This window comes from Cupressus sempervirens, chromosome 5 (assembly GCF_028749045.1).
Source record: "Cupressus sempervirens isolate cs-2001-9-10 chromosome 5, ASM2874904v1, whole genome shotgun sequence".
NCBI lineage: Eukaryota > Viridiplantae > Streptophyta > Pinopsida > Cupressales > Cupressaceae > Cupressus > Cupressus sempervirens.
Genome location: NC_143122.1, coordinates 433,080,233 through 433,224,411, shown reverse-complemented (window position 1 = coordinate 433,224,411; position 144,179 = coordinate 433,080,233). Strand labels below are relative to the sequence as shown.

At 35.1% G+C, this 144,179-nt stretch overlaps 1 protein-coding gene and 1 non-coding gene across 2 annotated transcripts; both read right to left on the bottom strand.

The window, feature by feature from the left end:
* Positions 1 to 29,592: 29,592 nt before the first annotated feature.
* On the bottom strand, positions 29,593 to 85,152 carry LOC149556643 (3-dehydroquinate synthase). The gene is made up of 8 exons (XM_089831060.1): positions 84,736 to 85,152; positions 55,139 to 55,286; positions 54,585 to 54,752; positions 54,265 to 54,491; positions 54,055 to 54,178; positions 30,510 to 30,572; positions 30,277 to 30,420; positions 29,593 to 30,184 (listed from the first exon to the last, which is right to left on the bottom strand). Exons 1-8 carry the CDS (start codon positions 85,062 to 85,064, stop codon positions 30,047 to 30,049), a joined length of 1,341 nt encoding a protein of 446 aa, XP_089687186.1. The 5' UTR covers positions 85,065 to 85,152; the 3' UTR covers positions 29,593 to 30,046.
* Positions 85,153 to 95,655: 10,503 nt separating this feature from the next.
* Positions 95,656 to 95,736, bottom strand: LOC149556642 (small nucleolar RNA SNORD24). Its single transcript, XR_016352504.1, has one exon. It is a non-coding gene; the product is annotated as a small nucleolar RNA SNORD24 (small nucleolar RNA).
* Between the last annotated feature and the right edge of the window lie 48,443 nt (positions 95,737 to 144,179).

The following is a 144,179-nucleotide window of genomic DNA, read 5'->3' as shown; positions in this document are numbered from 1 at the left end:
CAACTGCCAAAAAAGCTTTTTCCATAGGAGTATAGTTGAGTTCATAACCAACTAGGGTTCTACTAATGTAGTAGATGGCTCTTTCTCTGTCGTAGTCATCGAGTTGTGCTAGAAGTGCCCCTAGAGCATTAGGTGTTGCTGATATGTACAAGATCAAGGGATGGCCAGGAACTGGTGGAACCAAGATAGGGGGATTGATGAGATACTACTTGAGATGATCGAAGCTACGTTGACATAAAGGATCCCACTTGAATTTTTCATCCTTCTTCATTAAGTGTGCAAATGGCGTACACTTATCTGCAAGCTGGAAGATGAAGCACCGAATGGATTGAAGCTTTCCTTGAAGAGTGTGAAGTTGTCGCAGTGTCTGGGGAGGAGGCATGTCTAAGATAGATTTGACCTTCTTGGGGTCAATCTCTATACCTTGTTTAGAAACTATAAAGCCTAGAAGCTTGCCAGATGTGACCCCAAAGACACATTTCTTGGGATTTAGCATGAGATGATATTTGGCTAACCTATCAAAGACTTTCTCTAGGTCAGCAAGAGATCCATGAAGGTATGATATTTAACCAAGATATCATCCACATAATCCTCCAAATTGCTATGGATAAGATCATGGAAAATGGCTATCATAGCTCTTTGATAGGTAGCCCCAGCATTCTTTAGGCCAAAAGGCATCTTGTTGTAGCAAAAGGTTCCCCAAGGGGTAGTGAATGTTGTCTTATGTTGATCCTCTTCTGCAATCTTGATTTGATTATACCCAAAAAATCCATCCATGAGGGACAAAATTTCATGTCCTGTTGTAAGATCTACAATCATATCTATGTTGGGCAAGGGAAAATCATCTTTTGGACAAGCTTTGTTAAGATCTCTGAAATCAGTGCAGATTCTAATGTCACCGGAAGGCTTAGTGACAGGGACCATGTTGGAGATCCACTCTGAGTAGTCAATAGGTTAGATAATCTTAGCAGCTAACATTCTTTCTAATTTAGCTTTGACCAGTAATGCCACCTTGGGGTGCATTTTTCTAAGCATTTGTCTGACGGGCTTGATCTTTGGATTGACTGTAAGATGATGAACTACAAGCTTTGGATCCAATCTTGGCATGTCCTAATATGACCATGCAAATTGGCCAATGTTCTCTCTTAAGACCTCAAAGAGGAGGTTAGCTTGCTCTTGTGATAGGGATGTAGCAATGTGAACAAGTCTGGGGATCTCTGAAGAACCGATGTTGACTTCTCTAGTATCCTCAATTAGAATAGAAGACACCTCTGGTCGATTATCTTGAGGAGGCAATGCTAAATCCTCATGTTCTGCTTGTGGCTCTAGATTTTCTTGCTGAGGGGTTCTCTTCGCTACCTTAGCTAGTCTTGAATTCACCTTAGTTCCAGTTTTGGGTGTATCGGAACTAGGTTGGGGATTTTCTCCAAAATACCCCTTGGGATCTAGCTTATAGACATAGGAAGAATCTGGCTTTGTTTTCTTGTGAGGAGTTTTGGCTCCCATGAATCTCAAAAGTGCTTCCTCTGATGTGAACTCATCAATTTGTATGACGCTTGGTTGGTCCCAATCTATGAGTTGTGGATGGGTGAGTGGTAGGTCAATGAAATGGATGGATAGTTCTTGGAGAATAGAGTCTATGAGGAAGATTTGGTTTGGGATATCATCGTAGGCTCTCTTTTTAACTTCCTCAGGAATGTCTTTGATTTCGACAAGGTCACGGTGAATGTTTGAAAAAGCATGATCGTTCTCATTGGTGCCCCCAGTTGTGGGTATGCCAAAGCCAAGACCTAACTTTGATTCCCACTTGTGTGCATCAATGGGGCACTGCATGCCTCTTTCTTCTGGTCCTAGACCACCACCTTGATAGTTCCATTTGTCAGTGATGAGCTTATGTTCTTCGAGATACTTTTGGCTGAAGTGATAAAGGTGTGCTTGATTTCTTGGAGGTGCATCCTTATGTAACCAATTGTTGATATCTGGAGTGAGCTCCTCATGAAGAGGGATTTTCGAGGATACAAAGGTTGTTGGGCCAAACTATTTGTATCGATGAGGTGGAATCTCCTTAGCTTTGTGATATGTCAGTCGTCCATGGGCGTGTGGATCAAGTGGGAGTGCCTCGACAGCAAATGCATCTGACAGACTATACTCTCCATAGCCTTTGTTATTGATCTTCATGGTAGATAGGGTGAAGGCGAGGATGGTTTCTGGGTCATTACAAGTGTGGGATGAGATGGCGATGGCTGTGCCAATCTAATTCTAGGGAAATGGTTTACATATGAAGCTTCAATCGTATTGCAGTAAGCAAAGGGTTTTGGATCGACATGGATGGTTACCTATGTGCCCTGATGCGGAAATTTGATGCACTAATGGTAAGTGGATCGAACGGCTTTCATGGCATGAATCCATGGGCGACCGAGGAGGATGTTAAATAGTAGATTTAGATCAATAACATGGCAGAGTGTTTCTTGGATGACTGGCCCAACCTTGATTGGCAACAAAATAGTTCCTTCTGTGGTTCTTTCCAAGTTGTCATAACCTTTGATGGTGATAACCTCACTGATGATAGCTGCCTCAGTATACCCAACTTGTTTTATGAATTTTAGGGTGCAAATATTCAAGGTTGATCCATTATCTATCATTACTCTTTTTATGGAAAAATTGGATACCATAATGGCTATGCAGAGCAGAAGGGTGTGATCTAGCTCGACCACGGGTATGTCGGTGGGTTTGAATGATAGGGCACATGAGGAGGATAGATGTCCAACGAGATTACAAAAATTAGTAGCGTTGATATCTGAAGGGACACGAGATTCTATGAGAGCACTGTTAAGGATTTTTTGTACATAGGACTAGTGTGGAGAAGGTCTAAAATGGAGATTTGGGCTAGCATGTTCCCAAGGTGTTCCAAGATATTGTACTGGCTTTTTGATGGAGCTGATGGTGTTGGTGAAACTGGTGGGCCTACGATGTTAAATTGCGCTCTTCGAGTGGTGACTGCACACTCATTGTTTGGTCCTTGGATATTGATAACATTGACAGAAGGCTCTTTCTCGAATATACAACCTATGAGGCTACCATAATCTATATAGGATGAAGTGTGGTCATTGTTCTTCCCATGTTGTTGGTTTGGCTGGCAGTTGTTGGTGTTGTTGTTGTTGGTTTGGATAGGTGCTTTTCCAAGATTTTGGTTGTTGTGAGGGGGAAAAGCATTTTGATAGATCTGTAAGCCTACATTAGGAGAGGTTTGGGCACCAACGGTGATTTCTTTCCAATCAATGAGGTCCTGCACATAATCTTTCAGTTTCATGCATCTGAGGGTGGTGTGACCTTTTACCCTATGAAATTTGCAGTACTCATTATATTTGTACCATGCAGCTTTGGATTGGCCTAGGTCAATTTGTTGGGTAGGAGGAAATTTGATGAGGTTTTCCTTAGTCAATTTCTCAAAAATGACATCCAATGGCCACCAAGGGGTGTATAATTTCTAGGTGCAAGTTGGAACTTGGGCTTTGGTCCTGTAGCTACATTGATGGCATTAGCTTGATTGCTAGACCTTGAAAGTTGGGTCTTGGATTGTGGCCTTGATAGCTTTGGTGATTTTGGTGTTGGTAGTTGATAGTTTGTTGATTGTTTGGTTGATAAGGTGGGTTGGACTAATTTTGGGAAGGACCAACAATATTCAAATGTCTAGTGTCAGTGACGCCATCTGTTGCAACGTGCTTGTTTTTGTTCCAATACCTAGACTTGTCATTGGAATGTGATTGATTTTGGTTGGCTTCCTTGTAAATCTTGACCACACCATCTTTAATGAGTCCTTGCTCAAGGATCATTCCTTTTTCTTTAATATCTTTTTAGGTCTGCAAACAGTTCATGGTCATGTGGTGAGCAAAGCTAGGATGAGCATTATCAATAAACATTTTCACCAAATGGCATTCTGGCAAGGTGCAAGATATGCGGGTGGTAAGGGTTTACCATCTTTGCAGATATTTGAGAAGGCTTTCTCCACCTTTTTGCTTAGTGTGGACAAGATCAACTACTAAGAGCTCTGTTTCAACAAGATGGGCATATTGGGCTACAAATGCCTCAGACAATTCAGCAAAGTTTTTAATTGTGCCATATGGGATTCTATAAAACCATTCAAGAGCTGGTCTGGCCAAGCTTTTGGGAAAGAGACGCAAGAGGAAGACATCACCGTATGCCACTTCTTGGTAGTGCATGTAAAATTCTTTGATATGTGTGATAGGGTCTCCTTTTCCTCTGAATTTGTCAAACTTGGGTATCTCAAAGTGTTTGGGAAATGGTGTCATGGTAATGGCTCTGTCAAATGGGTAAGGACACACATTCTCAAACTTGAAGGTTTTTGGATCATTTCCCTCCTGGATGTTCTTCAAAGTTGTCTTCATGGCTTCCCATTCTGAATTAGTGGGTGATGGTTGGGGTGCCCCCAATGTAGGAGTGCCCTAAGGTAGGTATGTGCTAGATGGGGCAACGGAATATGGATGGCTTTGAGGTATGGGCTAGTAGGGATTGTACATGGCTTGGGAAACTGAATGGTGGATGATGGGTTGCTGAGGTGGAGGTGGCACATATTGTTGCATGTGTTGTGAGGCTTGCTATTCATATTGGATTTGAGGTTGGGATTGAGGAACATAAGTTGGCTATGGGATAAATGGAGTGATTTGTGGAGGTAAGGTATAAGATGGTTGTGAAGCTTGGGGAAAGGATTGGGGAGCTTGTGGAACTTGACTTTGGATTTGAGGAGTTTGACCAATATATGTGTGTTGTGCCCCCATTTGGGAAGGTATTTGCATGGTAAAAGAGACCAAGTAATTGGTGGTTGGTGGTGGTGGATTTCCTCCTAGAAGTGGCATAGAAAAATAGTTAGTCATAGGAGGTAATGGATTAGTTGGTGGTGGAGGTGGTGGGAATTGAAAGCTTGGAAATGGAACTGATGGGGTTTGATAGCTTGGTGGCTAGATTTGAAAGCTTGGTAGAGTGGTGGTAGGAGCTTGGGTCACTTGAGAGCTTGGCAGAACATTGGTAGTAGCTTGTGGGGTCTGATAGCTTTGTGAAGTGAGGGCAGTAGCTTGTGGATTTGTGGCTGATGGCACTGAGCTCCAAGGACCTAGTGGAAATGATGGAATTGTGCTCTGAGCTGAGGTAAACAAGTTGGGGGTGATGAAAGGTTGATTTCTTGGCCCCGTGGGTGGCATTCTGGTTGTATATTGCTAAGGTTGGCCAAAGATGCTAGCACTGATTTGGGAGATGGGTGGATTTGGAGGGCTGGGTTGGAGAGCAGCAGCAGCAATAGTGAAGGGAGTGAATGATGAGGTGTTTTGGGTGAAGGGGGTTTGGGATGGAGTGGTATGGACCAATGGTGGAGTGGTGGTGGTTGGATTGGCTTGCAGAAGGGAGATTTCAACTTGAGTGGAGGCTGGTATGTTTGGGTCTGTTGGATCATAAGGATTGGCTTGAGGCTCTTCTTTTGGAACATATTGAGGATAATCTGAATCATAAGAGCCTATTGGGAGTGGTAGTTGTCCAAACAATGGGTTATATGGATCTGATAAGGGAGGAGGTCTTCCAAAGTTGAAGGCTCCTATATTGTCCCTTCGAAAGTTAGCCATGATTGTTTCTTTGTTCTTGTCTATAATGGCGTTCACCAATACTGCATTTTTTGGTTGGTTCATGAAAGCTTCAATGTCAGTAGGTGATGGTATAGTGTTCTCTGGGCTGAAGGATGGTTGAGTGCTCAAGGGGAGCGATGCTATTTGATCCAAATTATAAGGTTCCATTGTTTCTTTCTTCTTCTTGGCTAAGCGAGTGACGAGTGGCATGAAAATGTTCCTAGGGATAAGATGCAACAATTTTGATGCATGCAAAGGGGGAAGGCTTTTCTATGCAAATGATTTCATAGGCTGAGGAAAAGCTATATGACAAACCTAAGGAGGATTGGGTTGGGGATTCTAACTTCAAAGATATGTTGCCAAAGCATGAAAGGTCTGCTTTCCTATGTGCAAGCTTGGTGGTGATTGTGTCAACTTTAAGGATAGACTAATGATCCTTTAGGAAAAACACGAGATTGACCACTTGTGGATCCCAACCTTTGGCTCAAGGTGATGAGGGATAACAAGTGACAAAGCTAGATTATCCTAGACAAAGCTCTGTCAGAGGGATAACCTTGGTGAGGCTGGTGGATTTGCAAGATGGTAGGAATGGAAAACCTTTGGCAAGGTGACAACAATTTTGAAGGCTTGGATGTGAAAATTAGGCTTTTTGGGATGCTAGCTAGGTTTGAGGGGATTGGTTTGATTCTAAGGCAAAGACCTAGATGAGATGGATGAGCTAAAATGATTTAAAGGGATAACCTAGAATGGCTAGCTTTCCTACAAATATGACTCTAAAGTGGAGCTTATGCAAGAAGATGTGGAGGAACAAGGGGGCCTAATCATAGAAATTATGCCTAGTTGGTAAGGCATAAATAGGGTTAACTCTTGGATGCTTGCTAAATTTGATAGTGTGATCTAACCAGGCATCTTGAAGGGCTTCGTCGGCAGCTTTGTCTTCTGCTTTGTGGAGTTTGGCAATTCGAGGGCTTGGTGTTACTTCCTTTTTCTTAGCTGCAATTTCTTGGTATGCCTGAGATGGATTGAGTTTTTCTTTGTGAAACTTCTATTTGGGTTTGGGTTGTTCTGACATAAATTCCTGAATCTACTTGTCTTAGAGAGATTTTGGTTGTTTTGCTTCAACTCGTTCAACTTTTGGAACAGGCAGTGACTACGCTAAGTATGCCCTAAGCTAGGATTGACCAAGTTTGAAAAACATTCATTCAACAAGTAAAAAATCAAGCAATCAATAGGAACAACCAGATAGAATTTTTTGATTCTCAGAATGTGATACTTGCGCCAAGGAGTGTGTATGTTTTACAAATGTTTCGATCAATCACTTCAAACACATTAACACCCTAGATGGTTGTCTACAAGGATGACAGTTGGTTTAGCTAGGGAGTCCTCGATATACCCAAGGTACATGAGGCCCAAATTCGTAGATGAAAATAAAAAGATGTCACACAACCAAGAGGAGCGGTAACCGTCTTCTCCTCTTTCACTTCTCAAAGGTATAAAGTTCCTTGAGGCTTAGCCCGAGTGACAAAATCTTGATCCCAAGAGAGGTGTCTTTGGATTCACCTCCCGATCTTTATACTCCGTCGGAACGCTGGAGTTGAGGTCATCCCAAGGGGTGATGAAATCTCCAAGCAGGCCTCCTAAAATTTAAAGAAGATTTTGGATCCTAATCTTATGCACCCAAGATGGCCTCGAAAGACAACAAGGGGAGAGAAGACTTGGATGATCTTGGGCTAAAAGACAGAATTCTTTTCCAACTGATGCTTAAGTTTTTCGGATCTAGACCTTGAGAACACACATGATTAGGATGAAAATGTTCAATTCAACTTGAAGCGTTAACAAAAGTAAAATCGATCAAAGAATGAATACACCAAGAAGATTTAGGGTCAACAAAAGTAAACTCGAGTGCCCGGAGGTCCTCCACGTCAAGTATCGATTGATTTTTCTTTAAGGCATTCAAGATTGAGTGTGAGTTTTCTTTAAGCCCAAAATAAAGATGTGTAAAACTCGGTTTCAAGTGCGCGCCCGGAGGCCCTCCACATCAAGATTTGTTCAATTTTTATGCCCAAATGAAATGTTAGCGAGACTAATGTGCATTCAAGAAATTTTCTATGTTAGAAAAACCAATAAAAACTCAAGCGAGTGGAATTTGATTTTTTTGGAGCACTTAACACCTTCTTAGGTAGACTCATCCCTATATATGGCACTGATATTGCAACCAATGGTTAGAATGATGGGTGATTAAAGAGGGTGAGTCCAACAATAAATTCACTCAAAGTGTCTTTATTTGTTTTGATAACTTAGAAAGTTTCTAAAATGTAGATTCTTTTTATGCCCCAAAAGCTGAAGTGTGAGATATTGTAATGATTAATTGACCTTTTGCATTCAATATTGGATTTTTTGTTTTAATCATGCATTCATAAAAAAAAAAACTTGATTTTAATCCATGGCACTCAAGAGTGATTTTAGCAACATGCATTCAAAGACAAGTGATTAAACATTCAAGTTTTTTCCTTTGAGCATTCAAGATTGAGATTTTGTGTGTTGTTTTAAGAACTTTTAAGTGCTTTGTTTTAATCTTAGATCATTCAAGATTGTTTTGGACTCAAAAGTGAAAATGACTCTTTAGACTTTAGTTTTCATTCAAGATTTTGTGTTCTAGTTTGCATGTTTTAAGCCCAAAAATGATATTCCTAGATTGTTTTGATGCATGAAAAACCTAAGAAACATTCAAGATTTTGCAACAAGACATTTGTTTGGAACAAATAATAAAGCTTTTTAGAACAATTTTGGCAACCATTTAGGACTCTTAGTTTTCATGAGATTTTTAAAAGAACTTTAAAATATTTGCAAATGAGGTTCATTTCTTGATTGATGCTTTGAGTTTGATTTAGATTTTAGTGTGCACTTAGTGTTGATTTTGAACCTTTTGAAATGGAAACTTGAAGTTCTTTTTAAATTCCCAAAAATGAAGTGCTCCTAATTTTGCATGAATGCATCTAAAACCTTGATGTTGCAAGGATGCAAATGATTGGATTGGTTTAGTTTCACTTGTTAAAAGATTTTTTTTTTTGCAAATTTTTAGTTTTTAATGGATTTAAGTATGATTTGGGGGTTTATTTTAAGCACTTAAAAAAAAGTGTGTATGATTTTGCTTCCTTAAAAAAAAAAAATGGCCAAGATCTCCCACAAGAAGAAGAAGAAGAAGTAGATGGAATAAGAAGAATATAGACAAGAAGAGGAAGAAGAATTCAAAGTGCTTTGTCCACCTATAAGCTTGAAAAATCTGCAAACACTATGAGATAGACCATGAGTTCCTTTGTCTTCTTCATGCTCATGTGGACCTACAAAACCAATTTATACAATCCTACCAATCACAAAAACAAGCAAAATTAGCCAAAATTAGCAAATGACATACAAAACTTGACTAAAAAGGCTAATGAAGATGACCCATGCGGGGTCCCACCGGGCATGCCAAAATGTATATGAGCAATGTTCGTATGCTAATAGAAACCAAATTTAAATAAAGCTTCTACAAACTAAAAAAAATTCATAAACTTCAAGATAGACTAAGATGAGCTCTCAATTGATAATATGAGCCATTAATGGGCTCTCTCAATGAGAAGCTCTCTTGTTGAGTGGCTTTGTCTAAATAGATAGAATGTATGTTCAAGCTTATGCTTCAAAAAGGGCTTCAAATGGAGTTGGAATTTGGGTGTGAGTGTATGGTTTTGATGTAAAATTGCTTCTTAAAATGGCATTATGACTTTACTTCATGGATTGTGTTGTTTTTCCAAGGGGAAGGATCCAATTTATAGGCAAGAGGCTTGAGGGATTGAGGGCTAAGATGCAAGGATGGGGAAAAGCTCATGGAGGGCTCAGATTGCATGAGAGGAGAGCACATGGATTGTGCTTCATTACAACCAATCAGGGAGTGACACATGTCACAGGGTGAGAGGATGGAGGAAAGGGGAAGGATGAGTCAACAAATGAGGCTCAAGGGATAAAATCTTCATAAAGACCCTCATAATGGCTTGTAAGAGCAATGAAAGGGCTTGGAAGAGTCATTTATGGCCTAGTGGGCTTCATAAAGTTTTATGGTTGGGATATTTTGAGGGAGATGAGAGGAATTTTGACTTGGGCTTGATTAGGAAGGTTTTAAGCTTGCTTAGGATTGTGCAAATGATTAGAGGATAGATTAGGATGGTTTAGGATTAGCTTAGGGATAGGCAAGTGGATGGCATTTAATGAGGGTGGGTGAAGGAGGAGATATTTGTTAACTTTGGCTTGGGTTAGTAAGTCTTAACCCATGTTTAGGGAATGTGACAAGGTTAGGAGGGGATTAGGATTAGGTTTAAAGACATCTTCTAGAAGAGTCTAGACTTTGGATGAGGATAAAGACTTTCTAGAATAGTCTAGAACTTCCTAAGATGAGGATGAAGACTTTCTAGAAGAGTCTAGAACTTCTTAGGATGAGGATAAATTAGATTTTTAGAAAATAAATAAATTTTTATTTATTTCAAGGGTTTGGGTTGAGGAGATATTTATTAAAACTTTTTTAATAAACATGAGGATTAATATTTAATCTTAATTAAATATTTTGAGTTGGGATTAGGGGTAGGAAATGATGGGATTAGCCTTTAATCAAAATTAAAGAAGGATTGGAAGATTTTGGAAGAGGTTAGTGGTCTTAAGGAAATTGGCCAAGTTTTGGGGAAAAAATAAATTTTTTATTTATTTTGGGTTTTTTGGTCAATTTATTAATTAAATAATTAATAAATAAGAAAATGATGTTTAAATAAGATTTAAATATTTTTGGGAGGGATTCCTTAATTAAATATTTTTAATTAAGATAAAGGGATTTAATGGCATAAAAATAAATTAATTAATTAGATAAATAATTAATAAATAAATGATGATGTCATCAGGAATTTTTTCAAAAAATAAAAATACTTTATTTTCTAAAAGATTTTTAGGTGTCTACACATACTTGGACTCGCATAAGTGACCATCTATCAAGTTTGCAAGCCTCATCTAGGCATGTTTAGGACTTCAACAGTGAGCCTGAAGTTTATATACCAAAATTACAAACCAAAAATATGCAATAAATCCATGATTACGCATGATATGGCATTGAGCCTCAACTAGTAGACTCTAAATCCAAGATGATCCACCTCTAAAATTAGGACATTCTGAGCTCGTATGACTAACTTTCTAAGTAGCAAGCTTCCATAGACTATAACTCTGCATTAAGACAACTCTTATTCAAACAACTGAAATGAAATATTTTTTATTGATGCAAGATTTTTATTACACCCAAGATGCTCCTGCATTAGTAAGACAAATTATGGTTTTGTACATGGTTTCAATTATGGAGATATTCTCAAACTTGTTGTAAGACACGATGGTTTAACTATGTACATATGTCGTTGTCATAGAGGACTATAAAGTCAAAACCCTTTGAAAGAAAAGTTTAATCTCATAAGCATCTCCTTTGTTGTAAAATTGGTCATAATACAGCCCTTGCAAAAGGGTGCAAAGTGCTTCAATTTTTTTGCAAACATCATGAAATTTTCACACACATTTTCAATGGTTACAATTTAGATATGTTGCACATTATTTGTAGCAAGACTAGTCTTTAGTACATAATCATTAATTTCTTCACAACTGTTGTGAACCATATTTGTGAGTACCATAATATTACTTATGGGTATGCCTGTGGAATTTTCCAACATAAACATTAAAACTGATAGTGGATCCATTTTCTCAAGGTCATCTATTGAAATCTCTATAATACTTGGTGACTAGGTGTTCATTGGTTCATTTCCAGTCATTTTATGAATAGAAATACATGCAATATTTTCTCTTGGTAAATTTAATATAATTAAGCCTTTTAACTTACAATGATATAAAGTTAATCCCTCTAACTTTCCAATCTCTAAATTGTATTTCCAACTATATTTAATTATTAGATTCTTACTTATTAAGTAAATATAAAATTATTTATTCGTGCACTAAAATCTAAGGATATTAAAAATGTATATACAATAGAGGTATTTATAAAATCCATTTGATTCAGTTGACATATGTAAACATTGATACAATAGATAGAGATGTTTACAAAACCTATAGATTATAATAAGTTACTCTTTTTGGGAATATTTATTAAATTTCATATTCTTGTTCACACAAGTTTCAATTGTTGAGATATTCTCAAACTTATTGTAAGAGAGGATGTTGAAATCTAAGACAACTTATTGTAAGATAGATTATGGTTTCAGTCGTTGATATATTCTTGAACTTATTGTAAAACACAATGGTTTCACTATGCTCAAACTACGTAGATATGTTGTTCTCATAGAGAACTATATAAATTGGGAAAAACCTTTCGAAGGCAAGTTGAATCTCTAAAGCATTTCCTTCATTGTAAAATCAGTCGTAGTATAGCTCTTGCACAAGCATGAAAAGTGCTTCAAGTTTTTTGTAAACATCTTGAAATATTTTGCACACATTTTCAATGGTTGCAATTTGGATATGTTGCACATTGTTTGTAGCAAGATCAGTCTCTAGCATGTAGTCATTGATTTCTTCACAACTGCTTCGAACCATATTTGCAAGTTTCATAATATTACTTATGGCTAGGCCTCTAGAATTTGCTAACATAGAGGCTACAACTGATGGTGGAGTGGTTTTCTCAGAGTCATCTGCTGAAATTTCTATAATAGTTGGCAAAGAGGGGTTCATTGGTTGATTTCTTGTCGTTCTATGAATAGAAGTACACGCAATATTTTATCTTATCTACAATATTTTAAAAAAAAATTAAAGAGATTTATATATATCTATATATATATTAATCTTTAGTCAATAGACATATATACCATATGTAATATATTGTAGATTTGAATAATTTGAATAATATATATTGTTTGGATTTTTTAATTTATATTTTAGTGTAAATCATATATGATTAAGAAGGTCATATTTTGTGTATATGATAGTTCAATATATATGTAATATTTAAATATGATGATTAAAGAAATTAGATCTTATGTTCTTTAGATGACTTAACAAATGTAAAAATATATCATTTATAATATATTTTGTATAGTTTTTTCTACTCTTTTTCTAATATTTATTCTTAAAATGATGGGAAATTATAGTGCTATTAGTATTAACTTGATATTTAGACTCTTTTTCAATAATCTAAGTGTTTCACAATAACTTGAATATAAATTCTATCAAAAATAGTATGAACATGATATGTAAATATATAATTAATTACTCATACAAAAACATATATATATATATATATATATATATATATATATATAAAGAGTTTAAACATATTTTTTTCCTTTTTCATAATATTGAACATTAATCTATTTATTTTTAACCAAACCTTCTTTCATAATACTTTACAATAATTTGGATATTTCTAACTAGAAATTCTTACTAAAAGGAAAGTAACAATAAAATATTAGATGATAAGTAGGTGATATTATTTAAGAAACCCTAACTTACAACTCTATTATACTAATAGTAATCAAATTAACATATAGATATTGTTTGATTTCACTCTTATTTTACTTGTCATAGGCAATGTACTGTTGCATTCACTTCAACCGATAACTCAATTAACTCAATGAATATGCACCAACCACAACTAATTATTTTAAGGTAATTTACATATTTCTTAAGTTCTATAATTTATTTATGATTTTTTATATTATAAAAAATAAATATCTTAAATTTAATTAGTTCAATTCATTTTTGTGTTATAGGAGCCTTTTATTTGGAAGGTTCTCCATATTTCATATTTTTCGACTAAAATTTCAATACATAATTTGTGAATTGTAATGTTAAGAGTTAAATAATATATTATAGTTTTTGATTAAGGAAAATAGGTTTTGAAGAGTGCCTAAAACTGTTTACACAATAAAAAAATACTCAATGGAGCCTAAACAAAAGATACAATAGACCAAAGGTGAAATAGGTCACCAACCAAAAAAAGGTGACTAGGGTGGTTTCACAAATAACATAGTACACTTCTACCACTAAATAAAACTCAAAAAACCAATTAAGACCCCCTACTCCCAAAAGAGGGAGATCTAAGAAGACGATCAAAGGACTATTGGGAATGTTTGTATTTTTTACCTTTAACCTTTGTCCAACATTCCTCCACCTGAGAAACCTCCTTCCAAACCAAAGCTTCACCAGCTGACCCAACCGGATAACCAAACAAGATCACACCCAAAAAAAATTCCACAAGAACCCAACCCATAAAGGGAGGGGCAACTATAGCAGCCATATCCAACAGCGGATCAAAATCTGGTTCAGGTGGTGCAGAGCTACTAGCACCATTAGCAACCACAGATGGGGCAAAATCCTTAAGAGCAACATCTTTAAGGATAGAGTAATGTTGAACCAAAGCCCTAGACCACTACGAAGGTTTTTTCTTTGATTTTCATACTTCTATAGGACAGCGCGCAGCAATATGTCCAATCCCAGAGGAAACCCTACAATGGAAAGGAATTCCTTCATAGTCTAGAGTCTAAATCCAGGAACCATTAGGGACCTCAAGTTTGATCTTCTCAGGTAGGTTCTTCAATGCAACAACCACCACTGGGATGCGAGCATAAGTAGTATGCAAGATATCAGATGATTTAGAATCCACCATTTGAAAGTCACCAATAGCATTTACCACAACTTCAAGGACTAAGTCCTGCCATAGGTGAAGGGGAAGATTTGGGAGCCTAACCCAAAGAGGCATATGACGAAAAAAATTCGATGTAGGATTGAAACCTTCATGTCAGGGTTTGGCCAATAATGTATTATAGTTATATTTGAATAATAATATATAATCAAAATTTTGGTACACAATTTATAAATGATAATTTTTTATTAAAATATATAACTATATTTCTTAAAACTATATAATTATATATATCTCTATTAAAAAATTTCATATAATAATTAATTCTTTAAATTTATAATATATGATGATAATTAAATAATATATTAATATAATATTTGAACAATATTATAATATACGACTATTATACATTCAAAATTATTTCTTATACTAAACTTATAATATACAAAATAGTAAAATATGACAATTTAAAATACTTAAAAATATAAATATATAATATATATCTAGTACTATATTAACTCTTTCTATATATAAAATAATAAACTGTCACAATTTAAAATACTTTTAAAATATTATTATATACTATATATCTAATACTATAATAATCACAACTATATATTTCTAAAATAAAATTATTATCATTATACGTGACAAAATTCAATATTAAACTAAAATTTCTAATTATTATAAAAACTATTACAAGTGTGTACCACTATATGATACTAGTTTAATCCCAAACTAAATCATATTTCTCCTAGTTATTACTTGCTCTTATTACCATGAATTCTAATGTATTTAGACTGTACCCTAAATGATAAACTCTCATATGTGTTTATAATCATTATAAGTAGCTATTCCTTTCTAACAGTGGGTTTATCTTTAAAAAATATGTTTCCAATACCATTTACTTTTAATGTGTGTGAAAGACAAAAAAAAGCCCAAGATTGAGTATTGTGTTGGTTATGCTGATGATGTTGAGGACTATCCTTGAACCACAAACTAGACATGCAAATCTTTCCTTTTGTTTGAGAACCTAAATATGTTACACACACACACACCCACACACACACACACACATGATGAGTTTCTCATGGTTGTTTCTTTTAATCAATAGGAATAGATCACAATGCACTTCTATTATTAAGAATCATTAATTATTTTATTAAGAACCAAGGTAAGAGCAACAACCCACCCAACATGACCAAGCCAACAACCTAACCCATGACATGATGACAAGAAACTCAGTTACAAATTTATGCTTGCATGGCATTTCTAAGCTTCACCTCTCACTCGCACCTTTCTCTAATGATACTATTCCATTATTTGCAAGATTGATCTAGCCCTAAATTTACTAGCAAACGCTCTTTGTGTGCTAGAGTCCTTGCCTTGCCTTTTGGCTAGAAAATTTTTGTGTTTCTTATTTTTAGGTGAAAGACAAGTCTAACTTTAGACTAGTTTGCTAGATTTGTTTATCATTGTAAGCCAGAATACAAGAAGCATATATAATGTATTGTACAACCCATTAAAGTAGATGTTGAAAGTGACATCAATCTAATATATTTCCAATTTTTAGGACAGACATCACTAGAAAGAAGTAAATAGTTGAATGCAATGTGCATCAAACATTTTGAGCACACAAAATTTCCTCATACTAAGTCATCAACACAACCATTTTGATAAGTTTATGAGATAGTGTAAGGAAGTCATATTTCTATTATATTATGTCGTAATAAAAAAAAGAATTTACAAAGCTTCTATACTTCAAAATCTAGTTATTGGTATTGATGTGTTTAATCACAATGGGCAGGTTCCTTTGTCACAAGCAAAATCCATATACAAGGCAATTTAAATTTGAAGCAAAATTTTCCTTCATGAGGTCAATGTTCTCTAAGTATTATGTTCTCAATTTTTATGCAAGTGAGTCCAATTTAAAATATTTTCAATGTTATAAAGTAATGATTTTTAGTCAGGATGGAAAAACTAGTGCAAATTTGAAAAATAAAATGAGAATGTCATTCCTATATTTATATATTAAGATTCTTAAATATTTATTTAATTGTTAAATGGTTAAATTGTAAATTCTTTTTAATAATTTATGTCTAAATAATTTTACAATTTGTATTAATCAATTTTGATAAATATTTCAAAAATTATTTTAAAATTTTCACCAATATTGTTAAATATTAATATTTTTTAATAAGTTTATTTATATGAATATTAACTAAAGTATGTATGAAATATTCAAAGATTTGTTTTAAATATATTATATAAGATATATTATAGAATCTAAATTAATAAAACTAATACTTAATATAAAATAAGTTGATATTTTACATTTGACTTTTTTTTAAATAAATAAATTTTTTTTATTTTTTTAAATTATTAAATGAAAATCGAGTGTTTTTATGGTAGACCCTTCTTCATAAGCTTCCTCTCTCCTAGCATGATGGAACACCTTATACTTGCTATGTCTGCTCTCAACCAGAAGACATTTCCCATCTATTTATTGACAGCCTTTTTGCCAAGAAAGTTTGGGCCTGGTTAGAAATTCCTATGGGTACTCATATTCAGATCCTTCATGCTCTAACTAGACATATCCCTGGAATGCCTAAAAGATTGAACTTCTTCTGGGCCATCCTCTCTGCTTATGTGCTTTGGTTTATTTGGATAAGCAGGAATGATGACATATTTAAAGGTAGGCACTGAATTCTTACTGAGGCTCACCTCAACTACAAGGTAAACATGAAGAAGATATCAAATGTCACCAATGCATGTACAAGGATCCCGCTAGAGGAAGGTGTCAAGGTACGAGGTGCAAGCAAAAGACTATGAATCCTTCAATATTGATGCAACATTGAAAGAATTGATTGAACGGATCAGGATCAGGAAAGAAATGTTAGGAACGAATGAGTTGGTTACTAATAATGCACTCATTCCTACAACAAGGCCAAGACAATCCAATTCAAGGATCAATCATGTAGTTAATGGAATAGCTGACAACATCAACATCCCCAATATAACAATGGTTACTAAGAATGTGGAGGATGTCAATGCTAGCAGACCTATCTGCCTCATGGTAAGTGCTATTTTGAGTGCTCCTCGGTTGCCCTGGAAGTAAATTATGAACTCGCTTACCCTTTGTTGGTGTAAATAAGTATTTACTTATTACACTTACATAAGTTTACTTAGGTGAATGCATTATTTAATTATTTTGCATTATTTTATTATTATTTTAGGTGAGACACTTAGGAGTTTGTGTACTCTCATTGAGTTATGCAACTCTAATTATGCACATGGTGTCTACAACACGGGAGTATGCATCATTCATTGAGTTGTCATGTTGACAACATAGTTAACCGCACTCCTCATTTAGCACATATTGTCTACACCATTGATTTGCGTGCTACACCATTGTAGGCTTATCCTCACATCATCGCACTTAATCTTGTGCTCAATGGAGGATAACTCATATCTAATGGACATGTGCCTAGTTGTATGACTTATCATGATGCTGACTTCTATGCAATCTAGAAGCTCTCCTGAGGCCTTTATACACAGGCACTCCTAGTGTACTCTAAAGCAGTTATTGAATAAATATCGTCATTTTGATCATACTCTGTCTATTTTGGTCTACTGTGTGCTTGTGATGCAGGGAGCATTTTGCATGGGAAAATTATTTATTTTTAAAATTTAAAAAAAAAAAGAAAAAAAGTGGAGGAGAGAGAAAGTGACAAAATTAGAGGAGAAATAATTTTAAAAATAGAAAATAGAAAAAAAAAAAAAAAAAGAGAAAAGAGGAATTTCTATTTTCAAGGTGCATAGGTGGCATAAATAGAAAAATAAGAAAAATAGTTGTCATTACATTAATCGAGGTGTGTAGGTGGCATCTTAGAAGCTTGTGGAAAGTTTCTTAAATCTTGCATTTAATATTTGTTGTGATCCATAAAGGAAATGTAATTTTCTAATTGGGCCACATGGTGGTGCTTAGTTGTAATTGTAGAAGGTTGTGGATATTGTGTAGGTGGAATTCTAGAAGGTTGTGGATAAGTTATGTAAGTGCCTATTTAAGCAAGGCATATAAGCATTTTCAAATCAAGCTTGGGAAGGTGAAAGCTTCAAGGAGTGAAAGTTGTGGAAGGTGAAGCTTGGGAAGGTGAAGCTCGAGAAGTAGAAGCTAGAAGGCGTGAAGCTCTTGGTGTGAAGACTCTTATTTGGGATTTCTCTTATGTTGAAGAATTTGTAAACTTCTTTTTGAAGAAGTCATATCTATGATATCATCTTGTGGGTGTTTTAAGGATTTTCAAGTATAATAAAATTGTTTATGAAGCATTTTTTTTTCTCTTGGTCTCTATATTGTTGCATTCTTGGTTGTGAGTTGGTAGGGTGGTGTGGCCCTTCATCAAGTGGTATCAGAGCGTACCTTCATCAGCTTGTGTTGAGTTATTTAGTTCTTAGGTGAATTCTGGCCTAAGCAAAATTCTTACATGGTATCAGAGCTGAGGGAGATTCTCATCACGTAGCCGTTCGAGATCGTTCATGCTCCAACACCTTGACACGAATCCAGAGGATCCGCAAAAATTAGGAGCATATAGAGCCAAATCTGACCTCACTGTTGCATTTGGAGCATCGATTCGGTGAAGATCGACTATAAATTTTCCTATATTTGGTGAAAGTTGATCGTGAGGCCAAAAAAAATTGCGAATTGGAACCTGGAGGCCCCAATTTGCAGTTCGGATATGGTCATTAATTGATCTAACTAATTCTTTTTCAAATCTGCATTAATTTGTTCTCTACAATTTTTGAAATTATTTTTTTAATTTATTCCCAGGCAGAGAAAATTATTTTGCCGAACCGGGCAGTGACACCCTGGCTTAGCTCTCTGTATTTGGTGAATTTTTTTTTATTATCGCAGGGAATATTTTATTTAATTGAGAAGGTCGTATTGTATCCGTACACCTGTAAATTTTGCAAAGACCTCTACTTAAATTACCAGCTAGCGGCCCTCTCAAAAACCTGACAGTTATCTCCTGGGCCGAGCCTTTCCTTCACGGCCAACCAACACCGAAATCCGACGGAAGCCACTTAACGAAAGCTTGTGGTAGCTTTCGTTATTGTAGTTTGTGCGCTAAGTCTTTTATAGACTAGGAAAATCACATTTCCCACGCATGTGGGACAAACCTTTATAATTCTGGTGACTGCAAAAACATTTTTCAGCATGAGAACCTGCAAATCTGGTAACCTCGTAGACAAAGAACAGTGGACATGTGTCTCTCCTACATTACCCTGGATAGTACCTGCCAGGCGAACCCGCATCCACTGAGCAGTAGCCCGGTCAATGAACAGTACTTGCCACACAAATAGACGACACAAAACAGAGCCACGTCCTCAGCTGAGTCACTGAAACAATCAGCAGCCACGTCATCATCTGCAAAACCAATCACTGCACGCCATGTGGTGCATCTTAAGCATGCCCTCTGTATACACAGTCAGAAACATGCAAGCTACCTCGTATTTATTTTTCGTACAATCCCATATGGTATGGTACTGCCATGCCATTCGATGATGTCATCACAGGAGTAGATTCTGCTCACGTCATCAATCTGCATCATTAAATTTGATGCCCATCTAGACGTCAAAATAGGCCAAATGATAACTGTTGTGACGTCCATATGACTGTTAAATTTAACCCCTTCATTCGCTGATGCAACCCATCTCCAAATTCATTTTGGTTTTTGTAGTTCGACTTTGAGAGGCCATAACTCGCACATCCGGACTCCAAATCAGGTGCAATTTTTTTTGAAATTGGGTATAAAATGTTGATTTTTTCAGTGGTGTAGCTATTTTCTGGTTTTGGTGCACGGCTTGTTCAAAAATTGCATTTTTTGGCGACTGAACCTGCATAATCCTACATTTTACAACTTCAAACGCTCCGTACGGGCACATCTAGAGTCAAAAACAAGTTTCATTTTTTTTGAAAGTGCGTATTTTTTCATCTACTTTCCAAATCTGATATTAGATTGTAGGGTTTTGTGAACAAAATTGTCACTTTCAGTAATAGGGCCTTTCTTTGCTTTGTAATGCTTCAGAATTGTCGCACATTGTAAAGTTTCAGTTTTGTACTCCATTAGGAGGTTGTAAAAAGAAAAATTAGAAGTCCACAAAGGCCAAAATTGGCAAGTGGCCTATTGTAATCGCACTACTAATAAAGTGCCCAAAGCATCTATTTTGGGGGGGTTTCATGATTTAGTGAAAAGGTGGGGTGGGGTGGTGTTCTTGGTGTTGTGTTCTCTCTTTTCTGCACTTTTCTTTCATTTTTTGCATTATGGGCAACTTTAAGTTTCCTAAATTAACTCCTCATAACTATGCTTCATGGTCAATCAAAATATGGTATCACTTAATGCATAATGGAGTTTCACAATATGTAGATGGTACTCTTTCTAAACCAGCAGGTGATAAAGTTTCAGATAGTGATATTTCAGCTTGGGTAGTAATGGATAGGAAAGCTCTAGGTGATATATGTTTAGGGGTAGATGATAAGATCATGTATCAAATCAAGAAATGTACTACATCCAAGGAAGCTTGGGATACCCTCGAAAGTCTATATGGTAAAGTATCTGAAGAGGATGTGTTCAAGATTGAAGATCAACTTGTATCCTTAGATCCTTTAAGTCATATGACTCAATACAAGATTTCATCATCAAGGTGAATGAATTAAGGACGAAGCTTATTGATTGTGGGAGTTCAATCAAAGATGATAGACTGATCTATCTCATACATAACAAGCTACCATCGGAGTATTCCACATTTGTATCTTCTTTTAACACCTCAAAGATTGCCTTAGGGTCTGCCTACAAGAAAGTCACTTTTGACGAATATGCTAAACTGTTGGATGATGAAGAAAAGAAGTTGAAATCAATGGAGATTCTCAAATCACCTCAGTCCAAAGCATTGGTGGCCAACAATGAGGGTTCTCAAAATTCAGTTGGACAATCTTCAAACAAAGGAAAGGGTAAGAAGAAGTGGAAGAAAGTCAAATCTGAGGATGCAGACAAGACAACACCACAATCCAATCAACAAGGCAAGTCCTTGAATTCCAACAAGAAGGGGGACAACAATAAGGAGAATAAGAAGTGTGCTTATTGCAAGAATTCAGGTCATGAAGAGCATGAGTGTTATCTCAAAAAGATTGATGAATTAACCAACATCATGAAGAAACATAATGTTCCATTGCCTAATGCTTATAAGGATAAAGGGTCGTCTTCAGATTCTAAGGGCAAAGGGCAAGCACTCATGGCTAATTCAAACTCTTCAAAGGAATGGATATTTGACTCAGGTGCCTCATATCATATGGGTTCTTCAAAGGAGTATTTTTCTTCATTCAATCACTCAAGGTACCACACATCTTCATGGGTAATGATAGTAAAATGGAAGTTGAAGGAAAAGGAAACGTGGAAATGGAAGATGGAGAGTTTCAAGAGGTTCTCTATGTTCCAAACCTAAGCTCGAATCTCTTATCAATCTACCAAATCACTCACCTCGAAGATGGACATAGAGTTGAGTTCCTTCCAGACTCAGTTCAAGTGCATAGTCTTAAAGATGATTCCTTGGTTGCAGTAGGGAAAGTGAATCATAACAAGAGGTTGAACTCTTTCTCTCATTTTGTACCCAAGTCTTCTTCAAAGGCCTTCTTAACTCAATCCAATTCGAACATGCAATTATGGCATGAGCGATATGGTCATCTTGACTACCGCTATCTTCAGCAACTTTGCACATACAAAATGGTCAAAGGTCTCCCTCAAATCAACTTTTCTAAGCGTGAATGTTCAACAGATTCAGTGGATATGCATCCAGAGGGGAAGATACAGAGAGGGAAGTCTTCAAGAGGAACAGGTATTCTCCAAATGGTTCACATGGTATTAGTAGGTCCTTTTGCATTCATCCAGGGTCGCTACATACTTACCTTAGTTGATGACTTTTCAAGGTTCACTTGGGTCTACTTTCTGCATAGTAAGAATGAAGTGTTGGACACATTTCTAGCCTTCAAGGTGAACGGAAATCCAGGAAAACCATCAAAGTACTCCGAATGGATAATGGAAACATGGATGTGAACAGAAGACTTATGGACTTTTGTAAACATGAGGGCATTGATCTTCAGACTCCACTAGCATTCAGTCCGCATAAGACAAATATTGCAGCTTTGAGGATCAGAACTCTCAAATCTATGGCAAGTTGCATGATTCATGCCAAGTCTCTAGATCCATCATTAGAAGTCGAAGCAATCTCAAGTGCCACTCACATTCTTAATCGTTCTCCTCATCCAGCCTTAGATGGAAAAACTCCTTTTGAGGCATGGTGCAGCAGAAAACCTATTGTGACACACTTCAGAGTCTTCGGTTGTCCTGCATGGGCAAAGAGATCTTCCAAGGGATGCAAGGCACAGTCACCTTGGCCTTGTACTTTCATTGGTTATGAAGATGATGTGAAGGCATACAGACTTCTAGATCCTAAGACACATCAGATATTTGTGGAGAAGGATGTACATTTTGAGGAAAGTTCACCCAACTTTTCCTCTACTCCTCTTTGCACATCATACAGTAGTGATTTCAGTGATAGTGCTTCAACAGATTCAGACATGTGGGGTTCTATCGACAGTTTCAGTGAGAGGTCACTTCATCAGTTCAATCCACATGCATACATCACCACAGTGATAGGTCCAAAACAACAGGGTACATCTAGTCTTCCAAATATGAGTTCAGTGACAAATTTGGGGGACAGTATTCATGATCTGCCTCTTCTTCTTGATGCAGAATTACCTTCTTCAGTTGTCACGAAGGCTCCATCCGACTCTCTTGTTCATTCTCTACATGATCGATCCTTACAGGTTGAAGTGATTGTGGATGCTTATGATCCGCAGTTGCAACAGGGTTCTTCATCAGTTGCAGAGACAGACAATTCTTTGGGACAGGTTCTTCAGCCAGTTGAGTAGGTTTTAGAGACATCACTTATCCATGGGATTCTTTCCATGCACAGTGGAAGCATCTCATTTGTACCCTTAGCATTGTTTCTTCCTAAGGGGAGGAACACCATTCTACAGTCTTGGATCAGCTTCTTCATCGGAGCAGTCACTGTTCGACATTCTTCTTTGGGGGGGGAGCCCATCCTATCTCTCTTCCTCTTCTCATCATTCTCTTATGTATATACTGGATGTATGTCGTAATGGGGGGGTCTTGATTACTTCATCCATCCATGCATCCCTATTTATCTCTCTTTTTGGGGGAGGGTTTTTCCCATGAGGTTTTCCCTCTTTCCCCGCTTTATGGGAGATTGCATTTTCATTATGTACATGGGTACCTAACATGGCCTAGTAGCCGGGACCCATTCTACATTGCATCCTAGATTTCGTAAGCTTAAGGGCATTCCCCTAAGTTGCACTTAAGGGGGGGTGTTGGTGTAAATAAGTATTTACTTATTACACTTACTTAAGTTTACTTAGGTTAATGCATTATTTTATTATTATTTTAGGTGAGACACTTAGGAGTTTGTGTACTCTCATTGAGTTACGCAACTCTAATTATGCACATGGTGTCTACAACACAGGAGTATGCATCATTCATTGAGTTGTCATGTTGACAACATAGTTATCCGCACTACTCATTTAGCACATATTGTCTACACCACTGATTTGCGTGCTACACCATTGTAGGCTTATCCTCACATCATCGCACTTAATCCCGTGCTCAATGGAGGATAACCCATATTTGGTGGACATGTGCCTAGTTGTATGACTTATCATGATGCTGAGTTCTATGCATTCTAGAAGCTCTCCTGAGGCCTTTATATACAAGCACTCTTAGTGTTCTCTAAAGCAGTTATTGAATGAATATCGTCATTCTGATCATACTCTGTCTATTTTGGTCTACTATGTGCTTGTGTCGAGTTCTTTAGTTCTTGGGTCAATTCTGGCCTAAGCCAAATTCTTACACCCTTGTTATCAAAGATGGCAGTCTCAAACTTGTTTGGTCGAAGGACCCACTTGCTTAGGCAGCATGGATCCAAGAGTAACATGGATGGTTATTACGTTTATATTTTGATATATATACTCTTTTGATGGTCTAATGTCTTAATTACTGATCTGAATGGACCCAAATGGACGTACTTATTTTTGTTTTGTTATTTTGAACTATTCGTAAACTATATGTTACAAACTGGTATGATGTACTTGGTTGGTGCCTTATCTTAAATATTTTTTAAAAATTATTTCTTAAGAAATTTATAAACATATAATGCTATTTTCTTATTTTATTAGTCCTTGTCGTTAAGGCAAGAGACTAAAGTTTTCGATAGCATTTTTCACATTAGTTGGTTCCTTGGACAATGTTCATTCTTCCTTTAACCTCTGTTCTTTAGAAAATTTCCAATTTCCTATTAAAATGATTTTTTTATTTACACTTTCTTTTTTGCCATTGGTCATGGGCTTTATTCCCGGTAATCTTTTTAATTTCTCTACTAAAAAATTAGGAAAAAATTTGGAAGGTGCTGGAAACATGTGATGTTGCATGAAGGTTGCATGAAGTTTGACAATTGCAATTGCCTTTTCTTAAGTTAATCTTTTATTCTCTCATCTTGGTAAGTCTTCAGAAAATAAGTTTGCACAGAAAGACACGTGACAGGAGCAAAAGACATGTCACTCACAGGAGGCTTCCTGTGGCTATTTGCATGTATGCTTGGTTTCACCCTATTATTCTATTGTAATATGCCCTTCATTCCATTTGCCTGATCATTCTAGTTTTTCTCTAGTGAGAGAGAGGTATGTTGGATTTGTCCATTTCAAGTTTTTTTTGTTAGTTTTTTCTCTTCGTTCTGAATCTTTTCTTGAAATTAAGATAGTTATATCTATTAACAATTATGAGAATGTAGCTTTGTGTTCTTTAAGATTGAATTTGCTACTTGATTAAAATTTGCTATTGCGTATCACTCAACCATGTTTTAGAGATTTAATCTTCTATTGAGTGCATTTTGTTCTTAGATTAAAAGTAGTGAGCATATCATTTTGTCCTATTCTCAAATACATCACAAGTTGTGATTTTAATAGTTTAGATTAACAATTTAGCAAAAAGTTCTCACAAAAAAATCTTTGGGTATCAACGTTAGATTCTTTGATATTAAACTTGTGGTGAATTATCATTCAAACATGTTTGTTTCAAATATTTTAGGTTAAAATAGAGGAACATGAAGGGAAACAATGGGTTTTTATTTTTTTGCAAAGTAGTGTCCTCCATGGAAGGGATTTAGTAGAGAATTGAAATCTTGAGATCATTTTTATCTCTGAAGATAAAGATGAGAAATCATTTGAAGAGTATTTGAAGACCATGCCATGAATAACATAATAATATTATGGGTCCAACCACTAAAAGACACCAAATCTATTATTTTAGCAATAACTACTATGTTTCTAAAATATCTCTCGAATGTGAAATGTAGACTCTGGATACAACCGTCTTTAAATATTTACATTCCAATATTTTCACTTTCCTTCATTGTTTCAAGTCTCCTTCCAGACTCCATTTTTCCCTTCCAACGCTTTGAGTTTGCTTCAATATTCCACTTTTCTTCTCCAAAATATTTTAGCCTATTGGTAGGATCTGCTTCTTTCTTTTAAAATTTCCATATATGTGATCAACTACCTTCACATCCATCAACAGTAGATTGGCAAAACAACCAATATATATTTGTTGGAATTAGGTTATTGCAATGCCCATTTGGAGCAATAGCTTATAACAAACCCTTTTACTTCAGAAAAACCATAAGATGACTATCTTGAACATGATTCTTCTGCAGGTACCCACTTTTGAGCTCATAGGCAAGACTGTTAATTTATATTTTTCTGCTCATTGGTGCCCGCCGTGCCGAGCATTCACACCAAGCTCGACAAAAATGGACAAGCCTTTTAGAGTTTTTTCCTCTCTAGTGAGAGAGACCAAGAAGCCTTTGAAGAGTCCCACGCAAGCATGCCATGGCTAGATCCTCCATTTGGAGACAGAGTGAAGAAGTATCTAAGTCGTTACTTCTGAATTCAAGGAATTTCATCTTTGGTCATAACTGGCCCCGATGGAAAAACTATGACAAAAGATACCAGAAACATTGTTTCTCTTCATGGAACGAAAGCTTAACCCTTTACCGGTGAACTGCAGAAAGAAGTCAAAGAAGCAGCAGAGAAATATCCAAAGGAAATCGACCATGAGCTACATGAACATTCTCTGAATTTGATTTTGAGGATGTCTAATATCTGTGATGGGTGCAAGGAAGGAGGGAATGCTTGGTCTTTCTATTGCAAAAAAACGCGATTTTGATCTTCATCTAGATTGTGCTTTGAAGCATAAGGCTTCTGATGAGAATGAGAAATTGGAGACACGGGAAAGGGTATTGAAAATAGGGAGGGGCACAATGGTATGACGGTAACACTTAAAAAGTGGTGGCACTTTAATACATCCACCTTTAATCTGTTGATCATAGGGGGGTAATTACTCTATAGGACATGTGGCAGATCAGCCACTTTTCGATTGGAGAAGTTATCCTAGGGTAGACACTAGAGGATACCAATTACTACATGGAATAGCCTTTGTGTCCAAAATAGAGGATTCCTACAGACCATACACAGATGCCCTAGAGAGAGATAGACCATTAGATACTATTGTTTTTGTTTTATATTGGGGTTCAAATCCAATGTCATATGCACTACCATTAATGCATGGTTATAAATACTGTCAGCAGAGGAATTCTCACAGCCACAAGAAGTTATTATGCAACCACTCTTCTTACCCCACTATATGCAGGGACTCAAGCTGGTCACAGCCCTTGTTACTTTAACAGAAAACGCAGTACCTCATGGCCTTAAAAAGATCAAATATAAATAGTTTATCCTACTCTATAGTTTCTTTGAATTTTTATTTGTTAAATTTTTCTATTCAATTAAAATTTTGATTTTTTAAATCTTATTTTCTTGATTGCCTCTTGATTTTTCTGGGCAGTGACAATAAGACGTCTGGAATATGATGCATGCATTGTACAGATGGCCAACCTATTTTAAACTTTTTCTCTGCGGTTTGAACTTTTTGGATAAATAATTTCTGAGAAATGTGTCATTCTATGTAGAGTACAATTGCAGGATGTTTTGCATGAAACTTCAACTGCCTCAATAAATTTCAATTTCTTCCTAGTATCGACCAGTCTCTAACAACAAGCAGCCGGAATAGGCAAAGCTATTATAGAGGAAAATAATCTCAAAAGTAGTTTCTCCAATGGTAAACTTTAAACATTATTTTTTGCTCTGAATTTGCAGATTGTAAACCATAATGTCCACCAGTATCAGCACAGATGTAAAGAATTCATAATGCAAGTGTTGTTACTTTTTTATAATTAATATAAAAAGCTAAGAATTTTTAACTATTACAGGAAGTGGAGCTGAGACTTTTTTTTTTTTGTTTGGGTTTCAGGCTTTCTTGACTTGTATACTTATCAAGCTGTGTTATTTTTCACTTATTTAAGATGATTAAGGGCAAGTATTCTATTATCATGGTAGGGTAATATTGATAGAACATTCTAGCAATGCTTCTCAAGGTATTACAAATTAACTTGGCACATACATTTAGACTCGCACTCATGTAGATCATTTCTACACTTGTAGGTGAATTTGACAGAAATAACCGATTTATCATATTTGAGATCTCGATCTGCATAAATAATAAATTTATAACAGCATAGTAATTATTTTCACCTGCCACAGTACAACAGTATTGTCAAAGAGAATGCAAAGATCAGTTTTGCAACATATTCAAAATTTCATAAATGGTCTTTTGAAAGGGTTTTTGTGTGGGTAGGGTCCCTTTTTCAATTTAACTTACTTGGAGCACTTTGCCTTCCTCGGTCCTTTTGTGGCCATGGAAGTTGCAGTTTGTAGAGAGTTTAAGCAAAAGCAGAACCAGCTAGCCCTATAATGAATATTACACCATGCCTCAGAAGCAACTGATGAATTCTGCTCCCAGACTGTGCCCAATTTCCAAGCAGCATCAGCAACCACCATTGGCATTCATCCGCTCTAGGGCATGGGACATTGAGCTCTCACAGAGCCTTCTGTATCGATAGATGGGTTTGATATGCTTGGTTGTCTTCTATTTATCATCTGTGTCAACTTTATTTATTCCATTGTGTGTATGCACAAACCCCATGAGTTTCACTTCGAGTTTGGGTGGTTTATCTGTTTGCTAAGCTTTTCCTTCTTCTGATTCAAGGTTTTCCATGGATGCCAGGCTCCTATTGTAATTGCAGGGGAGACACTAGTTAGGCAATAACTAGTCTTGCCTTAGGTCGGTGGCAGAGAAAGGCATTGAAGAAAAGATGTCTCTGGAAACTCCGCCTTCTTTTAATTTTCAGATTTTCTACTTACAAAAATCAGAATTAACCCGAGGCAAATGCAAAAGGACCAATCAGAAAATTATAATTAGTATATGATAATTGATTCTTTAAATCAAACCTTATGAACTAATTATAATTAGTATATGATAATTGATTTTTTAATCAAACCTTATGAACTTTGCACTTTGGCATTGGTTTGTTTGGCATAAATTAATTCCAATCAAACCGGGTGGAACATTAGTGTAAGGCAGGGACTAACAAGAAAGGATTTGTCATCGTTGTCTTCATAATTTTGAAAACAATAAAACATTATAGCATCATAAAACATAATCCATTCATTAATAAAATCTGATGTAAATATTATTGACTATTCCACATAAATGAAAAGATGATATTAATCACAATTTCTTAATTAATATACAAAGTCTATTTAACTAATTAATTTCATATTTCACATGAAACACTTATTACAGTTACTAACAGAACCCAACGGATGTAACAGAGGAATGAGGTTAAATGCAATCTAGAGTCTGGAGAAGAATCTTACAAGAGTAATTTTTTCTTTACAAATTTCATATTAAAATGTGCTGGTAGACATTACATGTAGTGATTTCTTAATTTTGACAATTACGTTAAGATCAAGTTAAACTACATGATAAGAGGGCCAGATTCTTGCTAGAAATGATCTGACATGTTTGAGAGAAAAGAGATGCTTAAATCTTCCCCCCACAAATATTTTGGTAGGATCTGCTTTGTCCTGCACCTGCAGTCTCAGTACTCAGGATTTAAAAGGTACTCCAGCATATTGGAAAGAAATATGACAGTCAATCTTTTTCCAAAGGCACAAAATTTTATAAAATGGGGCACTTCCTAGTAGTTCTGGGAAGAAGGATATGTAGATTTAAGAAAGAATAAACTCCCAGATCAATTTTCAATTTTGTCAAAAGTCACAACCGTTACAATTCAATAAGCCCCTTTTACAAGAATTTCAAACATTCAAAATGACCTTATAAAGCGATGTATATTATTGGTATGACCGGATGCATTTGCTAAACCATCTTCGAGGAAAAGCGATCCTATTATGCTCACTCTAAAAAGATTGAATTGCAGAAAATACACAGCTGAAATGAATGAGTTGACCTCAGCTAATTAACATTCAATAATACTCTTCCTGCAACTCTTTTGATTTATATAAATTTGTGTACAAGGTTGATACTCTGATTAGCAGAAAAGTGGACCTATATTGGGTAGTGCCAAATGCCTAAATTGGTGAATAAATATGGGAAACCCACTGCTTAGCACATCAACTTTGTTGAAATGGAAACTTGCCCAGATGTTATATGACTATCATAATCTAATGCCGAGATAGGCAGAAAGCATTAAGGGTGTCATCAACGGCCTTCTGATCATAATCTCCAGTAAAGACACAGTTACCAAGGGGTCCCTTGAGGAGAATGAGTCGTAGTAGTCCATCCGCCACCTTTTTATCCACCTACAACCAAATAACAAGGCATACAAAATTTGTTTAATAGATTTCAATTGCCTAACAAACAAAAAGCACTATTCCTCTCGAAAAGAACTTACCGCCATTATGTTTTTGAATTTGTCCACTGTCATTTCCTCAGGGGGAGTGGTAGGAAGGTTAGCTTGCTTAAGTAACTTAAGTATTCGTTTTGGTAACATGTCATCAATCCACCCTAGGCGATATGATGCGTCTGCTGCCATTACCTAAGGGAGAATTGCATCATTATTAATTATTTGGAGATAAACCTTTGAGAATGCAATCTAATGAAACTAGACATATATCTTAGCTTTACCATTCCTGCAGCAACCGCCTCTCCATGTAGCCATCTTCCATAGCCAATACCATTTTCTATGGCCTGCAAAAAGTAGGGAAATGAACATTAAAAACTAACTTCTACTCCAACTGAACAATGGATACAACTAGTCATTTGTAAGGTTCTTCCAGACGAGACCTTAATAGGAAATATACATGCTCAGACAAAGTCTGGTTTTTAAAGCTAAACATTAGAATAATTTATGCTACCCCAAGTTTCCAGGACAGGGCTAAAGTTGGAATTTTAAAATATAAGAAATCTCAAATATTCATATGCATTCATCATAGACATTATAGAACCTTTGTGAACATTCGTAATTGAATATGATCTTTGTGTGTGTAAGCATGTGTTACTAAAAACATGCCTAATTGATGGATATAGGCAAGGGATGTAATATTGAAGTTTACCCAAAGTCTTCAAGACTGCAACTTCTTCTGTCGAACTCATTAACAAAGAGAAATGGTTAAGTGAAAAGATAACCCGTTATGTTGCAGTTTGACCCAGCTGGTATTCTAATTTCTAATAGATGGGACTGCTCTCCGAGTACTTCTGCATGTCATTATTGATATTTTTTTGCATAATGAAAGTGTTCATTTCCTGCAGTATAACAGCTATCACCCACCAATTTTGTCTGAGGCAATCCTTGTATACCCGACAATCGTATTTAGCAGGGGACACAAACCCAGGGAATGTAGAAAATAGTTGAATTGACTGGATACTAATACAAAAGATTCTCTTGCACTCGCTGACAAAACCTTGCTGTAAATATCATACTGTTATTCAACAATACTTAGGCACCCAATTGTCATAGACGAATACACAGTGTACATATACCTCCACAGTTGTGGGGTATAGAAAAACTCAAAGAAAATTAGAATTGACTCGGGTCATAAGATAACCTATATTTTCTGTTAAAAAAATTCAAAGAAAATCATAATTATGTATTTCCAAAATCCTTAAGGCACAAAATCATGCTAAATTACACAATTAGCAGCAAGCATTTAAAAGTAACCATCAATCAAAATCAGAAACTTAAAAGCAATCAAAAATAAAAACCAATTGATATAATGTGATTAAGAAAAAGAAATTCTAACAAAATCAATAAAATAGTTGTTTAAACAATATATCTTGTTTGTGTGACCAAAATCTGTACCAAGGAAATAAAGAAAATCAGCAAAGAAAATGCATCTGGAAAAGGCCAGTTTTATGGTGAAGTCTGACAAGGTTACGGACTCAGACAAATGATATGATCCATGGAACATAAATTCATCCCATACAAGCAGGGAACATCGGTTCTGCAAGTGTGTAAGTCTTGAGGATCATCACCCTTACCTTCCTCTCCACCATCCGTGTTTTGAACCAATCCTCTAAGGAAATGGTAAACATATCAATTTAACCTAGAATTGCATAGTGACAATAAAATAGGCTCGCGGGCAAAGGGTGCAATCAAATTCCAGGCCTACATCTATGAAATGGATATTTTCTGCCGACAATTCTGGGTGGCTAAAAGTGCCATCAAGCATTTAAATAAAAGTATATCTGAAGACCGTGTTTCTTGTTAAGAGTAAAATAGAAGGTCTTCGCAGTATAAAGAATTTAAAGGTCAACTTGTCAGCAATCAAAACTTGTTTGTACAAATGTCTTTAACATAAATATCATCAATAAAAAATATGTTTAAAGAAATATAGGTTTATAGTTAAAAGTATGACTTATGGAGCATCCTTGATTGTATGTACTGTTAGAAATTCAATTTTTATACAGCACTACTACTTCTACGCTCTAGTTGAAAACTATGGATTTAAGGCCTCTCTTCTTTGATTCTTATGGTTCATAAAATAATTTTACTGCATCTACCAATTTAGTTGCATTTTCTTCTACTCTTTTTTAAGTCGATAGTTGACTGATTATAGGTTTTGCGGTTATCAGGTGGTGCAATTTCTCTATTGCAGAATCATGCAACCAAAGTTTGTGTGTACAAATATCTTTAACATCTATATCATTATTGAAAAAATGCTTGACAAATCTGCTAACAAGCTAAATCATATATTATATATGCATCTTTGAATGACGAACATTGTGCTAATAGTAATACAGTAGGCCATTACTGCTCAGTGTCTACTATTAACAGAACTGATTGGTGAGGCTGTGGATAATATACATACAGTCAAGTACAAGGAAGTGCATAATGCAGCTGCAATATGAGAAAAATAATGAAGATATTATATTATTCTTAATATAATGAAGATATGAAATAGATGAATAGTTGAATATATAAAAGCAAACAACTCAGCAACAAAAGGATAAAGATTTTTCATTTTATTGGGGATTGAATCGGGAATAATTTCAAATTTTTGGGTATATGGGCTACAGTTACAGTATGGTTAGGGAAAAGTAAAACTGAAAAAATGCCACAGAAATTGGAAAAGTCCAGAAATCCTAGCCATAAAGTCACAGATGGGGTTTTCAAGCAGAAAAAGTCCTGATATATTCACAGTTAATTTGTAAAAAAACAGCAGAAATGGATTGACCCGATAAATTCAAAAAGTGAGGAGTTTTTTTTGACACAAAGCAGCAGAGGCAGTGATAAACAATACATCATGAGAAAACACATTTTTAAAGTATATGCTTCTATGACTTTAATGTGCAACTCAATCAGCCTTACCATCATGGCCAAGACAAAATGGGGATCAAGGAAGTCACACAAACCACCTAATCACAAAGATTATGAACTCTAAAATCATTTAAGCGCAAGTTGATGAGTCTGATGTCCGATCATATATGTCAGATTTTATATACAATCCCACACTCTAATAAACCATCTCACAAATGAAAAGGACTATACAATGCACATCTCTCATCTTTGTCATATAACTCATAAATTAATATGTTAGAATATTTATTTAAGTCTGTGTTTGTGTTTGGGAAGGAGGGAGGGGGATTGTTTTGGGATAGTTAAAATACTTTGTTTCATAAAGCTTGATAAATGCATAGTTAAAAGTTAAAACAATCCGTAGAGAGAGAGAGAGAGAGAGATTATGTTTTCTATGCATAGGTAAAAACAATCCGTAGAGAGAGAGAGAGATTATGTTTTTTTTATTAATGGTAAAGGGGGCAGGTTGGGAGGAGATGGCCCTTGACATCGTGCTAACATCATGAAGGAACATTCTCAGAGCCACCAGAATATACCAAAATATCTTGTCAAGATTGCTTGCAACAGTTAGCATGGCTAGCATGCATGATAGCATGACTAGCATGCATGACTAGCATCCAGTATATTGATAAGTAGGAGATATTTTATACTGCAAGTCAAACTGTGATATTGCTATCAGCATTTAACTGCGTAGTTTTTTAAGTCAAAAACTTCATTGACCCATGTTTCATGAGTACAGTACCCATCTCTCATGAGAATAAATGGAACACTTAGCACTCATTGCATTTAGGTGATGCTCCAAGAGGTGCAAAGTGTTCCATTCATTCTTGTGAAAGATGGGTTTGTGTGAACCACTATTCATAAAACATGGGTCAATGAGTTTGACTATAACAGCTACATAGTTAAATCCTGCTAGCAATATCATAACCAGCATATTGTTAATGGGTTCCAGCCTTGCCACTAGCTAGAGTTAACTACTAAATATCCTATTGCACGTATGAAAGGTAAAGGTACACAAAGAATATATTTTTTTTAAAAACTGGAAAAAAATAGTAAAAACACAATCAAATTTATTTATTTATTTAAAAATAAACATCAACAGTATCGATTTGACATGGAGTGCCTATGACTACAATAATGAAACCAAGTGTACAAATGAAGGGGTCCAAAACATTTTTGAGGGCTTGGGAAAAATGCTCCAAATTTTACAATTTTAAAATCGATATTAGGGTTCTTGGGCCATTGGACATGCTATCAAGATTAGATTTGACCCAAAATGCTTCAAAATTGCAACTACCTTATGAATCAGGCATCCACCTCCCAACTTCAAACCTTATAGATTTGGCTCATGAACTCAAATTAGACAAAACAAAAAACAAAACTTACTTTCTTGAACACCTTGGACTCAATGGTGAGTTCGAATTTGCACCAACAAGCTCATAAATCAATTTGCAATACAAAGCCGCCAAGAGGAATCCCCACAAAAATTTGGTATTTCTATCAAACTTTTTTTATTCTCCATGTTATTATATGATGAAATAAAAAACATACTCGGCTTTACAAGATCCATTAAGATTTACAACCTGTATCGTCTTAAATTGGAAGCACTTCAATTTAATGACGGTTTAGCACCAATTTAGTGAGATTTAATGCTGGGCTTGCATTTAATTTGTATTCTCCCATTTCTTCTCATCTCTTTTATTCCTCCTAGACAAAATTAAGGTAGGACATAATAGATTCTCCTTGGTATTCCTATTTCATGGCCCAAAGCTTGAGGTAGGACCTATCCACTTGGGTCCTCCCTTGACATCTTCCAATCACTCAAAATCTCTTTTCCATGCCAAAATAGGGTTTTCTCGAGATCTGCACCTGATTTCTCAAAACTAGGACCTATTCTAGGACCCTGAGGGAATCCTAGGGTTTCTATACTTGGGAGTCCATGACCTAGTGTGTCATTGTTGATCAAATGTGTCCTTGACTAGGACCCATTTTTGGGTCCCCTTCTGTCAAGATTGCTCTGGAACATTAATATCTTGTGCAATTCGCCAACGGGAGAAAGTTTATTCTGAATTTGTTATAAGCACATCCATTTGCTTCATTTTGATATTCACAATCCATACACGCATTCATCATTCACATGCACAAGCACTCAAGCATTCAAGCATTCAAGCCATTTTCAAGTACATTCAAGGAGATCCTTTTGCAAGCCATTGGAGAGGAGATCTCTTGCATTCAAGGCGCTTTCAAGGAGATTCAAGGAGTTCATTTGGAGGCTTCGTCATCTCTTCCATATTTATGCCACAACCTTTCAAGATCTAGCTTCCTTCATTGGTGATAGTGGAGCTTGTCATCAAGGAAGAGCTTCTACATTCATCCTTCTTCGCATCCTCTTTATCCACTCAATTGGTAAAGTGATCTCATTACATTTGATTTGAGATATCCTACTATTGTAAGGTGAGTCCATGCATTTACTTTACATTTCCAGTATTTCAATTTCAAGGTTAATTCTTAAACTGGAATTTGACCAAGGCAAACCCCCCATCAAAAAAACAAAAGCATTTTTCTTGCAGATTGCAGATCTCAGGAGGAAAAATAGAGCGCAAATTCAAATACCCTTTTTGTAGAACTTTAGAGATTCAAAAACTGTTCCACAATCGGACCCTGGCCCCCTCTAAATCAACCCTGACCTTCCAAATCAACCCTAATTGGGAGCGGAAAGATTTCTAGGTTTTGGAGACCTCACTATTTCACACTATTTAATGTTCGAATAGCACAAAAGAAAAACAGATCCAATATTCTACCTCACTTTTCAAGGTAAGTCATTTTATTGTTTTCTTCATTTCAGCACATCTACTTTCTATAACTATAATCTTAATTGTAATTCATAGCTCTTGCCACATTAGGGTATTAAGTCTTGCATTCTTTCTCTAATTCTATAATCATTAGATCTTTGATTGCATTAGAGCTCTTTTATCATTTGGATAGCGCTAATCTTCTTAGATCTAATTACCTTAGAAATGGGATTGAAAGCATCAATCTCCTTAACTTCCCTTTGAGGTATAAGGTTAACTCCCAAACCTAGAAATGTGAAGTAATTGATCCCTTTTCTGATTGCTTCACAGTTCACCTTATACATTTTGGTGAACCTGACTATCGACATTTCCTCCTGTGATTTTGGGGTTAGAGTGTGCTATCTTGTTAAATACATCTCTTGTTCTTTCTCTTTGCATGTTGTATACAACTTCATTGTGTGTCTTTCAAGAATTAGTCCATCCCTTAAAGTTAGATTACCTTTCGTGTGATCTTCCTCTTGCCTTGCTCTATGTATGAACTTCATTACCTTAACTCCTACCTATAGCATTTGCATTAGGCGAAGTCGTAGGCTCATGGCTTCCTTTGATCTAGAATCTTCTTCTCCTCTCTTAAGAAACCTAAGTGACACTTTGGTTTCCCATGATCCTAATCCTTCCATGGAGAATGACTCTTCTCATTCATATTATGATGACCATGGAGCTTTGATGCAAGAGCATCTTGGATGTAAGAGCAATCTTGCATCACCCAAAAATATTTTCTTCTTGTTTCTTGAATATGGGTTGTCTCAGTGCAGAGTTTTTGTTTCTAGAGGCTTTCTACTTAGTAAATTAGACATACGAGCTTGGAATGTCCTAATTTCAAAGGTAGATATTCATCTTGGATATATAAGCCTACAAGTTGAGGCTCAATGTTATATCATGTGTATTCATGGATTTATTGCAGATTTTTGGTTTGCAATTTTGGTATATAAACTTCAGGTTCACCGTTGAAGGCCTAAATGTGCCCGAATAAGGCCCTAAAACTCGATAGATGGGTGCTTTGGCAGATCTAAGGCCTATAGATCAGAAGCTGAGGTTTTCGAAAAGTGGTTATAATAGCCAATCGGAGCAACGATTCGAGAGTTATGGCCTTTTGAAATTGGACAAACCAAAACGTCCAACATAAATGTCAAAGGTGTATTTGGCCAACTGTATTTGCATTATTAGGGTCTATCGGCCCTAGGTATCAAGTTTGAGTGTCTAGAATGTTCCTGGGCGGCATAAAATTGCCTATTTAAGAAATGCCCGATCATTGTCTAGGACAACTCTAGATGATAGTTCACAACTTTGTCTTGCAGATTACAGTAATGAAGGCACCCATGTGGATTAGCATATTGTAATCCTGAATTCTGTAATTTCGTATTTGCGGCGATAATAAGAAGTCCATATTTTATTCTCGCAAATTGTTGTTATTTCTTTGTTTATGTTATGTGCTTATGATATTAAGGGGACCACCCTTCATCAAGCTTTAAGAGTTCCTCTCGAACAAGCTCATAAGCTTGCTACTGAGATTGACAAGATGCACGATTGGCTTATTCAAGAGAATCATAATGCAGATACTATTGCTGCTTTTGATGCTCTTAAGAAAGTAATACATAATAATGAGCATGGTGTTAATCTTTTGTGTGGTCTTACTCACCTTGTTCATTCACATGTTAAGCATTTGGCTCAAGCCACATTTAAAATAGGAAGGGTTCCACTTACCACTAGTGTTGAGCCCTCGCCTATTTTCACTCCTATATCCAACATTCCTACTTATATTCCACCTATTGTAGCTACCTTTATTCAATCATCCAATCGTCCTATTATGAGTCTTCCTATTCCTTCTCTTCTTGTGAGTGTTCCACCTACTTCATTGCCTACTTCACAACCTTCCCACTATAGTGTTCCTTACACTTATCCTAATCCTCCTACTACCGTGGTTCCTAGTGTTCCACTTCTAGCACTTTCTATTCCAACTAATTCATATACTCTTCCCAATGTGTTGAGTGTGTCATTGCCAACCATTTCCTCTAATGATTCCACCATCCTTAGCCAAACTCAAAACTTTTCTTCCTTGCAACAACAACTTGCTTCCTTAACTCAATCTAAGTTCAATGTTCCTACATGTGACATGGGTAGTCCTTTGTCTTTAGACATTCTCCATGTCATTGCCCGTCAACAAGTTGATATGCCTCGCCTTGATATTTATATTGGTAAGGGTGATCCCATAACTCATCTTAAAACTTTTTAAGTACAATGTAGTAACTATGCCCATGACCATAGGATTTTAGCCAAGTTGTTTGCCTACACCTTTCATAACAAGGCCTTGCAATGGTATTGTTCCTTGCCACCTTATTCTATTGATTCCCTTCACAAACTTGCAAATGTTTTATTCAACAATTTTATAACATAGGTCCTCAAGTGTCCTTGACTAATTTGATGCATTGTAAACAAGGTCCTAAGGAGAAAGTGATTGATTTTATTAGTAGATAAAAGCATTTGCATGCTCAGATTTCTTATCCTATGCTTGATATTGATATTCAAAATATGTTTATTGCTAATTTACAAAAAGCCAATAGAGATAAGATTTTGCCTATTGAATTTACCTCACTTTCACAACTTTGTGCAACGCTTCATCATTATCAATTACAAGTGAGTCAGTTTGAGAGACCACTCCAATGGCTCTTGTACCCATTAATAAGAGTGAAGCCGCACCTAGAATCAACAAGTTTAGGAAACCTAACAACTATGTCAAGATAAACAAAGCCACGAATATAATAGCTGCAACATCCAAAAGTATCGCTACTTCTTCCTTTGTTTTTGGATGAACCGTAAGTTTACTCCTCTTTCTGAGTCTTTGCATTCAATTATGGTATGATTAGTATGTGCTAATATTATTACACTTCGTCATGTTAGACCGCTTTTTCCCTCCATGACCATCAGTCTACACTTTGATTCCAAATCCTTTTTCAAATATCATAGTTGGACTAGAAGTCAAATACTTGGCAAATTTCAACTACTCACCAAGTTTTTTTGGTTGGCGAGCGACTCGGCAAACTTACAACTTGCTGAGTTTTTTCAAAAAACAACGTTCTCGGCGAGTTTATAGAAACGATTTGCCTGTGCTTTCATGTCAGTGTCAAAAGGCAAAAACAATTTTTTTTCTTTACCAACTTGTTTTGTTGTGTTTGGAGGCTTGAGTAGTGGAAAGAAAAAGGTTTGAAGTCCTTGTTAGGTACTTGCAAGCTATTGAAGGCGGATTCAAGTGGATTTCAAGAGAATTTCAATTAGTTTTGGAAGAAAAATATCTTTTCCAAGTAAGCATGCTGAGTTTATTTTTATACTCTTAAAAAATGTTCTATTGTTTTTTTGTTGCATATAAATGAATTAACTAGTTAGAAATGATTTTGAATCATTGAAAGCTTTTCAACACTATGTTTGACAAAAAAATTGATTCTATTGTTGTTTTTTTAAGAATACGTAGTTTTTCTAAAAATAAACCCTAGCAGTTTGTGTAGTTAATGTTTAACTTTGAATGATGTCTATAAATAATCAAACTTATTTACCTTGTTTCTATTTCTAAGTTCTAACTTTGTTCAATTATTTTTCTATAAATTTTAATTTCAGTTTTAAATTTCTGTGTAGAGCAGCGGTTAAGCATTAAATAAGCATGGCAAGTTCAAAGGAAGTGTGGCCACAAAAACCATGCCCGTCTAGATATATAGGCACTCGGCCAAGAAATGCAAATGATAAGGCATGGAGGTATGCTATAAAGCTCCAAATGAGGTTGGGATGGAGGTATGCCTATGAAGCTCCAAATGAGGTTGGGAAGGTAATATGCATTCAATGTGAAAAAGTAATTTCTAGAGGCATAAACTGCCTCTAATACCACCTTGTAGGCATAAGGAAACATGATTCAACTCCTTGTGACAATGCAAGTGAAGAAATAATAATGCTCTACTTGCAACTAGTGAAGAGGAAAAATTCAATAGGGAGAGGGGAAGATTAGCTATGAAGGCAGCCACAGCTGAATCTCAAGGTGTTGCTATCGACGTTGAAGAAGAAGCAGCACTTGAGAACATAGTGGGATCTTTTTGTGCCTTGTAGATCCACAAACAAAGTGCCTCTTTTACCGCTTCCAACCCCTCTTCTAGAGCACCTAGTTCATCACCATCAGCATCAGGAATAGGGAGCTATTTTGTGCCCAGGAACACACTTGAAGCACAACCATCATTAGAGGGCACTGGATGGAACAAGGAGGTGCATGAGCAAACTGATATTGCATGTGCTGATTTTTGATATTTCAACAATATCTCAATGAATGTAGCTGAAAGTCCCTGTTGACTGAATTTGGTGACCGCATTGACAGTATCGGGTAAAGGGTACAAGGGCCCTTCTCACAAGAATTTGAGTGGAAGTTTAGTAACTGTAAATAATTGAAATCCACTTGAGTTCATTTTAATATTTTATTTTATTTTTTTGTTATTTCTTATTTATTACTAACACTTGATTTCACTTTAATTTTGTAGGTTGCATGAGAATATGGTAGATAGGGCAAGAGCAATGGTGAAAGAGCCAAAAAAAGAGTGGAACAAATATGGCTGCACCACTTTATCTAATGGGTGGACAAATGGAAGAAATAGAACCATTATTAATTTTTTGGTTGCTTGCAGATGATGTGGTGTTTTCGAATTTTTTTTATGCCTCCAATAAAGTGAAAAATGCACACACATTGGCCTTGATGTTGGAGAATGTTGTCATGGAGGTGGGCATACAGAATGTGGTGCAAATCATCACAGATAATGCGGCAACAAGTAATTCTAATTTTTTATGTTGCTTATGAAAAAATGAATCTAATTCTATGGTTAGCTTTGATGTAAAATATGGAAAGTTTGCAACTAATTATTGATTTTTACTCATATGTTAGGTAGAATCCTCAAAGAAAGGCACCCCACACATTTTTGGTCACCTTGTGCAGCACATGTCCCTGACCTTCTTTTGGAGGGCACAGAAAAACTTGATTGGGTGAGTCCAGTTGTGGAAGATGCAAGATAGTCACCAAGTTTATCTATAATCACCCATGGGTTGTAAGTTTGATGAGAAAGATCACTAAAGACAAAGATTTGGTGAGACTCGTAGTCACAAGGTTTGCAACGGTGGTCTTGACATGGCAAAGTATTATCGACACAATATTGTGTTTGAAACAAATGTGTGTGTGTCCTAATTGGGTTGCTTCACCTTACTCAAAGAAGGCTAAAGGAGAGGTTGTAGCACGGATAGTTTTTAACCAAAGTTTTTTGAAAAAGACTACTGAGATTGTGAAGGTAAATTCAAAAAGGTAAATTCAAAACATTATTTTTTTAATCGTTCTTGAAAGTTGATTCAAGTTTCATTATTAATTGTAACTTACTATAATTTGTATTTTTCAAATTTCAATTGTAGATGTCTAAGCCTGTGGTTAGAGACCTGCGCTTAGTTGATGGGCAATAATCCCCAATGGAATGTCTTTATGAGGCCATGGATAGGGCCAAAGAGTCTATTAGAAATTTCTACCATGGGGACAAACTCAAATTTGATCCCATTTGGAAAATAATTGATAGGTGGAACAATATGCTCCACCAACCCATTCATGTAGCAGGCTACTTCCTCAACCCCTATTTCAAGAACTATGATTCTTCTTGAGATTTAACTAAGACTTCATTTTACTGTTTTTTTTTTAGGCTGTGTACAAAGACTTGATTTCACTTTCTATTTGTTTTAGGCATGATGATTCCTTTACAGATCCTAATGGAGAGGTCATGGAGGGTTTCTCTATATGCATTGAGAGGATGCTATCCAATGTTGTGCAGAGAGACCTTGTTGTGATTGAACAACAAATATATGCGGAATCAAAGGATAATTTGTTCTCTTTTGATCTAGCAAAGAGAATAAGCACTCAAACCCCAGGTAAACCATAAAAGTTTAAACTTTAAAATATTTGCAATTTGATTAGTTATGTTTTATGATTCTCTTTTTTCATTGCTTTATAACTCATTATATTTTGTTTTGCAGATGCCTGGCGGACAACTTGAGGTAGCAATACCCCTAATTTAAATCAGTTTGCTCTCAAAGTCTTGTGCTAGTCTTGTAGTGTATCACATTGTGAGGGCAATTGGAGCGAGCTTGAGTCCATCCACACAAATAAAAGAAACAAATTAACTTAAAAACAAATCAATGACCTTGTTTATGTGCAATACAATCTTAAGTTGCACATGAAAAAGGCATAGTGTTCAGTACTTGGTTCACTTGTTTTGGATGATATAGATCCTTATTCTAATTGGATGGCATAGGAGCTAGGTCCATTGTTTTCAGCGAATGACATCTTTGATTTGGAGAGGCAAGCCATGGAGGAGGAGGGGGCTAAATTGGATTTCCAATTGGATGACACTAAGGACGAGGACGATGAGGAGTCAAACGAGGAATCATTACCAATACCACAAGCAGGAGGAGATACATCTAGGACAGAGAGTGAGTCAGTAGGGATGACGAGCGAGGAGGCACAGCCACGGACTTCACAGTCACGCCCAGTACAGGGCTCCTCTTCTAGGCCTATACCCCCTCCCTTTTTTGCTAGTAGAGCTAGGAAGAGGAAGATGTGATTGTAATGATGTATTTACTTCTAGTTTGACAAAAACTATTTTCTATTTTTCTTTCTGCCATCAACATTCCACATGAGAAAGCAATTTTGTATCCACTATGTATTTATATCTAAGTTACCAATGCTAGTTCTGATGCTGATGCGAGCATGGGGTGTTGATGCGCGGATTTCTTTTGGGGGGATTTTGGATGCGTTTGGGTATATATATACACACACACGCACTATAATTTATGTATGCAAATTTAGTTTTTGAATATATTTGCTTGGTGTGTCAGTCCTAAAACTATCGAGGCATAACATGGGAAAAGCATCAAAGACTTAATCAAAATTATTTTGTATAAGCTAATATTTGTCAATAGCAACACACAATATAGAAGGTAAACAACAAAACACATGGTACACTTATCCTTGGCTTCTAGAACGACGAGATTTTGTTTAAAAATTTGAAGGCTTAACTATAGGTAAGTTTTTTAATAAGCCTTGTTTGACTAACTTAGTGTAACAATTAAGAAATCTAATTGTTTTCAGCTACATCTGTATAACTAAGTATGTTGTCAGTGTCAATGACTGAAATAGTTCATCTATATGACATTATAATACTGCAAAAAATTGATTGAGTTTCCCTAAGTTTTCATAGTCAGTTTGGCAATGTATATTGATTGCATTTCAAAACAGTAAGCTTTAGACCAGTAAACAAGTGTTCTAGTCTCCCATTTGAGGGGAGGGTGTGGGGGAGGAGATTATGATGGAGAAGCAAAACATCAAAAGGAAGGGATTAGAAGGAGGAAGAGAATAGGGGATCCAGTTAGCCATATTCGCAGAGGAGAGTATATAGTCCAGAAGCTCCACGGATTCACCCAGATGCTTGATGGATGCTCTGAGGATGCTTTCCCAAGCATCCATAGGCAGCGGCCACGCTTCCTACCCATCTCCGTGCCACTTCCAAACACATCCACACATCCCCGCGCATCCACACCCGCATCTTAGCCAAAATGCCACACATCAGTATCTTAGATTTATATACATAATTCAAAATCCCGTTCTCTGCAACTTATTGACAAGGGAAAAATATCTCAACAAATATCGGTGATAAATCTATAACTTCTCGGGAAAATATTGGGAATTTAATAAATGAATTAAATTTAGTTAAAATGCATTTTTTTGCAAAATTCAATAAGGAGATGCATCTAATGAGTTAGTAAATGAGTAAACAAACCAAACAAGCTGATCTAGATATTATATAAATGCAATACATAACAAAATTGCATCCTCATGTGCAATGTCAATGGCTAAGTTAAAGACTCTGAAGTCTAAAGCAAACTAAAAATAGCAAATTGCCATTGTAAAAAGATAAACAAATACAAATGTCAAGTACAATATAAAATTAGTCTACACCTTCCTCTTCCCCTTCCCAATAGCTCTAGTAAAAACTATGAGAGTGGGAAGGGGTCTAGCCCTAGCAGTCCATTGTGGTTGTGGTTGTATCCTAGATGTAGTTGGTGTTGGCACTAGCAATGACTCCTTATCTTCTATATCTTCACTCTTAGTGTCCTAAGTGTCCTCACTCTCACTGCCCTCTTCCTAAATGTCATCCAATCTCGGTGCAAAACCACCCTCTTTTGAATTGGTATTTTTTTCAAACATCTCTTTGTATCCACTTGCAATAAATCTACAAGGCTTCCAATGACTATTTCTCTCCACCAAACCCTTCTCTCCTGCAAAAGCTACAAATTTTAAAATGGGCCACTAAATGGTACTCATTGGGTTGCTCGTGAGATTTTTCCAACTTCTCAGGAGAAGTATGCCACTTCTTGGCGGTAAGTTTCAAACTTCTCGACTGAGATTGTGGTGCGAAAAACTTGTATTTTCTCGTCACTCCAAACTTCTTATGAGAAATTGATATATCGGCCACTTACCGGCACTATTTTGAACTATGTCTATATATATTTAAATTTTGTTTGTTTCTTTTGTGTTCTCTTTAATTAACTCATTACATGCATCTCTTCATTGAATTTTGTAAAAAAAAATATTTTTAATTAAATTTAAGTTGTTTTTTAGGTTCCTAAGTTTTTCCCGATTTTTTTTTTTTTTTTGGGGGGGGGGGGGGGGGAGATCTTGGCGAGTTGTTGCTGAGCGAGAATTTTCCAACTATGATCAATGTCATCATCAACCTCGCCATGATGCTGAACAGTGTTATACCTTGAAACATAAAATTCAAGACTTGATTGATTCCAATGCTTTGTTTGTTGATAATCATGATAGTGGGAACAACTTCATGGCATCTCCTATTCAAAATCTTTAAATCTACACCAATGCTTTGCCTCAACACACTAGTAATAGGATTGCTCAACCTTCTTCTTCCTTTGTTACAAACACTACTTATGAACAACTAAGGGAAGAGGATGACCATACCATTGACATTGTGAGGCATGTACCTCAACCTAAACCTAAGATTCAATCTAAACCTCCAGGTCAACCTAAACCTAAACCTTCTCTTAAGCGTGTTAAAGACCTTACACAATTACCTTTGATCATTCTGAAACTATTCATACTCCTGATGGTCCTCTTTACATTGCTGCTAGGGTTGCTAAGTATTCTTCTTTTGGTTGTCTTGTTGATCCTACTTCCATGGTCATCACTGAGGAACATCTTTTTGCCAAACAATTGCAGTTTTATGATTCAACCGGTACTTGGATTCAAACTTGTAATGGTTTCTTGTATCGACCTTATGGTTTCATTTCCTTGTCTCTTGAACTTTGTGGTAAAGTGGTGAATAGTACCTTTGTTGTCATTCCTACTTCTGATCAATTCCAAGGGAAGCTTGGTTTACCTTAGTTGACTTCAATGAAATTCATTGCGTCTCCTATCCATAAGTGCATCAAGTTCCCTCATGATAGTGAAATTAAGACGATCAATCAAAGTTTTTATCATAGTCCCCTAATGATGGTGAGATTAAGACGATCAATCAAAGTTTTTATCATCCTTCTAGGCCTCAAAATTATGCTACACTTGACTTCTTTTGGCCTTATATTCCTACTACACTCACTCGTCCTGATAATCTTTTCCAATCATATCAAGATTATAGGCATAGAAAGATTGTTGAGTTGAGTATGCCTAAGGATCTTACTTGTGGTCTTTTACCTACACTTCTTTCTTCAAATTCTTCAATTTCTAATGAGAAACCATCTCCTATATCTGATATGCTACCTAGTGTGGTTCCTCCTCTTGCATCTCAACTTGCCAAGATTCCTTCTCCTCTCCCATTTGAAGATGGAAAGGAATCAATGTCTATTGATCATTCTTCTTTGCAACCAACTTCTAGAGCTAAAATCATTGAAAGAAGCATCAAGCTAGAGCTAAAGACTTATTGCATGCTTCTCATTCTTCTTCTCCTTCCTTTGACCAACCTATGTCTATGGAGGAAGTCAATAATAATGATGAAATAGATAACCATGATATTCATATTTTGGGTTCTATTGCTATTACTCTTGATGAAGAAGATACATTAGAAGATCCTACAGATTCTAATGATGATGAATATGATACTATTGATCTTGATAATGATTTTCCTAACATGCTTTCAAAACAATTTTCACTTACATCTAGTCTTGAGCATAGAGACTCTCAAGGGGGTTCCTGTTCAAACTTGGCTATAGTTCCTGCTATGTTGGATGTTGCTCCTCTTGCAAGTTGTCCACCTCCTCTAAAAGATACAAACCGAGACTGGGGAGGTGGACAATGTGCTTGAGTGATTGCTCTAGCATAGTAGCTTTTTTGTGTTTGCCTGTTGTGATGTGCTTCCCCCATATTGTACTTGCTTTATGTTTGTTTATATTTCTTTAGAACTGTAATATCCTCCCCTGATTTGAACTTTGACTTGTAGAAATTTAACTTAAGGAATATTGTCAAACACTTTGTATGCAAACTCATAAAGCTGATTTCCTCAATAAATTGCTTTCCAATGAGTAGATTTACGAACAACTATGAAGTGACATTAAAATGCATAATACACATCATAACATTTTCACAAACACTTGGCACACATTCAACCGTATATGAAAAATCTAGAAACTCTTTCAATCTGCTGATAAAGGGTGATTTTTAAATGTAAATGTGCACTTACAGCTGCCTTAAAGGCTGCAACAACTATTCAGACTTGTATTCAACAATTATTATGCAAAGTATCAAAATTTGACAGAAGAAACCTGGAATTAGTTGCTGTAGTATTTTGCAGATGTAGTCGGTAGCCCTCCAAACTTCTAATCAGCCGGAAAAACAAGTAAACTTGATACCAACACTGTTCACGCCGTACTGTAGCAAAATACTGTTCATGCCGACTGTAGCAAAATACTGTTCGTGCGGCACTATAGCAATAACTAACTTCAGATCTGCATCTCCAACCCTTGTAAATTTCTTTATGCGAACGCCCCAAATGAAACTCAGTGTGTTTCCTGAAGTGAAAACACCCTTGATCCTCCTGACTGTGTCTTCCAACAGCGAAGAGAATGCTAGCAAAGAGGGATTCCGTCCTCCAAGCTCGATAATCAGATATCCAGCAACATAACATTAATCTTCATCCAAGCATACAAAAAAAAGCTCTTCCATTTCTTTTATAGTGTTCTCACAAGAGCTCAATCTTTCGTTTTCTCAATGTGGGATAAAACATAACTCCCTTTATGTACCTTATGTCTCCAATGTGTTATAAAAATAAAGGGAACTCTTTTAATTTAAATATTTCCCACAAACTATAGTCTATGCATTAATAAAGTTAACTATTTAAATTTAACTTTATAAAATGGCTTTATCAATGCATAACAAATCTTATCAATGATAAATAAGTTTTCCTGTCGATTTTAAACAATTACCATCGACATACCACTGTGACTGAATGTCCGGCCATGTCCAAGATGACTTACTATAAATAGTAAGTATGCCCAAAGTTGCCCCAGAACCCCTCAGAAAGACCTGCAACTGAAATTGTCTAGGCCAAATGGCCTCTAAGCCCCTTTAATGTCCTAGTTAGCCTACGGGACTGTGGGGAAATAGGCTAACGACAACATCATGCTATGAATGCTAGAAAGGGGACATTACAAGACCACCTTGGTTGCTCAATTGGCGCAAGGTGATATAAGAATCAACATGTTGTATCATTCTTCTATTTGCATCTGCATTCTTCTATATATTGTTATATGTTGTGTTATACATGTGTCAGTGTTTGTTAATGTATCCTTGTGTTGGTCTGCTTCGATTTGTGACATGGTAGGACCAATTCATTTTTGTCTCCATTATGAAAGTCCAAAAATACTCTTCTTCATAACTCTTACGTGTCTTCCTTCCATTGTGTTGTAGTTTTACTTCCTTCGGAGAATGATGAAATTTCATTTGCAATAATATTGACATATGTTATCTCATGATCATAGTTACCCCAAAGTTAGTAGATCCCTTTTGTGCTCTCTAAATGTTATGCAATTATTTCCCTTGAATTATTTTCTCTTGGAGGCATTTCATAGTGGAAACGTCTCTAAGTGGATGTACGTATACTCTATTACAGGCATTACTCCTATTGAAGTGTTAGCAATGACTTTAACGTAGGGGCATTCACTCTATTCACTTTTTGCACACACGCACTTACTTAATAGCCTAGACATACACTTGTGCATCACCTTATGGATTTAGCGCAATCCTAAAGAATGGATTCTCCATGCACACCTTTGATTTCTTTGAGGAAGTGAGCATCCCTACAATGGGGTCTCTCTTTCTTTTGCACATTCAAATGTGTTGAATCCCATACAATGAGTGATGCATTCAAAAATATATGATAAATTTCATACACGAGTAATGCATTCAAATATAATATGCTGAGTCCCATACACGGGTAACACTTTTTTATTTTTTATTTTTTATGTTTGCGTGATTCACAATGAGATGTAACACTTCTCATTGGGCGAATTAATCACACCCCATCTTGCTTTGCTTCTCTTTGTCAATGATTTCTCTCTTATTATGATCTTGGAGTTAGCAAAGACTAAATCCCTTCGGGGCTTGATGGATTCTTTGTCTACTTGATTATGATAAGATTGTCTCATGTCTTGTGCTCTAATTTACCAAGAGTTTGGATGGAGCCCAAACTCTTGCTAAATTGGGGGCTAAGTGTATCATCACAAATTGGAAGCACTTCAATTTAATGCTAGGCTTGCATCTACTTTGCAATTCTCCCATTTATTTTCATCTCTTTTTATTCCTCATAGATGGAATTAGGGTAGGACCTAATAGATCCTCCTTGATATTCCCATTTCATGGTACAAAGCTCAAGGTCATCCCTGTCCACTTGGGCCCTCCCTTGCCTTCTTCCAATCACTCAGAATTTCTTTTTTGCATCGAAATTGAGTTTCCTTGAGATTTGCACCTAATTTCCCAAAACCAAGACCTATTTTGGGACATCGAGGGAATCTTGGGGGTTTTTTGTGCCAAGGAATCAGGGATGCAGTGCATCATTGATGACCTAAGATAGTGACCCATTTTTGGGTTCCCTTTTTGGCCCATGCATTGGGTTGATCCGAGGTATTAATTTCTTTCTCAGTCTACCGATGGGAGAAAGTTTATTCCGCATCCTTTATAAACATATCCATTTGTGTCATTTTGGCATTCATAATCCATACACACATTCATCATTTACATGCACAAGCACTAAAGCATTCAAGCCATCTTTAAGTACATTCAAGGAGATTTTTTGCAAGCCATTGGAGAGATCTTTTGCATTCAGGGTGCTTTCAAGGAGCTTTAAAGATTTCATTTGGAGGCTTCATCATCTCTTCCATATTCATCCTACAACCTTCAAGATCCAACTTCCTTCATTGTTGACAGTGGAGCTTGTCATCAAGGAAGGGCTTCTACATTCATCCTTCTATATTACATTTCTAGCATTTCAATTATTTCAATTTCAAGGTTAATTTCTAAATTGGGGTTTGACCAAGGCAAACCCCCCATTGACAAAACATAACCATTTTTCTTGCATGTTGCAGATCTCGAAAGAAAAAACAAAGCACAGGTTTAGATACCCTTTTTGGAAAACTTTAAAGATATAGAAGTTGTTTCACAATCGGACACAAAACGCTAGGGACGCAGTATGACCCTAACCTCTCTCCAGATTGATCCTGACTAAGAGCTGAAAGATTTTTGGGTTTTGGAGACCTTGTTGTTTCACGTTTGGAACCAGATATGTTCATTGTTTCAAGTTGCACAAAAGAAAATCGGATCCAATATTCTATCTCACTTTTCAAGGTAAGTCATTTAATTGCTTTCTCCATTTCATCACATCTACTTTCTATAGCTATAATCTTAATTGTAATTCACATCCCTTGCTACATTAGGGCTTTATGAGTCTTGCATTCTTTCTCTAATTGCATCAGTGCTCCTTTATCATTTGAATTGCAATTATCTTCTTAGATCTAATTACCTTAGAGTTGGAATTGAAAGGATCGATCTTGTTAACTTCTCTTTGAGGTATAAAGTTAACTTCCAAACCCCAAAATGTGAAGTAATTGAGCCATTTTCCATTGCTTCACATTTCACCTTATACACAACCTATCAAAAGCTCATTCAAAAATACCCTCTCAAATTTAAGAAAAGAATTTGCAGATCCAAAGCTTTGATACCACGTTAAAGTCACTCAAAGACTCAAGCACCCAAGATAGAGAAAAGAAAGAGCATAATTTTGCGGTAACGGATGAAAATTTGTATTGGATCAAACGTCATCCATAAATATGTCTATGCATACATGTCAAAATGTACAAATTAGACTTTTCTTATATAAAAATGGTTGAAAGATGGAACTAACTAGGATGATGAAAAGTTTCTTAATCCCATAGCAGCAAAAAAATGTTTTAGGGAAAAAATTAGAAAACTAAAAGTATGATATTTTACAAAATAATCAATATTTAAATTAGAAAGAATTGGATTTAAAAAACCATTATAAAATGTTGAAAAACAAACAAACAACACCTTTTTTAAAACTTAAGGCATTTTCGTAACATAGAAATATAGAGAGAAAATAAAATAGAGGGTTCAGCCCATTAACAATCCAAACAGGAAGTTTGTCTAAAATAGTAAAATGTGATGTAGCATGTAAGCTTGGCCTACTAAATGCTCCTTTGTAAAAGTTTTGTCTGAAGTTAAAGTTATTGCTAAGTTAAAAAAAAAGTAACAATAAAACAACTGAAAGATATCTGAGTAGGCCTCTAGCCTTCTATGATGTGAGTGGATCGTAAAATGTTACTAACAACACTAGGTTCCAAAACATTATTAATATACTAAGTTGCCACATTCACTTCTAGAAGGTGGAATTTGTGATTCGGTTTGTTGTAAAGCTGGATTTGGTTTGAATTTGCGCAAAATCTTGCCATAGTCAGGCAAATTTGCTCAAATTCTCTTAGAAGTACCTGGAGAGAATTTGGATGAATTTGAAAGACTTTTAGTTTGGATGGAGCAATCTAGCACAAATCTGACTGAAAACATCATTTTCATTGACTTCTCATAAAGTCTTCTACCAACTTAAGCTTAGTTACCGGATTCGTGCCTAGGAGGCTGAATTCAGATTCGAATCCAATCCAGATCTAGATTTGTGCCAAGATTCATCCGGATTCGGGCAAGATCCTTGTTTTGGACTGTGGATTCATCTGGATTTGCAGACTGCAAATCCAGATGAATCCACAGTCCAAAACAAGGAACTTGCACGAATCTATCGTGAATCCACGCAAATCCTCATGAATCCATATGAATCCACACAAATTTGTCATGAATCCCCAAGGACCCACAAGCCAAACTTGGAATAAATATATATAATGTATATATATATATATATATATATATATATATATATACACACTCACGAATCCGATTCACATGCCTGAATCGGATTCGTATCCCAAATCGGTAACTAAGAACTTAGGTCTATTCGGTCCTCCAACTCTAGAAGTGACCATTAAAACAACGAAAAAGGTTGTTATATATGTCATTTGTGCATTTGTGAATGAAAAGAAAAACTTCTTGCCTACATTTGAGTATGACCTTATTTGTTGCTGCATACACACACATACACACATAATGTACCGAGAAACCCAAAACAAGTCAGAAAATTTGGATGAATTCCGAACCCGCATCCGTACCAAAATCCAAAGTGCAACTTAGTTAATATAAAGAATGTTGACTACTGTAACAAAATTTGAAAACTTTAGTAAGAGCTCAAAACAACTGCAATAAACATGTTTCCATTTCAATGGCATAAAAGGAAAAAACAATTTATTAATGCCAAATTTTCAAGTAGGAAACTTAAAAGAATATATATCATCCAAATAAAAATATAATCAATCAATAAAAAAGAAACCATTTCTCATAACAAGCAGAGTCAAATGGGTATGAATTATGCATTTTCAAAGATTCGAAGTGCAAAACAAAGTCACGTTCAAAAGTTTTGCTATTAAACCAGACCTTCAAATTAAGTCAAAAACTGAATCATATAAAGTAGAAATAGAAGATGGAGAAAAAAACACATTTTAGGATAGATATACATAATATCGATATAAGCATACAAAATCACAATGACTAAGATTTTGATGTCACAAAGATTAGACATCTCAGTGCAATACTGGGTTACATATAAACATCAGGCTGATGCTTTTATACAGCCAAGGGTTTTTGACATTTGTACTACAACTTGAGAGAACAATAAAATGTTATGAAGACAAAAGAAGAACGATGCATAACATTGCCTCTTCACTTCCAGTAATGAGTGTCAGAAAATGAAATTATAGCATTGTCATATTCATCGAGCAAAGCAATGATATGATAGAGAGCCCATATTAGCATTAAATTCAAGCGTTTATCCAAGAAAGTGGACTATTTCTTTGCATAGAACTAATCTACAAGGTCATCACTGTAGAAAAATATGTACTATTTAATGTTTATTGGACCAAATAACCAACCAATATTCACAATAACAGTTTACTTGTGCAGAAAATTAAGATAAGAAAAAGGCTCAAAATTAAACCATAAAAAGAAGACATAACCTCAAATTATAGACCGCTCACCTGTCATAACAGTAAAATTCTCTCTTTGGATGAAAACCTCACGAAAACAAAATAGATTTAAAACTTTTTATCTTGTTAATTTAGATTGAAAGATCTTTGGGCTGTGCACATTGAAAGTTCTATTTGACATTCAATGTAGATTAGTAGACCATGTGTGACAGCATATTGATGGTATGGACAGAAATCCCATCATCTAGATATAAATAAAACTAAAACATGATAAAGTAGACACAAAATACTTAGCAGGACCAGCAAGCAAAGATATAACCTTAGAATATAGACTATCTTGATTCTTTTTGTATGGAAGTCCAACCAAAATAAAATAGTTTTAGTGTTTTCTATCTTGTTAATTTAAACTGGATGATCCTTGTGGAGTGCACATTAAAAAATTAATTTAACAATTTATTCATCTATTTGTATGCACTCGTTGAATTTTGTGATGAATAATTTGCCTTGTTCACACTAAAAGGATGAAACCAGAAAGGAAAACCTCTCTTCACACCAACAGCTGGAAACTTCACAAAACTTATGCACACAATTCAAAATTTTGGATTTGCTATAGTAAATTGGCCAATGATGATGAGGCCACAATGTAGATACTCCTTGCCAAAGCCAACACTTTTGGTCCAAAACCTATTGCTGCACACTCACAATGGCAGAATATTTTGAAGATAGATTTTAAAAGGTGTGCTTGGGGTTGCTCTTATTCTTCCTCCGACCTATCTTGCATCTCAGAATCATTTAGTTGTTTTTTTCTTTTTGTTCAGAAGACTAAACACAATTTTGTGTCAAAAGAATGTCGGCATCATAAATGTGTACAATCCACACCACACCAACCATTGCAATAGTTAACTAGAGCCCAAGCACAGTCACATGTCACTCAATTAAGCGTGCAGTTGCACTCCAGATAAATGAAGCATGTGCACAACTCACTCTTGTAAAACACTATGTTGACTATAACATGCAGATGCAGACTAGAGTTAATTGATAATGATTGTAACAAAGAAAAAATCAAATGAATGTGCATTGAAACTGTCATTTTGTCTATTACATGCATGTCATTGTTAGCTTAAGAAAACATTATTGAATTCTAATATCAAAATAGATAATGAGGGTTTCAAACATTGTAAGCATGCTTCAGGACATAGAATACTATGTAGACCGGTACACAGACTGCAAAAGTATCGACCATCATCTAATTAAAGCAGTAACAAATGGTTAACTTACAGAATTCTAAAGAGAAAAAACAATGAATTTCTCCATGTCTATTGAAAGCATATCATTTAAACTGTAAACACAATCAAAATCAACAACTTACATGGCCAAATGTATGTCCCAGATTTAATGTGGCTCTTAGGCCACCTTCTTTTTCATCCAATGCCACAACTTCAGCTTTGTTCTCGCATGATCGCTTGATGGCATATGCCATAGCATTTGGATCCCTGCACGTCACAGAGTAGAATATGTGTCCATTGAGAACCTATGTTCAAATAATATTAAAACTTGCTATGGGATGAGCTAAAAATACCTTGCTAGCATAGCATTCAAATTTTTTTCTTGCCACTCAAAGAATTTTGCATCTCTGATCAGACCATACTTGACAACTTCAGCAATACCAGAAGCCAATTCTCTATCAGGTAATGTATGCAACGTATCTGTATCTATTAGTACACACTGAGGTTGGTAAAATGCACCAATCATGTTCTTTCCCAGAGGATGATTTATTCCTGTTTTTCCACCAACTGAAGAATCAACCTGTACCCACAAGGCATTGCACTTATTAACAGAAAACAATGCTCCAAAGCTGAGAGGGAAACAGTTGAGTTGGAACCCATGCAATAATCAAACCTGAGACATCAGTGTTGTTGGAATCTGAATGAAATTCACTCCACGGAGGAAGGCAGCAGCAGCAAAACCACACATATCACCAATCACACCTCCTCCTAGAGCAACAAATGTACAGCGCCGATCCATTCGTGTCTCGATAGCCTTATCAAATACCTTCATGAGAGTCCCCTGAATCAATCCCCCCCAGAAAGGAATCGTTGTTAAATATCAAAAGTTAAGATGTAGAACAGATCTATCATATAAACAATCAGGCTTACTTGAATCTTGGACCTTACTTAGAGGGAAAAAAATGTTAGAAAAGGGAGAAAATATATATGCCACCATAAAATGGCATGTTGAGCAATGACATCTAAAGTCTCTCCACAAAAAACAGAAAATAGAAAGACTTGGGAAATTTTTAATTTCAGCTAGCAGAGCAATTAAATTTTTGACTTGCAAATGAAAATAGTTGTAGTCAATTTAATCTCCTCTTGACTAACAGATAAATATAAAAGCAAGCTTACTCATTAAAGAGCAATAGAGATTGGCCAATGGACTACAAATGTTTCAGTTACCATTTCCTTGTACTTCTCTCCATCTGGTAGAATAACACTTTCCACTAAAGTTTTTGAGCCATGAGTTATTGCAGCCACAACTCTTTCCAGGTACAATGGACCGACAGTTGTGTTTGTTACTATAAGAACCTTTTGTCCTTTAATATGCCTGCAGAAATTTAAGCAGACATTTTTCAGGAAAATCATAATTATCCTCTCAAATATAATAAATGGGCCATTATTTGGGGAAAAATAATATTAAGAAATAAATTACAAGATTAGATAAAGAAAAACTCTTGGCTATTCTAAAATTCAGACATTTACATCTCTGCTTTTAATGTAGTAATGGGCAATGGCTGGCAAGTGTCTGCATCCTCTGCTACACATGTTTAGCCCCCATAGAAATGAGCTCAAGTCAAAATGAAAGGTGACCACAAAAAGTTCTCAACTAGCATCTGAAGTTATACACACACCTCTATGTTGAGAAATGGATCAACAAATGCTGGTCAGATACACTTAAGAGTTTTACTTTGTAGTTTAACACTAGACCAAGGCTTAATGCTTAAAAGCAACTAAAATCCACATTTTGGTGCCCCACAAATTCAAATCCATGCATTTCAGTTGTGTATGTATCAATATTAAGAACCAAGGAATGCAAAAGTCGGCATGACACCTTTCTGACTATTTCATAGTAAGGAATCAAAGGACTATAAAATGTAGGCTTGAAAATAACCCACTAATAATTCAAATCCTGACAATTTCCAATCAAATTTCATATGGTTCTTACACAAAACTGTTTTTATATTGAAGGTGAGGGAAGAAAAATTTAGTAAGATCGTACATTCAAACAAAGGTTATCAAAATCCCCAATGTGTATAACTACAGATTCTTGAAGATGGTTAGCTTGAACTAAAATTGTATTAGTACATCAAATAGACAAGATCTTGGAGATTAGTGCTAAAAGAAGCAACAGGGACATATTGCCATTTCTATTCAAATTTGGTATTGAATTAATTCTACTTATGGTAATACTAAAATTAATAAGTTGTCAAGTAAGTCACTGTTCCCAAAACATTGATGTTTCTGTCAATTTTCCTATTTTACACTTAAAAATTGCTTATACAAAGAAATGTTACTTTAAAATTACCAGAACTGCAAGTCTACCCTAAAAGTAATGCTATTAAATAGAGCTTAAAAGACTACTGATTGCCAGTTGGGTTAAACATCTTTTTGATAAAAGTACAAGATATTTGTAACTAGAAAATGTGGCAACAAATACAATGAAAGACAACAGTTGCACACAAATTGTGAAGCATTTCCCTATACAAACAAATTCTGAAAAAATATAGAAGACCATACAAATTGCATTTATAGAGAGATTCATGACCTGGCCCATGTCTTCAGCTTCCTTCTCAAATAGCATTACAATGTATCTTTTATTGATGATTCCTCGAAGAAGTCCTAGACTTCTTTACAAGGCCAACATGAAGTGGATTAGTGAGGAACTGCACCAGGTATATAAAGAAGCCATTATGCAGGGATCTCTCGGAAAAGAGATCAACTCAGTAGTCATCAAACTGACCCCTAAGGATGGGGATAAGACACTAATCAAAAACTGGAGACCAATTACCCTATTAAATGTCTCCTATAAGGTCTTAGCTAAGATTCTTGCTAACAGACTAGAGGATGTTCTACCAAGAGCATTCAATTCTACCCAATCTGGTTTTGTCAAGGGAAGGTATGTTTTAGAAAACCTGATCCCATGCTGGAATGCTATGAGCTAAGCCAGGGACTCTAATCAAACAGCCAATATGCTTCTTATTGACTATGAAAAGCAAAGTTGCATGGATACGGATACGGTATTGGGTACGGATACGGCCATTTTTTTAAGACCACCAATATGGATACGGCTGGACACAACATTAATAAATAAAACATACAAATATATTTAACATAGTTTTTAAGTTATTATAAGAGATTTTCATTACTTCAAAAGCAATATTGACACTTATAAGTTAATTTAACACTCCACAATTTGTAAACATAGTAGAGTTGCATTAGAAGATAACTGAAAAAATGGGTTGCTGAAATAGAAAAACATTTTATTTGTCTTTCTCATTTGGTGCAGGTTTTGTTTAAACCATTTTTTTAATATTGTTTTAATAAAGCTTTTTTTGAAATCAAATTTGGAAAGATTTACATCAAATCATTTAAAAAATCAAATCCCATAGTATTTGGCATGGTTGGAAAATCCCATAGTATTTGGCATGGTTGGAAAATCAAGTTTTTTTAGGCAGACATGGGTACAATATTTGACGTGCATTCAGGCAGTATGGAATACATTTCGAAATTGGATATGGGGATACGAGCACCCAAGGAAGGACAGAGGAGTTTCCGGCAACTCTGATGAAAAGGCCTATGACAGGATTGAATGGGACTTTATTTTCATGATTTTGGACAACCTCAGTTTTCTGAGTAACTTTCAGCAGATGGTGAAAATTCTTATGAGGGACACCAATGCCAAAGTAGATGTAAATGAGTGGGAATCAGAATCTATTCTTCTCTCCAGGTCCATTAGACAAAGCTGTCCATTTGCTCCAGCCTCATTTGTGATAACAGAAGATGCTTTTTCTACTTGTTAAGAGACGAATCTATCTCTCCCAGGATGCAAGGAATTGCCCTACCCAATAATGAAGACCTACTGAACGTCCAATCTGCAGATGATACAGTGATCCTTCTCACTTTGGAAAAAGAAATTTTGAGAAACCTAATGAAAAAACTAGATGTCTTCTGCTAAGCATCAGGAAGCAAAATATCACTCTCTAAGTCCATTGTGCTAGGATGCGATGACAATCCCCCCTTGTGGTTTTCCAAGTATGAATTGACCTGGGGGGCAAGCAGAAACTTGGGTATCCCATTCTCTGTCTCCCCTGATCTGAGAGAGATGTGGCAATGGGGAAGCAATATAATAGGTAAAAATTAGGCAAATGGAACAAACAATACAGCTAGGCATGGTTTTTCAATCAGTCACAGTTTAAACATACTCAAATAGATTAGGACATTTCTATGGTAAGATGGCAGAGGGGGAAAAATATCATGTTGTGAAGTCAGGTTGATGCACAATGAGCAAAAGAGTTTGAGGCCAGGTTTGAAAGACCTCAGGATACAAGGATTAGCCCTTGCTGCTAAGTGGATCTGCAAGGCCTTAGAGGGATCTGAACTGTGGAAAGTTTTGATTAGAAACAAACATTAGCAGAGCAGTCACTGTTGAAGGCTCATCCTAGAAAGGGCTCCCTCTCTGTGATCTGATTACAGGCTCATTCTCCATTGAAGTTGTTGGATCTGCAGTGTTTAAGGCAATCTAGAGATGATGGGATCTAGTGAGATGCCTATTATCTCAAAAGCAAGTCTTGACTAATGATAATATTATATCTGGTGAGAAGTCCATTTGGTGTAATCTTAGATACAAGGATAAGCCCCTTGCTCTGCTGCAAGGATGCTCTTCCGAGAATTGGGCAGCAAAAGGTATTACAAGGGTGAGGGACATTATTATTGATGGGAAACTTATTGAGTGGGAGATGATGAAGTAAAAATTTGATATTACACGAGGACAATTCAGAACGTATTCGATGCTGGTAGAGACCTGCCGAATCCTTTCCCTCCCTAAGTCTTGCATTTGTTCTGACTCCTGTTTCCTCTCCTGCGGATGGCTCCCCACTTCCAGCCATTACAGCTAAATACATATACTCCTTTCTTCTTGATATGACATCTTTCTTCACTTGAACTCTTGCTGGACTGTTAACCTTCAACCCTCCCACTGGCAGCCTTGCTTGCTTTAGTAATTTATGGTCCTCACAATATCAAATCTAAGAAAAAATATCCCTTTTGGAGACTGATTATCCAGAGGCTCTGAGTAAAACATCCCAATGGTGATATCAGCCTTTGAACTATTTGTAGAACAACTGAAAATATTTAGTCGCTGTTCTTTGACTGCTTGTTGGCCAGAGAGATTTGGGGATTATTTGGTCTATATATCCATCATAATATCAATTTGAACGCATCAGTCACTATAAGACTTGCAAGGAGGAAATCTGAGGATCTTCTCCTTGATGGCATTGTCAGGGTGTTTAGAGAAGAAAACTCTAATGGTCACACATGGGCACAGGCTTCAGCTGAAAGAACTCCCTTTGAAATAGCTCTACAAAACTTCATGGCAGAACTTAGGATACAGAATCAGAGGAAAAGACGTTATGTTGCAGATCCAGTTGCTGTTGCACCAGTTCTTGTTGCTCCTCCTCCTGCAGCCTTTGCTCCAGTTGCTGAGAGGATCATCCACCCATACACACAGAGGATATAGGATGACAATATGCTCAGGTGGATGGATGGAAATACAGGTTGGATCGCAGGATTGAGAGACGAGGCAACAATAAACATAGAAATGATACTTTCTACTAATGATACTTTTGGTTATAATGTTTTATTTTGCAGTTAAAATTTTCATGAGTCTTCTTTCTGTATTATATAAAAGACATTCGGAGTGTGATGTAAACTTTATATAAACAGTCATAGTTGTGAACTCTCAAATTGTGATATTTTTTAATCAGCTTATATCTAATACAAAAAAAGTCCTACGTTTTCTTCCTAAAGATCAAGAATAAGGTCTTCAAAAACATTCAAGAGGTTAAGGCTCTTGCAGAAATAGAACAGGAAAGAAGATTAAGGAATCAATGAATGACACTGAAGGGTGGTATACCTTCAAAGGGGGAGGCTTTTGTAAGGAAGCAAGAATCAAGGAGGAGCTAATAATGCCCTACAGCCTTCAACAAATGTGGCTGTAGAGAGGAAGAACAGGTCCAACCTAATCACAGCCAAACCTATTCCTCAGGTTAGGTCTCCTCATGCGTCTCTAGGCAAAAGCATATCTTTCAGATGTCTATATTCTTCGTGGTCATCCTCAAACATTGTGAGGAGGCATTCAAAGGTGAGAAGCCTCAAGCAGCACATCTTTGTGTTTTATGTTCTACTGTTTCCTTTTATATCCCTAATGAAAAAAGGACCAAGTTGGAACCATTGAGCTTGGAAGGTTAACTTGGTGAGTTATGTGACACCCTAAGTTACTGATTCGGATGCGGATTCTGAAGCAGATATAGGATGCGGGATTTTTTTTTTGGGGGGGTGGGGTGGATGTGGATGCGTATATATATGCAAAGAAATGAGATAAGTAATTTCAGTCTTGTATTCTTACCTTCAAGATCAAAAGATGATCTACATTGTTTCTTTCAAGTATTTTGTTTAGATGCAAAACACCTAGAAAATTATTTGTACAAGGTACTGTTGTGAGGTTTTCACACCGTTGCCCCAAAATTTTGGAAACCCCCCTTTTTTTATCGACTCGGCAAATTTTTGGATTGTCCAACAATTTTGATTTTTCAAGAATTTAGAGCCTTTGAACCCCTTCAGGCCAGTGGGAGAGACTTAGCTTGTTTTCACCCGATTTTTTAACTTGATTTTCCAGAGCCACCAATTCTATCCTTAGGCCGAACAAATTTCAAAGTTAATTCCAACTTGGCAGGATAAAATTGTAGATTTTGTATTTGGACGTTTTATTTTGAAAATTTGGATATAATTGTATAAATTTGGATAATTTTCAAAAAATGAAATTTTTGTTAAATTTGGTCTTTTGGAAAATCTTATATTTTTGGGTGAATGAAAAAAGATTAATTTTTGTGATGGTGAAATAAAATTGCAAAATCGATTTTAGGCTCTAGAGAAATAATTTTATTTGTGTTAAAACGCTAAAATTGCTTATAGCTAAATCTATTGGGATTTAAATTGCAAAATTTGGCTTTAAATGGATTAAATTGCCTTGAAAACTTTTTAGCCTTTAATGAAATTAGTAATTTAATATTGAAAAATGGCTAGCCAAAATCTAATTTTAATGACGTATTAATTACTAAATCTTCATTAAATGGAAATATTTAACACCTCTAAGGCATTATTTCTTTTCTTTTTGCAATTTTGGTCCAAATGGCAATTTAAAAAAGCAATTTTCATTTTGGCAAAATTAATATTTAGCTAAGTATTTAATTGTGAGCCATAATTTTGCATTAATTATTGTTTTTCTTGCTCCCAAGGTCCAAGTCGGCCAGCTTGGAGGAAGTAAGAAAGTTGGGTATAAGAGGAGGCCTCTCTCCCATTTTCTCCTCACTTCTCACTTCTCCTTCTCAAGGTGTTGACGATTTTGCAAGAGCAGATCTGCACTACTCTTGCTTGGCGAATTTTGTGAAGAGTGAAATTTGTGGGAGCCAAATTTGTGGGAGCCGAAATTTGTGAAAGGCAAATTTTGTGGGAGCCAACTTTTGTGGGAGATAAAATTATGATTTTTGCAAGAGGCTGCGATTTTTGCCCTAGGTTGGGTAATTTTATTTGGAGGTGAATTACATGATAAATTTCTGATTTGCAAGTGGATTTGAAGTTCTTGAGGTCTAGTCCTAATTCCAAAAAGTCGCTGTACGATTATTGGTTAAGTTGAATTTTCATCATCTAGAGTTGCAAGGGGTCCTTAAGCTGACATCCTTCTTTCGTTCTAGTCCCTTGGTTCTACTTACCTTCTGGTCCACCACTCTACCATCCCGTAATAGGGCAACGAGTATGGAGGATGTTAGTGCAAGTAAGAATCCCAAGCGAACAAACACTAAGAAAGACAAAGAGGATATGATGCCCAAAACACCCTTTTCTCGAAAATGAAGAGAATAACCGACACCAATATCGGTACAGTGGACATGATACGGATGAGGGACAGATTAAAGGAAGGACAATCCCCCTTGGCTATTGTTAAAGGTAATTTCAAATCATTTAGAGTTGAAAGGGGTCCTTAAGCGGATTTTTCTCTTTCGTTCTAGTCCAAAGATTGCTTCCCTTGGCTCTACTTGCCTTCTAGTCCACCACTCTACCATCCCGTAATAGGGCGACAAGCATGGAGGATGTTAGTGCAAGTAAGAATCCCAAGCGAACAAACACTAAGAAAGACAAAGAGGATATGATGCCCAAAACACCCTTCTTGAAAATGAGGCGAATAACCGATACCAATGGCGGTACAATAAAAGGATATACAAAAGGCAGTTGCACATCACAACCCAGGCATCGACACTTCCATTGCGACCATGATGAATGACAATGGAGCAGCCCTTGATTTTGAGGACATCGGAGAAGAGGATATCAATGAGACAGATTTTGGATCGAGGTTGGATGAGTTGGGAAAGGTTGCTATCAAGAAAAAGCATTTGGGCACCCTTTCCTCTCTCAGTGCTTTTATTGGATTTGTGAAGGAATATGAAAAGGATCACAAAAGGATACTACAAATAGTGAGCAACGTGGTGAAGTCAGTGGAACTCAGGGTGAAGCACACACCTTGTCCTCCTATGGAAGAAATTAACGAGAGGCTAGCTAAGTTCTTTGCCTTAGCTAAGAAAATGAAAGAAAAGGAAAGATATATATTAGAAGATCATTTGATGTAAGGCCAAGTGGCAATTTCCCTTTCTTCTAGAATAGGACAAGTGTCTATTTCTGATTGGCCACCATTTTGGTGCTTTCTCATTGGTTGCCACTTTTTGCACTTTTTTCATTGGTCCATTGATGAGGTGGCAGCTTCTCATTGGCTGATGGGGTGGCAACCCTAATTAGGGTTTTGAGGATCCAATCTGGATTGTTGATCTTGTTTTGATCTCCACCATCTGTTGTATTTTTGGCCTCTATATAAGGCCATTTGCTCTCATTTGTAAAGTGTTGGAGAAATTGTTGCGAAGATAACACCAAAATTGAACTCTTTTTCATTGTTGCTATTTGCATGTTGATTAAGAACACTGGGTATTATTGCATGTTTTCTACTTCCACTTAGTTAGATTTCCTTTCAAGTTGTTGAAGCAAATTTCATTTCAAGTTGTTTAAGTGAGAGTAAAGTAGATGGATAGTTGTATGGTAGCATTGGTAAATGTTTGATAGGGATCAATACTAGACCATTAGCATCCTGGCGGTTGGTTGGGAAGCTTTGTGTGGTAAACTAGTTTATTATTCCTTTGAATCATTGCACCTGTGGAAGTGAGGCCGCTGGTCAACTCTCATTAGGTTCGATCCCCGTCCATTTGCTAACCAGTCATTCATAGGAATAGGAGTAGAATAGTGAGTAGTTGGGTAGTCGAAGCTTAGAGAAGTAAGTTAAGTGATAGAACTCATCCATTCACCTTCCACCACCACCACTTTCCATCAACATCATCATCGGCAAACACACCCTCCATCATCACCACCATCAACATTATCTGCCTCCGCACATTTCACAAACCGAGTCACCATCACCTTCATTCCACCAAAGTCCAAGTCATCCTTGAATGAATATCGTAAGGCCGCCTACATGATTACCAGCAAATCACATCAATAAAACTGAGCGAGTATCCAACGGTGTAAGGAACATTGGAGTTATACTCATGTCTCATGAGCATTAACTTTTCAAGAGAGGAGTTGCATGTTTGATATCCCATATCGAATATTCAATTGCTAATATGTTATGTAAGTGATACAAAACTCACATCAACAAGTACATAATCTGCAATCTATTTACTTGTTTCAGATCTTAGGCATAGATTAATTTTAAAAAGTCTTGCCCCATAATTTGAAGAGAGAATTTCCTTTCACTATTTTTCACAAAAATGGCAACTTAAAATGCTCTCAAACATGAAAAGGTTTGCAAAATGCATTTCCATATAAGCTCAACTAGACAGAAGTCCAAAAGAAACCCTTGCAAAGAAACCTATTGCAATTCAAAAGGAGCTGTGGAATCAGTTTTGTAAGCCATTTTAAGCACTCAGCATATAGCATTATTTGGTTGAAATTTTCACCCACAAAGAGTTTCTCTAAGGCATCAATGTCTCATTGTTGTTCAAATCTATTGTATCACTCTTATCTTTCATTACATATGTCTAATTATTTCACTCGTTTTACTCATGATTTAAGCCTAGTAGAACTACGCCACATGTTAAAAAAATATTTAAAAATGTTTGTCTTTCTTTTTTGGGCAAGGAAGCCTATGGATTCTCCCAGGTGCCCTATGGGTTGCATCCGAATGCCACTCACAGACACCCAAATGCATCCGGATGCCTGAAATAGGCATATGTCCACATCCGAGTGCCTATTAGTGGCATCTGAGTGACACCTACAGCGCACCCATCCACCTCCAGCACCTATCCATATCCACTTTTGCATCCAGCCTCCAGGAGGCCGAATCAGTAGCTTAGGTGAGACCTCAAAAGCTTACAAAATCTAGTCCATCTCAACGGAATGCAATTGTGGGTAGTGAGGTCAAGTTTGATGAGGATGCATGGTCCTCCAAGTCTCAAGAACCTCCAACAGACCAAGGATGTATGTATTGTCTCCTTATAGTTTAGAGTATTGTTAGACATCATTACTACATATTGAATTCAAACTCTACATTGCATGTCCTAAATACAAAAATTTAAGCTAGGATATTTATAAATAATAATTGTTGATTCATTTAGTCATGTCAATTTATCTATATGCAACATCAATACCCCCATATCCAATCTCATTACTATTTAGCTTACTGGCAGAAGGCGTAGGCATTAACCAAGTTACCTAGATACCAACTGCAATGGATTCCCTTGAAGTTTACAGGTCCAAGTCCATATCCCATCTTGGGTCTTGCCCTCAAGGCTCCCAGAACACTGACCACTACACTACCTTGGGATAGATATTCATTGCTTGGATTTATACAACCCTCTTCGTGGTAACATTATACCTTCTCTTCTATAAGTCAAATACTAATGGGATTTGGGTATAGTTTATGCCTATGACTATACATATTGAATTGCATATCTTGAGTAAAGATATCAATGATGGATAAGAATTTACAAGCTTTAGCAAACACCTATTAAAGTAAGTGTGTGTGTGTGTATTCTACAAACTATAATTTGTTGATTCAAACTGCTTTGATTTTACAGATCATTTCCTTTATATCTCCCGTGGAGTTTTCCTCTTATATTTTATTTTTTTGTTCGGTGCCTACATCCTTCGAAATGATTGATACTATATACACCTGCGTACAAGGGAAACGTCTTTACTTTCTTCATGTCTGTTTGAATTGACGCACGATGTGAGGGTATTAATTTGTACTTTATTAGCTTGTTGAGTAAAATTGTCATAGTCAATCATATATATGTGTGTGCAAAACGTTTTTAGTACATGTCAATAGTCTTTGTCTGGCCTACATGGAATGTGCAGTCTATTGGAGTAAATCACCATCGTGGGCATATTAATTCATTTAATTCATTTATTGATTACTTAATTTAAAATTGATAATTAGCATAATAATAGAAAATTATAATAAGAGTGAAAATGATAATTAACTTTGTTAATTTGGTTAAGTAATATTTACTATAATTATATATTTATTAATTGATAATTTTATATATATATATATTATTATTCGATTGGTAATAAATTAAATTAATCGATTATTAATGTTTGATTGATATATTCAATTGATGTAAATATTTATTACAGGCAGGGGCTATCGCAATGCAACTCTCCTAAATTTTCTTGTCTTCAAGAAATTTAAGGTTTGAGTGTTCAAAAATTTCTACTCCTTCTGCCAGGCCTTTCCATTTGATCAAATAATCCTCAAATGGTCTTAGTTCTCACCTTCTTCTCCCTCATGTTGAGAACCCTTTCTAATTCTAGGATGAGTTTTCCTTCATCATTGAGTGGGGGAAAACCTTCAAATGGAGTAATTTGTTGTCCAAGGACTTTCTTTAGTTGTATAACATGGAAGACATTTTGGATTCAATTGTTCTCCTGTAACTCTAGTTCGTAGGCTACCTCACCAATATTCCTTAAGACTTTGTAGGGCCTGTAGAATTGTGGCTTTAGTTTTTCTGCTTCGTTGGTCTTAATAAGTCCCTGTTTATACGGTTGTAAACTCAAGAAAACCCAATACCGAACCTCAAGTCATCGATTAGTACGATTTTGATCAGTGTAAATCTTTTGTTCCTTTTGTGCATGATGGAGATTATCTTTGAATGCACTCATAATGTCCATATTTTGTCATATAAAATCTTTAACTCCTAGTACCTTACTTTTTGGAGGGATTAGACTTCCAAAAGAAGTGGCTTCATAATTGTTTAATGTCTTAAATGGGATCATTCCAATAAATAGATGATGTGTAGTGTTGTAATAGTACTCACCAAGGTGTAGCCATTTCACCCATACATTTTATTATCATGTAACATAGTTCCTCAAGTATCCTACTATCCATTTATTAAAAATTCCTGTGTCCATCAATTTGGGGATGAAACTCATATAGGTGTCAATTCAGTGCCTGTCAAATAGAATAGTACTTGCCAAAACATGCTCAAAAATCTGTTCCCTTTTTCGCTAACAACGTTTCTAGGTAACCCATGTAATCTGATAACTTCTTTGAAGAAACTTTCTGCAACTTGAGGTGCCCTATATTCTGAAGATATCGACATAAAGTGAGTGTCTTTGGTCAAACGATCCACTACTATGGATATACAATCTTTTCCTTGTACTTTAGGATGGCCCACTACAAACTCCTTGGAGACACTCTGTCACTTTTGATCTTGCATCAACAATGGTAGGAGCAAACCAACAAGATGTGTTTGTTCTACTTTACTTCTTTGGTGTGTCATACATTCTTAACATGCTTAAGTATATCCTTCTTAAGTCCTTCCAAGAATACTTTTCCCTTACCTTTTTTTATGTTTTGTAGTACCCTTGATGTCCTACTAGGGGGTTGTCATGAAATTCCTTAATAATTGTTGCCTTCATTTTCAAGCCCAAAGTGAGGTATATTTTGATCTTATATAGAATAATTCCTTCTACTACTTTATAATCTTCTAATTGTATGTTTCCTTCCATGATATCATTGGCATGGGAGTTTCTGGCATATTCTGAAGCAATGGAGTGCTTCCAATATGTTGTGATATTTGTTATGTCACACAAGAAAGGCCTTCCAAATAATGCATTTGCTACAATATTATTTTCCCTTAATTAATCTATGTCAAAATTGTATCCCTATAGTTTGCTTACCCATTTTTGTTAATGATCGTTAAGGTCCTTTTCTAGAAAGAACTGTAGAGTGTTCTAGTCTTTTTCACAATCAATTTCCCGTAAACGAAATATTGCCTGAATTTTGCCAAGGCATGAATATCACTAACATTTCTTTACCATAGATAGAGTAAGATCTTTTGGTAGGATGGAGCCTCCTACTCTCAAAAGAAATTGGGTGCTTATTCTGCATGAGGACTGCACTAATGCCTTCTTTGAATACATCTCATTATAGTTCAAATGGTAGAGAGAAGTTGGGAATGGCTAGAATTGGACATAAGCTCATTATCTTTTTGAGGTTTTCAAAGGCTTGTTGGGCTTGATCATTCCAACCAAAAACTCCCTTCTTGGTTAGGTTTGTAAGGGGCACTACCACTTTCGAGAAACCTTTCAAAAACCTTCTATGGTAACTGCAAAGTCCAACGAATCCTCACAATTGAGTCAAGGTGCTAGGTTTTGGCAATTCCTTAATAGCCTTGATCTTTTCTTTGTCAACACTTACTCCTTGTTTGCTTATCTTGTGGCATAATTATAGAATTTCTTTATCCAAATTCGCATTTTGAAGCTTTGGCATAAACTGACTCACATTCCAAAATTCCCAATACCTCACCAATGTGCTTAAGATGATCCTCCCAAGTTTTACTATATTAGGATATCATCAAAGAATATCAATAAAAAAATCTTGAGTTGCTTCCTGAAGGTATGATTTATACAGGACTGAAATGTCGCAAGAGCATTGGTTAATCTAAAGGGTAAGACTATAAACTTGAAATGTCCATAGTGGCATCTAAATGTTGTCTTTAAACTATCTTCCTCTCTTATTCTTATTTGGTGATATCTTGACCTTAAGTCAATTTTTGAAAAATACTTGGCTCCATGGAGATCATCAATGGGTTCGTCCACTCTAGTGATAGGACGTCAATTCTTGATAGTTTTCTTATTCAAAGCTCTATAATTGATACACATCCTCATCGTCTAGTGCAATGGATGATGCAAGAGGGTTGGAACTTGGTTGAATGTGGCCCATCTCTAATAATTCATTTATAGTTCTCTCTAGCTCCTCTTTGAACTTTTGTCAATGATGATATGGAGTGGTTATCACTAGCTGTGTTCCTTTCTCTAATTCTATGATGTGTTCAAATCCTCGTCTTAGAAGTAGTCCTAGAGGAATGTCATCAAAAACCTTTTCATGCTTTCTTAGGATAGGCTCTATATCAATGTGAATGGTCTTCCCTTGAGGGGTAGATTTGTCGAGGATCATGCACTCTGCTGTCCATTCCCCTTGATCTTTTCTAAGAATTTGTTCCACCCTTTTGCAAGAGATTACTTTCAAGTAATTGTTGGGTAACCCTTTCAATGCCACTTATTCCCCTTTCTGTAGGAAACAAATTGCTAAATTTGATCAAATAAAAAGCATCCCAATGAGTATATCCAAGGGGTGCACAATATTATGTTAGAATCTAATGGTATCACATAGTGCATTCCCACAAGCATCTCTAATTTGTGGTGCCTTTTTCATGCACTTGACCAAAGCTCTCGTTGTCATTGCTGCTGAAAACCCCTTGAAACCTTAAGTCTCTAATTCCTTTTTGCCACTAATTTCTTACTTATGAAATTATGAGAAGCTCTGCTATCCACAAAGGTGATGACTTTTTACTCTTTAAGGGTACCTTTCATACAGAAGGGCTAGTGTTTGGAATTTTGAGTGTTATAGGGGCTAGCATTACTTGATTCTCATCATCATCATCATCATCATCATACTTAGCCTTTTTGTTGGGATCCTCTAAGTTGCTTCAAATTGATGGATTTAGCTTTTACATCTATGGCTAGGCTGCCATCTTTTTTTGCATCTATAACATGATCTTTTAAGGTCTAAATCTTCCTTGCGACAGGTGTGCCCATTTCCCCATGGTTTTTGACATTTATAGTATAGGTTCTTTTTTCTAAGCTCATACTTGTCTAGGTGAGGCTTGTAGCGAATCTCTCTTATGAAAACTCCTTACATGATCATTTGGACCTTTGTTATTTGGGGATGATGCTACCACATTTAGGGTTGTTTCTATTGCATCATCTAAAGTAGTTGGTTTGAAAGAAGCCACCAACCCCTTTATTGATTCTTTTAACCCATCCACAAATAGATAGGTTAGTTTTTCCTCATCCACCCATGTGACTCCCGTGAAAACTCTTTGGAATGTCTGGATGTATTCATCTACTATCCTTGTTTGTTTTTGCTGAGTTAATTCCTTTAAATCCTTTTGGGGGTGTTAAATATCGAACCTTTTAATCAATTTTTGTATCCATGGGTGCAGACAGCATGATGCGACCAATCATGGGCTGCGTCTGCCACATGTTAAATAGCAAATTGAATTGCATATTCTTCTATCATGGAATTGAGGTTCAAGAAAGTGTTTAATTTTTGCAACCATCTATGGGCTGTGATTTTGCCAGATCCGTCAAAATTTGGAATGTTAACCTTATTTTCCGTATGTTTCAAGTCCTTATTAGGTTGTTCCCTTTCTCTCCTAGAAGTCTCTAATTTCTTTGCTTCACAATAATCTCTACAAGATACACTTCTTATTTCAGGACATAGTTTTGAGTAAGCCTCTACTAATTATTTTGTGCTGCTAGGAATGTGATTGTTTCCCTCTTCATCCCTTAGCCTCTGCCTTATGTTTCAAGTACTTATAAGGTTGTTCCCTTTCTCTCCTACCAGCTTCTAATTTCTTTGCTTCACAATAATCTCTAAAAGATACACTTTCTTATTTCAGGACTTAATGTTTGAGTAAGCCTCTGTTAATCTAATTGTTATTAGCCTGTTGAGTATAATCGTCATTTTCAATCGTATATATGTGTGCAAAACATTTTAAGTGTACGTCGATAGTCTTTGTCTTGTCTTCATGGATTGTGCAGTCTATGGGAGTCATCTCCATCGTGGGCATATTAATTCATTTACTAATTACTACATTTCAAATTGATAATTAACTTAATAATTATTATTATAATAAGAGTGATAACAATAATTAACTTTGTTAATTTGGTTAGTTAATATTTACTATAATTATATATTGATAATTGATAATTTATATAAATTATTATTTGATTAATAATAAATTATTAAATTCAATTAATCAATTATTAATGTTTGATTGATATGTTCAATTAATGTATATATTTATCAAATGTTTATTACAAACAGGGGCTATCACAATGCAGAAGAGCCTGTGGCCCCAAAAGCTGATCTGCAGAAATCAGAATCATCAATTTCCAATCAACAAGCTTCCAAAGGTGCTGAGGGCACCTCTTCTCCATCCAACTCAGCCAAAAAGCCTACGTGGTTCTCCCAGACACTACATGAGGCATGACAGCAATTCTGAACTCCTAGGACTTCAATTTGAGTAAGTCAAACTCCCAAGAAATTTCGAAATTATATGGCAGTGGGATTAATGTCTTCCATCATTTCATTGATGCAAAGCTATCTATTTTTGAGGAAGCAACAGGTTAACAGGTATGGCAGTATGTCATGATGAAGTAAGACAACTCCATCACTGAGAATTATGTACAGGCGATAGTTATTTGATGAGAGGGGAAGGCAGCAATTGGTTCTAATTGGTTGTACAAGGTCAAGAATGTATTAGATGGAAATGTAGAAAGATTTAAAGCTTGGTTTGTGGCTAAAGGGCTCTCCTAGAAAGAGGAAGTTGACCATGAAGAGAGTTTTGCTCTTGATGCCAGGTATACCTCAATCAGATTTATTATGTCTTTAGTAGCAATATTTGATTGACGTTTATATTAAATGGATGTGAAGACACCATTTCATAACAGATTGATCAAGGAAGAGGCATGCACAAATAAGTCAAGAGGCTTTGAGGTGAATGAGCATGAGAACCATATTTGTAAATTGAAGAAGGCCCTTTATGACATAAAACGGGCATCTCACACATGGTAATCCAAGATCAATGAAATTTTCAGTTTTGGGTTTTGCTGAAACCAATGCAAATTCCAATCTTTACTGTTGGCCAAATTTGCACTCCTGCCAAAATTGCCACATTTGGATTCAAATATTAAATGTTCACGCCCAACATTTAATATTAAACAATGCCAATGGAAATACAAAATAAATGGAATTAAAACCTTATATATTTCCATATTCTCCTAAGTATACTTTTGGGCTCCTGCAACTTTTCAGACTATCAGATCTTGCATAGATCCACGGCAGGCACTTTCTTGCTTTCTCAAAATGAACGACCTTTAAATAAAGCGGCCAAGCGCCTTGCTGCCATGTGGCATGTGGGTCCTGTTTCTTATGGGCCGCGGATGAAGTAAAGGTGTCAAGTAGGCTGTCAGGTGAGTTGGTATATGGCTAGGTTTCTATTGGCAGTCGCTTTCCCACATTCTATATCTCGTTAGACCTTCTAACAATGCAGGGAAACAATGTTATGACATATGGACATGTGGGTTCGTTCTTCCGAGTGGGCCGCCACAGTAAAGGGTAGTGCCAGTTGGATGCCAAGTCGTCCTGAGGTGGAAAGTATGTGTTAGTTGCTTCGTTCTAATTGGTCAGGGGCTTACATGTTTGTGGAGGTGGATGCTAAGTAGTCTGTGGGCCCAAAAGTTAAAAAGGCAAGCATAGTAATCACCAAGGTCTTTCGTGATTGTCGATTAGAAGGTGATCAATGATCGTCGCTTGCCCGCATTATGGAATTACGAGAACTTTAAGTATTGTGGGCAAGTGCCAAAGGGCCACATGTCCTAGCGGGCCCAGTAAAGGAAGTAAACATTGCAATCACATCACAGTTAGGTCATGGTTCCATAATATGTCACGATCAAGTTTAGAAGGTGGCACAGTTAGTTGGCCAATGGGACAGTCAAACTGATGAAGACTTTGCAAGGTGTTGGGAAGATAAAAGGTTATTGGCCCACGTGGCTCATCTTGGTTGCAGGACTTTGTTTGACTGCCAACCTTGCTGATTTGTAAGCTAGAAACGAAGGAAAATTGGGTTTTCTCGCGTGATCTGATCTTTCTCATCAATCCCAACCACTCCAAGTTAATGTTGGGTTTTAAACAATGCAATGGACACTCTTCCCACCGTCTAATCATCCGTTTTGAGGATTTTTGGCATTGATTGGCACTGTTTCTATCACTTTAGGGTTTGTTCCAGTCAGGGTTTCCACGATTTTCATGCCTCTGCAAGTGTATCGGAATCAAACCTACTGTTTAGATCATCTTGATTATTCTCTGAGCATTTAATGTTGGTGGTTGTGGAGTAACTTTAGTTAGAGATATCTTAGTTATGCCTAAGCTATAAAGGTAGATTTTGTAATCTTTGTAAGAGTTGATCTTTCTCTGATTCTCTGGTATTGCTTCTATGCATACCACTGTAATTTCTCATGCCTCTGAGCCATTGTAATCCTCTGTCGAGTCTCTTTTAGCCATTAACACACTGTGCAAGATTCCTTTGCCTCTAGTTAATGTTTTTGTCCATATTTTGCAACTTGCATGATTGTATCTACTTTTGACATTTGAATGATATTAAATGAAGACTCTTCCTATAGCATTCTTTTGTTGTCTAATCTACATGTGGTTGTTGAATTGAGCAAGGTTTGAATCTGTATTCTTTGAGGTTATAACTAGTTAACTGTGTATCTATGGGCAAAGATAAGGTCAAACACTCTATTTTGGTGCATCACCCCCTTAGGTCAGAGTAGGTAGATTTGCTTTTATGCATTCCTTCTCCCTTTTCCTCTCCAAGTGTAATTAGGTGCACCCTGATAGTAAAGGAAGTCGGCCTTCTCTGGAGACTCAACCTCATAGTTCAAGTCCCACAGCTTGGAGGTTGTTTCCATGTTTCACAAGGTTGTCCTTAGGTAAAAACTTTGGAAAAGGGTGCAAACTTTTGTGACAACAATTTTTGGCACACCCGATGGGACAAAAATCAAGAAGATTTCAAGTCTACTGGTGTCAAAAAAGAAGAAAATTTCATAATTATGCTGAAGAGATAGTATTGGCTTCAGTATTCAAGCCTTCAAGAGGCTCATTCTTCAAGTGCTTGGCAACTCCAAGCTTCAAATACATCTGGTTTCAGACCTAGTTGTTGTGATTCATGCCCAAAGCCGAAACAAGGGCATCTTCTAGAGGTAAATTCCAGTATCAAGAGCTTTCATTTTCAAATCCTAGAAGAAGAAAGACTAGATTGTCTCTATCACCAGTCAGAAGTACAGAAGAAATACATACCCCTGCAAGGTCAATTTCCACTCCTCCTGTTGTTAGATCTCAACCTAGGTTGCCATCAACTCATATTAATAGACTACTTGCTTACATGGCTAGAGCTCATGCTTTTGCCACCTTTAATGGTGGGAGTCCTCTTTTATTAGCCCAAACACATGACATACCAGTAGCTGCACTTAAAAGCATACCTGAATTTACTAGTGAAACTTCTATCTCTCCCTTAGAATACATTCAAGAGATTGCAAATGTTTGCAATATCCATGGTATTACAGAAGACGATGTGGTCGTTAGACTCCTAGATTCATCTTTAAAAGGGAAAGCCCTACAATGGTATAGGGGCCTATCACATGGTTCTATAACAGATTGGGATGGATAAGGAGCAGGACTATGTAAACACTTTGAGGACAAAAGTGACTATTTGTCACTTTTAGAGCAGTTAACTACTATAAAAAGTACCCATGAATGTATGACTGATTTCAACTACAAATTTCAGAAAACATGGGACAGAATACCTACTTCAATCTACCCCTGGTAATGCCTTCTTGTATTACCTCAGAGCCTTTAACAGTGATATTGCCACTACAATCCAGACCATGGGAGGAGATACCTTACCCGATGCTTATGAAATTCAAATAGCAATAAGGGCAGAAACATATTGATGCTAGGAGGAAAGTTAGCTCCAAGATCTCCTATGCCTTTCATCCCTAATATCCCAAAACACCAACCAGCGATGGCCCCTATTCCCACAACTTCCACACCACAATCCCTTGCTCTAGTCCCTCAACCCTCCACATCTTCAAATGGAATAGATGAAGTCAAGGAGATGATGCAATCTATGATGTTGAACATAAATAAAAGATTGCAAGGCCAAGAGAAGAAGTTGGAAGATAGCTTCTCTGTGGTGCAAAAAGTGAGCAACAAAGTGGTGACTTTGGAAAGGCAACAAGCTCAAGGTAATAAGGCTCCTCAGCTGCAATATTGAACTCTGAATAATGGTAGACCTCCAAATCATAATTATGGGAACATTTCTTTTGATCGGAATAGTCATAATAGTCATGCTTCTATCTCAAATGCAAATAAAAGTAGGGCCATAGTCTCTCAAAACAATGTGGCTCAAGATCAAGATTTTTGTCCCTCTTGCAATTACTCCTATGCCTATTGCATGTGTCAAAAGACTAAATCCTATTTAGCTTTGACAACTCAAGAGCCTGCAGCAGGACAGTCATATAATGAAAGCCGACCCAAAACGCCTCACATATGCAAAGACAAGGTGATTGCTCGTTCATAAATTATCAGGTGGAGGAACATTGTAATGTAAACCAAGACTTCATTGCTCACAACACTAGGACTAAAAGAAGAGCTATTGAAGATGCTACCCCTCCTCCTCCTAATCAAGCTTCAACATCAAATGCAGTACCTCATGTACAAGCAGCAAATGATCAATTCAATGCTCCTCTACAACAAAAACAGAGTAATTCTAGAGGAGATATGAATAGTCTCCAGGTTATTCCAACTCAACCCCCTACACATGTAGTTCCCAAGGCTTCTATCAAAGCACCTAATGCCTCATTTAGTGTGGTAGAGCTAATGAAGAAGACAAATGTGAATATTTCCATGTGGGATGTTGTTGCTACTATACCCATGCAAAAGAGGCTATTGCAGCAAGAATTGGAAAGTATTGAACCAAAGCATTAGCCACCTATCATGGAAAGTGCCACAAGCCTAGTGCAACCATCAAGGGAGGTAAAAACAAGTAAAAAGGTTAGGCCTCCTCCATTTTATGTTTCTCTGATTATAGGGGATAAAACTAGTCCATAATTGCATGATTGATTAAGGGGTTAGTAGTTCAGTGATGCCTAAGTGTGTTGCTGATGTTTTAGAAATGAAATACGAGCCCATTGTTAGGGATGTGTTACAGTTGGATGGTAGTACTGTCAACACTATAGGGATCTTTAGGGATGTTGAAATGGCCTTACATGCATGCCCTGGTTGTACTATAACTCAAGACATATCAGTTGTTGAGGTCAAGCCACACTTTGCTATTTGTCTTTCAAGGGACTTCACTGCACAAATAAGTGGTTACATATCTTCTGACTGGTCATATATGTTTTTTTATAACAAGATATGGAACCAAGGCTTCAATCAGAGCAGAGCCTCTAGCCCTCCATCATATTGAGCCCTACACCCCTAATCTCATCTATATGAATTGCACTATTCTAGAGATGGATGAGAATGACATAGTAGACAAGCTTGCCACTTCTCTAGCAGAGATACCTGATTTTGTCTTAGATGAATGGGCTAATGCATACCAATTTGATCCTATATCAAAAGCCCTTGAGACAGGTCTTGGTACATACTGTGTGTCAAAGAAGGATGCTCATGTCCCTAGCCTTATAAAGACCAGAGAAGATATGAGTGGGATATCGAGTATGTACTTTGATGGATCAAGGAATAAGAATGGATCAGGGGCGAGTGTGATGTTGATTTCTCCTACACAAGGTACTACTTCTCCTTTAGGCTCCAATTCAGTTGTACCAATAATGTGGTCGAGTACAAATCCTTGATCCAAGGTCTTCTACTTGCTCAAAAAAAGGAATCCAAGCATTACGTGTATATGGAGATTGCGAGTTGGTGGTCAATCAGGTGAGAAATCAGGATATCAATAAGAATGGTTTGCTCAAGTCTCATAAACATAGAGTATGGGATTTGCTTGAAAGTTTCAAAGCATTTAATATTCAGAGCATCCCTAGGAAAGAGAATAGACATGCAAACAGACTTGCAGCAGTAGGTGCATCTCATGATGTGCCAAGAAATCTTGAGGAGAAGCAACAAATCAAAATGGTAGTTAGGCCTGCTATTCCTGACAACAACACAAATTGGCAAGTTTTTGAGTCTGATGCACAAATTGTAAGTTTCTTGCAGAATGAAGCAAAATTTTCAGATAGAAACCAATCTAGGTTGCATGACCAATATGGAGACCAAATCATCAATCTCAATTCCAACAAGTTGCCTAAGGGTCCCATTACCTTAGAAAGTGTCTTCAACCCTGATGACCAAGCAAGGGACAAAGGCATGAACTTAGTTGCTGACAAGGATGATTATACACCAATTGCAGTTGCTGATGGAAAGACCTTAAACATGGGGAAGTTATGTTCTGAAATTGAGCAAGAGAATTCCATTCATCTATGTCAAGAATTTAATGACATATTTGCTTGGACATATGATGATTTAAAGGGTTTTGACCCAAGTTTGTTTTAGCATACCATAGACTTAATTGATAGTGTCAAACCAGTAAGACAAAAACAGAGGCCAGTGAATCCTAAACTTGAGCCCTTAATGAGAAAAGAACTATCCAAGTTGATTGAGGCTAATATAATTTTCCCTATCAAGCACTCATCATGGGTAGCAAACCTTGTCCCTGTTAGGAAGAAGAATGGAGAAATTAGATTGGGTGGATTTCAGGGACCTTAACCAATCTTCCCTCAAAGATCACCATCCCCTTCCTTCCGTGGAGCAGATATTGTCCAAGGTCAATGGTTCAGAAAAGTTCTCATTTCTTGATGGATTCTCTAGTTACAATCAAGTACTGGTCAAAGAGTTTGATAGATACAAGACTGCATTCACCACCAAGTGGGGCACCTATGCTTATAGTAAAATGCCTTTTGGGCTAACAAATGTTGGTGCCACATTTCAAAAGGCAATGGAGATGGCCTTCAAAAACATGATTGAAAGGTTTGTATTGGTATACCTTGATGATATCACAATGTATTCAAAAGATATAGCAGATCATCTTAGACAAGTGTTCATAAAGTGTAGAGTTTGAGGTATCCGTTAATCCAAGCAATTGTGTCTTTGCCACCAATCAAGGAAAATTATTAGGACACATTGTATCAAAGGATGATCTGACCATTGATCCAAAAAGAACAAAGGCAATACCTGCTCTCTCCCTTCCTAGTCATAAGAAAGGTCTGCATAGTTTTCTTGGTAGAATAATTTTTGTGAGGAGGTTTATCTCTAATTTAGCTACCATGGTGAAACCCCTTACAGCCATGCTTAAGAAAAATATGGTTTTTTCATGGACCAAGGAAGGGAAGGTAAGTTTTGAAGAGATCAAAGCAGCCATAGCCTCAGCCCCTACTCTTATCAATCTGAATTTTGAGAAGGATTTCATCCTTTATGCCTTAGGTGGTGAATCAAGTATTTCTGTTGTCTTGACTCAAGCACATGATAAGAATGAGGAGCAACCCATTGCCTTCTTTAGTGAAGCACTCAAGGAATATGAAGACAAATACAGTTATGTAGAAAAACAAGCCCTTGCAATCATCAAAGCTTTGAAGAAATTTAGACACCTTCTGTCTCATAATAAGATCCATTTGTTAGTACCCCATGCCAGTGTGGAGGACCTTCTTTTGAGCAAAGATATTAGTGAGAAGAGCGTTGGATGGATCACTAAGGTAATGGAGTATGATGTGGACATTCAGATTACTAAGTTGGTAAGAGGAAAGGGATTGTACAAACAAATGATCTCATCTTGGGAGTCAGACGAGGAAGTTGCCATGATATTGACAGAACAGCAAGAAGCAAGAAATGATAATCCAAAGAATTGGATGGATGAAATGATGACCTTCTTGTCAAGAAATGGATATCCTCAAGGATTGGATAGGACTAAAAAGAGACAGTATAGGTTGCAGTCAATTCCTTATGCCATAGTTGATGGTATCCTTTTCAGGAGGGATTTTGATGGAGCCCTATTGAGATACATTGATACAGACCAAGCTGAAAGAATAATCAAAAAGCTTCATGATGGTCCTGATGGTGGCCACTTTTCAGCAAGGACAACTACAATGAAGATCATGAGAGCTGGTTACTACTAGCCATCCTTGTTCCATGATTGTCATAAGTATGTGAGGAAGTGTGAAAAATGTGCCTTCTTCTCTTGTAAGCAAAGACTTGCAGCTCTTCCTCTTCATCCCATTCGGGTGGACCAGCCTTTTGCTCAATAGGGATTCGATTTCATAGGCCCTATCAATCCTCCTTCTAGCTTTGGTCACAAATGGAATCTAGCTGCTACAGATTACTTCACTAGATGGATAGAGGCAGTTGCATTAAAGGATGCCACAAAATCTTCAATTGTTGTAATTCCTTAATGGAATTGTGACCAGGTTTGGTGCCCCTCCAACCATTATTTCAGATAATGCAAAATCTTTTGTAGGAGCTCAAATTTGTGCATGGGCAGTTGACCATAATATTTACTTGAGCACATCCTCAAACTACTATGCTCAAGGCAATGGATTGGCTGAGTCATCTAACAAAAACCTAATAAGGATTATGAAAAGGACTCTAGAGGATAACCAGAGATGTTGGCATCAAAAGTTGAAGACAACATCGTGGGCTAATAGAATAACACCTAAGAGGGCAATAGGAAATTCAACCTTTGAGTTGGTATATGGCAGGGAAGCAAGGCTTCCAATTTCATTTGAATTCCCATCTCTAGAACTAGCTCATCAATTGGAGCTAATGGAAAGTGATGCCATGACAGTAAGAATGGCAAAGCTGATGGATTTGGAAGAGAAAAGAATACAGGCCGTGCAGACCCTAGAGGCACATTAGTAACAAATAAAAAAGAGCTTTGATAGGAAGGCCAGGGTCAGAATCTTCAGAGAAAGTGATCTGGTATTAAAGTGGAATGCAGACGGGGCAAAACTAGGGAGGCACTCAAAATTTGATGCACTATGGAGCGGTCCCTATGTGGTCATCAGTTGCAGACAGGCCAATGCTTTCCAACTAACCAGGCCTAATGGTGAAATTTTGCCTATTCTAGTTGATGGAATATATCTTAAGTCTTTCTAATAAAAGATGAGTTTCATCTATATAATTAGGTCAGTTTCCTTTCTTGTTTCCTATTTTGCAAGAAGTACACGAGCACATGTGTTTTGCAGAAGTTGCGGAGAGGCAACTTTGGGGTTCCCAGGCATGTTTCTGCAATTTTAGGGTTTTTCTGGGTGGATTCTCACATTCTCTATGACTCTGTAGCCCAATGGATGCATAGGCTACTGGTCTATGCATAGTTGGCTTGCATCCCCCCTGAGTTGCCAAAATTGTTGGCCAAATTTGCCCTCCCACCAAAATTGCCACATTTGGATTCAAATATTAAACGGTCACGCCCAACATTTAATATTAAATAATGCCACTGGAAATACAAAATAAATGGAATTAAAACCTTATACATTTCCATATTCTCCTAAGTTTATTTTTGGGCTCCTGCAAATTTTCGGACCGTCAGATCTTGCATAGATCCACGGAGGGCGCTTTCCCACTTTCTCAAAATGAACAACCTTTAAATAAAGCGGCAAGCACCTCGCTGCCATGTGGCGTGTGGGTCTTGTTTCTTATGGGCCACGAATGAAGTAAAGGTGTCAGGCAGGTTGTCAGGCGAGTTGGTATACGGCTGGGTTTCTATTGCCAGTCGCTTTCCTACATTCTGTATTTTGTCAAACCTTCTGACAATGCGGGGAAACAATGTTATGACATATGGACATGTGGGTCGTTCTTCCGAGTGGGAAGCTTGGGGTAAAGGGTAGTGCCAGTTGGATGTCAGGTCATGCTGAGGTGGAAAGTATGTGTTAGTTGCTTCGTTCTAATTGGTCAGGGGCTTACCTGTTTGCTGAGGTGAATGTTGAGTAGTCCATGCGCCCAAAAGTTAAAAAGGCAAGCGCAGTAATCACTAAGGTCTTTCGTGATCATCAATCAAAAGGTGATCAACGATCGTCACTTGCCTGCATTATGGAATTACAAGGACTTTAAGCATTGCGAGCAAGTGCCAAAGGGCCACGTGTCCCAGCAAGCCCAATAAAGGAAGTAAACACTACAATCACATCGCAATTAGGTCATGGTTCCATAAGCCATCACAATCAAGTTTAGAAGGTGGCGTAGTTAGTTGGCCAATGAGGCAATCAAACTGATGAAGACTTCGCAAGGTGGTAGGAAGATAAAAGGTTATTGGCCCACGTGGCTCATCTTGGTTGCAGGACTTTGTTTGACTACCAACCTTGCTGATTTGTAAACTAGAAACGAAGGAAAATTGGGTTTTCTCGCGTAATCTGATCTTTCTAATCAATCCCAACCACCCCGAGTTAATGTTGGATTTTAACGATGCAATGGACACTCTTCCCACCGTCTGATCATCCGTTTTGAGGAGTTCTGGCATTGATTGGCGCCATTTCTATTACTTCAGGATTTGTTCCAGTCAGGGTTTCCATGATTTTCATGCCTCTGCAAGTGTTCCAAATCAAATATACTGTTTAGATCATCTTGATTATTCTCTAAGCATTTAATGGTGGTGGTTGTGAAGTAACTTTAGTTAGAGATATCACAATTATGCCTAAGCTATAAAGGTAGACTTTGTAATCTTTGTAAGGGTTAATCTTCTCTACTTCTCTGGTATTGCTTCTATGCATACTACTGTAATTTCTCATGCCTCTAAGCCATTGTAATCCTCTGTCGAGTCTCTTTTAGCTATTAACACACTATGCAAGATTTCTTTGCCTTTGGTTAAAAATTTTTGTCCATATTCTGCAACTTGCATGATTGTATCTACTTTTGACATTTGAATGATATTAAGTGAAGACTCTTCCTATAGCATTCTTTTGTTGTCTAATCTACATGTGGTTGTTGAATTGAGCAAGGTTTGAATCTGTATTCTTTGAGGTTATAACTAGTTAACTGTGTATCTATGGGAAGAGATAAGGTCAAACACTCTATTTTGGTGCATCACCCCCTTAGGTCAAAGTAGGTAGATTTGCTTTCATGCATTCCTTCTCCTTTTTCCTCTCCAAGTGTAATTAGGTGCACCCTGATAGTAAAGGAAGTCGGCCTTCTCTGGAAACTCAACCTCACAGTTCAAGTCCCACAGCTTGGAGGTTGTTTCCATATTTCACAAAGTTGCCCTTAGGTAAAAACTTTGGACAAGGGTGCAAACTTTTGTGACAACATTTACTATTCAAATAATCATTTAAATTGCTTGTTTTAGTCATATATGTAGATGATTAACTCATAGAATGATGCAAGACAAAGTTGCCAAAAGAATTTGATATGAAGAATATCAGCTTAATGCACCACTTTCTAGGTCAAGAAGTATGGCAAAATCCAGATTAAGTTTTTCTTAAACAAGAAAAGTATGTAATTGGAAATTTTAAGACATTTCATATGATGGATTGCCACCCCATGGCTTCTCCTATGGTAGCAAATCTTTAGTCATTTGCTGATGATTCCGATTTGATTGATCCATCTGTGTACCAAAAAATGATAGGTTCCCTTGTGTACCTAGTAAAGACAAGGCCTAACATTTGTTTTGTGTAGAACAAATTCAGTCAATACTGTTATGTTTAAACGAAACAATCGTGAATTAACGATGGAAATAGAAACTATCTAAGATGACCATTAAAGAAACATTATAATATTCTAATAAATACATGGTGCAACACAAGCTTTCACTGGCTTGCTACAAAGCATGTCCTACAATGATTGAAGCGCCCAATGTACTTTGAACAGAAATATGTTGGTGATGAAGACTTGTTGTTATATGGCTTTTCACATTCTAATTAATCAAGTGGTGCTAGTGATAAGAAGAGTACTTTGGGATGTTACTTCAATTTAGATTCCAATATGGAGTAATGTCCCATTTTAAGTTTTCCCCATTTTTGCCTTATGAATATATTCCACAGTGACAATAATGTTTGCATAATTAATTATAAATATTAATTTAACTTCAAACTTAAAATCTTGATAGCTATAAACTTTGAATTTAAAAAGTAATGCAAATTTGAAAATATAAAGCTTATATCCAGTTGTAAGCTTTCTTTCAATCTGCAGCTTGCTTGTATCATAGTCTTGAAATGTTTTCTAAATTTCGTCTGAAGTAAGGAACTTGAGTTTTCATCCACTAACTTGGCAAAGGAAACTAAGGGTTTTCATCACTAAACCTCTGATCTTTGAGGGGTTTTGTCAACTACTTGCTGAACCATGTTTCACATACCACAGGGGTTGAAAATCAGATAACAATTATATTCCTCATATTGGTGCTTAATTCTTCTTGTTTGGTGTTATGCCACTGCACTTTTGATTAAACTAAACTCAATGATGTGTGTGTGTGCGCACGTGTGTGTTAACAGAATATTTGACAGCCAGTTTTACTACTTGTCCAACCATCTGGCTCCATAACTGACTGGCAAAGCTGACAACTAAAACTTTACTACCGTGATTTCTATAACAACCAAAGTTGTAAAAAAATGCTCTAAATAAACAATATTTCATAATCAATCCTAGCATATAGGGATCAGGTACCACTTCATCAGAGACAAGGTTCACAATGGAGCAGTGGCTCTGTAGTACATTCCAACTGTCACCAAGTCGCCGATACCTTGACTAAGCCTCCTACAAAAGGATATTTCAAGATGTTCAAAGAAAAGCTTAACATCAAGAAGAACACTTTCCTTAATAAGAGAGAGAGTTAGAATATGCAGTGTATCACAATCAGTCTTCTACAAGAACAGCAGGTCCAATTAGGGCACAGCAGTTGGTCTTCTACAAAGGCAACAATTACCGAAAACTAAAGTTCAAGTCTAATTTTTTGGCGCTAGCTTTATATAGATGAGGAAAATATCGTCTCTCATCTCTACTTTATTTGCTGAGTTTTTTTAAGTCCTGTTTTATGTTAAACTGTGAGTTAAACTCAGATTCCAACAGAAGCTTAACTCTCATGGAGTGCACAATTTAATCCTTCATAGTACATACAGTTCTCTGGTTGAAGTGTGAAATCTACTTCTCTTAAGCACGAAGTCCAAACTTCTCAAATCTATAAGAGAAACAGATCTCTGGTTGAAGTATAAGATTAAGTTCTGTTAACCGCAAAGTTCAAACTTCTCAGATTTATAAGAGAAAGGGTCGAGGTCCAAATTTATTTTAAGTCTTAGTCTAACGGCTAGCAGTTCATTTTAGTTTCTGTAGCAGATTTTTATGTTCAGAATTAAAGAAAAGTAGTGACAGGTATTTAGAGTCATCCAGCAAGTTCCGTCTGTTGTTTTCTACTGTATGCATTTATAGATTCTTGCATCTAGTATTTATGGTCGTAGTGATAAGTTTTAGTTTCTGATCTTTTGTTGTTTTCTGTACAGCAATTATATTACAGTGCAAAATCTGTTCACAATGATATAGAGAATTAATAATAGTTATGATGTCTATTGATGGTTACCCAAAAATGAGAGTTAACCAAATAAGCTCAAGTGGTAATGCACAAGGCTCTCAGAGCAGATCCCCAGGTTCAAATTCCCAAGAGACATTGATAAAGTGCTGGAATCAAAAACAATACAAGATCCAACCTGTTGGGTATGATATTACAGGCAAAATGGGTGCAAGCCCTTGGTGACTTAGACGAGATGCACCTTGTTTGTGGAAAATAAAAGCCCGGCCATTAAAAAGGGTTTGGCAAGGCATCATAAAGGAAACAAAAAGGAAAAATGAGGCATACGATGTTTAAATTAAGAGTTCAGGTGGTAAAGCATTTTAGAATAAGTAAAAAGAAAATTGCATTTCTGTTGGTTATGCGTCATTAAGCATTGAATAGCTATCGATAACAACTGTCGAGAGTCTCAGTTCGTTAGGATTAGAACCAGTTTGTTTTAAAAAAGTTCACAATTGGAGCTATAAATATGTGATTTGTCTATGAATAAAAATGAAGTCTTTGTGTTTTTGCTAATGTTATATTTATAAAATAAGCATCCGACTTCACAGCCAAGTATGGGGGACACACGTACAAGAGACATGATAAAAGTGTTGGAGTTGAGTAAATTACCAGATGCAACTCGTTGATTGCGACGCAACTCAGAGTCTTGGAAACCAGAGCTCAAATTCACTTTAAAAAAAGGAAATTTACGAACGAAAGGGGAAAAGTTAAAAAAAAGGCACAGACTGTTGTTTAAGATGATCCAGGATTTACCATATCTTTGTAGAAAAGACTAAAAGAACGTTTAATGGGGTGAGCAAGAGCTAAGCAAACGCGCCGCAGATTCAAATTCCCGTGACATAAAATGCAACAAGGAGGAAAATACAATATCCACCTAGTTGGTTGAAGACACCGCACAAGAAGAATTCGCCAAATTGAAAATAGAAAATAAAGCGGACAAGTAATAAGAAAAGACGAGATCACTCCTTAAACACCGTGCAAACACGCATACAATAAATTCGAGAAAAAAAAACACACCTTTGAAGAAGCTCTGGGCGATCGAGCAAAGCGGATCCGATATAAATTGGATAACTCCGATCGCCCAAATCCACATTAACCACTTCCATTTCTTTCTGCGAAGCGGATGGCCGGGCTTCTTCCGCTACTTGCGCAGCCTTTGCTCTAACAATCCTCAAACTTCTCGAATTTCTTTCCAAATGTAGCCATTTGTTAACGTTCGAAACCCTTGATCCAGCAGGGGGCGATGCCAAACAAGTATTATTAGGCTTGTTGATGACGGAAAGCTTCGAATTATAATTTGAATGGGAAGTAAATTGAAGAGGTGCTGAGAAGGAAGCGGCCGCCATTGTCCTTGCTAATAAGCTTTAGATTGTTATGAGCTTCAGAGAGTAATTGATCCTTAACCTGAGCAGACAGTGATATGGGAGAAGAGTCACGAGTACTGCGTGCGTTTTTGGCTTTTATTTTTTTATTTCACGATTTGTTTGGTAGGGAGAGCGGGCAATCATTCACCTACTCCACCCACTGGCGAGCCTCATGGCTGTCGCAGTCTCTACTATTCTATACAATTTAGCTGCCATTTGCAGTGGGGTCACTTGGGGTCACTTGGCTCGTTTAAGGCAGATTTTAAATTCTTGATTCTCAGATTAGGATCTTTTTCAAAGGTTCAAGTGTACTTTTAAATTATTTGGTTTTGTTTGAACATGGTTTACTTGTGGTGGTGGTGATAAGGGGAAGATGTGATTTTTAACCAGAGACGCAATGTGTCATAGTTCCTGCCTAACACATAATGGTTGTAGAGGTGTAGATGAGTGAGAATCTAAATTAACATTATGAATGCATTAATTTTTGCTTAGAAATGCACTTGTTATTTGATAGGATTGCTCATATTTTGTTGTTAAATTCTCGTCTTAGAAATGCGCTTGTGATCTGATAGGATAGCTCATATTTTGTTGTTAAGTTCTTGTGCTATATTATTATATCTTTGGGCATTTAAGCCCAAGAGTAAGAGGCCAAAGTCCCCAATATGGCACTATGTACTTAATATCATACAACGATCAATACATATGCTTTAGACAAATTTGCACCTTCTACATTGACAACTTAAATTATGTGCAATGAGGAAAGATATCCATCCCAATATTGACTTATAGAACTCGAAGAAGCGCTGAAGCATTTGGAGTATCACATTATATGTTTAAACATACCATGCATGCTACTAGACAACTATAAGTAGTTGGAATAACTCCCCCAACTCTGTATTATTCTCATCTTGATTATCAAATGGAACTCACACTATTTTTAATCATTAGCATTGGACAAAAACTAGGATAGAGATATAGATAGAGATAAATAACATTATACAACAATAACAACATAAACATATATGCAGAGGGAAAAAGGATAGATAATATAGAGGAGGAAGAGGAAAAGAGATAAAATAGTAAGACAGAGTGATGCCAACATAAGTTGTGTGTGTGAGAGAGAATTAAATATAATTATTTTTCTTAATAAAACAAATAGTCAAAATAAAATTATGGTTATAATAAAGAACTAAAATTTATTATATTTTAATTAATGAAACTATGAATTTGATTTTTATATTAAAACTCACATTTCTATAAGAAAAAATGAAATGTATTGAAATATAAAAATATTTTATAAGTAAAACTAATTGTTTAATTTTACACAGTTATAGAAAGTTTACTATTTAATGTTTTGTATTTTCAAATTTTTCATAAAATTAAGTAATTTTCAATTATGAAATAATATCTATATAATTTAATATTTACACTTGTAAATAATAAATAGATGTAATACATATGTTGATGAATAAATATGATGTAATAAATAAGAAATAAAATATAACTATTTAATTTTAATACATAGTTTATAAAAACCTAATAATAATTTATATATCTTTTAGAATTGAATTATTTCTATTTTGTGGTTATTTCTTTAGTATTTTTTTTGATATAAAATATAATTATTAATTTAATATTAAAAAATATGTTTAACTAAATGATAAATTGTTTAAATAAAAAATATTAATAATAATAAATAATATAATTTAAAAATTGTAACACTTATCAATTATACATATTACAAACACTATTATAAAATATAATTTAAAAAAATATTGTTTAATTTATTTTTATAAAAGTAAAATAATAGTAATAATTTAACTACTTTTATTAAAAAAGCAAAGTTTTTAAAAAATTAGAAATACAAATACAAAGATATAACATAATGAAATTATATTAAAAAGAAATGTTTATTAGTTATATATATATATATATATATATAATTTGAACTTATGCATTACATGAAGTTTTAAGAACAAGTTATATCAAATAGTCAAAAATAAACATCAATGTAAAACTAACAATAAATATATTTAAAATAAGAAATTAAAAATATTTAATAGATTGTGATAATTAATATTGATTAGACATGTTGTGTGAGGTGGAAGATAGAATGATAGAAAAAATAAAATATTATCAACTTATCACAAATGTGAAAAAGATAAAGTTATAATTAATACATTCATTAATACAAGATGAAGTCGTTAGAAAATATTTGTATTTTTTGTTGAAGCAAATTAATTTTCTCCCCTACCAAAAATAGTATGGACCAATAGAATGGATGAAAAATGTGATTGAAAAATGTGATTTATAAAATAATGAAAAATTTAAAAAAGATATAAACATTTTAAATCTCATATAATCTTTTAAATTCTTAAATTTGATTGGTTAGTGTTAATGTCATATTTGGATTGACATGAATGCATAAGTATTCCAAGGCAGGAACTAATAATCTTCTTATGGAAAGAGTTCAAAATTCAAAAAAATATGTACTAATATATGTAGTAATAATTTATATAGTAATAATGGATTAGTTTTTAGATTTTTAGTTAGTAATTGGTTCATTTGTGTACTATTATTAGGATATTTGTGTGTGAAAATTAAGACATTCTTATAACTACGTAAACTTGTTATTGGTTCATCTTTGAGTGGGTATTGAACAACACTTTAAAATGATTGTTTTTACCTTTTGCATTCAATGATTTCTAATTAGCTAACTTGCATACAAGACAACCAAAAAAAATTTGTTGAAATCAAGTTTAGGTTCTACATGTGCATGAAGTTAAGGTATGCATGTAATGATGTTCTTCTCCTAATAGTAAAATATAGTTAAATAATGTATGAGAGATGAACTATGATTGGTTGATTCTATTAAATTTTAACACAAATGTTTAAAATGTTTCCTATTGTGTGTATGTCTTTCAAATTAAATATGCCAATGATACAATTGAAAGATATATTAATGATATTAAAATCAAAAAGACATTTTAGCTCTTGAATTCATACATATAAATGTATGTTTTGATTAGGGGCACTTTAATTTATTGTATATATTTAAAATGGAATTTTTGTGTATGTGAATTACATAAACACCCAAACAAAATTGAGTTGAATTAAAATGTAGGTTTTATTGGTGCATCAATATGATATCACATGAAAATGAATACAATATAAAAGCAGCCAAAACAAGGGGGTTGACCCTTTACAACAGTGGCAAAACTACCAGCAAAAAACTAGCAGAGAACCAAATATCCCTTAACGATTTACATCAAAAATAGAAGTAGCATCAAAACAGTAAATAGAAGTGCTAAGTTCATAGACGTAGCATCAAAATAATAAATAGAAGTGCTAAATTTCATGCACTTAACACTAACATAGTTTAACAAATTAACAAAAGGCATGTGGGTGGTCAACGCATCATACCATCCACAACCCATACCCAAGTTCAATAGAAAAAGAAAAACCATCAAAACAGGATAAAAAGAAACAACCAGCAGAGAACCTTAAAAAGCACTAGGCATAGGAACAAAGGACCATCAGGGGGAAGGCCACTAACTAGCAAACTTCTTCTTGCCTTTCCTGATCAAAAGAACTTTGGCCCAGTCCTCCGCAAGGAAATAATAGAGCAGCTTCGAATCTTCATTCCCAAGGCCCTCTTCCTTCTTCTCATGAGCCAAAAGTTGGAGGGTGGTTGCAGCCGAACGGGTTACCTTCTAAGTGAACTTGGAGAAGAAGATGAAGCCTTCCTCAAACGCATTACACTGATCCTTCAATTTTTGAAATTTTTAAGAGTAACAGAAATCTCCTTTGCACTACTTAAATTTATTGCCTTGTTGCAATTTTATTGTTATCATCCTAATGATAGATCACTAACTATTGAATTGTATAACAGCTATAATTTTTATATAATAGCTATAATTGTAGTAAATGTGATACACGAGTAAAGAGGGTTTTCAATGAAATTATTTTTTGGATATATCCTCACCTTTGTGATGTGTTTTATTTTGTTTAAGATTGGAAATTGGGTGTAATCTTCTTCTTTTTCCTCATCATTGGCATCTAGGGAGCTAGTCACATTGGTCACTACTTCATCAAGAGCTGTCCATTTTTCTCATCAAAATTTCTAGAATTAAAGCAATTATCATCTGAGCCCCAAAAGCGATCTTCTTCTCCATAGTCACAATAAGAAACTTTAACATTGGAAGGAATTGTGGATGGGTTGGTTTGTGTTGGGAATAGATAGTCATAGCATCAATATTGGAAGTATACATTTTAGGTGATCTATGCATCGATTACACTGAAAAAAGCACTACACAATTGTGGAATGTATGGTGTTCAAGTCTCACAAGAGCACCTTTGCAAGTAGCATTCAATATTTACTCTTAGATCAAAATGTTTCAAATCAATAACCACGTTAATAAGGATTTTGATTTTTTTGGATTTTTTTAGTCAATATTGAGTGCAGGCTCGGGCATACTGCTAGCAACATAACGCGGGAGTGATGGTGAAATATTTTTGTGAGGCCCAAAAATAATCTTAGGACCTTTCATAATGTCAATTTCTCTACGAGGAATCATAGGGGCGTGCTTTTGAGATTTTGCTTATGATGTTGCTTCATTATTTTTAAATTTGTGGTTACAAATGTGAGTCGGGAAGAAATATTTAGGGCTCGTTTGGCAAGTGGAATAGGAATACTTATTCCAAGTTTGTTATTCCAAGAATACAAAATTGGAATACGTATTCTTCTTCTTTATTTGGTTCACCCAAAATTTGATAGGGAATACGTATAATCTTTGTTTGGTTGTGCAAAAGCGGAATTGAAATAATATTATTTTTTATTGTTGTTTAAAAAAATTTCATTATACATTTGAATGATTTGGATTACTTTTGTTTTTAAGATTATTTTTTTCAATTTTTAAATTATGATTTTTTTAAAAAAAATTAGAGACAATCAATTGAATTTTTTTTCATTATACATTTGAATGATTTGGATTGCTTTTATTTTTTAAAAGATTATTTTTTCAATTTTTAAATTATGATTTTTTTTTAAAATTAGAGACAATCAATTGAAATAGTAATGAAACTAGTATAATTTATACATCGTTTTAATAGAATTAGTCACCACAATACGATTAGAAACAAGTTCCAAACAAAAAAATAGTCAAATTGTTATTAAATATGTCCACCATTTCTATTCAAAACCATAAAGTAAATCACAGTGTTCAATAGTCTTTGATTAAGGAAAACAAGTTTTGAAGGGTCCCTGAAACCCTTTTACAATGTACAATAGTTGCTTTGACTTTTAACTACATTTACGCATATGGTCCCAAAAGACTAGTAATATTGAAACAATTATAATTCCCAACATTCCTCGAAGAAACATGTTTTCACTCTCTCTGATCCTGCACAACTTGCAATCAGTGCTTCCATGTACTACAGATTTAGCTACGATAGATGTGGGTGGGACATCATCAACCCACTGAAAGAAATTACAATCACCATCCCCCTACAATACGAAATCTAAATTAGTATTCTCCACAACAACTAATTGATACAAAAAATGTAAACATTGAACAAAAATTAGTAATAACCTTTCTTCCATTTGGACAACAAAAGAATTTACGTTCTGGATTATTTGTTGTATGCAAGGTCTTCAGTACTACATGGCCAAGGCCACACTCACACATTGGCAAATTAAATCCATCAATCATATATAAAATATGAACAAATACACATAAAATGAAACATTCAATTAGCAAGATATATTATTTAAGAAACATTCATTATAGAAGCTTACGTCCATTGATTAAGTGTATTAATTTTAACCTCGAAACTAAGTTGCATAAATCATTCTTCCTCGTCAAACTTGACTGAAATGGAAAATTCGCTAGAATTTTAAATGAGATCTATTAAGAAAATAAATTTAAAATGAAAATACATACAAGATTTGGTCAACTACTTGCTCAATGAAAGTGAGAGTACAAGATAGAAAAGCTCTGTGATGACACTAAAAGCTACAACTAAATTAAAAAAACACAACCTTGCAAAATAGATAAATAAATACTTGAGAGTTTCTTAGGTGGTTACTCAATCAAAGTGACACAAATTCTTTCACAAAAGAGAGATGCAATTCATCCGCATGTACATTTGAATCAATGGGAGTTTTACATGAATAAATGAGATGTTGATGCTATTATGACTAAGTAAAACAACATCAACATATAAATATTAAAAATAAATAACAACATTAGCATCAACATTACCATTCTAAGAAACTGTGACTAAGTTTTTTATGACTAAGTAAAATAGCATAAGCATTAAAAATAAATGACAGGATCAACATCAACATTACCATTCAAAGAAACCATGACTAAGTTTTTTATGACTAACTAAAATAGCATCAGCATTAAAAATAAATAACAGGATCAGGATCAGCATCAACATTACCATTCTAAGAAACCGTGACTAATTTTCTTATGACCAAGTAAAACAACATCAACATATAAATATTAAAAATAAATAACAGGATCAGCATCAACATTACCTTTGAATTAAAATCCTACAACCAATATCTAAATATCATGTAAGTTTCTCTACATTTGAAGCCTCCATATAGCAAAAAAAAATTCCAAATTAAAGATATTGCAAATTGTTTAGAAGAATCACATACAATAGATTATGTAGTTGTTCAAACTGATCACATTGGGTCCCATGAAATGCTCAGCATCATCAACACAACAATAATAATTAGTGACAATAAACCATTGTATAAACAATAATAATAAACTTCAGTAATGAGAAACTAGAGTTATAATTTATATAACAAGCTCACTTTCTAGCTTTATTTTTTAACTTTAAAAAGGAGAAAAAATATGGGTACTATTGTAAGAAGATACAGGGTACTACTGTAAGCTACAAATTAGTGTTGTTGTTGTGTTTTTGGACACTGGAAAATGCCATCCATATGTTCAACATCTACATAAATGACATGAAACATAAATAGATTTCTAAAATAAATTATGACAGTATCTTTCAACTTGTTGAATACAACATATGACAATGTATGACATAAATAGATCAACAGTTCAATACAAAAGATGACAACATCTTTTAGCTTGAAAGAAAAAAACTAACATTTAAATGTTTGTTTCGAATAAAACCATTACAATCCTCCAAATTTATATCTAATAAAATCTTCCCTCGCTATGTCATCCATCTCTAAGAACCAAATAGCTCTTGTTGGTTCTTACATAAAAGTATCAGATCCGATAGTCATAGTCTCTTGACTAATTTCGGGGATGGGTTTCAAGGTAGCAAACAAATTTGCAGCATCTTTCTTAGTATCCTCTTTATCAAATTTGATGGTGTTTGACTTATTGATTCCCTCTCATACTTCATGGATGCTTTTAGATATTACATCCAAAGAAGCAACCATGCTTGCCTTTTGCCTCTTTGGCCTCCTTGTCGTTGGTGTGGAAGGATTGTTTCTAGTGGATGTAGTGGACTAATTTGACTAAAGGTAATCTTCATCTAAATCATTAGCAACATTCAGAGGCATATTAAAATCCTCATCATCACCCAAATCAATAGCCTCATCAAAGAGGTTACCATCTTCAGCATCTTGTGCCATTGCAGCTACATTTCCTTCTGCCATGCCATTTCCCACAATGACTGCTAGATCATTAAAATAGGTGAATGGTTGCCTCCTATACACTTTTGTAATCCTGAATTCATTTCTCTACAAATTGGAAAAATTAAATAATTAGATATTTGTTTGAAATTAGAATAGGACATGACTTTGAAGAGGACATTACCTTCCAAAGTTCATCCCATACACTGTCCTTGGCATCCATGCACTATGTTGTCTCATTCCAAGCAAAACCACTTGTATTTAGTAGCTCTTTCATTACTCTATACACTGAGTTCCACATTTTCAACTTATTTTTAAAGTTATCTCTTCCAAGATTCAACTTTAAATCTTCATTGGATCTCCTCTCTATTTTTGTCCATGCTTCTTTCCTAAAACCTCCTTCACCTTTCCTTCCTAGAGTAACTTGCTTAAGGAGCAAGTTGAGAAGTTCCTCTCCATCTCTCTAGTCCATACAACTTTTGGACTTCTAGAAGAACTACCAACGGGGGTAGCAATGGGGGTAGAAATAGGGGTGACAATGGGGGTAGAAATAGGGGTGGCAACGGGGGGCATACAAACATCCTCATGTATGCTCGTCAATAAATTAGTGAAAGACATTTTGACCTTAGAGAAAAGCAGCTGTTATATTGCTACAAAACTTGCAATAAGTTAAGAGTTGTTAGTAATAATGAGTTGTTAGAGTGTGTAGAGAGCCATTGACATAATATATAGATGGACCATGAAAAATGTGACTCACAATTCTTAAATCATAGTTTTAAATCATAAATTAAAGCATAACAATAATTGTGATTCACAATTCATAAATCATAGTTTTAAATCAATCAATTAGCAGTTTTAAAGCATAACAATAATTCTGATTTGTAATTCATAAATCACAGTTTTAAATCACTCAATCAACAATTTGAAAGCATAATAATAATTCTGATTTGCAACTCATAAATCACAGTTTTAAATCACTCAATCAACAGTTTTAAAGCATAATAATAATTCTGATTTGTAATTCATAAATCACAGTTTTAAATCACTCAATTAGCAATTTGAAAGCGTAACAATAATTATGATTTGTAATTCAAGTATTGTAGTTGTTCAAAAGTGAGGAAAAAAGTGTAAATGCTAGTAAAAAGACCAACTAATGTCGAGTAAAAATAACTACTGTCGAGATCTATAGTCCTCCCACATCCTTCTTGCTATTTTATCTTTAAAATTTCCCCAATCATCAGTGTCTCATTGAGTCATCCCATAAGTTTCAAGAATTGGCACGTTTATCCCATCATGATCATCATCCTCTTCAATTTCCATATCAAGTGGAACACCATCCTCTATCATAATGAAATTGTGTAGTATGCAACGTGCTAACACTATCTTTGTTTGACTCATGATGTTGTAGGATGTTGCATGCCTTGAGATAGGAAAATGTTGCTTCAAAATACCAAATGTACACTCAATCACATTTCTAAGAGAGGAGTGTCGATGGTTAAATAGCTCATGTGCACTATTGATTGGGTTTGCTCTAGAAAACTCTTTGAAGTGGTAATGCGTACACCAATAAGGTACAAGAAATCCAGGAACATTTGCATACCCGACATCAACTAAATAGAATTTTCCTATAAAAAGGAAAAAGAATATTATAGATTAGAAATAGCATAAAAAATATGGTTGACAATAATGAATATATAATCATTAAAATAATGATTTAATACACCTGGGGGAACTAGTAGTGGATCTACTCTTGATAGAGCCGAAGCAAGAACATGACTATCTACAACTAAGCCTTACTAACCAGAAAGAACATATTGAAACTTGTAGTCAAACGAACAAACACCCATTACATTTTGTGATAGGTGGCCTTTTCTATCATGATATTTTGGTTGGTTGCCGACATCAATGGTAATTGGTATATGGGTTCCATCGATTGCTCCAATACAGTCCTAGTGTAAGAAATATTATTGCAAAATATGTAGCAATAGACTCAAGCAACAAAATACATGACAATATGAGATCTACCTTGAAGTATGGATCAAAACGGTCCTCCCCAATAAAATTCTAGAGGAGTGTTTGAAGAAGGGGGCAAAAAGTTACTAGTATGGAGCAATATGATAGCCTTCAAGACCTTGTGGAAGTAGTGACTCACTCTCTCTTGAGTGACCAAAGTTATGGCCAATCTCATGATTCCTAAGATTGTGGCCAAGAGTATGTAGGAACATAATTAGTTGTTCTTCCAATTTCATGTTTATCGCATCTTTAATGCTCCCTCTCTCCCTTAGAATATTGGTAAGTTTGAAGAATGCTCCTTTGGTCATGCATATTTGGTTGTAGCAATCCATCTCATTAGAATAGATAATACATTTATAAAAGGGACAAGTAGTCATTCTTCTCTTGCGCATTTGTCTTCTAACATCTTCTGATGTTGCTACTATGAATACCGCTTGGGCTGCAAGCAAAATGGAGAGTGCACACAAGAGTGTGATCTTCCTAACAATGCTTCCATAAACTTGTACATCAGTAGTAGGATCCATCAAATGCCCTATAACATTTTAATGGAGTTATTATTTGATATTCCCATACAATTTGTACATGGAATTAAGAACATTACTACAAAGTTATTACAAGGAAAAGAACAAACGAATTTCAATGAATTTCCAAACAATGCCACAATATAATATAAATGATCATCTATAGCAGTACCCAAAGTAATTGATACAATAACACAAATGAACTTGACAAGATTGAAGAACCTGGTATAAATAGTCTTCCTATGCTTGGAGTAGATGGGTAACTTTAGATGTAATCAAACAAAACCATTTTAAATCCAACCTAGTCCCCAGCATGAGTTGCTCCTATTCTAAAATATTAGCTTCAATAATAAATTAATAACAGTTGTGAACCATCCTTTAGCAATTACTATATACTAGCACTTAAAAGGACCTCAGAGATCTTGGTGGTTAGCTATCATCAATTTCCCAAAGCATCAAGAGTAGCAAATATTGTCTTACATCATTGGTCTCTTTGAGCCTCTAATTATCTACATATATTATTACCACTGAAAACCCCTACTTAGCAAATTAAATTGAAAAAAAATAGCACTTGTAGCAAAAACAAACTTGCCACAAACATAAGAGGATAACATGCATAGACAAAATGCAATATTGGTCATTCAAGTACACCAACATAGCAAAAAAAAATTCCTACAAATATAGGAGGGTAGATGCACAAACAAAATGCAGTATTGGTCATTCAAGCACACCAAAAACTCCATATACATCAGTTCTAATTAGAAAATATTAAGTAATATTGCCCCTAGGCATTAAAATGGGCATATACATCACTTCTAGAGAGTGAAAATATGGCTAAAGGCAACTCAAAATAGTATTCCATGACTAATCTCTAGGCAAGATGATGTGCCTAGAAAAGCTCCTCACACATACACAAACATGATATAAAGTTTTTAAATGGGCATAAATTAAGTCAAAGATCATTAGGAACCATCTACTTCTTGATTAAAACAGTAAATAAGCTCATCACATTAAGATGCCAAAAACCAAAGCTTATAGTGTTGCTCATTATAAAATAAAACTAGTTTGTGATTTAATTTAAAAATATTTTACTCATGATTAATTTTGATATGAAATCATAACTTAATTATGGATCAACATAATTAATGAAGTCGATTTAAAAAAATATTAGATTTAAATTATATTTGTGTTTTGACTATCTTCTTAAAACAAAGAATAATTATGTTGTACATCCTTCCTCCAAAATCTGAACATTATTTTTGCATAAGGTAGGGACTATTGCTCGCTCAGAGCAATAAAAAATTCTATTTTTTATGTTTTTCTAGTTCTTTGTTATTGAGAATGAGGTTGGTGGTTCATAATTTTATTAGAGGACTTAAAAAAATGACAATTGATTTATTATAGTTTTGGATCCTACATAACTTTTGAGATCCTCTATTTCAGGTCTTATCATAACTTATCTGATTGAAATGATTAGGCCATATAGGAAATTTCATTTCTAAAAACATTACTAACATTAGTACATACTACATCATATCTAGAAGAACAATTTTAATAGTTTAAATAACAATCTCTATGAAAATATGCTAGTTAAACAATTGATTCACCATGGTTAAGATAATACTTTAGCTACATAAAAACTAATTAAGACTAAGGAGGAACGTGAACAATAGTTTTCTCTAAATAAATAAATCCTCTGGGCCAAGCACAAAAAATACCAAATGGGAAGAGTTTTTTTCAGCAAATACCAAATTGAAGGCACTTTATATAACAAATAACAAATTGAAAGTAAATCACATCAATTATACAACAAATAACAAATTGAAAGTAGATATAAGTGGTTGCATGTTAGAAGAAGAGAGAACGGAAGTGGACACATGAGAAAATATGGTTGACATCATATACTGAACCTAAAGAAATTTGTACAGCAAAATATCAAATTGAAAGAAATTTATATCAGTTAAATAGGGATTTAGGTTGTTCACAAGGCAAAGTAACAGGGTTTCTATTTAAAATTGTATGATTTACTTTCATTATGAAATTTTCGTAAAGTAGATTAGGCCTCCTCCCTTGGAAAATAAATTAGGGTTTCCTCCTCCAATAATAAAAAGCTTTCCAACAATGTGGGGTACATGATCTATGAGGGAGACACAACATAATAAGACATAACACCAAATCAGGTAAGACAAAACTCATTGCAAAGCTGAGATGTATGGGAAGTATTTGTCATTTGCAGGTCACATATAATTTCATGCTGATAAATTGATCAAAATAAGGAATGGGAAATAAATTTGTAGGTGTCATACTACCTTACTTGGGAATAACAAATGCAGTGAAACACCACATGACAAGAAAGACACTCTGGCTTGGGTTGGCACACAACATTCAAAGGGAAAACAAATATGCCAGAGAGGGTATATAGTTTTCAAATAGAAGAATCTATGGGTTCAATATATAAGAAAAAGCACTAGTAAAGGATGTCATTAAAAGGGAAATAATTTAAACCTTTTGTGCAAACCAAGGCACGAGGAAAGAAAAGAAGAGTTGAATGAGCTACTCATAGTTGTGGATGAGGAGAAAAATGAGATTGTATGGTAGGGGATCATTTTCTTGACGACAGGATCCAATCCTTCAGTTCACCTTAAAAGGGAAGCTCTCTCAGTTGGATATTGATGTCATGAGCTTTACCTTGAGTGTTAATTTGATGAATCTCATAGCCAATCACTAGCCAAAATCTGATATTCATACTCATAATATCATTAACTAAACCCTTGCATTTGCTAACATAATAGCTGCTTTTGAAAAATACCTATTGTTGGAAGTAGCAGTGACAATGAAAGTAGTAGCAAAAATGTTGTAGATGAAAACCCATGCGCTCCAAAACCCTTGAAATGTTGTGGCAGATCGGATGTGAAAAAGTAAAATGCATTGTTAAGTGGCTGACTCAATGGAATTATCAAATGTGGAAAAGTACATGTTTGAATAGGAATAACTATTCCTATTCCACCTATTTTGGTGGAATACGATAAGTTCATTTTTGGGGTAAAAATGGAATACAAAACCCTATTCCTAACACCCATTCATTGCACCCAAACATGACATTAAATATTTTTGGAATTTATTAAACCCAATTCTGCCTGTATTCTACTTGCCAAATGAGCCCTTAGGGAATGTTCACTTGAAAGATTCATATCACTTTGATGGATAATGGTACTTTATCGATGGTGATGTTTTGAGAATTTCAATTTGTTAAAGAAAAACAAGCAAAGCAAATTGTTTAAGTGGATGCATTTTGGCCCTTGTATATGTTGGTAAGTGATTAGGAAGGCATAGATGTTGTCATTGATGTTGATGGAAACTTAGTCAATTGGTATGATCACAATATCTAATAATCAAGTTTTGGTAATGTTTATACATAAAAATGCCTAATGCCTAAGTATTATGCAGGACAACAGTGAACGATCAGATTATTTTGATCACTGAATACAATATAATGTTTGGTAATGGCCACAAATTTGGGAAATAATGTTATAAGATTTATATGCTTCAGTTATGTTTTCCTATGGTTATATTGTGTTTGGAACAAGTTTTAGATTGAAAAAGTTAGAACTGGCAATGATTGCAATTTTTTAGGAATAGTTTTGATGATCAGGCACATTGGCCTAAGGAATTGAATTGATTTTTTCCAATTTAATTACTTGGCATTGTAGGGATTACATCCTAAATGTTAACCCTTGGATAGTATTTCTTACTAATTATTTTTAGATATTGTGCCACATGTTTTGTGTAGGCATTTTGGCAAGCCGACTAGGAAAATATTTGAGAAAGGTATAAAGTGAAGTTAGATTTCATATGCGAGCATGGTGTTTGAAGTCCTGATATTATACGATGGTGTTATTTTGATGATTATAAGTGAATATTGATGTTGGATCCAAGCATAAGGAAGCTACATTGCAGAATAATCAAACATTATGATGTTAGGATAGTACTTATTTTTGGTATTGCAACTATTACTCTTGTAATTGGACAGCGAGTCCTCATTGAGTAGTGAGCTTTATATTGTAGCACAACTCCTAACAAGGTTGAGACCTCTAACAAGGTCAAGTCCTCTATCGAAGACTAATGTACTAAATGCATGTAATAACTCTTAATAGGGTCAAAACTCCTAATAGATTATTTTTTGATTAGTACATAAATGTGGGTGCCATCCCTACTAGAGTTTTCCCTTGGTTGGGGTTTCCTTGAAAATAAATCATAATGTTATGAGTTCTTTATTGCTTTATGTTTCACTTTCCTTTATTGCTATTTGTGGAATTCTATGGTTAAGTTTTAAAGTTATTGATTGGTGCAAAAGCATTGCAATATTGCTTCACCCCCTCTCTTAGTATTGATTTATCCTAACCATCAATATTAGAGCTTAGTTCCTCATAAGAAGTATTATAACATGAGGAGAATCATGATGGATGCAAGTAATTTATAGAGAAACTTAGAGGAAGCACTTGATGATTTAGACAAAGAAAATGAAGATAATGAAAGATTGAAAATGAAGCCTAAGGATGCATGTATGATTATATCAAGAAACTTAATCATGAATTTGAGATAACATCACTTCAAATAACCAAAAAGATTTAAAAAGGTGTTGGCATAACTGATGAGAAGATTGTTCAAGTTGTTGATGATAAAGAAGAGTTAGAACATGATTGATAACATAATAATCAGTTATATTTTTTCATGTTTTGTCAAACTATTTGACATATTGTTTTGACTTGTTACCATATATTTTACAATGAAAAAGTTGTGACTATATGAAGTTGCTAAGTTATGTAATAAGAGCAAGTCGATAAGGATCTTATCAAGTAACAATTAGAACAAATAGTGGTAGACATTTGAATGGTTTGATTGCTTATCAAGAATATGTTAATGGATTATTCTTAAGGAAATATTAATTGGGGTATGAGTAAAGGCAAAGGTAAATTTATTAGTTAGAAAATAGATTATAATAGGTAATACTTATTAGCGAGACTATGTCTATCGGTAAACTAGGAACAAAGTCCTATTGGAACAAAGGATGGCTTATTGAAAGTACTAAAAACGTATAGGTAAGAAAAATGAGTAGATGATGAATTACAAAAAGGGAAGTTGGATGAATCGAGCATAACTCAAGGGACATGGTGATGACGTGAAGCTCAAGGCAATAAGGAAAAGGAGGATTTCTTGAGAAGTTTGTACAAGGTCAAGAAAATCTTATGGAAATGATGAAATTGCAAGAATAATTGGATGATGAGATTTTGATTGTTGGATCTCGGTTTAAGGTTTGTAATCAAGGTATTGCTACATAAGGGAAAAAGAAAGAATAAGTTAGGTATCACATGTAGTGCCTCTCTCATTTGATTTCTGTAAGTCATCCTGATAGATGTAACCTTAATGATCTTTCTTGGTGAGTGATCATGATTGGGACCATGAGTGGTCTACACCCTTGAGATGATTGGATTTATGTTATTGTATCAGTTACTTTGATTATGTTTTGGTTGATTTATGAGATTATGATGTGCTATATGATTCATTGAGGTTTGTGCCAGCGGTTACTAGGATCAATGTGGTATCATGTGTTGTTTTGTGATTACCCAAAGATGTGTGTAGAGATTACACTGTGTACTATTATCTTGCTACACTTGACTAGGTTCCTATAGCAATGATTAGTCATGTTTATGAGTGTGTTCACTTATGTGTTTTAAGTGCCTATCCATGTTGTTTAAACAACCACTATTAAATGCTTAAATAATTAGAAATGGATTGTCCATGTTGGATTCATTGGTTATGTGTTGTGGATATGTACGTTGTTATATTCTGATCCAAGAGATATTTGTTACTCATGTTATGTTTTACATTTGAGATGACCTGAGGGTCAGATGCTATACTTTGATTCTAATATCATAGATGTTAGACTGCTATACTATTGAGTTGATCATATTTGCATAATGATATCATTTTGAGATGACAATGTGTTTTATGATGATATATGATTATCTAGTATTTGGACATTTCTCTGATTATATTGTGTAATGGATTTAATGCTATAGTTATTTACTTCATTCTTGCTTCATTATGTTGTATGCAAGTGTGAGTTATGTAAATAGATTATTTTAGTATAAATTAATAAATGGGTAAATTAGGTGATCTAATCAATTTATTACTTCGGCTAAGTTATTATATGTAATTACACTTGATCATGTATTTCAGTGTGCAGGATTTATATCCCTGGCAGTGACATATGGAGTTAATGATTCAGCTATTCATATTTACCAATGTCATCCCTGTATGGTCGATGTATCTTTTAAAATATTTTAATTAATCCTTTCGGTGATTATTAAATCTAAACTCATTTGCATTATGTGATTTGACCAGTGAGCATGTTTGTGCATTTAGAGGTTCGAATTGTCGCAAAAGTTGTTAAGGAAATTTTTGTAATTTTGGGTTTTTGGGCTTTAAATTTTATTGAATTTAATTTCTAGCAACCTTGCCATAGATGAATTCCTATTTCTAGGAATAGCCTATTTTCATTTGAGTCAATTCAGGGTTTAACTAGGTTGGCTGGTTATTTTCCCTAATCGGTTATTCACTCAAAAAGTGAATAAATATTGAAAGAGGAATTTAATTCCTCACTTCTCACTTTTGAATTAGAAAGTTTTGAGAGTAAACCCCAAAATCCTCTTCATGAGGATTTACTATTCTATTTTTTGTGGGAGCTACAGGCGTGGGATCATCACGAGATTGATCTCATTGGATTCAACTTGGGGAAACCTTGGATTGTCGTGATTTTTAGCTACTTCTACGGGATTTTTATTTTATGGTTTAGATTCTCATTTTACTCTTTTGGTTGTGAGGTAGGGCTCTCCCATTTTATTATTTCAGATTTGTTTCTACTTTTTTTTTGGGTAGTCATTTGTTAGGAGGCTGAGAACTAGTATTGCTCTCCGTTTCTGTATGCTAGCTCTACTCGATTGGGCGGGTATGAGCATTTCCCTATTTTCTAGGATGAGGGTTTGGGGCTTTGCACTGTTATGCTGGCTATTTTTGCATACAAACTCCAAACCTAGATTTTATTGGATTTTTGTGGCTTTTGTGCCTTAAGACCAAATGAGTTTTAATTTTGAAGTTTTTGAGTTTTGAGGTTTTTCACCTCAATTCGCCTGCCGCCTAGTTTTCTCAATTTTTCTTGGCATGATGTTGGTCATGGACGTGGATTATTCGTAGGATTTTAGTCATACCATTGCTACACTTTTATTTTTCTTTGGGATGCGTGTCACTTCTATACTCCTAACTTTGTGTTTGGTTGAGTGATTTTATACCTAGTGTTATTGTTTCTTTTGGACCCTTATTATTTTGTGGACACTAGGATTCACGTAGAATCCATACTCTTGGATTGAGGCTGGTTGAGTGAGTTCATGATGCTTGGTCTTGTTTCATCATTGGGATTTGTGTAGAATCTATAATCTTGGATTGAGGCCGATTGAGTGAGTTCATGATGTATGGTTTTATTGTTCTTTAGGATTCATGTAGAATCTGTCCTCCTGAGCTTGTTTTTGGTTTAGTAATATTTTCTTGTGTTCTCATCCAGTCCTTGTGTTATGATCTTTGTGATGGTAGTGCACCACACACGAGCACATGTACGTGCATTTAACGGGCGTCTTGTGAGGCCTGATCTTTCGTGGACTTGTCGAAAGTTATGATCATTTGTGGTTGGGTTAGGAATATGCATGCCTATGGGAACTCATTGTTGGATGAGTATGGGGAGGGTAGGGTAGCATATGGAGGGGGATTCTATTTTTGCAGCCTAGTGTCCATGCCCAGAGCATTGCATGAGAAGTTTTAAGTAAGTGATAACTAAATAAAATGTGTGAGTGGTAATAAAAATTAAGATAATTTAAATTGGATTGTGTGCCTTCCATTAGGGAGAGCAAATTCCAATACTGGCTTGGGCTTATCGATGCCAAGCGACTCTCCATGATGTTAGCCCCTACATAGTAGCCCATTGAGTGTCTGACCAAGACTTGATGTACTTGCTTCATGATCTTGGTTTCGATCATCATTATTGTCTAGCACGAGTGTTAGCCATGAATGTTTTCTTTATATGTGTTTGTGGTTGGATCATCATCTCCATCAACACAATGGGAGTGGACCTATGGGTTTCACATGGTTGGTAGGTGTAGCTACTTTCACCATTGTTGGGGACTGGTGTACAAAGACGGTCTATTGTCCTAGTGCAACCATTGTTGGATGTTTTCACTTGGTACTTTTGGTTTCAAAATATGCTTTCTTATGATTTATGCTTTCATTGAAATGCTTGGATATCATGTTTTAATGATGTTAGTTTATTTGACACACTCCCATATTATGATGTTTAGCATATGATTATATGATGTGATTTTCTTAGTTGGAATCTATTGCTTATTGGTTTAGCATGTTAGATTTGTTGTTATTATGATGGTTAGCATACGATTAGATGATGAGTTTGATTAGTTGGAATATCTAATGCTTTACTTTTAGCATGTTAGATTTCCTTGTTCTTATGATTTAGTATGTTTTAGTAGTGTCATCCTCATAAGACAACTTTGACAATCTAGTTAGTAGTTTGGGATGTTATGTGTGGGAGATGATTAGGACCTTCATGGTCTCATGATGCTATTATGTTTGGGAGGAACTGTACATGAGTTTTAGTTGTGTTGGTACTTATATGTTCATCTTTACTTCATATGATGTTTGGTTTATGAACCATGTATGTACATTACGATGTTGCCTTCCACATGTTCTTTCATATGTTTTTATGGTTTAGATGGATAGATGTTCCTCTTTCTTGTTTCATGACATCTTATCGTTTAAGCTCTTGAGTGTTCATTCCTCGATCTATGTGGATCCAGTACTCCCCGGTGTGGAGGAAATATTCTTTCTATTTTTTATTTCATGTTTTTGTGTTTTTTTAATTGTGGATCCTCATGCGAGATTGTACTTTCTCGTGTGAGAGTGCAAAGGTTTGCATGGTGTGTTGAGTTTCCTCACGCGACTCATGGTATATCCTTGCATGAAACCCCACACCAGTACATTGCTTTTGATTGTTGACCCAATCATTTCCTTGCATGGCTTGGTGTACTTTCTTGCATGAAGAGGTACTTCCTCACATGAGACTATCAATTGTAATTTCTCTCGCACAAAAAATAGGGGGCATCTCTGCTATTTTTTGGAGAACAAAATTTGGAATTTTTAGTACCCTTTAGGAATACTAGTGTTTTCATGCTTCGACAAATTATATTTTTTAGGTTTTGTTGTCATCTTGGATTTTCATCTTCAATTTAGTTGTGGCATCTCAAGATTCATTGTTTGATTTGATTGTTGGTAAAGTCTTCCATTGCGATCTTTGTGATCCCTATATGATGTTGTCATGTGCATTCATACTTGTTAAAAAAAATCTTGGCTTGTATTGAATCCTTGTTCCAAGGTTCTCTAGGCAGGGCATTACATCACATCACATTACAGAATCATGAAGAAGAGAAGGGGAAGATTGCAACGAAGAGCAAACTATCGATGGAACAAAGGAACTAATTGTTGGACATATTTAGAATAATTGAGGGGGTGGGGAGTTTAATCAGTTACCCAAGGTCCATAAGTACCATTTGAACAATAAATCATTAAAACATTCACTATTATACTTATCATGTTGTTGCTCAGTCTCTACTGTATTGATAAACAAAATTATTGTCCTAAGCATAAAATACTTTGTTGAATGTAAACTTCATCAAATATAAAACATATAAAACATTCAACACAAGTTTGACACTAGGATTTTACATGGAAATCCAATTTGGGAAAAACCACCAGCAACATGTCATCACTTTTTTACTCTTACGAAGTGAGCTTTGTTAAGAGCCAACCCTGTTAAAGGTTACAATACACATTGTTAAATGTGACCTAGTTAGATGATTTAATCACCCTGTTAGGAGTGGCCTTTTTAGAGGACTTTGATCATTCCATTTAGAATTTTACCTTGCTAAAGGATTTACAAAGACTGTTCAGTCCTTCAAATGACTCTTAGGTCAACCTTTGATCAAAAGGATTTTGATACAAATTGTTTACAATGATTAGAAAGAAAATGCTAGGGTTTTGATCTACTTGATTACAACTCACTTTTGCAAACTTAGATCATTGTTTGGTTCATGTGTTGATTCACTGATAAGATCCCCCTTTTTCATCTATGTTCCTTAACTCACTTAGTAACTCTTCAAAAAGTCAATCTTCTCCTTCCAATGAAACTTAAGTCATCTGCTCAGATTCACTTATCAACATCAACAACATATGTGCAAACAATCTTCTTTTGCTTCGCTCTCACTCTTACACACTTGTTTTCACCCTTGTGTCTCTCTCTTCCACCTTTCTCTATGCTCTCTCTCTCTCTCTCTCTCTCTCTCTCTCTCTCTCTCTCTCTCTCTCTCTCTCTCTCTCTCTCTCTCTCGTTTGACTCTATCTCTTTAAATAGGTAATTTTTGCTTTGTCATTTTCCATGATCACCATAGATCTTAGGGTTTAAGATTGGGTTCATTAGATTTATTGTATCTGTTCATCTTCCTTCTTTTCTAGAAACTTCTCATCCATCGAATTCGATCATAGGTATTATACCTAATCCTCACGTTGAAGTGGATGATCCAAGTCATCAATCTTATCTTCAACACAGTTTCCATATCCCAAGAAATCAATTGAGTCAGGTAGAAATCATGATTTCCTCAAATTTATTCAAAACACTATTACTTGGCAATCACTAAGTTTAGACACTCGGTCATCACTTAATCACTTGGCAGAATTCTTTGGCTTGACATCAATTATCTTGGTCAGTCGATACTAATGCTCAGTCAATACTAAATTTTCTCAGCACTTACTATGGCTCAGTTGACACTAGCATCACTCGACATTCCTTAATCTTTTACTCTATTGCTCGACTTAGCTTTATATTCTTGATATAAACAATCACTTTGTCTTATCAAAGTCTAACTAATCAAATGTCCATTGTAGCTTCCTTTACATAACTCAACCTTTCCTCTAGGTGCTATTGTTATGAGCAATCTCTCAAATCCTTTTCATCAATCAAATAGATATGACATTTAGATCAGGTAGAAAATATGTCTCAGTAGTAGATTTGACATCAATAACAAAACAACAATTGTTCTAATTATCAGTTTCCAACAATCTTCTTCTTTGGCATTGATGGAAACATCTCAATATCTTAACACCTCAATGTATCTTACAATCTCCATCTTTGTTACCATACAATCCAAAATATTTCACTATCATGAGTGATCAATATCCTTAGTTTCATTTTGATTCTCATCACTGCAAGTTTAGAAACTTCCTCTATCATATCTCCCTATTTGGTACATCTTTCCTTTAGTAGTATATCTCTCCCTCCTTTTCTCTTTCTTTAGTATATCTCTCCCTCTTTGACAACAATACCAAAGACACTTAGCTTTCTTGGCTTCAAGTGCTTCATACATCTAAATTATGTAGATATTTGCATGTTTGGCTGATTTATATCATCTTTTTATGACTGATTTGTTTATGATGTACTTAACTATCTACCTTAGGCATCTCCTAAAGTAGAGTTGTTCTGCATCAATGTGTAAGATATTCTAATTAGCATATTTGATGCAATGCACCTTTTCTTCTTAAGTATCTTTGTTTAGGGGAATCACCCCTAATTTACCTCTAAGATATTCATGAACATCTTTAAGTAAGGCTTTAGTGAATATGTTAGCAATTTGTTCTTTGGTGTGCACATATTCTAACTTTACTTCTTTGTCTTGAACTAGTTCCTTCAAGGTTTGAACCCACAATAGGGGTTACACTTTTTTGGAGGAAGAAATTCCTCTGAGATCACGCAACAACCAATTTTCATTTTCATACTTTCGATAGAAAGTTTTATAAAAGTTTTGATAGAAAAATTATTTAGTTTCTATCAAAAGAAATGATGTGTGTTGTTTTGATATAAACTATGGGTGCCACTTAGTTTCGATAGAAACTATCTAGGTAGTTTCTATCGAAACTACCAAGCCTAGATAGGGTTTGTTAATCCTAGTCTCAGGCTAGCGAGTTTTGATCAAAACTTATTGATTTGTTTATGATCAAAAATATTAAATTTTTTTGAAGCTTCAAATAGGTCATATCGACCCCACATGTCATTTTCATCAGTGGAGTCTTCAGTTTTGATTGGAAGCGCATAGCTACAGGCATCTGACTCATCAAACTTCAAATTGGTATGAATTTTCAATTTTTTTACCCTCTCTAATGTTTTTAGTTAAATTTTATATTTGTTTAGCTTAATTTTATATGTTTTTTTGTATGTAGTACATATATCATGTATATATGTATATATATACATATGTGTGTGTATGCATATATGTATATGTATATATATACATATATGTGTGTGTGCATATATATACACATATCATGTGTGTGTATATATATGCATGCACATATGTATACATACATACATACATACATACATACATACATACATACATACATACATACATATATATATATATATATATATATATATATATATATATATATATATATATATATATATATATATATATATATTGTGGATATACACATACTTTTAATTAATTTAATGTATACACATGAACTTGTAATATATTAATTTTAAGTTCGTGTGTGTGTGTGTGTGTGTGTGTGTGTGTGTTTAAATTAACATGTATTAGTTTTTAATTTGTATATATATAATATAAATACATACTAGAAACATGTATGTACATTTTATCTGTTTAGTGCAACGTAAATTCGTTAAATATATGTTTTTAATACTCACACCTAAATTGTACACAAATGGAAAATTTGAAATTGAATGTACACAATTTGTTTTAAAACTTCACCTAAATTACACTTGACTTAAACTAAAAACTTTGAATGATAACTCTAAATTAACAAAGTGAACACACAATTAAATATATAAAGTTCCCTAATTCATATAAATAACTTGCACATAACTTAAAACCCCTTAAAAAAACATTGTATTAATCAACCATATTAATGAATACCATGAACCTATGTCCAGGCTATAAGCCCTTTAAATGTATACATATGTTTAAAAACCAGAGACCATAACAAGTTTGTAATTTATAAATTCATGTGACATATGTATATAGAAATTTTGATATTTTGGACCCTTAAGCCATCATTTTAAGATCATTTGAACTATATTTTCATGTGTATATAGAAATTTCAATAGATTAGATTATAGATTCCTCAAGCTCTAGGCTTTATTTATGAACAAATCCTAAACTAGGACCAAAGTTTAAGACATTTTATATTAGGATCCCTTAATTTATTGTTCAATATAGTTCTATATATAACCTATTTATGTGTTAGGTAGTCCGCCCATGTGATCTAGACTTCCTAGACTTAATCAACAATTATGAAGCTGTTGCACACACACATGATATAAATTGACTAAGAATTAGTTCAATTATGAAGTTGTCGTGCACTCACATGATAAAGATTAAGTTTAGAATTAAGATAAGGGTTTTGGGTCTAGCTTAGGATTATTATTCTAGGGTTAGACTTTACATCATGGTTAAAAAGTATGTATGGTTAGAGCTAGGATTAAAATGATGGTTAGGGTTCTAGAGTGAGTGTTCAGGTTAGGACTAGAATTACATTTGGACTACCATTAAGCTCCTAAGGTTAGGGTTTTGATTGCACTTTTGTGGAGTTCATATTAGGATTTTATTAGGGTTCATATTAGGGTTTTATTGGGTAAATATCAGTCTTTTATTAGGGTTCATATATGCACAAGTACAACATTCAAATTTGAAGTTTAGGAAGTAAAACACACATGTATGTGATGTTCATTTCATGTTTAGTGTCCATACGTGCATGCTCATTTTGAATGTTCAAAAATAAATTTCAAACATGTGTATGTTCATTTATGTTTGAGGAATTATATATATTAAAATTAAATCTATTATATGTACACGTGCATTCATTTCAACATTTAAAAATAATTTTGATTCATATGCACATCTTATATGTTTAATTTCATGTTTATGTAATCCTAGTTTCTTAAATCTCATTGTAATAAATTTTAAGTTTATTAAATCTCATATTTAAATTTGAATTTTAGGATTACACATTGTATGTGCATACTACATACATTGGTCCACATGACAAATAAGAAACTTCCTATCCCCCCCAAGCAATAGTTTGTCCCCCCCGAGCAACAACATGTCCCCCTGAGCAACAAGAACATGTCCCCCTCGAGTAACAACCTGTCCTCCTTGAGCATCAGCCTATTCCCCCATATTAGAAACCTATCCCACCTCATGATCTCTATGATCACACTAACTAAGAGATTCAAAGACTTCATGAATCCCTGGCTAGTGGTGCATGCTCTAGTGTATATAGTAGTACATGCCAGAGCATCTTATGTAGCTTTACATATATTTGAGATGAGATTCATGGTGCTGCTCCATATTTTGCACATAGTATAAAATTTTTCCTTGATAGTAAGAGATGAGAGGTCTCTTCAAGTCTTTCACTGCTATAGGTATAGGGCTTAGTTCCCAAAGATGTCCTGAAGAGGGAATGTTTCCTAGATTATGTTCCACAAAAGTTTGTGAAGGGATATTCTCCCCTTAAGTGTATAGATCCATAGATGGCTGCACTAACATACCCACACTTCCTTGCTGCTCATGGCCATTATCCAAATAATGACCAAATTCCACTCTATTTTGCATGACAACTTTATGTTGAGGTTCGCTCAGGCAGGGTGGTGAACTACATTGATTTACCATCAGATTTAGGATCTGGGCGTGGTAGACTAGTTGATAGGCTATTGAATTGTCCACCACAAACACATAGGTTGATTATCAAAGAGAGGGCACCTACTATTTTGATGCAGTGTTAATCCCGATGTACCCCAAAATGAGCTGATCCAGAAATCAACAAATAAACACACACCGAAAAATGAAAAAGAGGAGCAAGATTCAAATCTAGAGAAATAATATTTCATATATTCAAATCAAGAAGTTTACATCCAACATTCTCAGCTATATGGCCTTCCTAGTTATGGCCATTATAAAGAAGAACACATCTCTAGACTCAAATACACACTCCTACCTCCAAGCTACTCTACCTAAAACTCCTCTACCAAAATTATTGATTAAGACGCTACCCAAGATCCCCTTAAATACTTCCTAAAATGTATTACAAAAATTATAGAGTATAGAGAAGCCACAAGTCATCTCTCAGCAAATATTAAATACCTATTATGAAAATTAAATACTTGAAGAGCCACAAGTTAGCCTACAATAATAATTAAATGTCCAAAAATTGATACTCAAGCAAAATTGTGATATCTCATAGCTCTGATTGAATTAGAACTTGTGCTTCGAACCGTAGGTAGTATTTTGGGTCCTCTATAACCCCTTGGCCACAAAGGCTGATTCACAAAGGATAAGTGCGCATCCATCCTAGAAGTTAAGCACAGAAATCCATCGTGCAGACTGTTAGAAATATTGTCTCTTTGGATCTGAATCTCACTCCTCTTGTTCATTTTCCTCTATGTGTTTATTTTCTAGTTTCTAGATCACCTCATTTTGGGGTACATTTGGATTAGCACTACATCATATTTCCTCTGTATTAGGTTTGTTAGTTGATGAAGCCATGTGCAAAATCTAGTCATGGGGGTGATTTAGGGAGTTGGAGAGATTATCGCAGTTGTCAGATCTATTTTGAGTGATGAGGTTGGCCAGTATTTTATGTCTCATTAGTTTTCTAGATCATTGTCTAGTGCTTCATCTTTAGGAGACTTGTATAGTGTAGCATGAATCCCTTTACTAACTAGCTTAAAGGGTCTCACTGGAGTGTTGGCACAAGATACTATGACTAGTCTTGTTGAGGATCTATTATATTAATATAGATCCATATCAGAGCATCTTGGCATACCCATATCAGATGTTCAACATTGTGTCCATGGTAGCATATCAGACGTTCAACATTGTGTCCATGGTAGTATTGGGACACATCCTAAGCCACATTCCCCTCATCGATCAAGTAGCGGTCATGGTGGTAGTACACATCATGATCCACCTACTAACCACTCTTTTGTTGTAGAGGGATAGATACATACTAGTATAGACCCTTCTGTCGGTATAGGGAATGGTTAGAGTTCAGATGTGGGCCTTGATGATGTTGACTTTAGCTTGTTGACCATAGGATGGATGGACTTTTTGACACGTGATGATTCTACTTCTTTGCAATCTCATCTAGTCATTCCACTTGGCTCATCATTATTAGAATGTGTGCCAGTCACCTGTCATGCTAGCGTAGATGTAGAGATGGAGCTAGATGAGGCCCAAAAAAATATGGATATATTAGTGGACATGATCGATGCCAGGTAGTTTGAGTATTATCAGATGCTAGCATCTACATAGGTAAATCTATAGTTTTTTTTGTTCATGTTAAAATTTCAATTGTTTGAAACTAATAATTTATGCACATATGCATATCCTGCCTTTGTAAATATACATTTTTAAATTTGATTTGTTGCACATGTATGTATGTATTATAGGGGGACATGCCTATTTTTATTCCATCTTTGATGCTAGAATGTGTACGTCGTCGAGACTCATTCGATGACTTCAGTAGTGGATAGGTGAGTTTTAAATGTTTTGTATTAGACACATGTACACATGTATACATATGTATATATAAATTGAATAAAATTTGTAGATTTAAGAGATGTAATTTAATATGATTATGTACATTTATATCACTTTCTCTTGAATATATATAGGGGTCAGCACATCTTAACGCGCATCCTGATAGTCAGTCTTTAGACTGCATTATGAAGAGACGTCACAATGGTAGTCCTACACTTGATGATCTATAGCTTTTTATATTATAGATTATTTGATCTAGACTTTCAACTAGAGAGACATTCATAGATACTTGGATGTATACATGCACACTATTTATATTTGATATTGTCTTTTGAGATCTAGATTATAAATGTTTTTGTTATTTGTTTGATGATTAATACATATTTTATAGACTTGAGAACAATGTTCGACACATGTGTTTATGTTTAGGTTCATATACATGTTTGATGATTGGTATACATATATACATTCTCTAGACATTTCTTTTACATCTTAGATTATGTTGGATAGTGTTCTAATATATATTTGATGAAATTGATGTATACGTATGTGGTTAATTTTGTTCTATGCAAGGGATATTTAGATATGATTAAATTCCTAGTTAGTTACATAATTCCTAATTTCTATAATTAGTTGCATATAAGTTCCTAATTTCTATAATTAGTTACAAATCTCAATTTAAACTTGACAAGTTAAATGAAAGAGTAAAAGTTCAATATAATTAGTCACAAGTTCTAATTTCATCCCCTTAAGACAAGTGTTTGAATTTCTTCCCCTTAAGGTACATGTCCTAATTAGTTGCATATAAGTTCCTAATTTCTATAATTAGTTACAAATCACAATTTATACTTGACAAGTTAAATGAAAGAGTAAACGTTCAATATAATTTGTCACAAGTCCTAATTTCATCCCCTTAAGACAAGTGTTTGAATTTCTTCCTCTTAAGACACATCCTAATTAGTTGCATATAAGTTCCTAATTTCTATAATTATTTACAAATCACAATTTAAACTTGACAAGTTAAATGAAAGAGTAAAAGTTCAATATAATTAGTCACAACTCCTAATTTCATCCCCTTAAGACAAGTGTTTGAATTTCTTCCTCTTAAGGCACATGTCCTAATTAGTTGCATATAAGTTCCTAATTTGTATAATTAGTTACAAATCAAAATTTAATGTTGACAAGTTAAATGAAAGAGTAAAAGTTCAATATAATTAGTCACAACTCCTAATTTCATCCCCTTAAGACAAGTGTTCAAATTTCTTCCCCTCAAAGCACATGTCCTAATTAGTTGCATATAAGTTCCTAATTTCTATAATTAGTTACAAATCACGATTCATACTTGACAAGTTAAATGAAAGAGTAAAAGTTCAATATAATTTGTGAGGCCTCACCTGATCCGTCATAGTATAGATGACATATTTGCATTATGATACTTCTAATTTGATGTTTTGATATACTTTTGAGACTATAGGGTTATGCTATTTTAATATCTGCATTTTGATGATCCACACTTGTATCTACATATTAAGACCTAAATGATATATTTAATGATTTCATTAATGTTCTAATCTTTTGCAATTGCTTTGATAGAAATTGAATTGTAGAAATGCTTGTAATGTGAAATTGTAATGTCTAAGCGGAAATTAAAGGATAGATTGTGATATGCACTAGGACCTAATTAACATACCTAGGGACTCAACAGTCACAGATTCAATATTTCTATCTATGATAGAAAATTTATTATAAAGTTATTTAGAATATTATTTTGATCATATTAATTAAAGTTTAATGTTGATAAGCATAATTTGATATTTTAATATTTTGAATGTTTTATATGAGAATGATTAGAAAAGGGAAAGTTAATTGGAAATGATGATATATGTAAGCCTAATGTTGAATGTGATAATGATTTATTGCACGTATTTACATATTGCTTACACATTTTTCTTAGACTAGTGATGCTCAAGTTTAGTGTGTAGGACTTTACCCATTGTAAACATGATATAGCCAAGGTTGAATCTATGGAAAGATTCAGACCTCATTGTAATGTGTTTTATTTTGTAATGTGAATGGTATGTATGGAATAGTTGAATTCATGTATTATTGGAGACAAGTCACTTTAAATGTAATGCATTGTTTTTTATGCGTCACTTGACACTTGTGTTGGTCACATGTTAATGACTTGTCATTTAGGGTTTTGGGAAAAATTCACCTAACCTAAACCTAACCCCAACATAGTACCCAAGTTGACCTTACATTGGAAGATGTTAAGATAAGTCCCTATCCATTTGAATTTCGAATTCCAATTTTCCATTAACTTTTGGGAATCAAAAAGTGGTCCTAAGGGGTTATTTTGGTGAAAAATAAGTGCTTGCATGATAGTAGTATGGGTTGGGGGTCAAAATTAAACCTTTAGTAGGCCTAGGTGACCTTGGGAACCCTCCAAACAAGTCACTTTCTTAGAATTTCGAAATTGAAAAGCTCACATGTTTCTCTCTCTTAGTAAAAGTAGCAATTTTGGTAGGGAAAAGGGTGTAAGATGTAGTGGCTTGATGTTTTTGCCAAAAAAAGATAGTGGGAAAGTCTTTTTAGTGGACTTGGACAAACTAGTAGAGTGTTCACTCACTCTCTAAGTTTCAGGACAATTAGGGTTTTGAAGGGAGAAGGCCAAGGAAAGGGCTCTTCAACAAATATCATTTTCCTTTTTTCTTGGATTGAAGGTTGGTGCCCATGCCATTATTTTCATTGAAGTTGTATAATATTGTTGAATCTATGTTCATGTAGAAATAAAACTATGCATTGTGTGTTGTATTGTAAATGATGTGATGTGTTTATTGTTGCATTATTTTCCTTTTTTTTACCTTGTTTTCTTTTTTTTGACATGAGTGTTGTTCATGTGTGTGAAGACTTCACTCACCCTTTGGGAAGGGAAGAGAAGTCCAGGGTGAAGGGGTTAATTGGTCTTGACAATGTAGTTGAGAACCTTGGAGTATAGGCTCTATTGTATGCCATAATCATTCATATCTTGCTTGGGGGTGATAAGGGAGGTATGGTCGAGATGAGAAAGTTTATGGAGTATGGGCTCCAAGGAAGCTATAGTTGATGGTAGTGTGTTCGAAGGATGGTTGTGAAAGCCCCAAAAGGGCATGAATTTTTTTATTGCAGATATTGTTTGATACATCAAGTCTCCTATCTACAAAACACACATTCACCCTATGTTCATGGTTTGATTATTGAACCGTTGTGAAATATCCTTGGGATAGAATTTTTCAAGTGTTGCATTGTGATGTATATGCATTTACAAGATTGTATGTGATACCTATTTTGAGCCTTGTCCCCCCTAGCTTGGGTGGTCTCTTTGGAGGCCTATGGTTGGGAGGAGAGTACCCATGGTCTTTATTTTTTTTGTGATGTATTTGCAGATTTTGTACTCAAGAAAGCAATGGAAAATGCTTGGAAAGATCATCTTGTAGATGTTGCTTGAAGGAGAAAACTTGTCATTGTGCATTGAACATGCATTGGAGAATCTCTCTCCATCTTATTCATGTTGTTGCAATCAATGATTGCATTGATGTAATAGGGAAGGGAAACCTTTGTATAATTCAATTGTAAAGTTGAAATCTCCACCTATGTTATTGTGTATTACATTTATAAGGTTGGAAATCTCCATTTTATGTACATTATTGTGGAGAGTGATTTCAGGAAAGAGTTGTAGAACTTGGGAGATGTTCATATGTATTTTCATTGTAGTTTCAATAAAATTCATTTAGATATTTTAAAATGGGAATATTATTGTACCATAATAGCCACAATTTGATGTAAAAATGGAGTCATCTCCAAGGATAAAATATTGTTTTTAACACTCAATGAATGAGCATGCATATGTAGAATCATATTCATTTGAATCATAGATAAATATAAGTGAATGAATTTCAAAGGATTATTTATGAAGAGAAAATTTCATAATGCATTACTTCAATGGAAAATGTGTTGATCTTAGAATGGTTTTGACAATTGAGTGTCAACACACTTAAGCTATTTGCTAAGTTCATGTTGAGCTAGCAATATATGCCAAGTATAATATATGTACAAGTGTCGAGTTGCAATAGGTGTTGAGTTAGAAAGTCAGTAAGTGTTGAGTCATTCAGGTGCCGAGCAAACAGATAGTGCTGAGCAAGTGTATGTGCTAAGAAAACAATAGGTGCCAAGCAAGACAAAGTTACAGTTAGTGCCGAGCATCGGTAAACAACAAGTGCCGAGTGACAGTATTAACATAAGAGTTTGCACCTTCACAAACTCAGATGTAAATCATGTTGCATGACAACTAATGGATAGATCTCAAAGCTTAGAGATAAGATCAAATCTATTGTGATTTCCTATGTAATCATCATGCAACAAATTAAATAATTAGAATGCTAGAGAGGCAAAAAGGATGAATCTTAGCCATAGATTTGTACCTAACCCTAATTCATAAAAACCTTTTAAGGAGGACAAAGCCTCATAATTCAGTGGTGGAATAGAGAGATGACAAAGTGAAAGATAGTGAAGAATAGAAGTTTAAAGAGAAAATTCAAGGCGACTTAGTAAAATAGGGGAATTGCAAGATTAGTTGAGGAGAATAGAGTATCAACATTTCAAACAACATCACATCAGATCAGAGAGGATTAGATCAGAATAGATTGAATAATGATCTGAAATCAACAATTGAAGATTGTAACTAATCAAGTCAATACTTTCTACTATACTTTCTAATAATTGTATTAATAGAATGAAAATCCTATGGAGTTAGGTTGGTTTAATATCCATTGTATAAATCCTTTGACAAGGTGACTTTCCAAGTGAATGTTTTGTAAATCCTCTAGATAGGTACACTTTTAATAGGGTGTTAGAGCCTTTAATAGGGCAAGCCTCTCATAGGGAAAACCATTGCTGATGGTCAAAAATTGTAACCTTAACCAGTTACACTATTGCTGCAATGATAAGTTGTGGGTGTCATCCCCACCCCAATTTTACCTTCTCATTTTAGAGGGTTTCTGGGTGATCAAATATTGTGTCATCTATTTTCATGCATGCCTTTACTTTAATGTTATTTTGATATGTAACATGCATGTGTTGATTTAAGTTTAAAAAAAAATTATTGGTTAAGCTTTATACTTCTAATTCACCGCCTCTCAGAAGTATACTTCCCACTTGTAAATTCCAACAATTGGTATCAAAGCTAAGTTCTCACAAGGAGAAGCTTTATAGCTTGGAGAAAAGATCTAAAGATAGAGGTCTACAAGCTTGGGAAGATCATAGAAAACTATGAGATTGAAATACATCTCATTCTACATTCTCTAGAAGAAGCTAGGAAGGAATTGAGGAAATCTTAAAAGAGAAGAAAAGGCATCGCCTTAGGTGAGAATGATTCACAATACAAGGAGATTGACACCAAAAAATTATTTGAAAATGGAGTCTTAAAGGAGTTTGATGTAGCAATTGCAGACCTAATGGAGAAGAACATAGTTCAATCAGAAGAGATCAAAACTCTCAAGATTGAGCAAGAATCACAAGCCATGATGCCATGTGAAGTGACTGAACAAAAGAAGAGAGACATTGAAGATAAGGCCATGATGGAAGATGACAAGAATAACCTAGCCAATAGACTAGAAGAAAGATCAATTGAGCTAGCAAGAACATCCAACATGCAATTGGATACCTTAAGTCAGATGATGAATGCCCATCATGAGTTGAATGTCAAAGACATTAAGATTGCTACACTAAGGTTGTAGAATGAACAATTGCAAAATGATTTGAGGAGAGAAAAAGAAATTGTAGAAAGCTTCAACAAGCCTAATGAAGCCATCAAGTACTTTGAGAAACTACTAAAATCTCCAAGATCCATCAATGACACATTAGGACTAGGCTTTACCAACACTGAATAAGGAGAGTCATCCAAGAATGTCGAAGAAAGAAGTGAAAAAAGTAAGAACACATAACCCACTTGTCATTTTTGTGGTACGAAAGGACATACTGCTAATGTATGCAGGAGCAAGAATGTCAATCAGCATGACAAACCTAAAAACATGGTTCACTGTCAAAAGTGCAATAAGCAAGGACATCAGGCACATGAATGTAGGACTAGAACCATCAGGACACCAAGATTTTAATGTCACTATTACAACTATCAAAAGTATGGACATAGAGCATTTGAATGTAGATCCAAGCCTATGTGGTCACCAAACCAACTAGCAAAGACAAAAATTCAAGGACATCACTACAATTGGGATTACAACACTAGACAGAGTTGTCACTACTATCAAGAGTATGGACACATTCCTAAGAACTAGATAAGAACACACCTTAGTGGCAAATACAATAGATGGTTAAATCAAACCACTTGTCAACTACCTAAAGACAAGACACATCAGCAAGTATTGTCCAACAAGGTCAAAGGCACCCAAATCTGAGTTCAACAAAGGAAAAGGGAAAGTTGATGTTGAACACATCAAAGGAGGGATGAATAAGACATGGAAGAAAAGAGATGGAAGTAGCACATCCAATGGAGGGATCAATTCACCTAAAGGGTCAAGTGGTCACACTTCATCCAACTAAGAAAAAGAAGGTATGTGGAACTAATATACAATGCTTTATCATACATCAATTCCAAAACAAATTAGCACTAAAAAGGATAAACAAGCATGAACAAAGATGCAAGTTGAAAACTTTAAGTTTTCATCTTACTGTCGAGCATGACAAGATACCTTTAGCTGTCGAGTGAAATCATATTGTGTGTCGAGTTGTTAGATAGAATTAGTTGAAGCCGAGTGATTAGTTGCCACCAAGTAAAACTGTGCTAGTTGATGTTAAGTAAGGGTAAATCCTTTAGCTACTTAGTGAAGTAAAAAACATGTTGATGCTGAGTAATGTAGGAAAATGCATACAAGCGGATTGTCCAGTTTTATGAGCACTAAGCATTTAATGCTAGGTATTGAAGGGTATATGTTTGAATTTTTGATCATTTTTTTTATTAAGACAAGCACAGAGTGAAGAGCGATTTCAAGCAAAGGAAAAGCATTCAAGCAGATTTGAGTAGAGATTCAGAGAAAATTCATCAATTCAAAGGTATTTATTTGAGTGTCGAGCTATGTAGTCTTGAAAGTGTTAAATCCTAGTTTGTGAAAATGGCATCCAGCTTGAAAAACCCTAAGGATAAGGAGCCTTTCAAGTTTAATTGGTTAGTAGGGAGGTAAAACAATTTGAATTCAAGCCAATCCATGAGGTAGCATACAAAAATGACCCTGTCGGTGCACCATCCATCATTCCCCCAAAAGTAGTCATGGTGCAAGACGTCCACAAATGCTATAATTGTAAAGTAGGAGGAATAGGAGACATGGAGATTAGGGAAGCCTACAATAAACTATGTGTTAATGGTGTTAAAGGAAGAATAATAATACATAGTTGAGAAGAAGGGGCTTACCCATTACAGTTTTCAAAACAAAGTGGATCAAACTTGTACCGAGCAGGATTCATGACGATTGCTTATGGTTAGAAGGAGGACCTATGAAAATAACCAAAAGGATCATTAATAGAGTTATAGGGTACCCAACCCTAGATCGGCCTAAGACTCTGCTAAGTGACTCCAAGGAAGTCATAGAGAAGAATACTGGTGCACAATAGAATAAGAGAGGCATGACTATTGAAACAATTAAGGACCTTCTCATAGAATTTTTTGTTAGAGTTATCTCACACAAATTCTATCAATCAAGTAGATTGAATAGTGTGCCATGCATTGTAGTAGATGTAGGCTATAAAATTGTCAAGAAAGATCATACATATGATCTAGCCGAGATGCAACTGCAATAAATCATGGAGAACTTGGAAGCCCTAAGGAGGTCCAAGAGTGCACAATGCAAATTTTGTTCAATCTTGATATGCACATTCTTTTATGTACAAAATAAATTTCCTTCTTTTGGTAAGATAGGATGGAAAGCTAATAGGTCTATAGCTGTATAGATAAATGAATACATAGAGTAGATGGGAGCTAATTTTGAGACCATTATGACTAGCTATTTTGAAGACTTTAAGAAGTCTATGAAACAAAGGCTTAGGATACCTATTTCTCTTGTAGATCAGCATATCAATGATTTTATTTTATTTTTGGTTGATATATGGTCTAACCACAGTGAAACCTAGAGAAGAGGATCCCTTTGAGGGAAAGACCAATGAGGAAGAGGATGACAATGACAAAGAAGAGGAAACAAAAAAATAGATAGGGGAAAAGATAGTGGAGGCGATGCAAAAGACAGATATAATAGCAACTACTGAGGAGCAACAACAAGAATAGAGTGTGCAAGACACACAATTGCCATCCTTGAGCCCTCCACATGATACCACCACACTTGCAAATAGTATTACTATGCAAGATGTTCCTGACAACTCTGGTCAGATCATTAATCCACTAACTGTAGAGGATCTCAAGTAGATCCTTGACCAAACAACTTTGCAAGCACAATTGTGCAACAATCCAGTTTTGGTTAGTGTGGAACAACTACAAAAAGTTGTAGCTGATCTCACAAGGGATAAGGTGAATCCACAAGAACCACCTTCTCACATCCCTATAGCTGCAAGTGGACAACCTATGGATCAGACAACAATAGATACATCCACCAAGGTTGACTCCACAGTTCAAGTCTTGATGATTGAACATAAGACACATAGTATAGAAGAGAAGGAGCCTACACAAGAGAAAACAAGGTAGATAGATACATCTATCTTTATAGCACAAGACCAAGGCGCACATCCACAAATCATTATGATTGACAAGGACAGATTTGGAGAGGACAAGGAAAGTCCTAAAGAAAAGGAGAAAGAGGCAATACAAAATTTGGTCAATTTTCCTACAATAGGTACTCCCACTATGCTTTAGAAGCTAACCACTAATGCCATGCCACTACAAATATATGCACCAGGCTTGAGCTCAACAAGAGTAGAAAGGGTACTTCATTATGGAGACCCTACATTAGATGAAGACATAGTCATTCTCAAATATGACTATAACAATATTACTCTTGAGCAAATCAACCTAATGCAAGAGGCATTAGAGAGGAAAAAGAAACAAGAGATACTCAAGAATGAGTACAAGTAGAAGCAAGCACTCCATGAAATCAAGGACATCTTTCTAGATGCCTTCAGCTTGCAAACACCTAATGAAACAAAGCCCATTATGGAGAAACTTTCCAATATAGTGGACCAGGTGCAAAATTAAGACCTTGATACCAATGCTAAACTCTTGGAATGGTCAAAGAGAAAATTTTAGGCAAAGGTGAACGAGAAAATATCAAGTGAGATAGCACTATCACAAGTTGAACTGGCTCAAAAATTTGAAAAACTAAAGGAAGTACTTGAGAACATTTTCTCATTGTACACAAAACTATGTGATCCTTCCATCTTCACATAGAAAACCAACCAGAGAATAATGAGCTTGGAAAGAGATTTGAAGATATCTGGTATGCAACTACCAAGAGATCCAGCTCAAAGTGAGAAGCATTTTCACACTATGCTTCACACTCAAAAGGAATTAGCTGTATTGACAGTAGATGAGGCAAACACAAAGATCAAACTAGTCCAGATCTAGTCTGTTATAACCCCACACATGGAAATCTTACAAAAAGAACTAGTTTATGTTGAAAATGTATTAAAGAAAGATCCCAATCTTTCTACATTAGATGGCTTAGTTTATCTTGTAGTAGAGATAGCCATCCAGATTAAATCGCTAGAAGTTGCATTACAAAATTGGGATGCTACTCTGAGGATAGTCATGGAGGTAAATAGATTATTTTTGGAAAAATACTTAGTTAGAGTATAGATCCCTTGACATAAGTGTCAAAAGGGGGAGAAAATGAACTAGGAGAAACTAAAAAGAGGGAGAAAAGGCCAAAAGGAAACTACAATTGCAAGGGAAGATATGTGAAAGGGGGAGTAAGAACAAATAGAGACATTGAGCAGATAAAGGAAGAATGAAAGAGCAAGGCATAGATAAGGAGTATCAGAATCAACATGAGACAAATCTAGCATGAGAAGTTTTGGATACAAAAAAGGCACATCAACTTAGGGGGAGTTACAAATTTTTGAGGTATAAAGTTCTTCACAAAATTTTGATCAAATTTTGAAGTTTTGCATATATGCCAAACAATAGTTGTATTATACTTCTGGGAGTCAAACACATTGTGTATAGTTAAGTGTTTTTGACACTCATGTCAAAGGGGGAGATTGTTGATCTCAAAATGGTTTTGACAATTGAGTGTAAACACACTTAAGCTATTTGCTAAGTTCATGCCGAGCTAGCAATATATGCCAAGTATAATAGTACAAGTGCCGAGCTGCAATAGGCGTCAAATCAAAAAGTTAGTAAGTGCTGAGTCATTCAGGTGTCGAGCAAGTGTATGAGTAAACAACAAGTGCCGAGCAAGATAGAGTAACAGTTAGTATTGAGCATCAGTAATTAGCAAGTATCGAGTGATACATTATTAACATAAGAGTTTGCACCTTCACAAACTCAGATGTAAATCATGTTGGATGATAGCTAATGGATAGATCTTGAAGCTTAGAGATAAGATCAAATCTATTGTGATTTCCTATGTAATCATCATGCAACCAATTAAATAATTAGAATGCTAAAGAGACAAAAAGGATGAATCTCAGCTGTAGATTCATACCTAACCCTAAGTCATGAAAACCTTTTAATGAGTATGAAGCCTCACAATTCAGTGGTGGAATAGAGAGATGACATAGCGAAAGAGAGTGAAGAGCAAAAGGTTGAAGAGGTCATTCAAGGTGACCTAATAAAACAGAGGAATTGCAAGATCATTTGAGGAGAACAAAGTATCATCATTTCAAACAACATCACATCAAATTAGAGAGGATCAGATCAAAATGGATTGAATAGAGATCTAAAATTAGCAATTGAAGATTGTAAATAATCAAGTCAATACATTCTATTAACAATTGTATTAGCAGAATGAAAATCCTATGGAGTTAGGTTGGTTTAACATCCATTGTGTAAACCTTTAACAGGGTGACATTCCAAGTGAATGTATTGTAAATGCTTTAGATAGGTACACTTTTAACAAGGTGTTAGAGCCTTTAATAGGGCAGGCCTCTCATAGGGTGGACCATTGTTGATGGTCAAAAATTATAACCTTAAGCAGTTACACTATTGCTATAGTGATAAGTTGTGCGTGTCATCCCCACCCCAGTTTTACCTTCTCATTTTGGAGGGTTTCTGGGTGATCAAATATTGTGTCATCTATTTTTATGCATGCCTTTACTTTCATGTTATTCTGATATGTTACATGCATGTGTTGATTTAAGTTAAAAAGTTTTATTGGTTAAGCTTTGTACTTTTGATTCACCCCCCCTCTCAGAAGTATACTTCCCACTTGTAAATTCCAACAAAATGTCAATTAAAGTTCCATTATTGATGGTAAAGAATTAATCTAGAAATCTCATGCTTGATCATGTTTCAACTGGAGTTCATGTATTAAGATTATTGTTTAAGGATTTTCAATCTAGATACTTACATTTGAATATTTAAGCAACATCATATTACTACCAAACCAAGATTCAAAACATCATAATTGAATAGAAAGGATGAGCTCAATAGATCATATAGCATAAAATCCCATGAGAAAATAAGCATGCATATGCATTTTCTAGTTCTCTGGATTTTGTATGGAGAATGAAAAATAATCTCCTCACTATTACAATCCAATAAAATAGTCAAAAGGATATTATGAAGAATCTTCTAAATAGGAAAATAATAACGTCATGAAAATAAACAATAGCATTATCCTTAGTAAAAAAAAAAGGTAATCACGTGACTAGGGTCAAGGGAGAAGTCACATCATAAAATAATAATAGGAGTAATTCAGAAATAATATAATACTATAACCCTTCTATGCTATCCCTCGCAAGAAATCGACCCATATTAGAGGACAGGGAGGAATCTTTTATTTATTTAAAAAAGTGAATAATAATAAAATTTACACATTAAACAAAAAGGGCATAGGGAGAGGGGCCCCTTTGGGTCGGCAACCTCCTCTTCCTACTAAATCCTCTAAATATTCCCCTTTACCTATGACATGTCAAACTAGGCGTGGAGGGGACCACCTCCCCCACACCATCCTTACCGCATGTTGCCCTCACACCACCAATTATGGAGCCACCATGGAGTATGATAAGGGCCAAGGAGGATTGGGAGTGCAACCTCCTATCAATGGTCATGTGTCCCTTTGTGCAGCCTATGCCTCTCCTTACAAAATGTGGGGAAGGATGAAGTGTGGTTTGGAAGTTGAAATGTAGATGAAATGTGGGGAAGGATGAAATGTAGATGGAAAAGGCGTAGTGGGGAAGGATGAAGTGTGGTTTGGAAGTTGAAGGAGGTTAGTAGGGAGAGTCACGTGGGTAGTCTAGGAAATATTAATTACTAAGGAATTAAGCTAGGTTTTAAATTAGTGAATAAAGTAATAGTTGGCATTAGCTTGATTTAGTTGGTAAAAGTTAATTAGGTGAGTCATTGGTGGAAATCGATAGGGGAAAGAGTTAATGGGATCAAAATTAGGGGATTAAATTGGTAAGTTAAATTATATAGTTAGTAAGTTAATAGGTTACTCATATATATATATATATATATATATATATATATATATATATATATATATATATATATATATATATATATAGTTAGTTAGTTAGTTAGTTAGTTAGTTAGTTAGTTAGTTATGTAATGGATGCTAGCTAGTTAGTTAGTATTATAAGAATATTGGTAAAGATAATATTTAGTTGGAATACTACAGTAAGTTAGTAATGTTAACAAATTTTAACAATATAGTAGTAAGTCAGGTTTATGGTTATAGGAGTTAGTGCTTAATGTAAGTTAGTTAGGTGAGTAGTGTTGTTGTTAGTTAATTAAAGGATTTTAGTATAAGTTGATTTATTAGTACTTTTAGAATAATTATAAAAAATAAAAAATATAGACCATGTGTTAATTAGTGTATACATATAAAAAATAAAATAAATAAATAAATTAAAATTTATATATATATATATATATATATATATATATATATATATATATATATATATATATATATATATATATATATATATATATATATATATATATATATATATATATATATATATATATATATATATATATATATAGAGAGAGAGAGAGAGAGAGAGAGAGAGAGAGAGAGAGAGAGAGAGAGAGAGAGATTTGTTAATGAAGATGATTGTAGATGATATAAGTAAAGTAATAGTTAGTAAGGTAATATCGAATGGTAGTAAGAAAATAAGGAACTTAAGTGACTAAACCTTGGTTAGTAAATAGTTGATGTGGAATTGTTAGAGTGTAATTAAGTGTTAAGATGAAAATGTATAAGAAGTTACAAATGGATGGTGTTGTAGATAATTACCATGTACTTAGTGATTAGGATGAAAAATGTTCTTTTCTTTCTTAATTTTCATATAGTGCAATTGATCAACTATGTTGGACATATACGAATTTCAATTACCATATTCCTTAATACAATATGCAAGGATTAGAGGACACTAGTTGTTTGATATGCATGTATGTACATGAAGTTATGCTACCTAGTAAAAAGGGATGAATCATATCTTTGTTAGTAGAAAACTAAAGATGTGGTTCTCAATCAAATGATATGTATCAATTAGCATATGTAAAATAACCAACCAATAATGTAAGTTTAACAATAAAATTCGACATTAGCATCACATAATCAAGGGTCCATAGTCATAAAGTTAACAGAGGGCTTTATATTGTCATGATGTAATAATTAATCTATACCCCAATGTTGTAACACTGAATTTGAATACAAAATGCTATGCATGTAAATAATGTATAAATTACCTCACTATAAGTGTAGAATTTTATTTAATTATTTATTTTGAAATAGTGAATTTGGATTTAAAAAAATTAAAATAAAAAATAAATTTGTAGTTGTGTTTTTGCCTTGAAATTTTAAGCATGACATAATTAGTTACAAGTCCTAATTTCATCCCCTTAATATAAGTGTTGGAATTTATTCCCCTCAAGGCATATGTCCTAATTAGTTGCATATATGTTCTTAATTTCTATAATTTGTTAAAAAACACAATTTAAACTTGACAAGTTAAATGAAAGAGTAAACATTCAATAGAATTAGTCACAAGTCCTAATTTCATCCCCTTAAGACAAGTGTTTGAATTTATTCCCCTCAAGACACATGTCCTAATTAGTTGCATATAAGTTTCTAATTTCTATAATTAGTTACAAATCACAATTTAAAGTTGAGAAGTTAAATGAAAGAGTAAAAGTTCAATATAATTAGTCACAAGTCCTAATTTCATCCCCTTAAGACAACTGTTCAAATTTCTTCCCTCAAGGCACATGTCATAATTAGTTGCATATAAGTTCCTAATTTTTATAATTAGTTACAAATCACAATTTAAAGTTGACAAGTTAAATGAAAGAGTAAAAGTTCAATATAATTTGTCAAAAGCCTAATTTCATCCCCTTAAGAAAAGTGTTCAAATTTCTTCCCTTCAAGGCACATGTCCTAATTCATTGCATATAAGTTCCTAATTTCTATAATTAGTTAGAAATCACAATTTAAACTTGACAAGTTAAATGAAGGAGTAAAAGTTCAATATAATTATTCACAAGTCCTAATTTCATCCCCTTAAGACAAGTGTTCGAATTTCTTACTCTCAAGGAACATGTCCTAATTAGTTGCATGTAAGTTCCTAATTTCTATAATTAGTTACAAATCACAATTTAAATTTGACAAGTTAAATGGAAGTGTAAAATTTCAATATAATTAGTCACAAGTCCTAATTTCATCTCCTTAAGACAAGTGTTCAAATTTCTTCCCCTCAAGGCACATGTCCTAATTAGTTGCATATAAGTTCCAAAGTTCTATAATTAGTTACAAATCACAATTTAAACTTGACAAGTTAAATTAAAGAGTAAAAGTTCAATATAATTAGTTCAACCAAATTTAAAATTGAAAATGATCAAGTTCAACCAGATTTCAAATTATTGATCCAAATTTCAAATTTCAAATAGTTCAACCAAATTTCAAAATGTTCAAGTTGTTTCAAATTACAAGTTGTTTCTATCTCATATCAAGTGGGTTAGCTCGTTGTTAGATAACATTTAATATTTTCCCATGATCATCAATATTGAGCCTCCACTTACGTATTCTAGGTCCTTTGACTGGATGAAGAGTTAGACTAGTGGAAATTGTTGGACTAACCGCCAACCTTCCCCTTCAAGATTTGTGACATGGTTTAACCACCTCTTATGTTCTATAAGTCTAGTGGTTGTATTGGGCATTAATAGATTGATCTTTTGGTGCAATGACAACTCTAGCTTGTAACAAGTGGTATCAGAGCCTGGTCACAGGTTCGGATCTCCTTGGGTAATGCTGAGGGGGGAATTGTTGGACTAACTACCAGCCTTCCCCTTCGGGATTTGTGACATGGTTTAACCACCTCTTGTATTCTATAAGTCTAGTGGTTGTATTAGGTATTAATAGGTCGATCTTTTGGTGCAATGACAACTCTAGCTTGTAACAAAAATAACATGATTACTATACTAACATACCTTATTGTTAGGTTGATAATCAGTGAAATGAATCCCATTTTTAAGTACTCTTCTTTGTTTCAAATATGTTCCTTTTACAACAACAAAACCTACATACACATTTAAAAAATATCATATAGATTAATTAATTACTGAATATATATACACAAATATATATATATATATATATATATATATATATATATATATATATATATATATATATATATATATATATATATATATATATATATATATATATATATATATATATATATATATATATATATATCAAATAAGCTAATAAATTTGAATTCATAAAAAAAATAGATGTACATACATGATTCAGCTATATACTAAACTATGGGAAACATAATTTCATCACTTATTTCAATCTTTGTTAGCTTATCTCTTTGTATGGTGCAACACAATAAATAATAACTAACACCTTCTACATTTTCAAATTTTGCCATGACTACAAAAACATTGCCTACACAAAGTATATGTATAAATTTCATGTGTCATGTACATGAGTATATATATTATATAAATTAACCAAAATTATGAAACAAATGCACTTGTATATACATACATACATACTAACTCTGATCAATCATAAAATATGGTCATAATCACTAGAAATCAATGGAATATATTCATAGTTTTCATCCTCAAACTCATTCATATGGATAACATCTAGTGGCACCAAAGTCCATTCACCCACATATCCATGTTCTTGATTAATGCAACCATCATAGTTTTCATCAATGCAATTAGGACAAAAACATGAGTATTTTCTTATGTACAATGACCAGACATTACTATTTGTACTCATAACTAAATGCAAAGATTGTGTCTTCTCTACCCTCTTACATGCATGCATTGATCTTCTATTGACACCTGAATGTAAGGTCCATACTTCCATATAAAAAATGAGTTTTAAACATGTGTGTACATAATTTAGTTATCACCTAACATATTAAATATAAATTTGATTCAATTTAAATATTCAAATTAATTTATAACTGATACCTCCAAAATGACTTTGAATAGTATGACTCGATCCGCTTGTGATGACATGTTATCTATATTTGTTAGCACCGTAAAATGTGTTGCACCACTCAACCACATCATGAGAATTATTAATGAGATACCATTTATAGTCCATTTGATACTTTTTTAAATAATATTTGATATAAGCTCCTGCACTATCATGCTCAACTTTTCTATGTCCACTCTTGAAAAACTCCAAATGTGTGGTATATTAAGTTATCGATGATATCTACATAATATATAAAATGTTCTAGCTGATTTAAATTGTGCTGCACATTCATCTGACCATACAATTATTATTTTTCTATTTTTATGCCTTTGCTTTTCAAATATTCAAAAAATGTCTTAAAAAAATGTTCCAAAAAATGTGTGTCATGTTCTTTGTCATCACTAATGTAAAAGTGATACTCTTTTTTAATGACTCATTCTTGATCTGTACTGATGTACAAGTATCTAGTGGTGTAAGGGCAATCTTGTATCACCCAAAAATATGCTTAGAGTTAGTTTTTGTTTAAAGTGTTTCCACTTCTAGATACCCATTTGGGTCAAATAAAGATTTTATCTCTCATAGTTCCACTATTGGTTTTTTGGGTTAGAGTTTTTGAGCACCTTGGAATATGTGCCAATGTAGAAAATAGGTTATTTTTTAATTGATCCATAATTATAATGAGTTATATGGCGTAATTATGGATGCATGATTATACTTGTAATTTAAAGCACTCTAGAAAAAGAAATTAGGTCAAAAGGCTTTACGGTTTGAAAGTTATTGCAGTTTTAAGTTGCCTAGAGACCTCCTAAGAGCACTTCAAATTTAGATTTGAGGCACTAAATGGCCTCGTATAGGCCAAAAAAAGGGAGACAAGCAAAGCTAGTTCTTTAGTTTATAGAGCTCTTGGAGAGCTTTCTAAAAATGTAAACGGTTTGTCAATCAGGATCTCGAATCAAAAGTTATGCCTCCCGGAAGTTGGACTACCATTTCTGGATTCTTCTAATTTTACACTGATTATGACGTGTTTTCTAGAACCTTCTAGTGGTAGATTCAAAATAGAATATTCTAAAATTTAGGCCTAACCCTAAAGCTAATTCAGGTTACTTAAGGACATTTTAAGTATTGTAAATGTAGTTTTTGGTGGAGTTCGGGAGAAGGTATTAGAGCAGGGTTTTTTTTTCTCCAGGATTAGATAACATTGTAAGCCCATAGGGCATGTCTTTGGGTCTATTTTCATTGTACTAAATGTAATAGTAGATCTCTTTTGATAATAATATTCCCCTTTTCCTATTGTGTTCATTTTGTCTTGGGTTGTGCCTTCATCAAGTGGTATCAGAGCTGACTTTCCTAAGTGTGTAGATTGAGTGACGATTGTGAGGTAGTTTGCACTAGGACTATGTGGTTGTGGGTTTTGATACAAGAAGATGCCTCCATAAAGGGAGCATGGTGGAAAGTCAAGAGTTGTTAGTCTTGAGGTTAGATCCCTCCATAAACAAGTCCAAGCATTGTAGGAGGAGATTCGTAGAGGGATGAATGTTGTCGTAGGTGACAAAAGTGAGAAAGAAAATGAAGAAGAAGGAAATATTGGGCAGGAAGGGGAAGGAGATGAAGAAGTCCTAAAATACACAGAGGAGAGGCTTTTTAGGGCCATTTCCAAGCTTGGAAAAAACCTAAAATTGATGTCGGCATGTTTTTGAGAAATCTAAACTTAGATGAGTTGATTGACTGGATCAATGAGTTGGAGGAATATTTTGAGTATGAGGATATTGGGGACCCTGATAGGGTTAAGTTTGTGAAGGCCAAAATGAAAGGCCATGCCAAAATTTGGTGGCAAGAGATTTAGTTGGAAAGAAATAGAAGAGGAAAGGAGAAAATCACAAGATGGGATCGCATGGTGGACAATCTAAAGAAGCAGTTCATTCCTATTGATTACGAGCTTGATTTGTTCAAGAAGATGCAAGGGTTAAAGTAGGAAAATCTATCCAAGAATATAGAGAGGAGTTTTATCAAGTCCTTATTAGGGTAAGGCATGCAGAAGCAAACAAGGAGAAGATTGCCCATTACCTTATTGGGTTAAGACCTAGCATTTAGGAGGAGTTAAGTCTAGTTAGAATGACTAGCATTGAAGAGGTGTACCATTTTTTCCTTATGAGTTGAGGAAAAGTTAAACAAAAATTTTGATGGAAGGCAAAGAGGGCACAGTCAAGGAGGAAGGGGTGGTGATAGGTCATTTGTAGGCGAAAATGAGAAACATAAAAAAAAATGAAGATGTGGGTACTAGCTGAAACCTTAGGAATGAGGGTTTCAACCACTCCTGTGATCAAAACTTTGGAGATAAAAGATGAAGAGGTAGAGGACATGGAAAAGGTTTAGGAAGAGGAGGCTTCCATGGCACCTATTTTCATGGCAATGAAGAAGGTTATTATGCCTTCGAATGCCCTCAATGCCAAGGAAGGATAGATATGAGATATGATAGTCAAGCAAGGGTTTCTCATGTGGATGATGATGCACAATCATCACATTCAAAGGATGTAGAAAGAGGAGAGGTTCTAGTTAATGCAAGGGTCTTACTAAGTAGTGAAACTAGGCCTATAAAAAGGAGGAGTTTGATTCATACTAGGTGCAAGTGTGAGGGTAAATGTTATGATGTGATTGTTGATGGTTCAAGTACTAACAACTTGGTGTCAGAGGAGATGGTTGCAAAGCTAAAGCTCAAGAGGGAGAAACATCGCCAACCCTATTAGATTGCTTGGGTGTAGGATGATCATAAGATCTTGGTTAGTGAGCAAGTTTTGGTAAAGTTCAAGATTGGGAGTTACCATGATGAAGCTCTCTATGACACCATCCTGATGGATGTCTGCTATTTATTGTTGGGAAGGCTATTGCAATTTGATAGGCATGCTATACATGATGGTCATGAAAATACATACTATTTGACAAAGGATGGAGTTTGCCACAAATTGAAGCCCTTGATAAAGGAGGGTGAAAAGGTATGTAGTAATGCTAGGGTATGTCTTGTTGATGGAAGAATTTTTTTGGATGGCATGAAACATCAAAATGTGTTATGATTTAATTCCTAGAATAGATAATGAAGGTAGTAGTAAAATTCCACTTGAAGTTTTAGGTCTATTGAGTGTGGAGATGTCATCTCTGATAATGTTCTAGAGGGGTTGCTACTAATAAGGCAAATTAGTCATCAAATAGATTTAGTCCTTGGAGCTAGTTTTCCTAACTAGGTTGCTCATAGGATGACTTCTAATGAGACTGAGGAGCCAAACGGACAAGTTCAAGAGCCGTTGAGGAAATGTTTGATTCAAGAAAGCTTGAGTCCATGTGCAATACCTACAATATTGGCATCCAAGAAGGATGGAGAGTGGAAAATGTGTATAGACTCTCAGGCTATAAATAGAATAACCATCAAGTATTGGTTTCCTTTGCCAAGAAGGGATGATCTTGTGGACTATTTGAGTGGAGCTCAGTACTTCACAAAGGTAGATCTCAAGAGTGGCTGTCACCAGATATGGATACGAGAGGGAGATGAGTGGAAGATTGCATTCAAGACCAAGGAGGGTCTATATGAGTGGTTAGTCATACCCTTTGGATTGACCAATGTGCCAAGCACCTTCATGTGGCTTATGAATGAGGTACTAAAGAAAATTTTGAGAAAATTTGTTATTGTCTATCTGGATGATATTTTGATTTTCAGTAAGTTTTTGGATGAACATTTATTGCACATTTGTAGTGTCCTTAAAAGGTTGAGGGAAGAGAAATTATTGATTAATTTGAAGAATTATAGCTTTGTCAAAAGGGAGTTAGTCTATTTGGAGTTTGTTGTATTAGCTCAGGGTCTCAAAATGGACCTAGAGAATGTGAAGGTCATCTTGGAATGGCCTACTCCAAGGTCTGCCACTAAGGTGAGGTCATTCCATGGTCTGGCTAGTTTTTACAGGAAGTGCATTAGGAACTTTAGTAGTATATGTGCACCCCTAACTGAAATAATGAGGAGGGATAGAAAAGAGTTCAAGTGGACTACAAGAGCTGCTAGGAGTTTTGAATTGCTAAAGAAGAAGGTGACAGAGCAACCTGTGTTGCCACTTGCTAATTTCAAAAAAATGTTCTAGGTGGATTATGATGTTAGTGGCAATGCTATTGGGGCTATATTGATCCAAGAAGGTAAACCTATTGCCTATTTTAGTGAAAAATTGAATGATGCAAAGAAGAAGTATTTGGTTTATGATCAAGAGTTCTATGCAATAGTTTAAGCCTTAAAGAAATCGAGGCATTATTTTTTGCCAAAAGAATCCTTAAAGAAATCGAGGCATTATTTTTTGCCAAAAGAATCCTTAAAGAAATCGAGGCATTATTTTTTGCCAAAATAATTTGTCTTGTATATTGATCACCATGCATTACAGTACCTGAATAGCTAAGGTAAATTGAATGAGAGACATTTAAAATGGGTAGAATTCATGCAAAGCTATACTTTGTATTAAAGCATAGAAGTAGAGGGTCTAATAGGGTTGTAGATGCATTAAGTAGGAGACAATTATTGCTGATAGTAATGCAGGTTGAAGTGGTTGGGTTTGATGAACTCAAGAATCTGTACCCTGAGGATCCTAACTTTGCAGAGCCTTGGCAGGCTTGTAAAGAACCTGCTACTCTAGACAAGACTAGGTGGCTAGATTACATGATTCAAGATGGTATGTTGTTCAAGGGAAGTCAATTGTGTATTCCAAGGAGTTCCATGAGGGAGAACTTGATTAAGGAGAAGCATAGTGGAGGGATGGTAGGACACTTTGGTTGAGATAAGGCCATTGCCATTGTTAGAGAACATTATTTTTGGCCTCAATTATCACAAGATATGAAAAAGTTTGTGTGGAGTTGTCAAGTATGTCAAAAAGCCAAAGGATTTAGTCAAAATACTAGACTCTATCAGCCATTACCTATTCCACCAAAGCCTTGGGAGGACATAGGTATGGATTTTGTTCTTGGATTGCCAAGGACATAAAGGGGTAATGACTCAGTATTTGTAGTGGTTGATAGGTTCTCCAAGATGGCTAATTTTATTCCATGCCACAAGACTCATGATGTAGTGCATATTGTAGATTTGTTTTTTAGAGAGGCGGTGAGCCTACATGGTCTCCCAAAAAGTATTGTTTCTAATAGAGATCCTAAATTTGTGGGGTATTTCTGGAGGACTTTGTAGAAGAAGTTGAGGATAGAATTGAATTTCAGTTCTGTACATCATCCACAGACTGATGGACAAATAGAAGTAGTGAATAGAAGTTTGGGCAATTTGCTGAGGTGTTTAGTAGGAGATAAGCCCAAGGGATGGGATTTGATTCTACCACAAGCAAATTTTGCTTACAATAATTTTGTAAATAGAAGTACTGGTAGATCACCATTCCAAATTGTCCATGGGAGTAGTCCAAGGACTACATTAGAGTTGAGGAAAATGGAACAATGGGAGAGGACAAGTGTTGAGGTAGAAGACTTTACTAAACATGTCAAGAACCTACATGAGGAGGTGTAAGCACATATTACTAAGATGAACCTATAGTATAAGGCTAGGGTAGATCAAAAGAGGAGAAATAAGGAGTTCCAAGTTGGAGATTAGGTTATGGTATACTTAAGGAAGGAACAATTTCTAGTGGGTACCTACAATAAGCTAAAGATGAAGAAATTTGGCACCTGCAAAATTATGAAGAAACATGATTCAGGGAATGCATATGAGGTGGAGTTGCCAAATGGGATTCAAATTTCTCCTATTTTCAATATTGCAAACTTAATAAAATATCATGATGATGGTGCAAATGAGGAGGTGATGCTGGAGCCATGTCCAATTCCTACTTCTACAAATGAAGATATTAAAGAAATTCTGGATAGTCATGTGGGCTGGAGTACCAGAAATAGGTAGTATGAAGAATACCTGGTGAAGTGAAAAGGATGACCAATAGAAGACTCAACTTGGATATGTGTAATGTAGGTTTCCCATTTGGGTTTTTTTCCACCAGCTATAAAGTGATAGAGTCACTTTTCAATCTACCCTGGGTGTCTGATGCAAGAGCATCCAGTGGTGTAAGGGCAATCCTATATCACCCAAAAATATTCTTAGTGTTAGTTTCTATTTAAAGTGTTTTCATTTTTGGATACCCATTTGGGTCAAATAAAGATTCCAACTCTCATAGTTCCACTATTGTTTTTCTTGGTTAGAGTTTTTGAGCACCTTGGGATATGTGAAAATGTAGAAAATAGGTTATTTTGTAATTGATCCATAATTATAATGAGTTAGAGGGTGTAAGTTGGAGGGATGATTGTACTTGTAATTTAAAGCACTCCAGAAAAAGAATTAGGTCAAAAGGCTTTATAGTTTGAAAGTTGTTGTAGTTTTAAGTTGCCTAGAGACCTCTTAAGAGCACTTCAAAGTTAGATTTGAGGCACTAAATGGCCTCATACAGGCCCAAAAATGGGGGACAAGAAAAGCTGGTCGAGAGAGCTCTATAGCGCTTGAAGAGCTTTCCAGTGACAATAATGGGATTTGATTTGTTTTTCAGTTGAATAGATAAGGGAGAGGTTTGGCTTTAGTAGATGGAAAAATTTCAAGTGGAAAAATGGCATCATCAAATCAGATCTAGATTTCCTTCCCTCTTCTATATCTTTATTTCTTCTCTCATTGTGCAAGGTTGGTTCCCAAAGTTTAGGGCAAGTTCTCAACTGGGTTTCCACCATTCTTTCAGCATTGCTCTCTTGCATGAACAACAAATAATAGATTTATAGTGTAGAGTTCTAATTAATTGAGTGTTTCATGCATTTTTAATGTACTTGTTTCAAAGGAATGAATACAAAGAGCAACAAATTACTTAGTTTCATTCTAATTCGTGTCTCTTGTCTCTTGTCTTTGTTGTTTGCAATATTTTGTGATCCATGGACAAAGAACACAAATCCAATTTGATCTCATTTTGAGCTATATATCTTGATCCATTTTTATTTTGGTTGAAAAAATCAAGTGCTTGATATATTTTGATAGAGTTGTAGATTTCAAGGAAGGATTTTGATGGGTATGAGGTTCAATTTGAACATTGATGTATGATTCACAAAGTGATAGGATAGATTTGATATCTTGATGTATGTGATAGATCTTCGATATCTTAGATGTATGTTGTGATTTGTGGAATACCCAATAGATATGGCACTAATTAGCTACATGATCAACCTAGTTTTTTGTTGCATATGTGGGTTATGTTGATTCAAAATCATATATCAATCATCCATTTTCCCTTTCTATTTAGAAGCTGAAAGGATACCCACACTCAACTTGTAGATTTCTTAGGTTTTGTAACTTTGTATTGCATACTTTTGTTATTTCATAAGTATAGGGGAAATAAGGTTTTAATCTAGTTTTTATAAATTCAGATGTATGGATTCAATCTAAAGTTATGACAACAAAATCATAGCTCTGATACCACTTGTAAGGAAACTTGCAAGAATGACATATATATATATATATATTACATTATCCATAATATATCTGAAATAGATATGCAATTTAAATCTACATGCAAGAGAATAGACAACATATCCACAAAATGTGATACAAGATATACCTTGGGAAACCTCATCGAGGGAAAAAAAAACCCAAACTCCAAAAGCATCCATCACCATGTATTATTCAACAAAATACCATTTCAATACAACCATGGAAGTCTTCAAAGCCATAGCCACAACCAAGCAATCCATGTGAACAAACATGAATTTGCAAATCTCATGCCATGCTTTTAACCTTCAAAATTGCTCCCTTAGCTAACCTATCAAGCCTTGTCTTACTTAACTTTCCTTTCTGCACTTTTTAATGGGATATTGGATGTGAGTTTGATAATACAAATGGTTTGGACATATAAAAATAAGTGAGCATTGACTCGTTACCCCTCATAGAGTGCAACTCAACTTGAAGGGTTAAAAGGAATTATGAATGGCATAATCTAAAACAATAAAAATATAGATGTGGAGGGATTTTGAGTGTGGTTAAATAATTGATCATGATAGGGAAATGATGAGAATAAGAATTAATTAGAGGTTTCAAAAATCCAAAGAGATCATAGAGACCACAAAATATATTGTGAAAATGTGAATGTTAGTGAAATGGAATACACTACAAATACTAGCAATGTTAAATGCTTTATTTCATCAATCAAATCAACAAGTGAATATTTCACAATATGGCACTGATTGTTATGGGGATAGACAGTGGCTACCAAGTGACTCAAAACTCTACCAAATCTTTCACAAAGTAGCAACAAGGCATTAGTAACACATGAAAATGTAGCTCTAACACCAAGAAGAAAGGCCAAAGTGTGGGTCGTTCTTATCAAACATGAATAAAGAATGAATCCATTTTCCTATCTATGATCCAAGAATGAAGAAATATATGCTGGTGTTTGTAGATGGTGATGGTGAATAAAGGGGTTTTCACATAAGGATGGATAACATGAATTAGAGGATGGGAACAATGCTTTGAGTTCAAGCCTGTGGGACGATGTGCACACTAAGAAGTAGACAAGAAGACTAAAAGGGTGTCTACCATTTCTCCTAGAAAAAATATATTATGAGCTTTTCAATCAATGGGTGGAACCTAAATCTAAAAGGCATTATTGAAAAGCACTATGTTGCATGGAAATGTAGTAATGTTTGACATTTTAAGGCCACGCAAGCTAGATAAATTTGGGATCCCTACAAAGGAATTATATATATTAAGAGTTAGGTCTATTAGTCAATGTTGAGGCCAAGTAAGATGCATTTATAGAATGCGCAGAGAGCTCAATTTCTAGGAATGATTTATTTGGTTGAGAGCTTTCTCAATGGAATATGTGAATGTAAGCCCAATTGGGAAAGAATCAACTTCATTGATCGCTAGTGTTAGTTTCAAAATGGAAAACTATTAAAATGAACTAATGATCCATTTAGCCATGAGTATTGTTTGGGATCTAGTGAGGGCTTGTATAGAGAATCATCAATTACAGACAATAATATTCTAGTGCATTCATGAAACAACCACCACTCTAGGAAGAGTGTAGAGTGCACTGCAATGGCTTCCTTTAGTCATCCCTCTCCACACAATTAGTATGTATTCTCAAATGCCTCTTAAAAGTGATTATGCACAAAATTAGTGTGAGGGATTTAGTCCCACATTCAACAGGTGAGGAAAATTTGAAGTCTTTTTATATGGAAGCTTATGATATGAGTATGTCTTAAGTTCTCCACTTAAGAAAAACAAGTGTGTGTGTATAGATGAGGCCCAATACAATTGCATGGTAAGTAAAATTTGAACCAAGATGAAGGTGGCATGGAGATGATGTTAGTGGTGATGTGGACCAAAGTGAATTGAAATTCAACATGTGGTAGCCTGAGAACAAGTGACACACACTTAGAGATAGATGAGTGCATGGGAGTGAGACATGTGGCATGCATCTCAAGGTAGACCTATTTGTCACATGATCTACAATTAGTTTGACTATTTTAGGTTGGCAATTGTGACCACTCAAATTTGTTTCAGGTGGTAGTTTCTTGCAATCGATGGACAAGTAAGTGGTTTCCAACTGCCACTTCCAACCATGTGACTGGTAGTTAATTGCATGGTTGGTAGTTAAAAACATAATTAGAGGACAAATGCTCCAACCTCATGACTAACCATTAGTGGTTAGTTTCATGGTAGCCATTATTAGTAAGAAGTTAAAGGTTCAAGCTATGAAGGTGTCAAATGGCAACATGTGTACTATCTCTCCCATTTTATTTATGTAAGTCATCCTGATGGATGCAACCTTGATGGTCTTTCTTGGTGAGTGATCATGATTGGGACCATGATTTCTCTACACCCTTGAGGTGATTGGATTTATGTTATTGTATTAGTTGCTTTATGTATGCTTATGACTAATTTATGAGATTATGATGTGGTTTATGGATCATGGAGGTTTGTGCCAATGGTTACCAGGATCGATGTGGTATCATGGTGTTGTTTCATGATTACCCTGAGATGTGTGCAGAGATCACAATATGTACTATTATCCTACTACACTAGACTAGGTTCTTCTAGAAAGGGTTAGTCATGTATATGACTATGTTTTCTTATGTGTTTTAAGTGTCTTTTCATGTTGTTTAAACAACCATTATTAAATGCTTAAATAATTGGAAATGGATTTTCCATGTTGGATTCATTGGTTATGTGGTGCGAATATTTACCTTGTTATATTTTGACACGAGAGACACTTGTTACTCATGTTATGTTTTACATTTGAGATGACATAAGGGATAGATGTTATACATTGATTTTAGTATCACATACATTAGACTAATATGTTGTTCAATTGATCATATTTGCATGATGATGCCATTTTGAGATGATAGTATATTTATGAGGATATCTGGTTATCCGATATTTGGACATATCTCTGATTATGTTAGATGTGGATTTATGCTATGGTTATTTACTTCATTCTTGTGTTGTTATGCTTTATGTGAACGTGAGTGATGTAAATAGATTATTTTGATATAATTAATTAAATTGTTAAATTAGGTGATTGAATGCATTTATTACTTTGGCTATGTTATTATATGCAATTGCACTTGATCACATTGTTTAGTGTGTGGGATTTATATCCTTGGCAGTGGCACATGGAGTTAGTGATTCAACTATTCATATTTTACCAATGTTATCCCTGTATGGTCGATGTATATTATTAATTACTTAAATTAAAGCTTCCTATGGTTTGATTAAATTGGGACTCATCTACATTATGTTATTAGACTCGTGAGTGTGTCTATGCATTTAGATGTTTGCATTTGTCATGAAAGTTATTAAGAAAAATTATATGATTTTTGGGTTTTTAGGCTTTTAAGTGATTTATTTTAATGTCTAGCAACTTTCCATAGATGAATTCCTATTACTAGGAATAGCCTATTTTAATTTGTGTCAATTTAGGGATTAAATAGGTTGGTTGGTTACTTACCCTAATCGATTATTCACTCAAAAAGTAAATAAGTATCCAGAAAGGAATTTAGTTTCTCACCTCTCACTTTTGAATTCAAAAGTTTGAGAGTAAAACCCAAAAATCCTCTTCATGATGAATTACTATTTTGTTCATTGTGGGAGCTACAAGCATGGGATCATCATGAGATTAGTCTTGTTCATTCCATCTTGTGGAGACCTTGGATTGCTGCTATTTTTGTCTACTTCTGCAGAATTTTTATTTTATGGTTCAGATTCCCATTTTTCCCCTTGTGGCTGTGAGGTAGGGCTCTCCTATTTTATTATTTTGGCATTGTTTCTACTTTTTTTTTTGGTAGTCATTTGTTAGGAGGTTGAGAACTAGTGTTCCTCTCCATTTCTGTATGTTGATTCTACCCAGTTTGGTAGGTATGAGCATTTTCTTTTTTTCTAGGGTGAGGGTTCATGGTTTTTCACCATTATGCTAGCCATTTTTGCATACAAACTCCAAAACTAAATTTTATTTGATATTTGTGGCTTTTGTGCCCTAATACCAAATGGGTTTTAATTTTAATTTTTTTTGTATTTTGAGGTTTTTCACATTATTTTGTGTATTGCCTTGTTTTCTTAGGTTTTCTTGGCATAATGTTGGTCATGGACTTGGATCATTTGTTGGGATGCCAGTTAGATCATTGTTGTACTTTTATGTTGCATTGGGATGCATGCTGCATCTGTACTCTCAACTTTGTGTTTGATTGAGTGATTTTATACCTAGTGTTGTTATTACTTTTGGACCCTTGTTGTTATTTCATGGATGTTAAGATTAATTCAGAATCCATGCTCCTAGATTGAGGTCGGTTGAGTGAGTTCATGATATTTGGTCTTGTTGCATCATTAGTATTTATGTAGAATCCATACTCTTAGATTGAGGTTGGTTGTGTGAGTTTATTATGTATGGTTTTTAGTGTTTCTTGGGATTCATGTAGAATCTATCCTCCCAAGTTTGTTTTTGGTTGAGTGATTTTTTGCTTGTGTTATCATTCAGTCCTTGTGTTATGATCTTTGTAATGGTGGTACACCACACTAGTACATACACGTACATTTTTTGTGTGACTTGTGAGGCCCAATCTTTCATGGACTTGTTGGAAGTTATCATCATTTGGGATTGGGTTGGGAATATGCATGCCTATGGGTACTCATTATTGGATGGGCATGGGTAGGGTAGGGTACCACATGGAGGGGCCTTTATCCCTCAACTTGGTGACTATTTCCTATTGGTTAGTAGAGGAAGTTTAATATAAGTGATAGCTAAATAAAAATGTGTGAGTGGTAATAAAACTTAAGATAATTAAAAAGTTGGGATTGTGTCCTTCCATTGGGAAGAGTTGCTGCCTAGAGTGTGTGTTTCCCCATTGGGGAGTTCAACTGCCAATACTGGCTTGGTCTTTTGGATGCCAAGTGACTCTCCATGATGTCAGCCCCTACATAGTAGCCCATTAAGTGTCTAATCAGGACCTTTAATTAATGCATTGTCTTTGATCTTTGTTTCATTCATCATTACTATTTGGTGTGCTTGATAGCCATAAATGTTTTCTTTGTGTGTTGGATCTTTATCTCCATCAGCATGGTGGGAGTGGACCTATGGGTTTTATGTGGTTGGGAGGCATAGCTACATTCACTACCATTGGGACCTTTGTATAGAGACAGTCTATTATCCCATTGTGACCATTTCTTTTTTTGTCACTTAGTACTTCAAGTTCTAGAGTATGCTTCCTTGTGATTTATGCTTTCATTGGAATGCTTGGATATCATGTTTAGATGATGTTAGTTTATTTGATGCATTCATGTATTATAATTTTTAGCATATGATTAGATGATGTGAATTGCTTAGCTGGAGTATCCATTGCTTATTGGTTTAGCATGTTAGATTTCCTATTTGTATGATGTTTAGCATATGATAGATGATGTGGTTGATTTATTATAATATTTAATGCTTTACTTTTAGCAGGTTAGATTTCCTTATTCTTATGATGTAGTACATTTTAATAGTGATATAATCAAAAGATAGACTTGACGGTTTGGTTGGTAGTTTGGGATGTTACACACAAGAGATGGCTAGGCCTGATGCTATTATGGTTGGGAGGAAATGTACATGAGTTTTTTTACTTTTTTACATTGCAATGTTGCTTTTGTATACTGCGATGTTGCTTTCAATACATTCTTTTCCTGCTATGTTTTTAGATGGTAGGATGTGGTTCCCTCTAGCAGTTATGGTATTAAGTGTCCTCACCTCGATCTATGGATCTAGTACTCCTTGGTGTGGAGGTTATAACTTCTTTTTTATCCCTTTGTTTGTCCTTATAGAATTTTCTTTCTTTTCCTAGGTGACCATGGGTCAACATTGGGCGATACTTAAAAGTATCACACGTCCAAGGCAGAAATATTGTGCAATACTGGAAAGTATTGCATGCCCATAGAAATTTTTATTATATGATACTGGTAAAGTATTGTACACCTTCAGGAGAGGTGTCACCCAAACCCTGAAAGTATCATATGACTTCTTTAGAAGGATTGTATGATACTAGAAAGTATTGTACAATATTGATTTAAAGTACTACTCGAGTCTTTGGAAACCCTGTCTAGATAGAGAATGGGAAATTTTTAGTTTGATCGGAAGTTTTTTTGGATACCCTCTTCAATGTGCTTCAATCCCTTAGAATTATATTTTTAATTCGGGATGTTTCAAATTTGAATTCATTTCATAGTTTGCATAGATGTTGTTTTGGTCAGTAGTGGCACTTGGAGATTCATTAGTTGTCGGTATTGTGGTTGAGTCTTCCATTACAATCCTTGTGATCCTCGTATATTGAGTGTCATGTGCATCTATACTTGTTCAAAAAAAAATGTCTTAGCTTGTTGAATCTTTGTTACAAGGATCTCCGAGTGGGGCATTACAACACATAGCACTAGACCTGTGAGAAAATTCAATGGCAACACATGGCGATAACATGGTGGAGGTCCCAATTGTACTAACATGTCATTGATGATTGTGTAGAGCTAGCTAGTCAAAGAGTACCATGTGTCAAGACCTAGTCAACCAAGTTTGACTCGAAGTGAAAATTGGGAGAATTTTCAAAGTTTCAAAAAATCATTATTTTATTCATTTTTCAAAAATGACTGTGCAAATTTTTTAAACCAAAACTATTTTTGTTATATAGTTTGAACTTTAGCATAAAAATGAAATATTTGCAAGATATCAGGGCCTATAAACTAGTTAGTTTGCAATTTGCAACTTTAAATGGCTACCCTGTGCATTTCTTTGAGGCTAATAGAGGCTTATCATTTATAGTCAGAAATATCTCGACGCCTAATTTCCAAATATACCATCATTTTTTGCATAGGTATTAGTGGGAACTAGTAGTGATCAGTTTTGTCCAATGTAATCTTTTTAAACTACATTCTGGTATGAGCAATTCAAAATCAGTTTCTTGCAAAACGGTTAGATGAGTTTCAACAAAACTTGGAGAGATTTATTTTGGCTATATCATTTTTCCTCCAAATCCATTTGGTATGGGTTTTGGAAAACTTTATCAAAAAATTAGATATTTTATCAGAAAGGGGTTTTTCCCATCATTCAGAGAGATGTTTTCAGAGTTTCTTATGCAAAATGATGGAATTTGATCTATTTTTCAATTGTAGAGAGAAGAGAGAGGATTAGATTCAATAGATGAAATTTTTTCAAGTGTACAAGTGTTGATTCTAGATTATATTTGAGATTCCTCCCTTCTTCTATATCTTTCTTTCTTCTCTCATTGTAAGGTGTTCCTGACTTTTGCATAGGTTTCTATAGTTGTGATACCACCAAGGTTGGATGTTATTGTTTCTAGACTATTGAGTAGAGCTCTAGCTATGATTCCACAATTTTCCTCAACATTTTATTTTTATGCACAACAATAATAAAGTATAGAAGACAGTTTTTTTTATTGTGTGTTTTATGAGTCTTTCATGCATTCTGAATATACTTGTCTCAATGGAATGAATACAAAGAGTGACAAGTTATTTAGTTTCATTTTGAGTCTTGTCTCCTGCACTGTTTGCAAACTTTTGTGATCTGTGGACAAAGAACATAGGTCTAATTGTATTTCATTTTAAGCTATATATCTTGATGTGTTTTTCTTTTGGTTCAAAGAATCAAGTAAATGCTTGACAAATTTTGATAGGGTTGCAAATTTCATGAGAATGATGTCTAATAAGTATGAAGTTCAATATGGACACTGATGTCTGATTCACAAAGTGATAGGATGGATCTTATATCATGATGTATATGATAGATCATTGATATCTTGGATGTATGTTGTGATTTATAGAATACCCAATCGATAGGGCACTTATTAGCTATAGGTTCAATTCATCTTGTTGTTGCATATGTGGGGTTTTTCTAATTCAAAATCAAATATCAATTATCAATTTTCCTTTTCTATTTAGGATTTGAAAGGACATCCTCACTCAACTTGTGGATTTCATAGGATTTGTAACATGCTACTGCATACCT

Bases quoted from the DNA above. Each gene is read 5' to 3' on its own strand.
- LOC149556643 (XM_089831060.1), bottom strand. From the start codon at position 85,064: ATGGCGGCCGCTTCCTTCTCAGCACCTCTTCAATTTACTTCCCATTCA. The intron at 30,573-54,054 runs GTAAGTTGTTGA...TACTTTTTGCAG, and splicing joins TGGGACATACATTTGGCCAT to GCCATAGAAAATGGTATTGG. The intron at 30,185-30,276 runs GTAAGTTCTTTT...ATTTGGTTGTAG, and splicing joins AATTCAAAAACATAATGGCG to GTGGATAAAAAGGTGGCGGA.